We start from the raw sequence: 121,896 nt of genomic DNA on the forward strand, positions 1-121,896 counted from the left end.
TGAATTGAAACAGAGGAAAAGATCATAAAATACAAAGCTAAACAGAAAATACTGGAATGGCATCTTTCAGGTTTCAAATGTATATCTTGGCTTTCTGTGCAGGCCTTGTTATTCAAAGCAGCTGCAATGGCCATTCTGGGCTTCAGAAAAAACATGTAGCCCTGTTCATCTTTGGTGATTCACTCTATGATCCTGGAAATAATAACTACATAAATACCACAAAAGATTTCCAGGCCAATTGGTTGCCATATGGTGAAACATTCTTCAGGTACCCAACTGGTAGATTTTCTAATGGGCGTTTAATATCAGATTTCATTGGTAAGAACCATCTTGTGAGTAATATTGTTTCTTTCAGTCAATTCTTCAAACATCTTTGCTGCTAACTGACAGCAACTGATAATACAAACACATGATACAACTAACTATTGAATTTTATGATACACATGATACAGCTGAGAATGCCAAGTTGCCATTTATACCAGCATATTTACAACCTGGGTTGAAAGACTATACTTATGGGGTGAACTTTGCTTCTGGTGGAGCTGGTGCTCTAGTTGAAACCTTTCAAGGATTTGTATATGCACTGGCTTATTATATGTTTTCCCTTGTTATGACTTTTAGTTACAGTTGCAGCATCTGAATATGTATTTTCGGTAATTCGCGTGCTTTTCGTTAGCATGATTTGATTATGTGATCTGTTGTTTTCAGGTGATAGACCTTAAAACTCAACGAAGTCAATTCAAGAAGGTGGAGAAGCAGTTGAGGCAGAAACTAGGTGAAGCAGAAGCCTACACATTGCTGTCCAAAGCTGTCTACTTAATCAGCATTGGAAGCAATGACTATTCTATCCCATTAGCCACCAATACCAGCCAGGAAGAATATGTTGGCTGGGTTATTGGCAACCTGACAAGTTGGATCGAGTAATCTTATCTTCATTTGCACACATACATAGCAGGAGAAAAATTTTAATTCGAGTTTCTTCTTTTTTCTATGACTTGTTACAATTTGTGTACAACTTCGTTCGTCTGATTATGAATCCGGAAAGATCTTTTGGAGGAGTGATTTGATATACATTTTGTCAGGATGTATACAAGAAAGGAGGCAGGAAATTTGGATTTTCAAGCGTGGGCCCAATTGCTTCTACGCCAAGCATGAGAGTGATTCAACCAGGAAACACGGGCCCTTCCGGGGAGGAAGTTACAGCACTTGAGAATCTACACAATAGACTACTTTCCAAAGTCCTCACAACGCTGAAGAAAGAGCTTCAAGGATTCAAATACTCAACGCTTAATCTCTACACTTACTCTAAAGAAAGAATTAATCATCCATCAAAATATGGTATGCATAGCCATGAGACCACCTCCTTTAAGTTATAGTTTCTCTTATTTGGTTTTGTCATAAGCTGATAAGTCATGTCTCCTTTTTAATTTTTTTTTTTGTTATTACTGTGTCATAAAGGTTTCAAGGAAGGAAAGGCGGCATGCTGTGGCTCTGGTCCATACGGAGGAATTAACAGCTGTGGAGGGAAGAGAGGTGTGACTGAGTATAAGTTATGTAACAATGTTACTGAGTACGTCTTCTTTGACTCTTTCCATCCAACTGAAAGGGTATACGAGCAAGCATCGAAGTTATGGTGGAGTCATAACTTGGAGGAGCTATTTGAAGTTTAGGCAAAATATGGCTTGATAGTTTCTTAAGAAACTGAGCAATTTGCAGACACAATTTCCGTTTCAAAGTGAATTAAAAGTTTGATGGAGCCATGGGCACATGGGCAAGTGTTCAAGTTATGGGGGAACCATACTTCCTATGTCCCAGGGCCTTATTTTAATTTGAAAGAGTTATTTGAAGTTCAGAAACTTATGTATTTGTTAGTTTCAATAAGCCCCTGTGAATTTGCTCAGACAATCTCTGTTTATAAATAAATTATGGTTTGATATATCATTCTTTTCATAACTCAAAAATGGATGTGATAGATGTTGTCCAAGCCATAGTAAGCTGGATTAAACATCTGTAGAAAACTATGCTCATGTAAGATCTTGTACAGGCTCAGTAAATGAAATACTAAGGACACTAATCAAAACCAAAGGCTTTTAACTTGTGTGTCTTCACCATATTTAAGTACAAGAGGATCATTGTGCTACTCCTGTCACAGCAGCAATGCAAATGATAGGCGTTCTAAACTTTAACAGCAAAAAAAAATAAAAAGGAAAATGCTTTATTGATTAGATATAGGACTGCAAGACTTCATCCATTGACTTTATTAGATTTTCTGATATTCAAAACCCCAAACAACCTGATTCATAGTATTATATATTTGAGGCAAATATTCAGAAACTAATATGATTTGTGTTTATTGATTGTTAGCGGGCGGATTGTGATGGACATCTACTCCCATCTTTCTTGTAGAATCTGAGCAACTGTTGATTATACAGGGATAAAAGCATGTAATCTGATTCACATATTTCTTTCTTTCCATTTCTCATGTGTGACCAAAACCATCATTTGTAATATATCTATGATTGATACTGGAAAATCAACATATCTCTTTGTTTTCCCATCATAATATTCTGTTCCTTGCAAGAGAATCAACACTTAGGTAAATTTTTCCTGAAGAACAGCTGCTGCAATATACTCCTACTAGAAACCTTTGTAAATATAGGAACCAAAGGAAAAAGATACTGCACAAATTTTGCCTTACCTTAATAATGACCAGATGATGACCTAGAATGTTTACACCCCATGCCAATGTTCTGGTACAAACCAGTACCTATAATTTAATACATATGCCTAATCAGTATATAGAATAAGAAAATGATCTTTTTTATATTCTCTTTTCCTAATGTGTTTTTCAGGAAAGACTCATGCTTACTGAGTTTAAACAGAAATTAATGCCTGAACCTTGTTGTTTGCAAAAAGCTCCTCAACCAGAGATCTATCTTTGTCATTCAGACCGGCATGGTGTAATCCAATGCCAAACTGCAAGGTGTGCTTCAGGTTAAAGAACCATCTGTTGGGCTTCTTCTGGCATACTAAGAAACTGCCTTGGATGTTCATCTGACCTTGCGACCTTCACAAAAAAAAAAAAAAAAATTCGAATCGACGCAGCAGCCGAAACCAAAGAAAAAAAATCGAAGGTTGAGTTGAGAGAGAGGCTCAAAACCAAGTATTTGAATTTTGAAGATTGGACTGCGAGTGCAAGCTTTGTGTTCGTTTCTTCTGTCTCTTCATATCACTCGCACACCACATTCCTCTGCGAGTGCAAGCTTCGATTGTCTTCATTTCGAAAAGGAAAAAGAAGGACAAGACCAGCCCAGGCCGCCTACATGCCGCCTAGATCCGCCCAGGCCGCCTAGGCGCTGCCAGGCCTAACTCCCTGGCGTCGGTGTCCTCCCGCCTAGCTCCTAGGCCGATTTTTCGAACACTGCTCGAAACCTGGAACGGGCTTGCTCTGTGCCCTAGACGTTTGTAGTGACGAGTTCGAGTCCAATTCACTAGAATATTGTACGGTTATAAACTATCATGCTTAAAAGTGTTTATCGCTTGAATTTAAGAAGAAGGAAAAGCACAAACCTAGCTAGCTAGCTAAATAGAGATAATCATTTTCCCCAAAAGCAGAATAATAAGCAGGACTGGTGAACTGGTATTTCTCCAACAACCCATTAGGATTTAGGAGCAGAACCATCCAAAGCTGAATCTCATCTTGTGGCGGTAGCCGGCCCAAACCAAAAGAAAGGAGCAAAAACGTCTCTATATGTCTCTGGTGTTGCTCTTTAAACGTCAAACATAATTCCAGTAAACAAATTACTCAATTTCTTCCTGGTTTCCCGACATTTTCCCAGCAACCAAACAAGAGAAACCACAGCAAACTCGTTATTTGTTTTAACGGGTTTAGCCGTATGGCTATACCCTTTTTTATATTTAATTTTTCAAGAGTATAGCCGCACGACTATACCATTTTTTTTATTTATTTTAAAAAGCGTACAGCCGCGCGGCTATAACCTTTTTTAATATTTTTTTATTTTTAAAGAATATAGCCCCTCGGCTATACTCTATAAACAGAATATTTAAAAGTACAGTTGCGCGGCTATAAGCCATAAACAGAATATCTTAAAAGAGACTATACTCCATAAAAAGAATATTTTAACAGTATAGCCGCTCGGCTATACTCTATAAATAGAATATTTTACAAGAGAGCATCTCCGTGCGGCTATACTCCATAAAAAGAATATTTTAAAAGTATAGCCGCACGACTATACTTCATAAAAATAATATTTTAAAGGTCGCGCGGCTATACTCCTTAAAATAGAATATTTAAAAAGAGATATTTTAACAATAGAGCCGCTCGGCTATAGTCTATAAATAGAATATTTTACGAGTATAGCCGCGTCGGCTATTCCGTTTTTAAAGACAATTCGAGACCCTTCCTTGATATGTGGCTGAAGCAATGAATGTCCATATCAATCTCAAAGTAGTTAGGACCCTGCATGTGAGAGAGCTTGATAAAGTTAAACAACATGGTTTTTATGTTTCATCATCTTAACACTCAACTCAGCAACATAAATGTTCGATCATTGTAGCTTTTAAATCATGCAAGTCCCAACAACAACGATACCTTCATCAAGTCCTCTCCAACCTATGTGCCTACAAATGAAACAAAATACATCAGAGAAGATTAAAGGATTTCTGGAAAGCAGTTTCTATGATCGCAAATAATCATGAGAACGCAATCAATTCTTTCATCATGAGACTGTTTCAGTAATTTATGGCTCAAACGCTAGGCCAGTTAACCAACTTAACACTTGGAAATTATTAGAATCAAACGGATGACACACAGAGGTCTCTATGTTTAATGAGTATGGTGGCACCAGCAGAAAGCACCTTGGTTAGAAGCCACTGGTAACTTGAAGCACTACACTAGTTATTCAATCAATTTGTAAATGAAAATTTGTGCGATCATCATAAAATCAAATGTCTGATTCAAACCCTCTCAAACAAAGTGGGATGTCTCTTTCCCAGTCCCATAGATAAGCCACTTATCTATCTTAAGCCCCAAATCTTTAGTTCTGGCTCACTAGAACATAAACATGACCAGAAAACAAAAAGATAGTACAACCACCTCAAGAACAACTCAACAAAACCTTAGTCCCTGTACTTGCTATTATCTATCTTAAGCCCCAGATCTTTAGTCCTTACTCAGGTTTAATTAATTAGTACCTTTCTCTTAAGTAGTTGGTATAAGTAGTTGGTATTTGCAAAGTAAATGGGAGCATCAATCTCAAGTATGAGAATTCCAGGAACATTGCTTGCATTGGGATACTGCTCAACATTTCTGTAAACCATGGAATTCGGAAGGTTTCCTTGAACAAAAGTCCTTGGCCTTGCCACAAACAAAAGTACCCTGATCACAGATATTGCAACCTACACAGAAGAAAAACGAAATATTAGTTCTAATGCGTAGTTTTAAGTTGTTAGATATAGTGTTACCGTCACACACAATAATGATACATACAGCTAAGACTAGTCCAATTTCAAGGCTGCCAAAAACGATGCCGATATAGGCACTCATGCAGACAACGAAGTCAAACTTGTCAACCTTCCAATGGTGGATTGCGGCTTCATAGTCTATGACAACAAGCAAAGCCCGACTATGTGTTTCTGTGTCTGTATATTCCCCAAGTCTGATTCAGTCAGTATTTCCAACTACTCATCCAACTTAGGCCAAACCAGATTCCTAACAATTACATACTACTTTTACAGGCTAAAATCTCTACTGCTCCCTCTAGTAATAACTTTTCAACCACATCTCTCTCTTTTCAGGATGCAAAACACATAATCAAAAACCAATTTTCGTATAGCGGCCATCAGAAATTGAAGCGAGTTCATAATTTAGCTAAAGTCGGGAAAAAAAAAAATGACCCGCCTAGACCCGCCTAGCGCCTAGGCCGATTTTTCCAACAGCCTAACTGAACAAAAGCACAGTTTATAGGTTTTGAGCTCTAATTATGAACATCATTACCGAATTTAACATTACAGAACAAAATCCACCACCTGTTCTAGATGTCTGTGCATCATAGATTTTCCAAACTAAACAAAATATAAAGATAATTTAGTTAAAACTACAAGTAATCTGAATGCATTCCACTAGAAACAGGAAGCAGAGTAATTGGAGACTGAGCTTAGTGAAAAGAAAAACCTTGGATTGAAGAAACTATCCCACCAGCCAGAGTCTACGGCTTTAGGCACGACTGGAACCAAGCTTAAGTTTTTCTTCAATTTCATATCTTTCTTGCTTTTCTTTGATTTCTTGGGAGACACCATGAGAGCTCAAATGAGGAATTGCCCACCTCTTTTTTGGCCTTGAACTTGAAGACTTTGATGGGATTGGGAAGTGATTCAGTGAAGCGAGCCAGGCAGGGAGGGAAATGTAAAGCTCGTATAGCCTTTTTTGGCCTTTTTTTTATAAATAAAATAAAGAGTATAGCCGAACGGCTATACTATTTAAATAATATTTAAACGGTATAGCCGCGCGGCTCTGCGTTTTGAATATAATATATTTCAAAGGTATAGCCTCGGCTATACTAGCATCTTCTTTTTTTCTTCCCAGATTTTCGTTTATCAGGGCCACAAGATCAGTTGGCTGCCTATATTCCATCTGTCATCTCTTTGAAGGAGTGTACAACAGCACTTGAGAAGCATGTGCTTGCAGACGCCACATCTCATAAACTAGACACGGAAGAATCAGAGGTAATCTCCATGTCTGTTTATACATTCCCTCTGCAATGGGAAATTGGACTAAGGTGATGATCCATTTATTAAAGCTTCAATACTCTCTTCTTTTTTTTCTATCTGGAACTCAAAGCTTTACTCCATTGATTTCCTTATCCATAATGGATTAGCAGTTTTTGATTGGTCCTGCACATTTTCTATCCTCTTTTGAACCTGTATGAACTCTTCAAAAGTCATCTAGACATGCACCCATGAGTTCTCACTAATGCAATTATGTTCTTTGCTTCAATGCCATCGTGTATGGTCTTCTAGCCAGATAGTCTTTTGAAAGACTTGCATTTTATATTAGATGAATTGCGGAGCCAGTATTTGAATATGTGGTTTATCTTCAGAATTATGCAAGTTGTTTGTGGCTTCAGGATTCTTTTTTGAACTTCCTTTTATTTTACTTTTGAGGCCTCAAATTTCATATAATATTTTAAAAAAAGTGGTACTTCAATTTTGGGAAATTTTATGGAAAGTAAGCTGGTTTCTATCTACATTGGGCTTGGACATGAATTGTTCAGCTTATGGCATGTTGCATTTGATTTCAATAGTTCAATGGTGCATGCTGAAAGCTCTCATTTGGATGGAGATCAAGTGGCCACGGTATCAGATGGTGTCTAGGACTTTCAGGATTTACGAAGAAGAATTAAAGCTATTGAAAAGGCAATGGTGGAAACGGAAAGACATTTTTCCGCAAATCAGGTAGAAAAGAAATTCAGGGATGGGGTTTGGTAACACTATGAAGAAGCGTCAAATATCTGGCTCAGGAAATGAAATTCTGACAAAAGACATCATTCTTGATCAGATATCAGAGTGTTCATCCTATGGGATAAGCAGAAGAGACACCATAGAGGCTGATGGTCAGATGCTTGAGTTGTGGGAAACCACTGACCAGGATGCCAGCATTGATTTGATGGTTGGCAAGGGCCAGAAGGTGGACGCTGTACCAACTGACCACAGTCAGACTCACTGAAGCAGTAAAGGAACACAAGAATAAATATTCCTCTTCAGAATCATTGGTTGAGAAGGAATTGGACATGGACAAATTAGAGATCTCTAAAAGATTTACAGAGCCCCGTCAAGAAGGCAACAAGAGAAGGATTCTAGAAAGACTTGATTCTGATGTACAAAAGTTGACAAACCTTCAAATAACCGTGGAAGACCTGAAAGGGCAAAGGTATTGAATTTGAAAACGTGAAGGGGCAGTTGGAAGAAGCTGACGAGGCCATCACTAAGTTGTTTGATGTCAATCAAAAATTGATGAAGAACGTTGAAGATGGTCCTCTGTTCTCTGATGGAGCTTCTGGGGTAGTGTCGGATGAAAGTTGGAGTGTGAGAAGAAGGAGACTTTCAGAGCAAGCAAAGGAAGGGTCTGAAAAAATCGGGCGGCTACAGTTGGAGGTGCAGAAACTGCAATTTCTTCTACTGAAACTTGATGGTGAAAAAGAAAGCAGAGGATCAACAAGGATCACGGAGCGGAAAACAAGAGTTCTTCTGAGGGACTATATCTATGGTGGCAATAGAACCAGCCAGAAACGCAAGAAAGCGCCCTTCTGTGCATGCATACAGCCCCCAACCTAGGGAGATTGAAGCAATGGAATTTCATGGTCCCATGGTATAGTTTTAAAGTAATGATGAGGCATTAGTTTTGTCTCATTGTCCTAAGTTTTTTATTTTTAGAGAGCTCTACTTGTTTTGCCATATTTTATGGAGAGAAGTATTGGGTCTTGCTTAGTTTTGAGATCCTGCTGTAAATGCCAGGCCCCATCTTCTAATCAAAGCAAAGGAAACCTACTCTGATGGTGTTTGCTTTTCTTCTTTTTTTTAATCATATTATTTTTCTTTTACATATATATTGCTGCTTGTCTTACTTTTTGTTAGTAGCAAGTTGTATGCCGCAGCTTAAAATAAAAATGTTTTATTTTTGTGGGATATCTTTGGTGTTACAAGTTCTCGTAGACTCTGACAAAATGAGCTTCCATTCTACTTTCTAAGCCGCCATACAAAGATGGCTGATTCAGTCTGTTAAAAACATACATACATTTCTTTTATGCAAGTCAATGTAAATAAGAGAAGCAATTCAGCATTTCATGTCGTGTATGGCTGGTGCCGGTGAAATTGCGGAAGCAAAAAATTTTACAGATTGAACCCGTTCCAAACTTCCAACTCATTTATAAACCAGATTGGCAGAACAAGAATCACTTTGGTGCAGCGGTCTGCTTGCTGTGCAGCAAGTGTTTCACTAGGATATCCCTCATAGTCCTCCCCAACGGATCAACTTGCCTACAGCATTGTTCGCCATATCCCGAGTCATGATGACCAGATAAAGCAACATCTGGTTGTAATATATCTCCACTGTCAATTCTTATATTGTGAAGTAAACAACCTACCAAGATGATCCTCAGATGTTTCTGCTTATCGGGTCTCCACATGACCTTGTTAAGGATTCTCCAAGTGCCCTTTAACTGCAAGAATGCCGTTACTGCAAGTGACCTTGCAGCCCTATGCGCGGCATTGAAAGCGGAAATGGAAGCAGAGGATAGCCAACCCCACCAAGTATTCTCTAATCTCTACTCCTCCAGATAAAGTTCTAACATTTTCATTCAAACGCTGTCCACCTTCACAGAGCTTGAAAAATCCTGAACACTTCAAAAGTCTAGACACCGTCATGCCCCCAGGCCAACCACTTACAATGTCAAGAAACCTCAACTCCTGGTCAACAATTCCCTACAGCAAGAGCATGCTGTAGTTGTCCTCCAGGTCACAACAATCGTCTGATGTTTGAACAGTAGGAAGGGTCATAATGATGTCTATACCATCTATGGCTCCACAACAATTGGGCAATCCAAAGGCTTCTTCAAGTTTGGACTTTATTTCTTCCATTCTGTTGGAATCAGGCCACTTGAGATGGTGCTTGGCACGTTCTTCCAATGCTTCAATGAATCTCCCAAGTCACCTGAGAAACTGTGGACTGGCCTACCCCGAAGGCAGGTCCCACTGAGACTTGAGACTCATGGGATGCAAGCCTTCTTAGGGTGATTGCAACCTGTTTCTCAACACTAAGAAGCCTTCTATGTTGATGAGACCTGACAGGGGCCTCAACACAAGGCCTTCTCTTACAAGGGAACAGATATGGTCAAAAGTCTTCTTTGAGACCCTAAAGAAAAAACCTTCTCCTCATCATTGGATAGTGAAGAATCTGCACAGATGAATTACATCACCAAAACAGAATAAAGTTGAGTTATCATGGAAACTTCAAAACAGAAATCAACCCGAAAAAAGTAAAAAAAATCTACAAAAAGGGAAATAGGAAGACAGAAAAACTTGCTTCCATATAACAAGCAGCAAAGCCCGACTATGTGTTTCTGTGCCTGTATATTCCCCAAGTCTGATTCAATGAGGATTTCCAACTACTCATCCAACTTAGGCCAAACCAGATTCCTAACAATTATATACTACTTTTACAGACCAAAATCTCTATTGCTCCCACATCTTTCTCTTTTCAGGATCCAAAACACATAATCAAAAGCCAGTTTTCATATAGCGGCCATAAAAAATTGAAGCGATTTCATAATTGAGCTAAAGTCAGAAAAAAAAAATTGTAAAATAAATAAATAAATAAAAGCACCCGCCTAGACCCGCCTAGGATGCCGCCTAGCGCCTAGGCCGATTTTTCCAACAACCAAACTGAACAAAAGCACAGTTGATAGGTTTTCAGCTCTAATTATGAACATCATTACCGAATTTAACATTACATAACAAAATCCACCACCTGTTCTAGATTTCTGTGCATCATAGATTTTCCAAAATAAGCAAAATATAAAGATAATTTAGTTCAAACTACAAGTAATCTGAATGCATTCCGCTAAAAAGCAGGAAGCAGAGTAATTGGAGATTGTGCTTAGTGAAAGAAAAACCTTGGGTTGAAGAAACTATCCCACCAATCAGAGTCTCTGGCTTTAGGCTCGACTGGAACCAAGCTTAAGTTTTTCTTCAATTTCCTATCTTTCTTGCTTTTCTTTGATTTCTTGGGAGGCGCCATGAGAGCTCAAATGAGGAATTGCCCACCTCTTTTTTGGCCTTGAACTTGAAGACTTTGATGGGAAGTGATTCAGTGAAGCGAGCCAGGCAAGGAGGGAAATGTAAAGCTTGTACAGCCATTTGTGGCCTTTTTTGTTAATAATAAATAGTATAGCCGCACGGCTATACTGGTATCTTTTTTTTTTTTCCCTCCTTTTTTTGCAATATTTTTTCCCTAATTTTTGTTTATCGATAAGAGTAGTTTAGAGCATTATCCATTACTATTAGGCTATTACCTGAGTCTCTATTGTCCTATTTTGATTCTTTACTTTTCCATAGTTATTACCTCTATAAAGAATTTAGCATTTTTCGTTTAATACTCTTATTATACACTTATGTACATATTTTTCAATAATGCTTCCATTTTCCGTACACGTCCTAAAGACTCGGTAAAATACACATTTGTTAAAAAAATAAATGTACAATAGTACGTACACATTTTTCATTTTTTATACACGTATTTTTTTACAAAATTTTCAATAATACACACAAAATTCACATTTTATACACATAATTTTCACATGAATAAAAATAATATATATTAATTCTTTTTAATATATATTATACACCTATCTGAAAAATTAACCAAAACAATGTACCCCAAACTTGAATATAAAGGTGTGGCTAGGGTGTCACTTACCTAGAGAAGAATCACACTAAAAGGTGAAACAAAAAGATTATATGCATGAAGTGAAACTGTGATGAGGTTCATTGTGCACATATATTTCTGTAACCAGCGTCACAAGCACCATCTTGCCATTTCCAGTAGGAAATGCAAGACAATCACTCTAGCAATAACTATGACAATAACAACTTTGGACACTTACAAGTATATTTTTCTCAAATGGTGTTGAGTAGAAGTGTTGATCAATGCTTGAAGCTCCCTTTAAGAACCTTTGAGTAGTAAATATAACATCCTAGTTAGTATACACATCATTTCACCAGCTGTGAAACAAAACTAGAGATTTTCTCTCTATTGTTGAGGCCCAAAATGTCAAGAGAAGCCCATGGATATTCAAAGCCCAATATAAAGTACAATAGTTGTCGCATGCTAATTCAAGCTGTATTTCATAAATTTATTCCCAAATGAATATACGAATATTTTTTATACATGATCAAATAGTGTACATGTCATACCAAGAAAATGTCAAATAACTGTGTGCAAGCTAATACATTTTCCAATGTTAAACCACCCGACACGCTGAAGTAGGCCCAAGCCATAGACACATGCATAGGGCTTACTGAGCGGGTTGTAGTGTGGATGGTTACAAATGTCTATAAAACCCATTAAGGGATCAAAAAGTAGAATTTTTGGGCTGCTTGGGAGCACTAAAACTCAAGCCCACTTTCATGAATCCAATTACACAGGTAAATAGAGAGAACCACCAGCCTATACTACCAGCATCAAAGCCACAGCTACCCACGTCTCTTCCACCAGCATTAAAACCCAGCTTCCACTGTCTCACATCCATCATTAAAAACTATATTTAACACTCAACCTCCAATGTCCTACCTGCCAGCATTAAGGGCCAAAGACTTATCCATGCTACTTTTGCAGTGCCTATAAATGGGAGGTTTTCGTTATCCAGAAATCAGAAATTGCTTCACTCATAGGGTAAATTAAAAATATTCAGACGGTGAAAGGAATATTCATATGGTGGAAATTAAAAATAATACAAAAAGATCATTTTGCCTATGCATTTAACAGAAAAGATAACAAAATTAACGGCAGGACCATTAGTTATAATGAAATTAAAGTTGAAGAAACCACAAGAATGATTTTGGAAATTGAGGGATCAAAATGAGAATCTGGTCAAAGTTCAGGGACCATTAGACCTAAAACGCCAAAAATAAATTATGGTTTGATATATGATCTTGGGTTATTGCCCGAAATGGTCCCCCAACTTTTGCTCCAATTTCATTTTGGTCCACCAACTAAAATTTTCATTTCAATAGTCCTCCAACTCTCTATTTAATATCAAAATGGTGACTGTCAAAGCCTGTTAATTTTTCCATTAAATTTAAGGGTAAAATCGTCCACATGTTAGAAGCTCTCCCAAATTAGAAATGTAGAAACTGATTATCCCTTAGCCATTCATATGATCATTATACAAAATATATCTACAAGTCTGTAGAGAACAATCTACAGTTACAGCAAGCCATTATCATAAATATAAATATGGAGTTATGGCCTAATAACGTAACTCACAACTGACCATTTCCTATCATTAGTAGGATTAACTATTGGAACTGAATACTATTGTAACTCCCTAATACTCCCCCGCAAATTGAGTGTGCATAGCATAGCAAGATTTGAATGAAGAAACTACAAGGTGATGGAGATTGCGGCAGTAATCAGTTGTAGTAGTCCAGTAAGGGGAGCTAAAAAGAAGAACTCCAGTCTCCAGAGTTGCAATAGCGGCATGAGAGAAACAATGTAAACATAACGCCCATTAAAAAGCAGCAAGTGAAGGGGAGCATGGGCTCATGGAAGGAAGGAATAAAATGACGAGCTGACATACAAGTCAAATGTACCTAGGAAACAACTCTAGGCACCTGAGAAACATAACACTACCTAGGAATCACCCTCTAGGTAGGATAAAGAAAAATAGACAATGTTGTAAAGAGGAATGAGAAAGAAAAATAATTCAGACATGTGCATTTTTTTATTTATAAATATAAGGGTTAATTATTTTATTAGTCCCTGAACTTTGACCCGATTTGCATTTGAGTACTTCAATTTCCAAAATGGTTCCCGTGGTCTTTTAACTTAAGTTTCGTTTGGACAACTAGTCCCACCGTTACTTCTGTCAATTTTTTCGTTATATTTAAGGGTAAATGGGTCTTTTAAGGTTGGTTTTAATATCCCCCTTCCTCCTGGTATAGTCACTCAGAATTTTCAGCGATGGACCATGTCTGGTACTCTCTGCCCATAAGGAATAATCCCACTTAGACGCCCAAGAGAGTACGATATAATAAGAGCTAGGTCTGCTCCAGATTCGGAAGAAAACTGAGAAGGCATGTCAGAAGAGATAGAGGAGGTGGGGGAAATCGTGGTGGGGCTAGTTGGATGGCTGGGTAAGGGGGAGAAAAATCTAGGTAGAGGGGTAGAAATCGGGATAGAGAGAGAGAGAGAGAGAGAGAGAGAGAGAGAGAGAGAGAGAGAGAGAGAGAGAGAGATTTCTTCTTTGGTTTGTAACTCTTCAGATTTTCTGATGTGTTAAATGTCGTATCAGAGAAGCTAAAAGAGGTAAAAGTCTTTTTTGTCCCTCAATTACTCCCCACATGCCCTAAATATAACGAAAAAATTAACAAAAACAGTGAGACTAGTTGTCCAAACGAAACTAAAGTTAAAGGATCACGGGAACTATTTTGAAAATTGAGGTACTCAAATACAAATCGGATCAAAATTCATGGACTAATAAAACGATTAACCCTAAATATAATAAAGATGAGGAATGAAAACAAAAGAAAATTCATCACATGGAAAGCAGAAAGGGATGCGTGCAGAGAGAACATAAGGAATATTTGAAGGGAATAAAAGGGTTAAGAGAGGGTGCATCACAGCAGTAGAGGATAGGAGGTGAAACCAGCTTGTGACACAGAGAAAAGAAAACAAGAGCATGGGCAAGTTTGAATTTCAAAGCACTATAGAAACAATAAAGTATGGGGAAGAAAACCACAGGGGAATAGAGAAGTAATAAAGAAAAGATCATCACAAGAGGATAGAGGCCCATAGAAATTAAAATAAAGAGGGATGATTGACCCAAAAAACAATAATAAGAAATAAAGGAGGAAACCAAGTGAGATAGAGAAAGGAAAAGAGAGTATGGGCAAAACATATAGATATAAAATCCTTTCAAAATAAAGATGGAAAAAGTAGAGACAAAAATAGAGGAGAAAATGTAACACCCATCAAAAGGAGAAAGTAGTCAAGAGAGGGAGAGAGAACACAAGATGCGAGAGACAATCCATGAAAAAGGAAAGGAAACTCAAGATGCCAGATACAACCCATGACGGGGAGAGAGAAAACACAATTGAAAAGAAGAGAAGAGAATACCCTAGTAACATAATCGAAGTGACGCAAGGCTAAATCTCATAACAAACAATCCAAGGAGTGTTGACCGATTAGTCCAAATAAAAGGCTCAAAGAACAAACAGTCCCTGGCCCAAAAAAGTGGACAAACCGATCCACGTCCTGAAATTTACGAATGGAGCCTTTTATTTTCAACATTACACATATACCTTATATATTTACACTAGAATGTTTCAAGCAAGGAAGAGTGGCCTGTATAGAGGAATTATGAGCTGTGGAGGGAAGAGATGTGCCACGGAGTATCAACTATGTGACAATGTTACTGAAAGGGCTTAAGTGTCCAAGCTATGACTTGAATGAGCTAAGTTTAGACAAAATGTGGCTTGATTGATAGTTCCATAAGCAATTCAGCATTTTGCAGACACATTTTCTGTTTCAAAGAACATATAAAAGCTCGATATATCGTTGTTGTATTTACGTATTCACAGCTTAAATACATGTGTTTGATGTTTTCTGTATTATACTCGTCTTTCTTTGCCCTTGGCTGTATTTTTTATCAACCCTAATTAGATCCTTTATTTATACAGAAATAGTCGTGTAATGTGCAATTAATGTGATCTGAAACCTCTTGAAGGTGTATCAAATTCCTCTTATTTATGCACTACTATATCTTGTTATTTGAAAGTTTAATTGGTGCATTTGAGGAGGAAATTAAGACATTTTCATTCTCCATATATGCACAAACCGCGTTTTTCATGTTAAACATCTTCTTGTCTATATACAACCAGGACACCTAAGTTCTTCACAATTTCTAACCAATTCCAATTGGAAAACTTTCCTTTTATCGAAGGAGAAAATCTCCACCTCCCCATGTCCCTTGAAATCAGGAGGTCAACGAATTTTTTCAGAAACCAACCAAGATCTGTTAACCAAGTCTCCTCAACGTTCGTTCAAAAAAAAAAAAAGAAGTCTCCTCAACGTTCCTATATAAAAATCCCTCTCCCTTCTCTCCTTAAACCCATCCTTTGCCTTTCAACTTCTCAAACCCTAAACCTTCTCTCTCTCTCTCTTTCGATCAAAACAAAAAAAGAAAAACCCTTCGCTCTCTCTACAATGGCTCGGTCCACCAATGCGGTTCTTGTTCTGATGGCTGCTCTTTTGGTGGCCTCAACAAGGGCACAATCCCCTACATCTTCACCAACCAAGTCACCTGCAGCTTCTCCATCGAGCACCACAACATCAGCTGCTCCTTCTCCATCGAGCCCTCCACCTAAGGCTGCGTCTTCTCCTTCTCCATCGAGCACTCCACCTAAGGCTGCCGCTCCCTCTCCATCCACCACTTCACCGGCTGCTAGTGAGCCCACTGCCGACTCCCCGCCTTCTCCTCCCTCATCTTCCTCTGTCATTTCTCCCTCTTCACGAGAGGCTCCCGCACCCGGCCCTAGCAGTGCCGCTTTGAATAGGTTTGCAGTCACCAGATCTGTAGCAGCTGGGGTTTTCGCTGCTATCTTGGTTATGTAGAGCACAATCAAAATATAACTCTGTTATGGTGGCCTGCGGATTTTCAAGACAAGTCATTATTACTTTACGTGATATTTGTTGTTTGTTATATTCAAATTTATACAAATTAAATTTGCTTATTTGTATTAAATTTAATAGTAAATTGAGTTTAGACCCATAAAATTCATTTTAAATCACCTACAACCATTCCCTTTATTTTTCTATTTCAAATATCCATTTTTTTTTTCAAAATAATACTCGATAACTAGGATCCAACTAAGTTAGTTACCTAATACAACTTAAAATCTGATTTATTGTATTTTTCGGATTCCAAAACTACCCCTATTTAGAAGTTAATGTGTTATGGGGGTGTAACTAATGACACACATTGAATTTGGAAAGATCTCCAAATAGTTGTAATGTATTTTGGAATTAATTTAGAAACTTATTTGAAATTAAATATTAAATTCAACATTAACGTATTAGTAATTTATAGGTGATTAACATTTTGGTTTATTTAATAAAAAAATTACGTTGTTTTCCTTTTATGAATTATACGACTAGTAATCTATTTTATTATAATTTTATGAATAATAGTGTACATTCTAATTATGTTGAAAAATAATTTGATAATTTATTTATTGTTTGTTTTTTGTAAAACATTTTTTTTAAATGAACCTATTTTTTCTCTAAATAATGTACCTATTTTTTCTCAAATAATTTGATCATTTTTTTATTGTTTGTTTTATGAAAACAATTTTTTTTAAATGAACCTATTTTTTCTCTCCAAATAATATACCTATATTTTTTTCTCTAATAATGTACCTAGTAAAACAATTTACCTAGTATAATGAACCTATTTTTTGGCTAAATTTTGTATCTATTTTTTTCTCTAAATAATGTACCTATTACTTGTTTTATGAAAATTATTTGATATTTATTTTTTGTTTTATGAATTTTTTTAAATGAACCTTTTTTTTTTCTCTAAATAATGTACCTATTTTTTTTAGAGAATCTATTTATTTGATAATCACCTTCCCTAAAGACAATAAAATTAAATTTTGCAATACATATGTGATCTGGCTCTTGTTCAAATTAATTAGCCAAAACCACACTAGCTACTCTCCTAAACCTAAACCCAAAGGCCTAGCGGCCTAACTTTCTTTGTTCACCGGCTCATGTAAAGATACAAAATTGTCCTTCAACTTTGATTATACGCAATTGCTCCCCAGACAAGGTTTTTGAGTTTGAGTCATACCATTCGTGTAGCGTGTGTGAAAAAAAAAATGAAAAAAAAAGATAATACGCATCCACCATTTCCATTTCTGGTCACTAATAATCAGCTAACTAGCTAATCGTATCTAATTATTAGTTCCTTGTGCATACAGCCCAGATATATAGAAAAATCAAGACCATTGATTTTTATTCTATATCTTGTTCTGATGTCCCATTCAGAAGTTTATTTTTGTCACCGACCCAGTGATGGTTTTTGCATGGCCATAACATTCATAAGTAACTCAACTGCCCATACAAGTATTGGTTGAATCCAATTAATTCAAAGAAACATAAATAGGAGGGTCTTTTTGCGTAGTCAATTGCCTAGCTTCCCTTGGATTCCAATGGAGGTCCCATATATGCATGCACGCATACATACGTGTGTATATATATACATGCCGAAAATCGCCTTCCTCTTCACTTGTATTTTCTATACTTATATACATCTCAAAACCTTATTAGATTGACAAATTCTAAGGTTGGTGAGCCCTGAGGCTGACATGAGAAACTCAATTTCTCAGACAACCTGTTGCATATTTTTCTTCCTTGTTCTCTTGTTCCTTCACCTCCATAATGTTGAAGGTAAGATATAGTCATGAAAATATAGTATCGTTTTTTTTCAGTTTTGGGCGTCTAAATGAAATATATAGTCTTATATTTGTTTTTTTTTTTCCAAGGAATAATTCGCCCTGCAGAGGCACGAGAAGGATCTTCAGCAACTGGCCAACATGACATCCATGTGGGTATAAAAAAAAGTAAGTTGAATTAAGGTTTAAAAATGTGAATTAATATTGTCAAACACAGGACCAAGGAGAAGAGTTTGGGGTAGACTATACTCCTCCAAGTACACATCCTCCAGTCCAGCCCCCTCCAATATTAATGCATAACTCAGATGATGAAGATGATGAGTTCAGAGTGGATTATGCTCCTCCAAGGACACATCCTCCACGCCAACCCCCTCCGATGCATAACTCAGGTGGCGAAGATGAGATTGGGGTAGATTATTCTTCTCCAAGGAACCCCCAACACATTAATACATGAGTCAAGAGTGATTGTGCAAGACAAGAAGAATTTCTACAACCATATATAGATGAATGATGAATCACTAGAATAAATTTCCAAGGAACTTTATGGATCCCTAATGAAAGTATATAATAATCATCTTTTTCTTCTGTTATATAATTTCTTGATATTTCTTGATATAGACTTTGAAGCTGGATTATATTTATTTCTGCTTAAACAAAAAGTAGTAAAATAGAGCTTTATGCTTCTTGATTTTAAAGGGAGGGGCAATTATTTCTCTTGCGTTTAGATCTCTCAACATAAGTACTAATTAATATGAATGCAAAATTCATGGACATGGTCTCGATATAGGAAGAAATCCCTCTTTAAGAATTTTAGAGGTAACGTTCACACTGTCACACAGTGTTACTCATTCAATTAACAAATCATGTGATTGATATTTAATAAACTTAAGTATACATATACATAATAGATGTATTATAACATGAGTGGATTGATAACACCATAAAACGATGTGGCCATCACACTACCGACTCACATATGTACATGGTAGTTACTTGTCTAGGCAAAGCTACAAAAAGGAAGGCAGGCAACTTATGTTGTACATAATCAATTTATCAACCCCAAGACGATGTTGGTGGGTAATTGGCCATAAATTAATGATCTATTTAAATTTGGTTCGTTTGTTAAGCACATTGATTAATAGGATTGATTTATTTTCTCAACTGATTATTAGTTATTCTTTGGACAACTCATATTATAGATCCTTTAATTATACAGTCGTGTAATGTATTATGGATACATAACAAGAAATCAAATTTTTGTGTTGGCCAAAGCATTCTCAGAATATTGATCGGCCTCTCCAACTGCCAAAACCATCCTCCCAAGACACAAACCGTGCTTTGCTAGAGTTGTTAAAACGATTTTTAGAAAAACTAACCTATCTCGGTTATGTATACCGATTTTCTACTAATTGATACATGTGATGAGAGAGATAGGTGTAGAGTACCGGCACACCCAAGTATTTTCTCCACAATCTCCAAATAAATCCCTTGAGATTCGGAAGGTCAAAGAAGTTTCTCAGAAACCAACGAAGATCTGTCAACCAAGTCTCCTCAACGTTCCTCTATTAAAATCCATCTCGCTTCTCTCCTTAAACCCATCCTTCGCCTCTCTGCCTCTCAAACCCTAAACCTTCTCTCTCTCTCCCTCTTATACCCTAACCTTCCCTCTCTCTCTCTCCCTCTCTACAATGGCTCCATCCATCCATGTGGTTCTGGTTCTAATGGCTGCACTCTTAGTGGCCACAACAAGGGCCCAATCCCCTGCATCATCTCCGTCCACATCTGCTGCATCTTCTCCATTGAGCACTCCACCAACAGCTGTTCCTTCTCCACCGAGCACTCCTCCAAGTGTTCCTTCTCCACCGAGCACTCCACCAATGGCTGCATCTTCTCCTTCTCTATTGAGCACTCCACCAATGGCTGCATCTTCTCCTTCTCTATTGAGCACTCCACCAATGGCTGCATCTTCTCCTTCTCCATTGAGCACTCCACCAATGGCTGCATCTTCTCCTTCTCCATTGAGCACTCCACCAATGGCTGTATCTTCTCCTTCTCCATTGAGCACTCCACCAATGGCTGCATCTTCTCCTTCTCCATTGAGCACTCCACCTGCCGCCACTCCTTCTTCATCGACCAGTACTCCACCAGCCACCGCTCTCTCTCCATCGAGCACTTCACCGGAGGCAGCTCCTTCTAACAAGCCCGTTGCTGACTCTGCCCCTCCTCCTCCCTCGTCTTCCCCTGTCATCTCTCCAGAGGTTTCTCCCTCTTCCGACGTCTCTGTTGAGACTCCTGTACCTGGCCCCAGCGGTGCCGCTTTGAATAGGTTCACTGTTGCTGGATCTTTGGCCGTTGGGACTTTCGCTGCTGTCTTGGTTATGTAGAGGACAATACACTACAATGGTGGCCTACGGATTTTAAAAAACACTGCTTGACCCTTTGCAAACTTTGCAAAACACATTAGGGTCGAACATTTGATTATACAGAAATGAGTTTGTACACACGCTTAAATTATGGTTTGGAATAATGTACTTTGCAAACTTTAAATTCTCTCTTCATTATGTTGAGAATAAAATTCCCATAATTTAGGAGATTGTATATAGCATAATTGTTGTAATCCCATCATATATGGGTCAACCTTGATTCTAGCATAACAGTAACTTATTTCCTAGAATAGCACTTTGCTGTAACCATATATACATATGTAACTGTACGTTGAATAATCAATAATCAATTCATTCTCCAATTTTATTATGGTATCAGAGCACCTTCGTGGTGGCTCTTCAATTTCCGCTGCAACCTTTGTTTTCTTTCACTCTGATTGAAACATCTAGGTTTTTTCTCTATCTTCTTTCATCATGGGCAAAAGCGATGAGTCTTCTCAAAGCTCTGTCGCCGAGACCTCTAATTCTTTTTTTATACACTCTTCAGATCACCCAGGGCTCTTGCTTGTTAACACTTGATGGTGATAACTATCCCACATGGAAAAGATCCATGATCATCGCTCTTACAGCCAAGAACAAGATTGGCTTTGTCGACGGCTCCATCGAAACACCTTCGCGAGCAAAGAAACCGGCTGACTTCGCCCTCTGGGACAGGTGTGACAAAATGGTGCTTTCTTGGCTACTCAATTCAGTTGAACCCGATTTGGCAGAAGGGGTTGTTTATGCAAACACAGCACATGAAATCTGGAAAGACTTTGAAGATTGCTTTTCTCAGGGCAATGCCCCACGGATCTACCAAATCCAAAAGGCAATTGCCTTCCACACCCAAGGTTCGATGCCTGTATCCAATTATTATACAAAACTTAAAGGCTATTGGGATGAACTAACCTCTTATAGGGGAACACCATCTTGCTCTTGTGATGGAATGAAAAGCTACAACAAGTTTAAAGAACAAGACCAAATTATGCAATTTTTGATGGGGTTAAATGATTCGTACAATGCCGTACACGGCCAAATTCTACTCATGAAGGAACTCCCGAGTGTTCGAGAGGCATATTCACTAATCATTCAGGAGGAGAAACAGCGGGAAATTGGATCACCTGTCACCGAAGGAGTCTCCATCGCCGCTGCTGTGAAAACCCAAAAAGGAGCCGGATCTTCACACCATCGTCCTGGAAATCAGACCAGTTTCAGAGGCACACCGACCTCCAGTGAATCCCCACTGCACTGTACCTATTGCAATCAGGATCATCACACAGTCGATCGTTGTTACAAGCTTCATGGCTATCCTCCTGGACATAAACTTTATCGTGGTGGTTCCAACCCGCCTGGACATGCTAACACGGGGAGTGCATCGCGCAATGGAGGCCGCAGCAAGTGGCACGCTTCATCTTCATATGCCCATCAGGTTCAAGTGAGCTCACCAGCAGCTGTTGCCCAAACTGAACAGACCAGCACAACCAGTTCTCATGTGGATCAATCCACTCAAAATCTGAAAAACATTTTTGGTGGCCTTTCTGTAGATCAATGCAAACAATTGGCAGCAGCAATGGTACACTTATCTAAACCCACATCCGAAAATACCGATGCTTTTGCCAACGCTGCAGGTCTGCCCAATTCCCCATCTGTTAATTCGATTTTGTCTCACTCTTGGATACTTGATAGTGGTGCCACAGACCATATTTCATCTGATTCCTCCCTTTTTGTTCACTCTAATCCCTCTCGTATGCCATGTGTTAATTTGCCTACAAGTTCATCAGTGCCCATTGATTCCACCGGCACTATTCTCTTTAATAAAAACATTACCCTTGACAATGTTCTTCACGTGCCTTCATTTCGTCTCAATCTAATGTCTGCTAGTAAACTCACAAAATCTTTACGTTGTTGTATAATTCTGTTTCCTGATTTTTGTGTCATACAGGACTTGGCTACGGGGAAGATGATTGGGTGGGGTAAACAAGATGGAGGACTCTATTACATGTCATCTGCTTCTCAAGCACCACCTTCCTGCCATGTCTCCTCTTCGTCCACCCTTTGGCATCAACGACTTGGGCATCCTTCACTGGCTCGTCTTAAATTACTTTCTTCCTTTATCCCTTCCATGTCTGTTTCTTTTGATAATAATTGTCATGTTTGTCCAATGGCCAAACAAACTCGAAGTTCTTTTCCCTTAAGTAATTTTTCTACTAATGCACCTTTTTCTTTACTTCATTGTGATATTTGGGGACCCCACCGGATTTCATCACATTCCGGTGCGCGTTATTTTCTCACTATTGTTGACGATTTTACTAGGTGCACTTGGGTTTTTCTCATGAGTCGCAAATCTGACACCCAATCTCTGCTCAAATCCTTCTTTCTTTTTGTCCGCACTCAATTCAATGTTCATATTAAAATCATACGCACTGATAATGGGTCTGAATTTCTTTCCATGAAAGATTTTTTCCTTAATAATGGGGTTGAGTTTCAACGTTCATGCGTGTACATACCCCAACAAAATGGCGTCGTTGAACGCAAGCATCGCCACATTCTCAATGTCGCACGTGCTTTGCGCTTCCAATCCAATTTACCCTTATCTTTTTGGGGGGAGTGTGTTTTGACCGCAGTCTACCTTATTAACAGGTTACCTACCCCATTACTCAACCAAAAATCCCCTTTTGAACTACTTTACGATAAACCACCTCCTTTCTCCCATCTTCGAGTTTTTGGTTGCCTTTGCTATGCTACTATTGTTCATCCTCACCATAAATTTGATTCCCGTGCCCGTCGTTGCGTCTTTCTTGGTTATCCTACAGGTCAAAAAGGTTACAAACTGTACGACCTTGACTCTCATCACTTTCTTGTTAGTCGGGATGTCACCTTTCATGAAACCATTTTTCCTTATGCTGACAAACACTCACTACCTTTCCCACATCCAGTCCTCCCTTTACCATTGGACCCACCTCACCCAGATCCTTTTCCCATTCGCCCACACTCCTCTCCACCGCCCTCATTTGAACCCAATATCCGCACTGACACACATACTCCACACGGGTCCTCTTCCTTTGACTTTACTCCTTCATCACCTTCACCTGCACATGGGCCATCTCCTCCGGTCGCCCTTAGTGGGCCTGCTTCTTCTACCGGGCCTGAGTCCCCTCCTGGGCCTCCTCTCCCTACACCGTCCTTTCCACCTGCGCCTATTCCTACCCGACAGTCCGCCCGACCAAAACATCCCCCATCTTGGCATCAGTATTATCACCTCTCCAATGCTGCTGTCTCCCCACGCTCTTCATCCCACCCGGCGCCTTCTCCTTCAGGTACTCATCACCCTTTATCTCATTTTTTGTCTCTTTCTCGTTTTTCTCCTTCCCATAGGGTTTTTCTAGCTAACATTTCAGGCACAACTGAGCCCACTTCCTATACCCAAGCTGTCAAAGATCCTCACTGGAGAGCCGCTATGCAAGATGAACTAGATGCTTTGGAACAACAAAACACTTGGACTCTCATGCCCTTACCTTCTGGCCACAAACCCATTGGTTGTAAATGGGTTTACAAGATTAAATATAAATCTGATGGCACGATTGACCGCTACAAAGCCCGCCTTGTTGCCAAGGGCTATACTCAGATTGAAGGCCTCGATTATCAGGAAACTTTTTCTCCAACTGCCAAGCTCACCACTCTTCGTTGCCTTCTCACAGTGGCGGCTGCTCGTAGTTGGTTCATCCACCAACTTGATGTAAATAATGCCTTCCTTCATGGTGACTTATCTGAAGTCGTGTACATGGACCCTCCTCCTGGTCTTCGCCGACAGGGGGCGCATCTTGTATGTCGTCTCAACAAGTCTTTATATGGTCTGAAACAAGCCTCCCGCAACTGGTTCACTAAGTTTTCCACAGCCATTCAGGCAGCTGGTTTCCAACAGTCCAAGGCAGATTATTCACTTTTTACTCGAGTTAATGGTAATTCTCTCACTGTCGTTCTTATATATGTTGATGACATACTTGTTACTGGCAACAATTTGGATGAAATCAACAGTCTCAAATCATTCTTGCTTCGACACTTCCGCATCAAAGACCTTGGTGATCTAAAATACTTTTTGGGGCTTGAATTCTCTCGATCAAAACAAGGGATTTTTATGTGTCAACGGAAGTATGCCTTAGATATTTTACAAGATGCAGGCCTACTGGGTGGACGACCAGACTCTTTTCCTATGGAACAACATCTGAAGCTTACTCCCACAGATGGTGCTCCATTGGATGATCCAACCCGTTATCGACGATTAGTAGGGAGATTAATCTACCTCACAGTTACTCGGCCAGACATCGTGTATCCTGTTCAGATATTGAGCCAGTTTATGCAACAACCCAGGAAACCACACTTAGATGCGGCACTTCGGGTCTTGAGGTTTATCAAAGGCACACCTGGTCAAGGTTTGTTCTTTCCAGCAGCTAACAACCTTGCCTTAACAGCTTACTGTGATTCTGACCACGCAGGATGCCCTACAACGAGAAGGTCAACCACAGGCTATTGTATATTTCTTGGGGGTTCTCTTGTTTCTTGGAAATCCAAGAAACAATCAAACGTTGCAAAATCAACAGCAGAAGCAGAATATCGCGCCATGGCAACCACGTGCCTAGAGATAATATGGCTACGCTACATTTTGGATGATTTAAAAGTCATTCAGGATAAGCCCACTATGTTACATTGTGACAATGAAGCTGCTTTGCACATTGCAGCCAATCATGTGTTCCATGAGCGCACTAAACATATAGAGATAGACTGCCACATAGTAAGGGAGAAGCTACAAGCAGGAATCATCTCTACTTCTCATGTTCGCTCACATGTACAGCTTGCCGACATGTTCACAAAAGCATTGGGACGAGATCAGCTAAAATTCTTAAGTGGCAAGTTGGGACTTCAAAACATTCACTCTCCAACTTGAGGGGGAGTGTTGAGAATAAAATTCCCATAATTTAGGAGATTGCATATAGCATAATTGTTGTAATCCCATCATATATGGGTCAACCTTGATTCTAGCATAACAGTAACTTATTTCCTAGAATAGCACTTTGCTGTAACCATATATACATATGTAACTGTACGTTGAATAATCAATAATCAATTCATTCTCCAATTTTATTACATTATATTAATTTAATTTAATACTGCATATGAAAATTGTCACATTCCGGGATTTGCTCCGCCGTAGCACGATATTGTCCGCTTTGGGCCTCCCTTCTCTGGCCTTCACGGTTTTGTTGCTGGGAGCTCACGAGCAACTTCCCAGTGAGTCACCCATCCTGGGATTGCTCTGGCCCCCAACTCGCTTAACTTCGAAGTTCTTACGACTCCGAAGTCAGTGAGCTCCCAAAAGGCTTCGTGCTAGATGGATGCGGGTGTGCACATATAAGGCACGTCACCCCCTCTCCGTTGGTTGATGTGGGATCTTACAATCCACCCCCCTTAAGGGCCCGACGTCCTCGTCGGCACACTCGCACCACACGGCAGAGTGGCTCTGATACCAAATTGTCACATCCCGGGATCCGCTCCGCCGTAGCACGATATTGTCCGCTTTGTGCCTCCCTTCTCTGGCCTTCACGGTTTTGTTTCTGGGAGCTCACGAGCAACTTCCCAGTGGGTCACCCATCCTGGGATTGCTCTGGCCCCCAACTCGCTTAACTTCGAAGTTCCTACGACTCCAAAATCAGTGAGCTTCCAAAAGGCCTCGTGCTAGATGGATGCGGGTGTGCACATATAAGGCACGTCACCCCCTCTCCGTTGGTTGATGTGGGATCTTACAAAAATTTATAGCACAGTGTGATTGATAAGAGAATATAAAGAGACTTTTCTTTATAATTACTACTTTAATTAGCTACATGGCATGATCACATCAGCCACCACATAAGGTGGTCGGCTAATGTAGTCAATCGTAATTGTGTATATAAATAGCATTACTATTTTATATAATGTTAAACGTGTAGAGTTTTTCAATTTAAAACCAATTTATACAATAAAAGGACAATAAAGGACATAGTAAATTGATCCTAGCTCCGGTTTGATTAGGGCTAAATGTTTCAGATACCAACATGCATGGTACGTACGTAGTCTATTTACATTCATCTCCTGTTTGTATTGGCTTACGAATTCATTTTTATCTTTATTTTTCTGTCAGAATAAAAGCAAGGTTAATTACTTTTTTTCTCCAAAACCCGTATGTTTGTAGAAGGGAAGGTTATGAAAGACAAAAATCAATTCGTGTCATTATTCTTGGCTTTTCATCTGCTAACAGGCAAAGATATTCATGAAAGTTTTCTATAAAAAACTAAACATGGCAAGCAATTATTTGTTAGCATATCTGACAAGCGGCATGTATTTCTTGGGGCAGCCAACCCCATCTGGGCATATGCTGCCTTCGACATGGCTGAGACAACGGGTTGCATGCATCATGCATGAAGATAATGTAGCATACATACATGCAGTGTCTAAATCCATGGGTTGACATGACATGTGCATGGTTAATGGCCATGATATATAGGTTACTAGCCATGAGGCAACTTAATTATGTTGGCATAATCAAACAAGAACAAGTACTTGTTTTAAGTGATATTAATATTTTTGCGTGTGATGGTATCGTGTGATTCTTTTTTATTGTATAGTATTAATGTGTATATATATTTATAAAGTAAATTTAGGTTTTAGTCAAAAAAAAATTCTATTATATTAATATAATATTGGTAACATTACAAACCTTACACTAACAAATTTCTTGAAATTTAGGACCATTACATTGGGCATGTCTACTTAACATCAATGGTATGGGAAGAAATAGAATAGTATAAACAAAGAATGGGAATCAGATCAACTAGGAAAGGTAGTTGATCCGATTCCCATTTTTTGGGGTATTTAATTAATGATTTTTAAGTAGGACCCGCATATTTAATGATTCCTTATGTGTAAGTAAATGCATGGAAAGCTCAAAATGAAAATCATTCCCCTTCTTCTCATTGTCATTACTTATAAGTAAATGTGCCATAAGATTTGAGGGGATGTGATTAAGGGAAAAAAAGAATGGGAATCGTATCGACTACCTCTTAGTTGATCTGATTCCTGGTTTTAAGGCAGTGGCGGACCTATTAAGGCGTAAGGAAGTGCAGCTGCACCTTTTTTTGCTAGAAAAACCATTGTAGGTGCTTCAAATTGCCCATTTGCTCAGTTGATGGTGGTGTACAGTTGCACAGTGTACAAATTACCTTATTTCCATTTTCAACATTTAAGTAAATGGAGTAATTTACTTAAGTTTACAATGTAAATAAAGAAGTACCCCCCATTTGGATTCAAATAAAAATACTAGAAAATCAAATTCCTACCAAATCAAAATATGAAAAATTGATTTTAGTGCAAAATATGATTTAGGCTAAAAATGATGGCATATTAAGTCAATATATACTTCATAATAAAATCCCATAAAATTAAATTTTCTTATTTGATGTGTAAGGAATAAAAGCTGCCAAAAATTATATTGAGAAAATGATTATTTCAAAAATTATTTTCATACATAGTCCATATTTTTACATAAAATAATTTTTTATGTATGATATGAATGCATAAAGGGACTTAAGGTCAATCTAAATAAAAAGTCTTAGATGTTCAATCCACAAAGAGTTTTTAGCCTTTCAAAATTGTATCTCCGCTAAAAATTTCCTAGGTCTGCCAGTGTTTTGAGGGAATGTGATTACGGATTTTGAGGTGAGGTCTCCACTTATTTTTTTAATTCCTTATTGCAAGTAAACGCATGAGAAATTGGGAATGAAAATCATTATCAACATACACGTGGTTTGCGATAGTTGGGCAAAATAAATTATAAATTTAGATTTTTTCCCAAGTTGGTGACAATGGTGCCATTTTAGTTGCGTTATCGGTGTCTAATAACAACAAAACATTCCTTATATACATCAAAGGAGAGAATCTCCACCGCCCAGAACTCCCTTGAAATTCGGAGGTCAAACAAGTTTCTCATAATCCAACGAAGATCTGTTAACCAAATTCCTCACTTTTCTTGTATAAAAAGCAACTTTTCTCTCCTCAATTGACATCAACCCATCATTTGGTCTTCTCTCTACCTTTTGAGAGAAGTGCCAAATTCAGAAAAACAAACAAACAAAAAAACCCTAACATTCTCTCTACAATGGCTCGCTCCAGCGCCGTGGTTTTGGTGATCATGGCTGCTCTGTTGGTGGCCTCAACAAGGGCACAATCCCCTGCATCGTCACCATCCAAGTCCCATGCAGCTTCTCCATCGAGCACTCCAACATCAGCTGCTCCTTCTCCGTCTAGCCATCCACCTAAGGCAGCATCTTCTGCTTCTCCATCAAGCTCTCCTAAGGCTGCATCTTCTGCTTCCCCATCAAGCTCTCCACCTTTTCCTTCTCCAGTGAGCACTCCACCTTCTTCTTCTCCTTCGAGCACCCAACCTACGGCCTCTCCTTCTCCATCGAGCACTACACCAACTACCGCTCCCTCTCCATCGAGCACTTCAACGGAGGCTGCTCCTTCTAGCAAGCCAGCTGCCAACTCTCCGCCTTCTCCTCCCTCGTCTTCCCCTGTGGCCACTCCAGAGATTTCTCCCTCTTCGTCTGGAGTTGCTCCTGCACCGGCCCCTAGCGGTGCCGTTTCGAATAGGTTGGCCGTGGCCGGATCTCTTGCCAGTGGGGTTTTCGCTGCTGTCTTGGTTATGTAGAGGGGAACGGACTAAACCCTAAGCCTTAAATCATAAACTATGTTTCAATTGTCTATTTATTGTATTTTATTTAAATTCTATGTTGATATGAATATTTGTTATTTGTTATATTCAAATTTGTAGCACACTGAAATGATAAAGAGACATTCTTTTGTGTAATTACTATTTTAATAGTTTTTCTGTTACAGAACTATTTTAATGATTATAATTATCAAATTTGCCTTTGCAACATTCGTCATTTGAGAATTTGAATTTAATGTTGTGGTTACGAATACATTATCTCTCGGTGAGACAATGGGTTGCAACTTGCATGGCATAAGGAGATGAGGAATTTTTTCCTGTCATCGGTTACAACCATGTGTATATATCTCTTTACGAACAACTTGTTTAAACAAGACTAGTTTTCTGCCGAAGCTGATATAAAACTTTAGGCCGTTAAAACTTTCGGACACGGGTATCATCATTAGATTATGTTTTTTTGGATGAGTTTTTTTTTTTGTTATGGATCAGATGTTGAGTTGTTGATTAATGATGCCAGTACGCAAACATGATCCAAGGTGCAAGTTTATTATGTTTTTGTTAATTTTCAATCACATACCTTTGCATGCATAAGGGCAAATCACACACCTCTGTAATTTCTAAAAACCAGACCCCCAACTTGTATTTTATTCAGTCCAACATGGAATACTCTTAACTTTCAGATCTACTTCTTGATTTTTTGTGCAAGCCTTCTTATTATTCCAACGATTTGCCAAGATAACCTTAACCAGCCAAATGAACAACATTTTATGCTGGGAACAATAACTACATCAACACAACTGCTGATTCCCAAGCAAATTACTTGTTGTACGGGACGACTTTCTTTAATTACCCAACTGGAAGATTTTCTGATGGTCGTTTGATCCCAGATTTCATAGGTGAAAATAAAAAATACCACTCTAACTGTGTTTTTCCTTTTGTGTCCATAACATAACCGTTTTCGGTTATAGTGTTTAGAAATACATTTGTCATGGTGTTGGGTTGAAACTTGAAATAGACACAGAGTGTTTTCAGGTTAGAACAACTTTTTTAGTGCTTCCTCCTGCAAGGTGAATTAATATGTAATAAAATTTGGTATGTGTTTTATTAGAAAACCGCAGTTAATTAACAAAAGCATTTTTCATAGCTGAAATATAACTCATTGACTGCTCCTTGCAGCTCAGTACGCAAAAGCTGCCTTTCATTTTACCATATATATATGCAGATGAAACTGGCAATTGGTAATTCTAGTTTAGCATATCCGTATGGAGTCCAGCCGCGCGGCTATGCTTTTAAAATATTTCTAGCGTATAGCCGCACGGCTATAATACTAAGATATTATATTTGTAGAGTATAGCCGCGCGGCTCTACTTTTAAAATATTCTGTTTATGGAGTTCTTTGTGACCCATGTCTATCCAGGGATGAACCTTTGACATTCTATTATATATTATTTACTGGCCGTTTGACAATTCAATCTCATCAAGTGTTTTAGCTACCTAATTTGTATATAAAGGAGGAGGAGGAGGCCTATTGAGGTCATAGCTCAACCTGCAAATGAATGAAGCTTCACATCATGAATGATATGCCACAGATAGAATCTCAGCTTTGCCTGATTTTATCATCCATCATATCCTGTCTTTTCTCCCCATGAAACTAGATGTTGATCGAACGAGTATCTTGTCCAAGCGATGGCACTATTTTCATGCATCTTTCCCCATTTTCAAATTCGATCAATCTCACTTCGGAATAAGAGGTCTTGATCTAGATTATTATAAAGCTATAAAAAAGGGGTTAAGAAGGTTCATTTCAACATTATAAAGCTAACTAGTAGAAAAGATGATTTTCGTCAATGGTACAGCATGCCTCAAACGATTTTTGGTGCCAGGAAGCAATTGTGTTTTCAAGTTGCATGATCCTCAGCAGCCATATCACTAGGACACCATAAAGTTCCATTTTCTCCGAAAGCTTTCGGTTACCTGTGTCCGAATGGATGATCACACAATAAGGGAACTCATCGCCTGCTGCTCAACTTGAGAGGATTCACATTGAAGCACCTAGCCTTCAAAGTCTGTCTATAGATTCTGCCTCTCGGAGTATGAACCTATGTACCATTGATGTGGAAGAATGCCATCATCTTAAAACACTTTCCATTGAAGCTGAGCTCATCACACGGTTGCCTTTCGATAAACTCCTCTCTAGTTTTCCCTTCCTTACAGAATTACACATTGCCAGCAAATGGATAGGAAGGCTTACGATTTCGAGTCACAACCTAAGGAGGTTGAAGCTACACAAGTGTAACAAGCTTGTGGAGGTTCAGATTGATACTCCGAATTTACTTTCGCTTGAGTACGATGGCAAAGTATTTCCTTCTACTTTGAGGGACATAAATGCTCCTTGTCCATGGCACCTAAAGTTTCAGCTCCTCTTGGACACTTGCTTCGGCTCTCTTTGGTCCATAAAGTTGAAGGAACTGCTACAAAAGTCAAGTGGAGCTGTGTATCTGAATATAAGGTTTGAATTAGACATGACAAATATTTTACCACAAAGCCCGGTTGCTTCATCTCAGTCAGGGAAAGTAATAAAAGACATACGCAAAATTCTCTCTCTAATCATGTTTAATAATAATAATAATTCATACATTGTTTAGTTCAGTCTCCTTTTGTTTTTTTGGTCTTATATTTCAACTTTAACCTGAAGGATTTTAGCAAATCTAGAGCAATGTCTTCGGTACTAGTTGAAGTTGAAAGGCTTATAGTGGAGGTGAGGTCCTGTTACTCAATTCATATGTTTCTTGTGGTGGGTTTGCTTTGGAGTTGTCGTCCTCGGACTCTGTTTGTGATGTCGAACGACAACGAGCACAAGAAACTTGCAGAGGTATGCCTATATACCATTATACCAAGGTTATAAACCATCGAGATTAACAGTCCGACAATATAACTATTTAGAAGAAATCCTTCCACCCACATACAGGCCAAACTACATGCAAGGAAGAAATAAAAAAAGGGAAGGGTGAAATAAAAGGAAGAAGCAGCATAGTCTCCACATAAAAGAACAGTTTTGTATTTTTTTTGTGCTTAAATATAGTTTCATTAAAAACAAAAAACAAAAAACAAAAAATACAAGAGTGCATGGATGAAAATGTATGCTTCTTGCAAACGTGAGTTAGGCCAGTTGATCAGGGTAGTTATGTCGCCCCCTACACCCAAGTTCAAGTTTTTCATCCCGTAAAATAGATTAATTTAGAGTATTTAGATTTTCACTTGTTCAAAAACTCTATACTTCTTAACAAGAAAAAATAATTGAGATCCTAATTTATTAATAGACTTTTCTATGATCCTAACAATTTATATATATACATATTAAGAACCCTTGATGGGAGGCCATGCTCAGGTACGGCTCTGACCCAAAGGCAGGACTAGATAGAGTTACAGAACGAGTGAAGAAGACAACATGTGCCTCTGCATATGTATGTGTGCGCTTCAAAACTGAACCCTCCTCGTAAGATATATAAAGTTATAAACAAACATGTGAGCCCACTGTCTCCCATATGCCAGGTCCACAGTTCCAACAATTATATCAGATTTTAATATGCAGGTTTTTATTACATTCAACTAACAAAACATCATTCATAACATTATTAAATCCTTATATTGTATTAATTTGTACCCTTTGTCTTAAGCATGTGGTCTCAAGTGTTCACAAAGGAACACGATAACATAATCTGGATTGTTAGTGATCAAATTTTTGGGTGTGAATAGCAATGCAAGCTTTATTGATAGGTCAAAGTTGAGTGGCCCAAACTTAGATTTAGCCCAATGTAAATCCTTTGTTTTCTGCCATGTAATATGGGTGTTGCTTTTTTTTTTTTTTTTTATGACACGAGCGATACGGAGAGGGAGGAATCAAACGTAGGATTCGAATGCAGTCACTTGAGCTAGAAGCCCTTTGCCTGCCATTTAATATTGTTAAAACTGATTCTAAAAATTAAAACTGTATTGAACTTGTTTATAAACTTCTCCTCTTTCTTCTTTTCAAACAGAAAGGGGTTGTGGAATTGGAACCCCTTCTCATCCATATCTGTTAAATTAAGTGCTTGGATTTAGACATCTCCACCTTTCCACCATAGAATTGTTTACTATCCCTTTCATGTTATTAAAAGCCAAAACTCATTATAAATCTTTTATTAAGTCTTAATTAGGGTTGATCTTAGTTTCAAAGGATTTAGATTTTGGAAAAGTCAGAGAGCATAGAACATAATTGATTGTCATTGAATGCTCATACATGTGATTAATTATTTGCTTGCCTTTCATCATATGTGACTTTAAAATTACAACCATGTTCAAGTGTACCTAACATTTTGACACATTTGACAAATTTGAACTCAAGTCAATTAACAAATAATGGCAGCTCCAGCTTTTTAAAAAAAAAAAATTTAAATCCAAAGGTTTTGGATGTGTCTGTAAAGTCTAAGCTCAATAAATGGTTCCTAAATGTGACTGTTAATCTTCTTTTTTTTGTTACAATCATTTTCACTATTAATTGACTTTTTTTTTTTTGTCTTTAACAACGAGTGGCCAAATGAAAAAATATAAGCTAAAAACTGTTAAAATGATTTTAGATTGTAAAAACTATTTTGTGTATTAGCATCTTTACTTATTAAGAATGGGTATTGGAATTATTTCAATTTCTGACTTCTCATGCGTTTATTAAGACTCTTTTAAGAGTGATTCTGCATAGGTCAATAATCACTTCTCCATATAATCAATTTAGGTAGTTTCAAGTGATTTTGTGGAGAATCACCTCACTTAAAATTATTGAAAATGACTATAAGGAGAAGTACGTAGAAGATACTTATCTCTATAATTAATTTTAGTCGAAACACATAAGAAAAAAAAAATTATAATTTCACGTTAAAATTCGTAATCCAATACCCAACCCTTCAATTATTTAATCTGTATTCCTAGATTCCCCTTAGTTGCTCTCCACAACTAAGGGAATTTAGCGGTGATTAATTGCTGTCCACAACCATAAAGGCTTTGAACCATAAACACATCCTACATGAAAGAGTAATTTTGTCTGCATGCATATAAAAAGAGACTGGAGAAGATGTAGATAACGGAAAAGTTGAGCCACAAATTGGAAAAGATAAAGACCCATGGATTGAGAATTTACAGAGTCGAGACACAAACTACACTTTTGGAAAATACAGTCATGTTTTCAATGATGTTGTTGTGCATAAAAAGTTAGATGCTAAAACGAATAGGTGGAGGAGGGAGGAGAATCCAAAGTGATCAACCCAAACCAACCCACATCTCGGATTGATTAGAATCATTGAAAAAGGCTTCTCTGGCAATTTACGCAAACTCACCACCTTTTGATTTCTCACTACTCACTCTCTCAATTATTGCTCTCTCTCTCTCTCTCTCTCTCTCTCTCTCTCTCTGTGTCTAATCTCTATCTGGAGGTCTTTTTCCTGTGTGAGACAGACACAGGCCCACCACATCTGCAATAAGCTCGCCAAGAAAACAACTCCCTGCCTAAACAAGAAACTAGAACATTAATTGTGTTGTAATTTGAAGACTAATACCAGACTTATTAATAATATGAGTAGATCACGAGTTTATACTTTATGATATATGCATATATTAATAAGAAGAATGCTATTTTTATCATATTTGTATATTAAATTCTCATATCATTTTATGTGGCAGATAAGGTAGACAGCCACATCAATTAAAATTATTTAATATTTTCTTTTCTTTTTATGATTTAGTAACACTTTAAAAAAAAAACTTTTAGTTAAACTTTCTTTATTAAAACTAGCCTCTCTGCAAGCGCTTCTGCGCCTGCGAGAGTTTTTTTTTTTAAAAATTTAAATTTATTTTAGAATTAAAAAAGATAATGGATAGTTGTGTTCCATAAAAATAGGATCCATTATCTGAATTTTCTTTTAATTTTTTTAATATGAAAAATTATGAATTTACCATATTATCCTCATTTAATTAATAATTTTAATTCTTAATATTTGCATTAACCAATGGCATTTTCTGGTATTTTAAATGTTTCACCATTCTCTGACTTTTGCTTTATATATATAGATACACTTAATTGATTTAATTGATGTAACATATGATATGGACATATCACATCACGTGGTATAGAAATGTGGGATAAAAATGTGGTAAGTGTAGCATTACTCTATTAATAAATAAAATACGTGTTATAATGTAAATAAAGTATATATATTACGTCATCGTATTAGGGCCCGTCAATGGACCGGGCCGGGTTAGCCCGACCCAAATTTAATGGGCTTGGGCCGGGCTTTAAAGAGGAGAGAGAAAGTATCGGGGTGGGCTTAAACGGGCCTACTTCTTTCAAAAAAAAAATCATAAACTTAATCATAAGGGCATTTTAGTCCAAATTGAGATTAAACTCACTTAATTCCAATATTTTCACATCAAACCAAATTTATAAACACCCAATAAAGTCGCACAACTTAATAAAATTTTCCACAAAAATAATAAAACCAAGTATTATTTTTGAGGTTATTACATAATTAGACCGTAATACGTTTTAAAAAATAACAAGTATCAAAAAAAAAAATTTTAAGGATGGTATGAATAAATATGCAAATATTTAGTGATGTGTTAAAAAAAATGATTATATTTGGTGGTACGATTATATTTCGTGATATGATTATATTTGGTGATGTGATATGTTGTTCATTTTATATATATATAATTATTGAATTAATAATTGACACAAGTTAATGTACTAATCATCCAATTATAAACTAGGAACGAGTAAAGAAAAGTAAATGAAATGAAACAAATTATATATGTGATTTAAGTGATATAATCATAAACCTAAATTCTTATTTATACATAATTATATATGTATGCGGGCCTAACAGGCCAGGTTTTTGTGGGTGGAACCGGCCGGGCTTTCTTGGGCTTAATCGGGCATGGCCTATGGGCCAGGCCGGGCTTCAGACACCCAAGTCCAAGCCTAGCCCAGCCCAAGACGGGCCGGGCCATCTCAAAGCCCATAACGGGCCGGGCCGAGCTTTTTTTCAATGGGCTGGAAGGGCCCCCATCGGCCCATGAGCATGCGGGCCAAATGATGAGGCCTACATCGTATTACAGTCTTACTCAAAAGTTACTCAAGTAATTTACTCAAATAATTTTGTCATTTTTTGGCTTTTTGCTCATATATTTTCCAATTTGTTTTTGACATGTAAATTTTCTTTCTTATTGTAAAGGGTGCTGCTAAAATATAACTCTAGGGAAATATTTGATTGATTTATTCATCTCCTTAAAATAAATATAAATAAATAAAAATAAAAAAGGCAAAACCTTAGTATACAAATTAGAAAGGAAATCTTCAAAGCAAAATTGTAAATGAGTGTCCTTTACATCAATTATAAATCTTACCCTATCATGTTTTCAAAAGTACATGTCACAATCCCTTCATGTAAGATGAAAAGGACATAAAAATTCATCCAATTTCACTCTCATTAAAAAATGATGCTCCTTAGCAGTGGGAGTTGTACTTCGCATTTTGCTTTTCGCGAGACCAATATGATTGCTCATAGACTAACTTATGTTGCTCTTCTATAAATAAATAAATAAAAACTTAATTCTACCTGCATCAAAACAGTCCTAAAATTCATATCCCAATGTGGTAATATTTATTTATTTTTGTTCCACCATGAAAAAAAAAATGTTGATTGATGTGAGAAACCCCAAATCATGGACGGAGGACATTATGGTAAATGCATAATAATTAACGTTTACATTTGCTGAAGATGGGAAAAGAGAGTGCGAAAGAGAAGACACGGAATAGCGAAGAGTGTTGACAAATGCCCTCTTTGATCCGCCGCTTTGTAAATGATTGCTTTGACCAACTCCACGCGAGACACGTGGCGTCGCTGTCAAAGCCAAATAATATTCACGTGGCGGATATGAAAGCTCCAGGAAACTCCACGTCATCCACTCTGCTGTCTCCAGCTACGTGTATAGATCAGGACACGTTGAAAAGTAATTCCCACTAGATCTCAACGAGTTTGGCTTCGTTACAGCCGTCCGATCATCACACGACCTTGATTGACTTCTTTTTTTCTTCCTTTGTGTTATAGGCAAGTGATGATGAAGAAGATAAGGAATGGTGGAAAATAAATGTATTTTATTTATTTATTATTATTTAAAATTGTGTGATGAGAAATAAATTGAAGTGGTCATGGAGGATACAGCTAACCGTGTTGATTAGGGTTGCCCACCCTCAACGCAATTAACTCATTTCTTATGTTTGGTAGGTTGAATTTTACATCTAATCAATCAAATTAATGGAAATCTATGTGTACAAAGCAAAACCATGATTTGTTCAACATTTACATACATATTATTTTAATATTTTAGTTTTTTTATTTTTTATTTTCTTGGTCTATATGGGGACCTAGAAAATTATTGGAGATATATAATATTTAATTTTGCACATGCAACACGTTTAGCTCAAGAATGTTTGTTAATCAAAAAGCAAAATGAAACATCAATTGCTTTCACCAGGTTGAGTCATAAAATATAGGAAAAATTATGAGAATACTAATATCTATCGAGATGATATCGATATAATGAGACTATTTATTACAACAATTCTATCAAAATAACACTGCTACACTAATGGTGTTATTTATTTGAAAGCATTTCCCTAAACCATATGAGTTTTCCTCATGGGTATTCCATTCGACCTTCTATATATCTAGCTCAATATTGAAAGGAATGGTTGCTTCATGAGGGTGTAATTTGTATTTATTTAATGAAAAGAAAAACTTTATGTTATTATTTTATGCATGATTACTTTTTTTATACTTAAATAAACTTTTTAGTACACTATAATTTAATGTGATGCATGTATTGATGTAATCAAAAGAAGAAAAAAAAAAGACTAAATGAATGTTGAAGTAAGTCTTTTAAGTCAGATCCATACCGATTTATTTAAAGTGTTGTCCAGCACCAAAAAAAAAAGAAAAAAAAAAAGGCATAATAGAAAGCACGACATGGATGGACACATGGGTGGGGGAGCTTGCTAGGCCAATTTCTTTTTCATTTTCTTTTTTGTCTAATATATATTCTTGCAAAATTCATGCATCCTCGAATATTTCAAGGGTATTTCTGGATTATTTAAATTTAATGATGGATGAAGAAGCAGTACAACACATTAAAGCAAACCCTGAATATTTCAAATGAATGCATGAATTGATTATCTTGGAATTTAATGATTTAACTTGATGCTGACGTGACAATTGCATGCAACAACAATGAGACTAACCACCCCACTCTTAATTACTTTTGCATTTGCCTTTCATATATAGTATATATGAAATCATTGATGGAAGGGGTAGTCCAATTTTTAGATTGTTTAAGTCTAATAATTCTTAGAACTTTTTTCGTAGTTTGTTGTGGTTTGTCTTATCTTTAGGTTTTTTTATTTTTATTTAGTTTTGGCTTTTGATATGAATTTGTCATTTCTGCTATTGTGCAGGGGATCTGTATTACAGGTTTGAGTAGGGTTTAATAATAATGATGAATCGAAACAAGTACAAAAACCAAGTGAGTCCTAAAGGATTAGACGAGTACCTATACACTAATAGGTATTTTGGTCATCGGCTACTACATAGCCTACCCTCTAAACCGCACACGGGAGAAGGAACCTTGCCTCTGTAGAGCGACCCCCCGTCCTCTAGAAACGTACCAGTAAAAACTACAAGTTACAATCCTCAAACAATGTATCTGAAATAAAATCTGGAGTCTCCTCAAACCAAGTTAGCGAGGTCCCAATATAAAGAGCAAAGCACGCTATACGGCGAGCAACAGAGTTGGCAGTGCGACGGATGTGGGTAAAACCATCTCCAAATGATCTGCACCAACAAGTTCTTGGTATCCTCCACAACAGGCCCAAGTAAAGATCTGTCAATGGATGTACTTTGAATAGCTGAAACAATCTAGAGAGATCACTCTCAAAAGAAATATTACGCAAACCCCTTTGCTCCGCCAATAACACTCCTTCCCGCGCCATCTTCATTGCAAACAACAATGCCTATGCCGCCCTCACTACTCCCCGGCTGCCAGGCGCCGTCAACATTCATCTTTAGACAGCCAATATTAGGTTTGGTCCATCTATGCACTAACTTCCTGAGGTTGTATACGTTGATCATTCCACAACCATCCATTTCGAGCTTCCCATGTATCCCAACATGTCATAAGAAAGATTTCAAATACATGGGTTGCGAACTTGCGAGAGATTCCGAGCATGCATGAACCCATTCCTTCGTGCTACCTGTTCGGTGGCTGCAACCACATACTCTTTGCAAACGGACAATATCTAAGCACATGGAGCGATGATTCCGTGTAGGAGTTGGAGAAAAAACAGTCGTTGTCCACCTACACATGTTTCTTAAGAAAATTGTCTTTTGTACGGAGGATATTTGAGCAAACTCTCCACCAAAAGTGGCGCACCTTTCCTGGCACCCGGCATTCCAAATAGATGACCAAATAACATGATGTTGACCACTTCATGCGAAGTAGGAGGAGGATGCACAAACTTGACTTGCCGCACCTCTTGCTACATGATAGGCACTTGTGCCAAAAGGCGGTGAATGGGATCTCAAACGCAGGGCCTCCTACGTCTAAGGGCATGTGGAGGACGTGTTTCTCATGTTATTTAGTCATCTCTGAAAGTTTGAATTGTGCGTGATTCTCTCCAAATCAATTTAACATGTTATTGCATTTGGTTACTGGAGAAGATTTTTTTACCCATATTCAGCACATTGTTGCTTTATACTTTTGTTTGTTTATCAATAAAAACTATTGCTTATTCTCAAATAAAAAATGAAATCATTGATGGTTACATTTCAATTAAGATTTTAAATGATTTTAAACGAGTTATAAAGTTGATGGAGTTTAATTGAATCTAATAGAGTTTAACTGAATTCTACAAACTCCACATAGATTTTGACTAAATCCGTGTATATATATTTAATTGAGTTTGTTCGACTTTTATTATTGATTTTAATAGAGTTTATAGCATTAAAAAAATAAAAATTTGTAAAAACAATAATGTAGTTATTTAAGAAATAAAAAAAACGTTGGTGGCAACGACAGTAGTGGTTGTGGCGCTTGGGGAGGTGGTGTTGGTGTCATTGGTGGTGGTGGTTGAGCTAGTGGCTCTAAGGGTAGGGGCGGTGGTGGTTGTGGTTGTGGGGGTGGGGTGGTGGTGGCGATGGTGGTGGTGGTCTTGCCGGCAACTATGGGGATGGCAATCACGATAAGGTTGGTAGTAGGGGTGGCAATGATGGTGGTGGTGGTGGAGGTGGTGGTGCTAGTTATGTTTAGGGGTGGTGGTGGCGTTGGGGTTGGGGGCGGCGATGGTGATGATGGTGGGGGTGACGACGGTGGTGGTGGTGGTCGTGATGGTGGTAATGGTGGTGGCGGTGGAGGTGTCGGTGGCAGCGATGATAGTCATGACAAGATGGTGGTAGTAGAGGTGGTAAAATCATATCTTGAGGATAAAAATAATATATTTATCAAAATCTCTTGGGGGGAAGCAAAGATTTGTCATGGCCTAAAATTAGTCTAGAATCAACGAAATCCATCACTTTTTGTATTTCCTTTAAAATCAATGAGTTTTTTAATACACCCAAACTTTATATTGAGCCTTTCAAAATCATGATTGAATACATCTAAATTTGGATGGAGTTTAAAAAGTCTGGATTGAATACACCTATAATTTTTTAGACTTCTATAAAATTGTGATTAAATACACCTCGACTTTTAAACTTCTTTAAAATATTTTAAAATCTCAATTGAATATACGCCTTAACAAGTATATATGATTATATTTTAAATTTGTGATGGTCAACTAGTTAGCTTAATCATGGGTTCTTCAATAACTTCTCATTAATTGGTTTTTTACCCTCCAAGATATGTTTTAGGGCAAATAACCAAACTAGAGATTTTTATTTTTATTTTTTATAAGATAACCAAACTAGAGGTGCACATAATGTTACTCTTACCACATCCTTATACCATCTTATGTGGCAGTTGAGATGGACAACCATATCAATTAAAATTATTTAATATTTTCTTTTCTTTTATGATTTATTCCAATGTTTGTTTTTCTAATTGTCTTAATTAAAATACACTTCATTGATTTAATTGATGTGACATATAATATGGACATGCCACATCATGCGGTATAGAAATGTGGGATAAAAATGTGGTAAGTGTAGCATTACTCATAATATTGTAGTGGTAATGACTTGGAAGGGGGTAAAATTAGGGAAATATTTTTGCTCATCACTTTAATCCAATGTATACTCTCACCACCCTTCTCAGTACACTTGACATATGTCCATTGACACAACCATAGATAACTCTTTGCTTTGTATTTATAGAACCATGGTTATATCAATGAATATGTGTCAATAATTGAGAAGGGTGGTGAAGGTATACCTTGAATTAAAGTGGTAAGCAAAAATGCTCGTGAAAAATTGGTCAATTGAAAGTAGTTGTTTATGCATAACATATATATAAATTACAATTATTATGAATTTTTGTTGAGTCAAACATTTATTTCTTTAAAATAACAAGTGGGTTTTGGGAAGATTTGTTGTTCACGTTATGATGAAAACATGGCAATTTAGTTTTCATGTGTTATCAAGGGTGAAGCATATAACACGACAACCCATCAATTTAACATGATTATTAAAAATTATTTATCTTTTAGGTCACCTTTTAAAGATTATTAAAAATCACATATATAGGGTGAAAATTCGTGTTAATCACAACTCGGTTTAGATACTAAATTATCACATTGTTAATCAAATGACTAAATAATTTTTATTTGACAGATGATCTCAAAAGAGAAGGGATTCGGTTATATCAAACAACATTGCATAATAAAAAGAAAAGTTGAAAAGGAAAATAGTTAGTATTTTCCGTTAAATTATGTGCATTATGGTCCCCAATAAAAGAAATTCGATTTGACAAGTCAGCCAATCTGAGATCATATTGGAAGGAAACCACATTCACTGCGATGTGAAAGGTTTTTTTTTTTTTTTTTTTTGAGATAACATTGCAATAAGGCAACATGAAAAAGATGACATGTCACAATGTTTTTCATTAGGGTTAGAACAAGAAAAAACAGCTAAGTATTGCAGTAAGGCAACATACGTGTAGTGTAGAAGAAGTGTCTTTTGTTTTTTTGTTTTGTTTGAGGAGGAGTGTATTTAGTGCCTGGCCCCACATTGCTTATTAGGATGAGTGAGTGTAATTTCACAAATCTCTTGAAATGGTAATTATTCAATTTTCAAAAATTCGAATAAAAGGCAATTCCCCCATTTGTCGTCAGATCACCGAATACAAGACCAAAACTCAGCCGTAAATTTGAACTCTCATCTACGCAAAATGCAAGCATTTGAGTTTTTATTGGCAATTTTACATAATACATACTTATTTGAGTATGAATGATAGAATCAAATATTCGAGTATGAACATACTCGAGCAACTGGGATGCTATTTTAATCCCCAACTGAACCGGCTGTATTTAAAATATATATTGGTTATTTTTTATATGAATTTATTATTAGGGTGGCTTCCAACTTAATCTTATAACTCCCACAAATTTTATATTCTACTTATTATATTTTGTATTCCATAAACACTAAATATATGTATTTGAGATTTACGATGAGTTGAATAAGTATTTCAATACAAGTACATATCTAATTCTGTAATTCATAATAAAAAGGAGACCAGTTAACAAGTACATATCTAATTCTGTAATTCACAATAAAAAGGAGACCGGTTGAGTAGAGGGAAGCATATTAGCATATTCTCACTTCTATGATATCATCTTTGTATTTCCTTTTCCTAATTTAATATTCTTTTTCCATTTAAAAGTGAATAATTATTGGGGATACGTCTCCCCACCCCCACCCAAGTAAAAATAAAATAAGCATCATTCATATGCCAAAAAGACAAAATTCCTCAAACACTGGAAATAAAATAAAACCTTTTCCTTTCCCTTTTTTTTATTTGACAATAATGAACATATTATATTTGCAAAATAAATAAATAAATAAAAATTTGGTAAGTCTTGAGTTGACTCAGTGGGTCACTAATTTTTCAACACAAAAGAAAAAAAAAAATCAATACTATAAATCAGACCCAGCAAGAATAACCAGATTTTCTTTTTAAAAAAATAAAAATAAAGGAGGTATTATTATTGGCAATATTATTATTTATATTATTGTTTTTTTTGTGTGGATACGGAAGCGGAAGCTGTCTTTGCCTTTCTCTGCTTCCCTGAGGATCTGAAGCCTTTCTCTGTCTGCTTTGCTTAATGAGCAAAACACAAAGTCAGAGAAAAGAGCTTCTTCCAGCTTCTTAGCTTCTCGTTTGTAATATTTTCCCTTTTGTTATTTCTTTCTTTCAAACTTGTACTCTGAATTCTGAAAACATATATATATTTTCACAGGCTCTCTCTGCCTCTCATTGTGTAACGCATATACATATATGTGTCTGTCTCTGTATCTCTTGTATATATAAAGTTTGAGGTTCTCAAAAATATTTTGCAGAGTTGGTTTTAGAGTGCTTTTACAGGTTTTGAATATAAGCTTTTGCCCGGGCTTTTTGAGGCTCGGGTTCATCCGAAATCATGAACTCCGAGACAGAGCTCCCTAATCGGGTCGACCCAGAACAACCCAATTCTTGCTTCTTGCAGAAGTTCAAGCTCTACGAGACTCGCTCGGTACTGTACATGTTCATATATATGCGTGTTTTCAGTATAGACTTGGAAATTGTGTGTGTGTGTGTGTGCTTGTTTCAAGCTTTGATCTGTTTTGATTTTTGGAATGCATATACTATTTGGTTTCTTGTTTGTGTGTGTGTGTGTTAGAATTGTTTATGCATGACTGCTAGTTGCTATTGATTTTGATCTTTTCTTTTTTGCAATTTTTTTGGTTTTTTGCATTGACTGGATCAGCATAATACGCATCCTGCTAGATTGCTAATGTTAGTTCTGTAAAGCTGGATTTGACTTGGATGAGGATGGTGTTGAACTCATTCCAATTCAGTTTTGGCACAAATATTTGAGATTTGAACAGTTTTTAAGTTTTGGTTCTGATTCTACACTGATTTTAGTCAACTTTATGATTTGGGTTTTTTATTTTTCGTTAGTTTGAGTTCATATATGTATATATGTTAAATTTCATTGATGCAGATTTCCGGATAGGCTTTGCCATTGAATCTGCTAGTTCTTACATAGAATCGGGAGCCTTTGCAAATCTTGACCTGCTGTCCATCTAATTTGATTTGTTATTAAAATTCAGGGCAATAAAGCTTGAATACTGGCCTTACTATCTCTTTCTATTCCTATTTAATTTGGAAATCTAATCTCTTTTTAACTCTTTAAGATGGAAATTGGACATTAATGCCTTCGGTTGTTGAAATCTGTCTGTTTTATTGCTCTCCTTTTAGGAATTAGAAACAAAAAGTGTGAATCCATTGACTTGTTTCTTTCTTTCACCTCATTGTTGTGCCAATGTTGTGCTCATCTATTATTGATGCGAGTTTTGTATGCAACAGAATTTTTATATGATAGGAAGAGACAAAAGCAGAACCTTTTGGAGGGTGTTAAAGATTGACAGATTGGATCCATCTGAGTTAAACATTCTTGAAGATCCTGCAACATATTCGGATGATGAGTGCTACGACCTTCTGAAACGAATACATGAAGGAAACAAATCAATGGGTGGACTTAAATTTATCACCATTTGTTATGGAATTGTTGGTACGAATTCTTTTCATGGTTTTATACTTTTGCCCATCTTTTGCATTCTTACTTCAAAATCTTAAGATGCTTTCTTCTGATTTTAGGGTTCGTGAAATTTCTGGGACCTTATTACATGCTAATTATTACAAAAAGAAGGAAAATTGGAGCAATTTGTGGCCATACAATCTATGCAATTTCCAAGAGCGAGATGATCCCAGTTCCAAATCCTGCTGTGCGATCAAAATTGGCTAATTCTAAGAATGAGAACAGGTCTTTTGTCCATTTTGTGTGTAACTGTAATATGTACTTGGTCCTTCTAAAGCATTCTAAGAGAGTAGTATTCAGAATTTTACCTTGCCAGTTTGTAGTTCGTTAAGAATCGTGCCATGGTGTTATGTTATTTATGTTCCAATTAATTTGTGTGGGGAAATTAGTCTAGTAGTAGAAAGTTCTTCATTGTGGAGATAATCTGTGTAATATATTGTTAATAGTTAATGCACCCCTCAGTGTGAAATTAATGATGTGGGCCTTCTCGTTCCAGACTTGGCTCTTGTTCTTCTGGTACCTTAGTTTGTCATTTCTAAGATAAGGCAAATAATGAATCTGGACTATTTTGATTTGATAAATGAGAAATGTTCTTTGTTAGATCCTTTTTTGTTAAGCTTTTTAGGGGCTATTGCCACTTGCCTTGCCAGTTCATGTGCAGGGGCAAACTTCATTGCCGTTGTGATGTAAATATAAATATTGAATGAGACAAGGTATCATCAGGGTTTCACTGGGGACATCAATTTATTTCCTTTTCTCCTTTTTTTCCCCTTTCTGGTTAATATTTGTACTTCATAAAGTTGTTTCATCAGTATTTTTTTTTCCACTTGTTTAAATTATAAAGTTATTTATTGATGTACATTACTCCTCTTTTTCTTTTTCTTGTTGACATAGATACAAGAAGCTCCTATGCACAGTGGATCTCACAAAGGACTTCTTTTTCAGCTATTCATACCATGTCATGTCTAGTCTGCAAAAGAACTTATGTGATAATAAGACAGGACCAATCCTTTATGAAAAAATGTTTGTTTGGAATGAATACTTGACTCGCGGAATCCGAAATAGTTTGAAGAATACTCTCTGGACAGTTGCCTTGGTGTACGGATTCTTTAAACAGGTAAGAACGCTAATTGCTTCAGTGGCACTGCTTATAACTGGAAACTGAGCGATTTCTTACCGGAGCATGCCAGAACTTCTTTTGCACTTGAATTTCCTTCAGTTTGCTATTTTTTTCCTTGTATGTGTGTCACTATTTTACCCATTTTCAAAATCTGAAAATCTTGGTGATGTTACATTTTGTAATTGGTAACTTTATGTATTAGCTTGTTAATTTTTTTGTAAGTCCGGTACTTGGGAGCGCTTTCTATTTCTTAATATTTACAGAATTGCCAGAATAAATTGACAGTATGGTCTGTGATTAGTTGTACCCATGTCCCATGACTTTGACAGTGTAGTGATTAATGCAGGATTTCATCCTTGATAGTTTTTCCTAAGGAAGTTTTGTGCACATTGTTTTGTACTTTTATGGTAAACTTGAAAAGTTTGATATGATATTAATGGTTTCATGCTTCAATATCCAGGTCAATCTTTCTGTATCTGGCAGGGATTTCAAGTTGACCCTCATTGCCAGACGTTCTCGCCACTTTGCTGGCACCAGGTTTGTGTACTGCTAATGCTCTTTCCTGTATTAGTTAATTGTTAATGCTATATTCTTTAGATATGTCTCATACACCTGAGTTCCCACATGTGCAGATATTTAAAGCGAGGTGTAAATGAGAAAGGTAGAGTAGCTAATGATGTTGAGACAGAACAGATTGTTATTGAAGATGTTGCTGAAGGATCCCCAGTGCAAATAAGTTCTATTGTGCAGAACCGAGGCTCAATTCCCCTTTTCTGGTCCCAGGAAACCTCTCGTCTAAATATCAAACCTGACATAATATGTATGACTTCAGAACACCCACTTTGTTGTATTCTCAGTGGTTATTTCTCATATGTTTCACTGACATTCTATCTTTTGCAAGTATCGAGGAAGGATCATAATTACGAGGCGACGAGACTTCATTTTGAAAATCTTGTCCAGAGATATGGAGATCCAATAATTATTTTGAATCTGATTAAGGTAGGACTTGTTTACTTGAATGGGCATCCATGCTTTGCTTTTTGCTATTCTTGTCCTTCAACTGTCTTCCCTTATTTGCTTCTTGCAATAATGATTGCTATTGTTAGAAATGTGAGAAGAAGCCTCGAGAAACAATTCTCCGTGCAGAGTTTGCAAATGCTATCACATATATCAATAAGAGCTTAACAGATGCAAGTCGTCTAAGGTTTCTCCATTGGGATCTGCACAAACATGCCAGAGGGTACTAGCTTTTCCCTTTTGTATTTTAGATAAAAAGAATGTCTATGACTTAAAAGTATGGTTGAGATGAATAGAACCTGTATCTTTTGCAGCAAAGCTACCAATGTGTTGACAGATCTAGGAAGAGTGGCTACGTTTGCATTGGGTTTGACTGGAATCTTCTATTGTCAAGTAACTCCTAATTTAGGGCCTGAAGGATTATTGAAGGGTTCCTTCTTTGAGTAAGTTATTCTTGTCAAGAGACCGCCTTTTGGCTTGGTATTCCTATGTTATATGATTTGTTTTTCAGTAGTTTTAAAGTAGGTGTTTCAAAGTATGAATGTTTAAAGTACTTGCAAGCTATTTACAATGCCTACAACTTTGATGCGATGCAGGAAAAATGATGATAGTGGTAAGTGCTTGCAACATAGCTGTTCCAGAAAATACGAGGATGATGATAGCCTAGAAACAGAAATTAGCAATGGTAGTGATGATGCAAGCAGAAATTACGTCAGATCCCCAATGTTTCAAAAAGGAGTCCTGAGGACCAATTGTATTGACTGTTTAGATCGCACAAATGTTGCCCAATATGCTTATGGGCTAGTTGGTCTTGGACATCAGCTGCATGCTTTAGGAATTACAGAATCCCCAGATATTGATCTAGATAACCCTCTGGCTGAAGATTTGATGAGAGTTTATGAGGCAATGGGTGACACACTTGCACTACAATACGGTGGTTCTGCAGCTCACAATAAGGTAACCCTTCTAAACATCTCCTGCAGAAGAGTACTTAAATTGCATGATTTCAGATCTCAACTTCCGGGTATCTGATATAAATAAATTGTTTGAAACAGATATTCTCCGAGACTAGAGGCCAATGGAAGGCAGCAACTCAGTCGCAGGAGTTCTTTAGAACTCTACAACGGTTTTACAGTAATGCCTACATGGATGCCGAGAAACAAGATGCTATTAATGTGTAAGTCAAATAAGCCCTTTTTATTTTTGTAATTAACAGGTTAATAGTTGCCTTTGTTTTTTCTCAAAGAAAACTCAAGGACCCTGGAAATTGTACCTTGATATACTCTGTGTATTTCCATGGGAACAATGTAATCTAATGAATGCACTATTTCTCTTCATAATTGTGCAGATTCCTAGGGCACTATCAACCACTACAGGGTAAACCAGCACTGTGGGAATTGGATTCAGACCAGCATTACAATGTGGGGAGGCGTAATGACAATGTTAGGTATGAAATGCTATCTGTCTGTTTGTTCTCTGTAATCGAAATTCAGAGGGAGACCAACATTGAAAATAGTCAACGTATTCATGCACACATATCCACATATCCAGTGTTCTTTTAAGTTCCAGTTTTCTGTCAATATGGGATAATCTCCGCCGTATATCTACCTGCTTCATACGTTTTAGATCTCTGGATACAGTAAAACTTAGTCCTCAAATTTATCACTGGATACGTTTTATAATTGGAAACATTGGTCTCTGTACTGGAGTGACTCATATCTCTTTAGGTTTATATTGCTGCTGCAGGAGGCATTGAACTAAAAAGGCACAATAATTTTCGTGTTGAAGTTCTATAAATACAACTTTTATTGGTTTAACAACTTATAAAAGTTCTTTAATCATTTAGTGAACGTAGAATTGGAAATCCCAGGTCTCTGATATCTGGCTGGATGATATTTAGGGTTAAAAATAATTGTCTGCTTATGAGGATGAGAAGTAATCTATTGTTACTTCTTATGAAAAAGGTCAATTGATCAATATACAGTTCCTGTCTCCTGTCTGTCTGATGTTACTAAAATGAATAAATAACCTATGACTTGCTTTACATATGACTTGAAAGACCACTTTCTATATATGTAGGTCATTTATCAAAAGGTCACTATCTGATGGCCATATGCTTTCCGAAAGTGATTCACCTATAGCAAGTACAGATGTAGGACACAATCAGCCTTTGTCTGAAATTTCACAAGGAGGTAGCAAGGGGATTTCAGAGTCTGCACCAGCAATCTCAACTTGTGAAAGTGAGATATCCTATTGCAGGTATGCTTGAATTGTAATTCATATACTTCTTACCAATAGAATATGTTGCAACATTTTTAAGTTTCAAAGCCAAGAAATTAAACAGTTGGTCTATCTTTATTGGTGTACGCCTACAACAATTACTTTTTCCTTTCCAAAGTTAAGGATAGTTGAAGTTGGTCTAAAAGGTTTGTATGTGAACCCAACTTCCAGTCTAATAATGTTCTTTTGTAGGTTCACTTCCCCAATGCCTTGCAAGCAGCTTTTTAGCGGGATGCAAGAAGACCAATGCCTCCAAAGTGATAATATTTTTTATGATGAGCATGATTATGATTGTAACTTCTCAAATTTTCTGAATTCGGACTGGTTGTCTTCATCTGGAAATTCGTGTGAAGAAGAAACATGTGGAAGGTACTTATTCCTTCCCTCGCAAAAATAAGCATGCAGATTAGACTTGGCAATATTGCGTGTGAACTTTCTAGTTCTGACAACTGATAATTGGTTCTTGTCTGTAGGTCTTTTGCCAGCGTTTCATCGGAGAATCTTGTGAATGGACCAAAGGTTGAAACGAGTACATCTGTAAGTGAATCTGGATCCACAAAAAAGGTGAGTTATTTTTTGTCTTCTTGCTGGAATTACATGAAACTGTTTTAGTTCTTGTGTTTATTTAGAGAAGATTAGCAACTTTCCTGATGAACAGACAAAAGATAAGTTGGTTATACCATTCTACTGCACTTAGATAAGGAGAACTCTGCCATAGCATTCTTTGTTCTGTGACCACTTGACCATGTTTTGCAGAATAAAAATAGAGGAAAGTAGTTGGAACCTTTTGAATGATAGATCAAAATACCTTGGTATATATCCATCGACATCACTCACTAACTATCCCAAAAGGAAAAGAAAAGAAGTACGGTAATGACATTACAGCAGACGACTGCAGGCTATGGTACATCTTAAAAATTGGAGGGGTATAGGACAGTCTGAAAAGGGATGGTCTAATTTCATAGAAACTATGGCTACTGAATTTATGAAACAAGTAAATCATGCTATTTTAAAGTATTTTAGTTGCTTTCGATTTTTGTACGACTGATGTCTGCCTAAGACTGATTTCCAGACCTGCCATATTCTGTTAGATCTGTGGAACCATTAAAATTTGTCATCTTTATTTTCCTGCATTTTTTAGCATAGAAACAAATTCTGAAGGCCTTTTTTTCTGATTTATTAGGGCAAAGAGCAATGTGAATCTGAGCTCAGTGATGATAACGGCATACTCGAGTATTCAAAAAGCTTCATGAACTGGGTAGATAATGGGGAGTTGCTGTTTCTTTGAAGCTAACTAGAAGGTTTTGCATCATAACTTTGACTCAACCCGTCCGAAGGATTTGGGTTCCTGTACAGGAAATAAATGGTAAGATATCAACCAAAAGAGCATAGTACTGGGATGTGCTGAGAAATATATTCTTCAAGGTGAAAATTAATTCTTGGGTCATTGAGAATTTACAGTTTATCTTGTCATAAGGTCCATTGTCATGATAGGGGAAGTAAAGATAAGAAGCAATAAGCAACTCTTACAGTTGTTGTCAACTCAACTGCTTCTTGTAGGTTCTAATATCTCTAAAATTAGTTACCTGTAGATATTATTTAGATAACAACAAATTTGCTCCCTTCAAGCTCAATGCAGGTTCAGGTTTTGTTTTGTTTCATTTCATTTTCTTTTCATCTTTATTTGTTGTGTATGCATTTGTGCCGGTCAGGTGGTAATGCACCAAAAATTTTGTTCACCTTGAGAAATGAATGCTTTTGGGCATGGAACTTGGCAGCATTTGTGAGTAAGCCTACTGCTCAAGAAAAGCAATAGAGAGAGGTGATCCAAGTGAAACCCTGATTGGATCGGAAAACCATTTGAGCAACCAACCAAACTCTGCACATAAAGCTCCAATCAAACTTTAAGGTATGATTGAGTGGCTTGAGGCGTTGGTTTGCTGATTGACATACAAGAAGATTGTGTCATTGGTTTGCTGGTAATTCCATAACTTGCAATGGTGGAAGGCATTTACCCAACTAAGTGATGGTTATCTCAGCACAACTCGCAGAAAAAGGAGCAAGGGCATGTGATGTGGTAATTGCGTTAACATAGCTTTAAATTGCTCTCACAAAGCAAGATAGATGGAAAAATACAAAATAAAATAACCTAGTGCCTATTTGGACAACATCGAAGCTGCCTCTCATAAACTAAAGGACAATACTTCCCTCCATACTTTCCTATAAATCACAGTTTGATATATATAGAGATTTTTCTTTGAGTTACTGTGATTTTACCACCCAAAATAAATTTTTTGAGCAAAACTTGAGCATGTCAAGCTTGAAGATTTCAAATACACATAGATGGGAAAAAAAACCGAACAGACAAAAGCCAAACTGGAATTTTATTTATTTATATTTTTGGAAGGCGCTATAACCATCTCAAACCAAAGAGACTTTTATCCCAGGAATTGCAGTTCTTTCGAATAAGAGCATCTCCAAAGGTAGGATGAAATCCTCTCCAATGAAATTAGCGAATTTGGTCTCACAGATGCAAGGCTTGTTCTATAAATCTACATTTTAAAATGAAAATTAGTAATAACATATTATTATTATTATTATTATTATTATTATTATTATTATTATTTACTCATTCATTATTTACACTAGTCTCTTCACACGCGTTTCTGCGCCTGCAAGAGACCTATTTTAAGAAAATTTTAAATTTATTTTAGAATTAAAAAAGATAATGGGTAGCTGTGTTCCATAAAAATAGAATCTATTATCTGATTTTTCTTTTAGTTTTAATTTTTTTAATATGAAAAAGTGTGAATTTACCATATTATTCTCATTTAATTAATAATTTCAATTCTTAATGTTTGCATCAACCAAGAACATTTTCTGGTATTTTGAATGTTTCACCATTCTCTACTTTTTTTCTTTATATATATAAATTAATGAGTGTGAATAATATAAAATGAAATACATTAAATCAGGTGAAGAAATTTATTTTAATTCTTGGTTTATCAAAACTATAATATTTGGATTAAATATAAACTGAATTGAATTTTGTCGAAGTTGTTTTGCTATCAATATATTATGAAGGTTTATAATATAAGTATTACCAACATGCTTTGAATTTTTGTACATTAAAAGATTAAAAAGTTAATACAATAAAATACTCCTACAAGAGAAGTTAAAACAATAAAATAGGACACATTATCTGATTTTATTTTTAATTTTTCAATATAAAAAAGTATAAATTTATTATATTATTTTTTATAATTTTAATTTTTAGTATTTGCATTTATCAAAAGCATTTTCTGGTAATGTGGGAAAGAGAAAGAGAAAGTGTTTCCGGCGGCGAGAAGAAAGGAATTTGCCAGCATGGTTGCATGGGTGGGGTTGTTGGGTGTTCTCCTCTCTTTTTTTTTTTTGGGTGGTCTGATTTTTGTTTTATATTTAAGAATTAGTTTTTGTATTTTCCACGTTGATTATAAAATAAAAATAAAATAAAAAATTTGTTAAGGGCACAGGAGAATTGGATTGGTTTATGACCCCTTAGCAAGTTTAGGGGCCTGTTTAGTTTTCAACTTGAATCCAACTTTTTAAACTCAAAAACAGAATTTGAATTCAAAACAAAGAAAATCCGTTTGGTAGCCTTATTTTTAAAAACTCAAACTCAAAAACACCCCAATTATTAAAAACAAAAAATATATATTTTTTCAATTTTTTTTCTAACAACCTACAAATTCTCAAATTTTTAAGATTTGAAAAAAAAATTTCAAATTGTATACCAAACAAGTTTTTTAATCTTAAAAATAGATTTTTAAGAACTCCTTGTTTTTAAGAAAAGTTCCCTATTTGAATAGGATATCAAACGCAATTTACTTCTATCAAGGGCAAATATGGAAACACAATTGATATTTTTTCTATAATTAAAAACGTTCATTTAAATGAAAGAGAAGTGACACATGTCATGAAGAGAAAATGTCAAATCTAAAAGAGAAGTTTAGGAGAATATTACTAACATTCCCCTTACCATTATTTTCAACACTTAACACGTATCCATAAGCATAACTACGATTCCATAAATACAGAGCAAAAGTTAACTAATGATATGCTTATGAACACATGTCAAGTGTTGAAAATGATAGTGAGGATACACCTTAGGTCAAAGTGGTGATAAAAAATATTTCCTTTCACCTTATAAATGACTTCATTCTGAGCAGTCCGAAATAAGGGGGAATCATAATAGATTCAGAAACTTATTTTTTGTAAAGATTAAGGCAAATAATTAAAAAGAAGCATATTTAATTCATACAAGGATAACATCTTACCAAGATCTCCAAGAAAAACTCAAATCTAGAACTTAATAGTTTCAAAAACAATTCCATTTTTGAAAATGGAGTCATAAAGATAACCCAAAGAAGAATAAAAGAAAACCTAGCCCCATTACAAATTCAACGACATTGTGATAAACGCTCTTCCAAAATTTGCTCATTCCCAGCCAGTGGGAGTAGAAGCACCTTCAACCGAGGGGGCAGGAGCCTGTGTTGGTGGAATAGGAGCCGCCTCCCACACATCTCCCGTTAAAGGTGCTGAAATCAAACATAAACGAAACAGGGAAAAATAATAATTGTCAGATTACCTCAGATTAGGTAGAGGGGAAAAAACATGTGCATACATAGCGAAAAATATTATAGTTCATAGGAATTCCTGCTTTCAAGCATTAAATATTTTCTAACAACCTGCAGAATCCAGGAGGAAATGAGCTAACCACAGAGAATGACTGATTTACATGAGCAAAAATTTACAAAATTAAAAAAGGTTGACAAGTGAAACCTGTTTCCGCATTCCAGCCAACACCAGAAGCTGGGGCAGCTGCAGGGGCATCTGCTAGCCAAGTAGCATCAGAAGCTTGGGTAGGCCATTGATCACCACCAAGATCAATACCGGGTGCAGTATATCCACCCATTCCATAACCTGAGTCTGCAACTGCTTCTTCCTCCTCCTTTTCCTTGGCCTCCTCAGGCTCTCTATAGAAGAACAGATCAACCTGCCAATAGAAATTTGGGTGAAACTAAGAAGTTTAAAAACTATTCTTAAACGAGCCCTCTAGTTGCTTAAAAATAAGGCACAGAAGTTCAGGCATAGAATTTCAAAATTAAAGCAAAATATACCATGACATCCCACTTATGCCCTGGACGGAGGGAACCTCTCATCTCCAAAACCATCCTTGCTAGGAGCCAAAACAGACATCCTATGCTGTGCTTTCCCTTGTTATTGGCTGGGATGCCAATATCAACATAACGCATAGGAGAATCAGTATCACAGAAAGCAATGGTGGGTATGTTTCCAAGAGCTGCTTCCTTGATTGGCTGCAAGTAAATAAAGATTATTAGAACACAATGAGACAAAGGAGCAGAACAAAATTGAGAAATAACAAATACAGCATCCCAAATAAATTAAGATTTCTAACTTCGCAGGGGCCTGGGTAGTAACATCATTTTACAGATGAAAGAATCCCAAAATTAACATAGCACAAAACTCCATTACTAGAAATGAAAGACGATTATCACCTGATGATCAGTTCTTGGATCAGTCAGAATGAGAAGACGGGGCTCGTTGAAAGAAGTCTGCATCTGGTTGGTAAAGGTACCAGGAGTGTGCCTCCCGGCAATTGCATTAGCACCAGTGTGCTGAGCAAACTTAAGGACAGCCCTCTGCCCATAGGGCCTTGCTGATTGTACAATTATATCCTTGGGATTCTCAATCGCAACAATCACCCTGGCCGCCAGCTGAAGTTTGTCCCAGGTTTTGCCAAGATTTATAATGTAAATTCCTGAGAAAGACAAAATTTAGTAATTAAGCACCAACTTCGAATTCAATAACAAAAGATCTTTTCCGATTAAATCAACAGGTAAGAAAGACAACAGGGAGAACTACGCAGATAGCACAATTTCATGCCTAATCAATACGCATCACAACCACTCATCACCATGCAACCGAAATTGTAGAGTTTCATGTTCATCTCGCTCGACAACAACTCTGTGCAATCAAAAATACAATAACTCCTCACAGTATTGGTATTGTATAACAAGTTCATCTAAGAAACAGTCCCCAAACGGCAGACAAACATTTCATCTTCTAAAATCAATTAAGTTCAACCCAACGAAGCTGTTTAAATTGGCAAAAAAGAAACTTTAATCCAAAGGAACATTAGAGAAATAAAATATACCATAACTATCAACTGATACCAAAGCTAAACGACCCATACAGATCTGGCAAAAGCAAAAGTTACCCAATCTCGCCCAATGCAGCTCAAATTTAATAGTACCCATCATTTCAAACACCAAACAAACAAACAGCTATAATAATAATAAAACATCTGATCTTTCAGATTTATATCAAATGCAGTTTCTCAGCATCCATACAAAAACAAAAGCATAAACAAAGACTAAGAAAATGACTAAATCTGACGAAAGCGAGATATATATACCATCATTGCGGCGCTTAAAGACGTATCTTTCCATCTGAAAGTCACAGTTTTTGGTGCCCAAATGGACCTCAGCGGCCAACATCATTTGGATGTCAGCCTCTTTCTGAGAAAGCTGACGCGGAGGTGCAGCAGCGTTGGTCGCCATGGTTAAGACTTCGACACAGAGAGATGAGCCTCTGAAAACCCTAGAATCCCTCCTGGAGGTTTTGTGTGCTAGAGTGAAAACGAGGCTGTGAGGTGCAAGACGGCGAGTTTGTTTCCTTTATATATGGGAGGCTGGGTGGGAATAAAACCCTTGCAACCCTTTGCTTCTCTCTCTCTTCGTTTTTATTTTTGGTTCTTTTTTCTCTTCAAAAAACCAATAAATCCACCCGTTTTTAGAGCAACTCCACCCCTAAGGGCAAAGTCTAAGGCAAGGGCAAGCAAGGGCTGTCACTATTCACATGAATAGTGGCAGCCTTGCCATTTGTGGTTCCACCCATGAGGGCTAAGTCTAGGGCAAATACTATTCATTGTACTTTATTTCCTATTTTTTTAATACTTTAAATCATTAATTTTGATAATCTTTTGTAATTAAATTTTCGGATAATATTTTTGGTTGTCACGTGTCCATTGTTTTAAGAAAAGATTTTCGGATGAGAATCTCGATTGCCACGTGTCTTATTCCAGATAAAATTTTCGGATATTCATTAAAAAAATTATAATCTCAGATTTCATATAACATTTTCACCCTCTAAAATTGTACCACGTGTCCCATGTCAGATAAGATTTTCAGATATTTTTTTAAAATTATAATCTCATATTTCAGATAAGATTTTTTTTTTCTTTCTACAAATGGAAAGTAGTAGAAAAATGTGAGTGGAGGATAAAAAATATTGGAAGGAGAAGAGTTTGTATGGAGAATTGGTGTGGGAAGTGAAAAATGTGAGTGAAGAGTAAGAAATATTGGAAGGAGAATAGTTTGTGTGGAGAATTGGTGAGGAAAGTGAATAATGTGAGTGGAGAGTAAAAAATATTGGGGATGGAGAAGAATTGTATGAAGATTTTGTGTGGAAAGTAAATAAAATGGTTAGGTATTTATAGGGAAAAAATACATAATTTTTTGGTATTTTTTAAAAAAAATTTCAGAATTTTTCAGAATTTTTTTGCAATTTTTTTAGCAAAAAAAACGAGGACTGTCGGATTTCTGGAAAAAAATCCATCGGAGCGTCCCTGGCGCGACACGTGGCTTGTTACAGTTGGTTGCTGTCAGGGATGACGTCATGCTGGGCTGAAGCCCAGGCTGAAGTTGCCCTTGGGCCTGCCCAGGCTCGTGGGACCCAGCAGCTGCCCGGGCTCTCTTCCTCGCGCTGGAGCTGTGTTGGGCTCGCCTGGGGGCCCTTCTACCCGGGTTGGGTCTTGCGCTGCCAGTGCTCTTAGAGTAGGGTTCGACACTTGGGTTGGCCATGAAATTTCGGGGTTTGGGTAAAATTGAAATGGCTTGGCCATAAAATTTTGGGTTCAGGTCGAATTTGAACCGGACCATTTCAAGTATAGACATTTTTCGGACCGATTTTGAATTTCAATACTTTACTCCAAACCTACCTATATGTCCCGATTCTCTTCAAACATGATGTAAATCCTATTCAAAATTTGAACTAGGACGGACTACCCCACACATATTTACGGGTTAGAATGAATTTTGACTTGTTAAATTGGGTATAAGAATATATGATCCCGAATTGAGAAATAACTGCTCATAATTACTTTAGCTCTTCTTATTTTGATGATTGGAGTCCCTTTATCTGTTTTTTAGAACCTAAATTTCATTAAACAAAACAAGGTTACAATCATATTCCTCAAAGAAGACCCAAACATGAATTTTCAAGTACAGACTTCGATGATATTTTTCTATGAAAAAAACAAAATAAAATTATAGGGGTACAGATACAGAATGACCCAAACTTAAGGGCTTGCCACTAATTTCAACCCTAGGCCTCATAGAAAAACCCAAACTTAAGCCCAGCAGACCTGGATCCAAATCCAAACCCGTTTCGTTAAACCCTACTATCTCCAACTCCAAGCCTTCGTCTGTTTTTCTGGTACAGTTTCATTCCGTAGCTAGCAATGGCGGATTCAAAATCTAAGAAACCTGCAAACAACTCAGACGACATAGAGCACCTCAAGTCTGACATAGCATCTTTCGCTTCCTCCCTCGGCCTCGCAACCTCTCTCCCACCATCGTCTTCTTCAGGCTTCAACGATGTTGATTTTCGTAAACCTGGTCCCAAAAAACCCCAAAAGAAGCCAAAACCAGCTCCAAACCAAAACCCCACGAAAAACCAGAAGCCAAATAACCAGAATTTCAAATCCAATGAAAAACCCGATTCTTCGAAGCCGAAACTCACTCTTTCTTCACTGGAAGACAACACCAACAAAGAGAAAGCAAAGAACTTTGAGAAGTTCAAGAACCTTCCGAAGCTGCCATTGATGGCAGCTAGCAACTTGGGAGTGTGGTATGAGGAAGCTGAGGAATTGGAAAAGAAAGTGCTTGCGAATGGGAAGAAAGCGGAGGTGAGGAATGTGGAGGAGTGGAAGAGTGTGGTGGCCAAGAAGAGAGAGCTTGGAGAGAGGTTAATGGTGCAATACGTAGCTGACTATGAGTCGTCGAAAGGGAAGAGTGGGGATATTAAGCTGTTGCTTACCACACAGAGGTCCGGGACTGCATCCGATAAGATATCGGCGTTCTCTGTCTTGGTTGGGGACAATCCCATTGCCAATATGAGGTCTCTTGATGCACTTATAGGTAATATTGCAGTTTGTAATTAGTCACATGTAAGCAAAGGTGGTTCATTGTGCTTCATTTTTCTCTAGGTGTGTTTTGTTGAGAGTATCCCATATCACTTTTCCTCAGGGTTTAAAAGATTTTAGGCCTTTCCCCAAATTACCAATTAGATTTGGGTTGGATGCTCACATTGTAATGTGTGTGTGTGGTGATTTCTGATTCTTAGAATTGTAGACAGTGTATTCCATGTGGTTTTGCTTAATTTTTTCTATCTGGACTTGGCAGTCTCTGCTTTTTGTATCTCTACATGATACTTTATCGCTGAATGACGGGCCCTTCGGCCTCCCCTTCTTTTCTTTCTGTTATGACAAAAGCCTTTTCTTGCCGACCTTCTTTCCCATTGCTTGTTTGTTCCGACGCCAGGACGCTTGTACTAGGATAGCCTATAAGACTTGTGGAGATAATATTATCATCTAGGTTCACTCAGCAAGAGAAATGCAAATATCGAATGTTACTGGTTATTTTAAGCCTATATTACATTTGGTCGGGGGCTAATTACTACAATAACTCTAGAATCTCAGTTGTTTCATATCAAATTATCAACATGAAGTGCTTTAGTTCTGTGGAAAGCTGCATGTGGATTCTTTCTTTCTATTCAATCCTTGATTGGCCTTATTTTGATGAATCTTTGAGTTTACTTTAATTGGAACTTGTTGTTTGTTGTAGGAATGGTGACATCAAAAGTGGGAAAGCGATATGCATTCGCAGGTTTTGAAGCATTGAGAGAATTGTTTCTTACAAGGTTCTCTCTCTCCCTCCCTCCTTCCCTTCCTCTGTGTGTATGTGTGTGTGTATCATGATTAGTATGTGTTTATGTGTGTGCATGTGCATCATGATTAGTATGTGTGTCTGCGTGTGTGAGGTCTGCCCGAGAACTACTTTTATTCACCAGAAAGAAGTGCAATGAAGTTCCAATACTTCACACACAGTAAGTGGAGGTAGTACAGAAGAGACAGTACAATCCACTGACAAACAAAACTCCAGAGCTGGTGAAACTCTCGCCCAAACCACAGAGAAAAGTTTGTACTACCAAACAAGCCCATCCTAAACTATTATCCATCTATGACCATGCTTCAAAAATTGAACTGAAGTCCAGTGCCTCATTATAGAAATGATCATATTTTGTGCTATACTTTTTATTATCCTTCTTTGCTCCATGCAGTAAGTGAGGTTGAAGGTCCCCTAGTTTGGCGTGTTTTATGTTGCATGGTCTGGCATTCCTGTAGAAAATTAATATTCTTATATGGTTTAACAAAAGGGAAAAGGTAAAAAATAATTGAAGAGAAAACTGTTATCATGTAAATTCTAGTAAGAAGCCATTTTCCTTGTGATTGGTAACAATTGATGGTGTATGTTTGTCCACTTAACTTTGTATCAGAACTTTGACACAAAAATAGTTGAACTTTGCATATTTATGAGTTTGTACACCTTACTTTGCTCTGATCTGCATATATACTTCTTTTTGCCAGTTTATTACCTGATCGTAAGCTTAAGAGCCTCTTACAGCGGCCATTAAATAATGTTCCTGAGACAAAAGATGGTTATTCTCTTCTACTTCTATGGTATTGGGAGGAGTGCTTGAAACAAAGGTATTGGTTTTTGTTCTTTCTTCCTTTTTGCCCAAAATGTTATTGCGTGTATTGTTTAACTTCTAATGGCCTAGATGGCCAAAAAAATAATGTCTTATTTGGTGGAATATTTTTAATTCATTCAAGGAAATTTGCTTCCATTCCTAACATGAATACGACTATTGTCATCTCAGGTATGAACGCTTTGTTTTTGCTCTTGAGGAAGCATCAAGAGATATGTTACCTGAACTGAAAAACAAGGCATTGAAGGTTGGGGTTCTCTCTGTTTTTTTCCTTTTCTTTCTGTTACTTTGCTGCCAGTGTAATTTCCCTTTTTCAGTGACTATTTTTTTTTTTATTGTTCTTGAAGTTTTGAAGTTTCAACATTTATTTTCTCCAGTAAAAAAGTTTTCTTGAACACAATTCATGTATTTTCTTTAAAGCACTGGTCAAAGTGAAACTTGGAAAGCATGTTTGTAGTAAATATGCATCTGTTCGTATTTCTAAGCATGTTATTGTCTCATATATGATTTCTTATATGTAAGTTTAAGGATGGGGTGACAATACCTATGTTGGTTGATTGTTGTAAAAATTTACACATTCTATTCCCTATTTCCCGTTCCTGTTAAATGTTATTTCATATGAAAACAGGCATTAAGTCTGGAGATCCATGTTGCAACTCATGATTTTTGAAGGTCTCACAATTGCTTAATAAAAAATTTTAAAAAAAAGGTTACATAATTGAAGTTCCCTAAAAAAGAAAATCAAAGGTCACATGGTATGCTTATCAACAAAAGGATGAAATTTAGTAAAGATCTGTATGCAAACATTATTTCTTTTTAGTGGTGATCTAATTGAAGTTGTTCGTAACATCTGTAATATGCTGACATGAGAGTTTTGATCCATATTTCCTGTTTAAATAACTGCTTTCAGACTATATATGTGTTGCTAAAGAATAAATCGGAGCAAGAGCGAAGATTACTGTCTGCAATAGTTAACAAAGTAAGTTTGCACTGGATTTCGGCCTCACCGACTTACATATATTAAAAATACCTTTTTTTGGTCCTTACAACTGTCAACCTGCTTCATTGTCAACTTTTTTTCTTTTGGTTACATATAGCTGGGAGACCCTAAAAATAAGGGGGCATCTGATGCTGATTTTCACTTATCAAACCTTTTGTCTGATCATCCAAACATGAAGGTACGACTATCTAGCTTAGCTGAATCTAATTTGTTTTATTTATATGTTCTGGCTCATGAGTTCAGTCAGCTGCTTTTGCTCACTTGTTCTAACTTCCAACCGATGAGGTTTCAGGGAATTTTGGGTAGTAGGGTACTTTGTACAAATATGAGAGTAAAGAATTTTTAGTTTAGCTCATTTTGCCACTCAGTTTAAGTTTTATTTTTTATACTTTTAACTCTTGCAGTGGAACAGGACACGGAAGTAACAACCTTTCGTTTTTCTTTACCATCTGGTCTTAACTGATTACGTTGGTGATTTTTTTATTTCTCAAAAATGTGAGCTGCTTTTTGAATGTGTTCTCTTTGTTTGAACATTATGCTTATGCACATCTCAAATAGTTTATTTATCTATTTTGTTTGTTGAAAGAAGTATCTCAAACAGTTCTATTATAGAGGATGTTTTAACATTTTACTCATGGAACGCAGGAGCGTGTCTTTTAAATTGTGTTTCTATATGATATGTACATCTTCTGTCTTTACCTCGATGATAGTGACAGTAGAATATTTCATGGCACATGTGTTTTTTTCCTTTTTGTAATTTGTGTGTATTAGTAATCATTTTGTTGCCCTTGCATCCTATCTTATACTATGAGCTCCTCTGAACAGGCAGTGGTGATTGACGAGGTGGACTCTTTCCTCTTTCGGCCGCGCTTGAGCCCACAAGCAAAATATCATGCCGTATGTCTCATCATGAATACTACTAATAATTTAATTGTTAGCGTCTAATGTAGACTAGGCGTGTACAGTATTTCTATTTTCAGCTTTCATAGTTAATTTTATTTATTTATTTTGTTTTTGTCTGATTTTTCTGCCATAAATTATACTGAAATATTAAGTTTTAGTATTTATGATGGTGGATCTTTAAACTACGTAACGCAAAGGCTAATGCTGTCTTGGCTTAGTAATTAAACATTTACAGGAGTGGGTGCATTGGGGTTCAAGTCATACTCAAAGGGTAAGAAAAGAGAGTACCTAAAAGAAGAAAAACTTGCAATGATAAAATCATGAAGCATTAAAGTGAAAAATGGGGGCAAATGTGGATTAGGCCAATTGGCCAGGGTAGTGTGCCCACCCTGTTGCACTCAAGGTCGTATTCCCCTCCCCAATAGATTAAAGTAGTTTAGAATATCGTTTTGTAAAATTAAATAAATAAAGAGGTGGTAAAAACACTTGGAATAGTGGTACTACATATAGTGCTGATCATGAGGTGCGTTACATTTCGCTTGGACCACAAACTTTGTTAAAATTAGCTTTTACGGAGATAAATCTCATAAAAGATGGAAATTTAAACATCTATTTCTAGATGGGACACTAATACGTTTCCTCTTAGCATATTTGCGTATAAAAATGCATGTGTAGGGGCAATTGATCCAGTACATGTATAGGGCCATGCTGTCTGAAATTGCCCCTATACATGTACTGGACCAATTAGTCTGGATTTTTTTTGGGTTTACAATAAAATGCATTTTTGTTTTTCTATTAAATTTTAAGTACTTTATGAGCCATGGATCTGAACTCAAAATGTCCATGTACTGCCTGCATTCATTTTGATTTGGTACAACTTGCGAATCTTGTTAAACAAACTTTTATGTATGCAGGTTAACTTTTTGAGCCAAATGCGTCTAACTCATAAAGGAGATGGGCCGAAGGTGGCAAAACGTTTAATAGATGTTTATTTTGCACTTTTCAAGGTAATAATGAACTGTTTTTGTTTTTCAATGTATTTATCATCAATAATACTTATGATTGCAGTCCCTAATACACAAAATCATTGCATCTTTAATTTGATGACTTTTTTGGATGTTGCTGATGAGGAGACAAGCGCTTATTAATGTAGGATTTGTAATGCAGCTAATGTTTGAAATGTATCATCAATTTATCACAATGGCCTAAATTATGGAAGTAGAAAATGAATATTCACAAAGTAATATTTCAGGTACTGATTACTGAGGCTGGTGGTGGTGAAAAGATGGATAAAAGTGGAAAAGCAGGGGTTAAGAAACCACTTAGTTCTCTTGAGGATAGCAAAGTGGAGAGTTCATCAGGTTCTCATGTTGAATTGGATTCACGCCTTCTATCAGCTCTACTGATGGTTAGGACAATTACTTCTTAGCTTGCATAACAGTGTAGCTATGCCATCCCAGATGTTCCTCTTGGTGTCTTTACGAGGTTTTAATTACACATAGAATTTAAAAAAAAGAGAAAAAAAAAAAACTAAGCATGAATTTTGGGCTTAGAAAAAGATTTTGCTTTTTCAAAGAACTGACTGACTACTTCTACATCCCTTCCGTTGTCATCTTCACAGGGAGTCAATAGAGCATTTCCCTTTGTCTCGAGTAATGAGGCTGATGACATTGTCGAGGTCCAAACACCAATGCTTTTCCAACTGGTAAGCTCAAAGCTTTGCTATTCATTACTTGGAAGATTAGTTATATCCTGTGGAATTTAACGTGCCCGTTCATGCAGGTTCATTCTAAGAATTTTAACGTAGGAGTTCAAGCATTGATGCTCCTCGATAAGATCTCATCGAAGAATCAAATCGTCAGTGATAGGTTTTACAGAGCCTTGTATTCAAAACTACTACTTCCAGCTGCCATGAATACTTCCAAGGCAAGTGGAGCTGGATTTATTTACACTCGTTATTTAGAGTTATTTGTTAATCAAACTTCGTCATGGTTTTTCTGAAACTTCTTACATCAAAAAGTTCCCTGTGCTCTTCATGTGTGCAAGGCCAAATTTTTCTTTTTAATGGTAACAAATTACAGTTTGCTGTATGATTTCAATATTTTTTCACTTAATACCTGAAGGCTACAAAACGGAATTATAGCCACCAAGAGGCACACAGTTGATTAGTCTCTTTCATCGTTGCTTTGTGGTTCTAACAATTATCCTCCTTGTGGTGTATATTGGATTCAGCAAGAGCTGGGTGGTTTTATACCTGTGTCCTTGGGACACAGATTCCTCTTCTTCCACTTTATATGATTATTCAAACAGATAAAGTGAAACAATTCATCAATAAGAAGTTAGTTAGATAAGCTCTTTGATCCTTGTTTGTTGACGTTGAAGTTTCAGATGCGACAATTTTTATCCTTTCATTCAATTATATATCTTCCTGTCTTTATATGGCTTGTTTTTCAGGCAGAAATGTTTATTGGACTTCTTCTGAGAGCAATGAAAAATGATGTGAACCTGAAGCGTGCAGCTGCTTTTGCAAAGCGTGTACTGCAGGTATGTGCTTAACTATATTCTTACGTGTTTGCCACATAAGAGCACAGTTCCTTCTAGATATCTACACATAGTTCTTTTCTGTTGAATATCTTGTTAACAAAAGCCCACAAATTGGAATTTGCGCCTGTTGTGCTACATCATTTGGAGGGATTTTTGAATCTTAAGTAAGCTTCTTTGAGGAAAACATGCATTGAGGATCCTTGTGCTCCACTTATGGGGATGTTCTAACCATTTACTGATTTGAACAGGTTGCCCTTCAGCAGCCGCCTCAATATGCATGTGGATGCCTCTTCCTCCTCTCAGAAGTTCTTAAAGCAAGACCCCCCTTATGGTAAGCCTGGTGCTAATTTGGAGATTTGCCTGTAGATTTTATTCAACATTGTCAAATAAACACTTTTTTCGCCATCCCCAAACAGGAACATGGTGCTCCAGAATGAGTCGGTTGATGATGAACTTGAGCATTTTGAAGATGTTCAGGAAGAAACTAATGATAAACCCACCCCTGTCTCAGAGAAACAAGAACTTGATGTTGAGCTTGCTCACAGCAGTGATGCTGCCAATTCTGATCATGATTCTTCAGAAGATGATAATGACTCTCCTGCCTCTTATTCTGAAGATGAAGGTTCTGATGAAGCAGAAGAGTTTCTTGTGGGAAATGATTTAACAAACTCCAAACCGCCTCCTACTCTTAATGGGCAACCACCACAAGTACCGTCTGAGAGGTCTTGGCTGCCTGGAGGCTATGATCCACGGCGCAGAGAGCCCTCTTATTGGTCAGTTGTCTTTTCTTAGCTTCTCTACATTGTGTAAATGCTAGAATCCATATTTCTTCTGGCTACCAGAAAAATGAATTAAGTCAATAAAGACTTGTGCAGTACGTAATATTTTGTTAGTAAAGGATAATGAAAGGAAAAAGCAAAGGTCAAACAAGTTTTCTTCTGTAACAACCTTCTGCAGAATTTCTTATGCTTTCCTTTATTTTTGTTTATATTTTCTTTTAACTTTCTAATTCCAATTTCTTTACGAGTGAACAGCAATGCAGATCGTGTGAGCTGGTGGGAGCTGACAGTACTTTCTTCACATGTGCACCCTTCAGTTTCTACCATGGCAAAGACGCTACTCTCTGGGGCCAATATTGTCTACAATGGAAACCCTCTGAATGACCTATCACTTACTGCTTTTCTGGACAAATTTATGGAGAAGAAACCAAAGCAAAGCACATGGCATGGTGGTTCACAAATTGAACCTGCGAAAAAGGTCAGCTTGTTTTCTGAACTTCCATGGACTTATTATCCATTTGCCTTATGCCTTCACTTAAGTGAAGATGTTGTCTTTTCACATGCTCTTGAATGATTGGAGTGCCATAGTTATGGGCACTGCCCAAATATCAATCCCGTTAATCTGCAATGCTGACTGAGTTTTCTTGTTCCAGCTTGACATGACGAACCAGTTAATTGGACCAGAGATTATCTCATTGGCCGAGGAAGATGTAGCCCCGGAAGATCTCGTCTTCCACAAGTTCTATATGAATAAGATGAATTCTTCAAAGAAACCAAAGAAGAAAAAGAAAAAGAAAGCAACAGAAGATGATGAAGCTGCTGCAGATTTGTTTGACGTAGATGGTGGCAATGGTGATGACAGTGATAATGAAGAGATTGACAGCATGCTGGATTCTGCTGGCCTTTCTACTGAAGCAGATGGTGACTACGATTACGATGATCTTGACCACGTTGCCGATGAAGATGATGAAGACTTAGTTGCCGATGTCAGTGATACCGAGCTGGACCTGCCATTGGATAGTGGAGACGGAGAAGATTTTGATGCCAATGCAGACAATGATCCAAGTGACGATGATGCTATTGATATTGATGTAGGGGATGCAGATGACGGCATGGACGGGGATGAAGAGGAGGAGAATGATCAAAGGAAAAGCAAACGGAAGCGCGGGAAGTCTGCAGCATCCCCCTTTGCAAGTCTTGAAGAATATGAGCATTTGCTAAATGATGTTCCTGCTGAAAAGGAATCTAGAAGGAAGAAACCCAAGTCTCGAAAGAAGAGAAAATCATCCGACTAAATCCTTCATTAGCGTTTATTTAAAGCCAGGAAAACCTCAATTTTTGCCTTGAGCCTCTCATATATTATAACTTTTAGCCAAAAAAACATCCCAAATTTGTTTACGATATGTAGTTGTACCATTAACTCTTTTTTTTCAGCCGTAGGCTTTTCCATGAAAAGCACCTCCATATTATTGTATACTAGACCCCGTTTGAATCATGAAAAAGGAAGCTTGGAAATGAAAAATCAGTTTCTCATATTTCGTAAGTCAAGGCATACAAAATAGTTGCATAGCACATGAGAAAGGATGAAAATAAAACCTTCCTACCGATTTTAATTTTATTTTCCTCATAAGAAAGTTTGAAAAAATGAACAAACATCCGTGCACATTTTTCATGATTATTTTGTCTCTATTAACAATTTAGAATTATAATATAATATTAAATATATTCTTTTTTTATTTAATTTTATATAAATATAATTAAAAAAACAAACAAACTTTGTTTTACATTCCTACACCAACTAAACATGTGAAAGGGAATGTTATTAAAAATAAAATAACATTCCCTTGTTACTTTACAGGATTACCAAACATGAAAAGTAAATTTTCTATTTTACATCCCTTGAGAAAAATATGAGAAATTATTCCCATCAAATCTTTTAACCAAACGGGCCTTATTGTTAATGATTCAAACATTCCAATTTTGCATTTTCAAGCCGCTTAGAAAAACCAATTTTGCATTTTCAATCAAACTAACATGCAAAACCTACACATGCATGATACTTGCTGCTCAGTGTACAAAATGAATGCTTACAGATTTTGGACTCTAAGCAATCAACTTTTAGTTATATATAATCATACAAACCAGCATTCTCTGAAGGGCAGAAGTCATTCAAAACAGATAAATTTTCAAAGTAACGCAACGAGGAACCTAAAACCTAAAGCCCAAAACCTTAGTGTGACAGCAAACCACAAACAGGCCAGTGTGAGTCTGCTTCAAGAGATAGAAACTTCAACTGTTTTGGGCTTGGGAGGTGGAGGAAGTTTCTCAACCACCACAGAGAGAACCCCATTTTCGCATTTGGCAGATATGGCTCCTACATTCGCATTTTGGGGCAACCTAAACTTCCTCAACAGCTTCTGGGGTCCTCTCCTCTCAAGCCTCAGATACTTGCAGCCTTCCTCCTCCCCATCTTCACGTTTCCTCTTCCCATTGCTTCGGATCACCAGAGTGTTTTCATCTTCAACTGTTACCTGCATTGCAATCACAAAATTGTTACCACTCACATAATTCATCAACAAAAACCATAAAAAATTTATATACAAAAATAAAAAACCAACCACTCACACAATTCGTTCTCCGAAAGACTGAGAATTTCAGGAGAGGAAGTAGAAAATAGGTCAGATTTGGACAAGTGGGAAAGTGGGAAATTACCTGAATATCAGATTTGGACAAGCCAGGCAAGTCCAAGAAAAATATATACTCCTTGGGAGAGTCCAAAATGTCCACTGGAATGCTAGCCGCTCCTTTGTTCTCGTTGTTGGTTTCGTGAGCCCGAGAAGGGAACATGAACTTGTCAATGGTTTCAGGGAAATTGAGCAGGTGGTTCACTGCTGTTGCAAAATCCCCATTGAAAGCACTCGAATCGGCTACTCCGCTCATTTTTCCAAAGACCCAGAAACCACAAGACACACACTCTGTAAACCACAAGAGCAACCCATTAGCAACTCAGCAATTAAAAATGGGTAAAGTTTGAAACTTGCGCTGACCCATTAAAGATCAGAGCTTGAACACTTAAGTTTATAAGCATTTAAGGACATTTTGAGCTGTTTGTTTCTCGGGAAATTAGTTGAGGAAGGGAAGGAAAATGGGTATAATTCATTCCAGTAAAAGAAAATGAAAGCTAAGAATGAGAATCTTCCAGGAATGAGACGGCAAAGATTCTTACATGAAAGAGATCTCAGATTCGCGCGGGAAAGCGTTTGATCGAAGGAGAGATTTTAGCAACTGATTGTTTGGTTGGCAAGAAAATTATGGATATAAAAAGGCCTGGGGAGGAAAGCTCGCGAAAAATAGAGCGAAGATTACCGAAAGGTCTAGAAGAATGGCGCGGTTTTCACGAATGGATCGCGGATATTGGAAGATCCTGACCTTACACGTCTACATTTCTGTAGTCGGGGAACTCTAAGACAGTCGTATTGGTTTCTACGTGGCATGGGCCAGGAGCCACCACGTGTGTGCAAACAGAATGATGTCACGAGTATAGCCGCGCGGCTATACTCTTTAAATATTAATATATTTACAGCTGCGCCACTGTATGTCCCACTGGATAAAGGATTGAGTCCACCTCAGCCGTGTATGCCATTCAAATTTTGACACGTTTCGTTCTATTTTAAAAATTCTACTGCTAGAAACTTAAAAAATTTCTTTTATATATATTGTGTTATCTCATTTCGCAATTTTTTTAATTGATCATGTTGAATAACAAGTATATGACTAAAGTTGGTGTCGGTGCTATATTTATCAAGATGATAAAGGTGATATTCTTATACTTCGGTTTTTAAAAACCACTACACCAAAACGATTAACTTTTTTCTTTTGCAAAAACTGAAAACATAAGAGCATTAATAATTATGCTCTTTATTTTTGGGGTTAAATTTAAGTTAATAATATATAAAAATTATTTTAGGAGTTCTTTATAAAATTAAAACTCCAATCATGCTCTCTAATTTAGGGAGTCACAAATGCTATAACTCTTTTTTAATTGGTCAATCTCTATTAAAAATAATATATACTAGCCTCTCTGCACGCGCTTCCGCGCATGCGAGAGGTTTTTAAAAAAAAAATTTAAATTTATTTTAGAATTAAAAAAGATAATGGATATTTGTGTTCCATAAAAATAGGACTCATTATCTGAATTTTCTTTTAATTTTAATTTTTTTACTGTGAAAAATTATAAATTTACCATATTATCCTCATTTAATTAATAATTTCAATTCTTAATGTTTACATTAACCAAGGGCATTTTCTGGTATTTTGAATGTTTCACCATTCTCTTCCTTTTGCTTTATATATATAGATAAAATAATTAGCATTAATTAAAGGTTTGAAATACTCATTAAATAAAGCATCATTAAATTATAGGAAGCCACTAAAAGTCTTTTCTCTCTCCTCAGATTTAGGAGCTCCTAAAGGTTTCCTATTTTAGGAAATGGATAGGGAGCATGGTTAGAGTTATATTTTTTTAATTCTTCCCTACAATTTATCTAAGGAGGTGAATTAAGGAGTCCATTATAAATGCTCTAACGCTTTTCGCAAGGCCTTATTTATGAAGATATGTGTTAAGATGCATTCAGTTAAGAAGGTGGGGGCTAATTTCTCAAATAAATGACCCTTCGCAGTAATTGTCATTTTCTCATCCGTTAATTGTCATTTTCTATATAATGATTGCAAAAAAATATTTTTCTTAATTAAAAGTAGCCTCTCTGCACGCGCTTCCGCGCCTGCGAGAGGCTTTTTAAATTAAAATTTATTTTAGATTTAAAAAAGATAATGGGTAGTTGTGTTCCATAAAAATAGGATTCATTATCTGATTTTTCTTTTAATTTAAATTTTTTTAATATGAAAAGGTGTAAATTTACCATATTATCCTCATTTAATTAATAATTTTAATTCTTAATGTTTGGATTAACCAAAGGCATTTATGGTATTATGAATGTTTCACCATTCTCTGCCTTTTGCTTTATAATTAAAATAAATAGACAAATAAAGTATTATAATAACTTGGGCCCTTCATAAAACATTTATTTTCTTCATTCTTGGACAAATTGTCAAAAGAGGTCAATCTCTTATGTCTCAAAAGATGTACATACAAAATGTCCACTTTGACTAAACATCAGAGATTTGAACTTGAGATTTTGGTTTTTCATCATCCATCCTCATCCCAATTTGTGGTCTTGTAGTAGGTAGCATACAGGATGATTTGCACCGCACCGGAAACTGCTCCCAAACCATTTGGAAGCTATCAAATTGTCATTGAAAGAAAAGGGTTAATTAGTTTTTTTTTTTTTTAAGAAAAAAAAAAGGTTTTGATTAATTTTTTATAGAGAATTACCAGAAGGTAGGGATCAAATTTAAGAAGCGCATAGATGGTCCAGACAATTCCATTGCACAAATTTGCGAGTGAGAGGTAAAATGGCATGTACTTGACGCTCTTTGTCTTGATGACCATTTTCTGCCACCCAAAAATCATATAAGTCTATTTCATACATATTTAATCCAAGACATTCAAAATGCAGCATGTATGGTGTCATTTGATCCATATCCCCCTCAACACAACATGGAAAGAAGCGAAGCCATAGGCAAAACCCTAAGGTCCCCGCCGGAGCTACGCGATGGTCAGTTAGGTTGAAGGTATGATTAACTTTTTTTATGAATAGGTAGGTTAGAATATATAGAAATTATACATACCATGACTGTCAAAGGTGAATTATACATAATGATATTGAAGACAATACTCAAGATCCCAATTATCATAGACCGGCCTTTAGTGTCATGGAAAAAGTGTAGAGTAATGAAAACCACAACGGCAAAGAAGACAACTTCAACTAGAAGCGCAATGATGATGTTTCGCTGAAGAAAAAAAAAACAAAATGTTATAAGATACTAATATGTCTAAGAACACATAATTTAGTGAATTTATTGAACATTATTTACGCGCTTTTTTCCGGGAGAGAATACGAAAAAGATGGCGATGTAAATGAATTCAATGACAAGTCCAGTGCCATTAATCGTAACAACAAGAAGGTTGTCAGGATGGACTATTGGCAGACCATAGAATGACCACAAAGCACAATTGAGCAATGTTACTATGTAAGGATCCGGCCTGAACTCAGCAACTGATTTTTGCTTTATTATCTTCACAAATGTTGGGCTGCAATATTTCCATCCGTGATGGCCATCATGTAACACGATTAGATTTTTGTGATTAAGAGAGAGAGAGAGAGAGAGAGAGAGAGAGAGAGAGAGAGAGAGAGAGAGAGAGAGAGTACATTGGGGAGACAAATAAGCCAAAAGAGATTACATTGCCTGTGCAGGAAGTAACAAGAAAATGTTAGTAACTAGGAAAAATGAAAATGGAGAAAAGAAAGAGAAGAAAGAAAAGCAAACATCAGATTTACTGACCAATAATGCCGACAATGGTTCTAATCATATCGGTGTCCATTTGTACGTGTAGAGAGTTAAAACGAGGAGTGAAGGCCAAAGAGAATTAACCACAACGAAACTTGATGTCCTTGATGAGGATTTGAAGAATTTAGGTTTATTTAAAGCAGTTTTTTTGTACAGCTTTTGTTTGGAAATGAAATGTGACGCAGATGAGGTGTAAGTGACATGCCTCAATTATCATCCACAGAAATACAAGGTTTGCTCGGTTATTTCTGTTTCTTTTAAACTAAACTTCTTCTGTTACTTTTAACTTAATTTTTGTTTATGTTCAGTTAATTTTTGTTTCTTTGAACCTATGACATGCCGAGTAATATCTCTTTCTATATATTTTTTTTTCTGAACAAAGTTTAGGGGGAGTTTGGCTACTCGCACTACCAACGCCAGAGCAGACCCACAACCTCGAGCCGAAATTTTTAAGTGTGGAATATCACTTTTATTTTATTTATTTATCTATTTATTTTTGAAATTGAAAAGAGAAACAGGTTTCGACAAGGCCCAGAAGAGAGGAGAGGCAACACAAACACACGAGGCCCCAAAAGAAATAACAACATAATACCAAAAAGGGAAAAAAAACGGTAAAGTGACTTTTCAAGATTAATTGAGAGATAATTTAATCTGGGTAGGGTTAGGTTGATTTTGGTCCCATTTTGTAACCTAACTCGATATATAGTGGTTTATGATTTCTTAGACCCAAGATTCGCTCATTATTAGGTCAACTCAATCCTTTTGTGATCGAGTTGGGCTATTCGATCAGCTTAACACAAAATTAAGCCACTTTAAAGTTTTGGTTCCGACCCATAACCAAACCCAAACAAAGCGATTTATGATTTTTTGAACATAAGACTTGCTCATAGGAAAGATAAATAATAATAAAAACAATTCTAAACTACAAGGGGTAGGGATCATACAAGATGCCATGAAAGTTCGAACTTGAGACCATTAATCTGCAAGTTAATACCCTTTTCCACACTAGATTGCGTTGGCATTGAAAAATACATATTTTGATTGCATTCTTAATGAAGTTCTCAAGCTAAGCCTTTTTACTATTTGAAACTCATAAACAACACATTGTACTTATAATAAAAGCAATTTTATTAGTCAAAGTTTTTTGTTCATATCATTTTTTGGACTTACAAAAGAAAAGTACGGACAAACTATTGGTCTAGCGATTTTTCTCTACAATATTTAAAAAGATTCTAAATTCGAGTCTCTTTCCATGTCCACCCATTCAATGGGGGAGCCACATATATACAATCCAATGCTATCTACATTTTTGCTATTTGAAGCGTGACCGACTCAAATTAAAACTTGCAGCCCACTCAGGCTAAATCTGGCCAGCAGCACTAAACTCATAGATATTTGGTTTACTAAAACATTTTAAGCCCAATCCCCCAGCAGAAAAAATTAGATCCTTTTTTCATAATACTTAATAACTTATCATTTTGTGACACATGATAATTTAGACCCTCCAAAATCTTTATATTATTTCCTTAAGCACATGCCTTAAATCTTTTTAGACACTCAGTTATCTTATAATTCACAAGATTTTAAAATCTTTGTAATTAGTGTGACGTGTTTGAACTCTGGTTTGGACTTTTATGTCAGGCTCCCACATAATTTTTTCATTTATTTTATACAAATAATGAAATTATTAGTTAAATTAAATTAATATAATAATATTTAGCTCCTTGCAAGAACGGATCTAGGCACAGGCTAGAGTAGGTTCTAGCCCAGTGCTAAATTTGGAGATCAAAAAAATTAATATTAATTTTATAAGTCAAATCCAAGTTAATTAAAAATAGTCCACCTCTTTTTGTTGAAAGTTACCTATAACAACCGTAAGATTTCATCTCTAGAGGCACCCACACACATCAAACATCTTGTTTTTTTATTAGCCATCCATGTAAGCTATAACTTTATATTTGAACTTGAGAGCTTAGAAGTATTAGGTCTCCTCTTCTTTAAAATTGTGTCAACCTATATCCAATGGGTTCTTTAATATTAGTAAGTTTCTCTCTTACTTTTTGTTTAATTTCCAATTTCAATTGTTATTGTTAGCTTTTTATGATTTAGAGTTTGGGTGTTAAATTTTGGGGATTTTTTTTCTTATGCAATTTGCTAGGATTTTATTGATGACTCGTCATTTTTCTGATTTAATCTATTCATTACTTGATCTCTGCTTTTATATAGTCTAGCTGTCTCTTGGTTTTGTTGAATGCTTGTAGCTTGTGATTATGCAATTGTAGATCTATATGACTGCTCCCTATATCTATGTGTACTCCGATAAAATTTAAAAATTGTTAATTGAAGAATAGTTGCTACCACTCATTTTCTTTGTATTTAAAAAAAAAAAATCTATAGCCTATAGCTAATTAACCATGTAAACCCCTCACCAAAACAAAAACAAAAAAAACAAAAAAACAAAAAAAGAAGAAAAAACCCTGTAAACCTGTTTTTAAAAAGAAAAAAAGAAGGTAATATAATAGATCCACCATTGAAAAATATTAGTCTACCCTTATAAAATTTTCTGGATCCACCCTTTACTCCTTGTTCAATATTTACCAACCAAAAAGAAAAGAGGGACAAGCAAAGTTGGCACACAACTGGATTAGCTCCATCTAACCCAGCAGTATTATTATAAAAGAGAAGAACAAGATTGGGACACAACGAGTGGTTACAATATTGGAACCTCTTGCCTTGTCCCTAGTTATGGCTCTCTTTGTGTACCACAAACAAACAATCGGTGTACCCAATCAAACTTTATTATGCTTGTCACCCTAGATTTTATTTTGTAATTAAGTAAGAGAGAGAGAGAGAGACAGATTACATTGGGGAGACAAATAAGCCAAAAGATATGACATTGCCTGTGCAGGAAGTAACAAGAAAATATTAGTAACTAGAAAAAATGAAAATGGAGAAAAGAAAGAGAAGAAAGAAAAGCAAACATCAGATGTACTGACCAATAATGCCGACAATGGTTCTAATCATATCGGTATCCATTTGTACGTGTAGAGAGTTAAAACGAGGAGTGAAGGCCAAAGAGAATTAACCACAACGAAACTTGATGTCCTTGATGAGGATTTGAAGAATTTACGTGATCGAGTTGTGCGGTTTGATCTGGTTAATTCAAAATTAAGCCTGCTTTTAAGTTTTGGTTTCAACCCATAACACAACACGTGCAAAGTTATTTATAATTTTTTGAACCCAAAACCCGCTCATTATTAAGCCAACCCAACCTTCTAATGATCAGGCTGAGTTGTTTGGTCGGTCAACTCGAAATTGGGCCCACAGCTAAATTTAATGATCTTAAAAACGAATAGGTTATTACCTTTTCTTGCTCATATAAACTTAGTCCTAATCATATAAAAGAGTGTTATTATTATTTTAAACTGCAAGGAGATGAGAGTTTCTCATGCACAACACTGTCAAGACGTCATGAGAGTTTGAACCTAAGACCATTAATTTATAAAGTCAATACTCTTTTTCACTCGCTAGACTCCGTTGACATTGAAAGATACATATTTTCATTGCATTCTTAATGAAGTTCTCAGGCTAAGCTTTTACTATGTGAAACTCATAAAGAACACATTATATTTATAATAAAAGCAATTTTATTAGTCAAAGCTCTTTTGTTCTTTCAAAAAAATATATACGGATAAACAGTTGATCTAGCAATTTTTCTCTATAATATTTAAAGAGTTTATTTAAAGAGATTCCAAACTTGAGTCTCTTCTCATGTCCACCCATTCAATGGGGGAGCCACATACAATCAAATACTATCTACATTTTTGCTATTTGAAGTGTGGCCGACTCAAATTACAACTTGCAGCCAACTCATAGACATTTTTGGTTTACTAGAGATTTTATGTCAAATCACAAAATACATCAGTTTTATTAAAAGTGGTATTATTCATTATATATTATATATTGTCTGGGACTTATATATTCTTCAAGAATCCCTCTCCATTGCTATTTGCAACTTGCTTTGTTTTTCTTCAAAACTTTGTAATTTGGTAGGTATAAAGAATAAAGAGTGAATATTGTCCAGCTAATTAACCACTTAATTGCACAAATTGATAATCATGCAAGGAGAAGTCTTGGATTTCTTGGCACATGAAGCGTTAATATCAATATATTATATAATGAATGATTTTAGATAGACCAAAAATCACTTCTATGGTGAATTACTTCTCCATATAATCACTTTAGGTGGTTTTAAGTGATTTTATGGAGAAGCGGACGAGAGGTGTTTCTTCCCATAATCACTTCAAATCACTTAAAGTGATTATACGGAGAAGTACGTGGGAAATGCATCTCCCTAAAAGTGAATCTGGCTTATCTAGAATCACTCCCAAACGAACTAGTCTCATATTGTGTCTGCTAATTAAGCAGTTCTCAAACAGCATATATATATGCTTTGTACCCTCCAATTAATATGATTTCCTTAAGCACATGAAACAAACCCCCTCAAAATCTTTATATGATTTCCTTAAGCACATGCATTAATTTAGAGACTCAATTATCTTATACAAATAATAAAGTTATTAATTAAATTAAATTAGTATGATAATATTGAGCTTCTAGTTCAATATTTACCAACTAAAAAGAAAAGAGAGGGACAAGCAAAGTTGGAAGACAACTGGATTAGCTCCATCTAACTCAGCCGTATTATTATAAAAGAGAAAGAACAACACAACGCCTTGTCCCTAGTTATGGCCCTCTTACCACCATAGATATTAATTGGACGGTCCACAAACAAACAATCAGTGTACCCAATGAAACTTTATTATGTTTCTTCTTTTCTCCCTTCGTACTAACTCAATTAGTGTACCCTTCCATTTATCAATTGTTGTAAATGTCTATGAATCACTAAAGCTAAGAGAAATTCTATCCTATTAATCTTCTAAATAAGCACCGTTTGATTTTGAACTATGGTGAAAAACACCGACAATCTGTACCAACGATTGATCATCGAGTGAGTCTGAAATTCATTCTAGATTTTGTAACAATCATCGGAACTAGCGTATGAACGATCGATGCTAGCAATTTATTAATACTAATTTTAAATTTATTAATTTTATAGTGGTGGGTTTGAAAGGAGGTTGGTACAAGTTGAATTGTTGAAGCAATTGATGGTGCAAGCACTGCAAGGCCCATAAGAGTGACGATGAGAGACTTCTTTACAGTTCATAATTCCATGCATGGATGACATCTTGCGGAGGTTTGTTGGGCGCAGAAAAAGCTGGAAACACATACAAGAATATAAGTGAAGACAAGAGTTGGTACAAGTGGTCAGGAAAAAAGATGCTTATCTTGTTGTTTGTTTCCTTGCTTTTTCCCAAACACAAAAACTCACGGTTGGAAAATAGTAGGCTGCTTACCAACAAACAGCTTGATTTTGTTGCTGTTGATAAGTACCATGAACAACAACCACCAACAACGTTAACCTACCATCTATTAGTTACATGATTACCCATCCCATACTTAAAGTTTAATCAAAATACTCATTATATATGTCTATATTGCATAATTACTTTTGCATACTTGGTTCTAAGTAAATGAACATATCATATGGTATGTCTAATATTGTCTTGCATGCCATTAATTATAGCTTTTGTTATTAATATACAAACCCACTAGGTTTTCATGCTTGCTAATAATGACTATATAAATGAAAATCTAATCGGGTGAGTGACTACATAAATTCTTCTGATTGCACAGTCTAATAAGATAAAATGTTGACTTTGTCTAGAATATTTTCGTATATGTATGAACATACCGTAGTATGTATGAATACGATTGGTACTAAAGTTGTTGAGAACTTTGAGATTTAAATCTGAATTAGTTGTTAACTAAGATTGTTTCATTATATTTCTAGAAAACATGAATGTTGTGAATGAAAGTTGTTTCTTTTTGGTCTTAAGCTGGATAGCTTGCAAGTTAAATACACATAAAAGTCTTAACTAATCAAATTAAATCATGCACCTACCATGGTCCCATATAAAAAAAAAGACATGTACAAAGCATTCTCCTGTGTTGAGCTTCTAGCCTACTACTATTTTAAAATTAATGATGGGTTGGCGAAGGATATTTATGTACATATTCCCCACAATAGAAATAATAAGAAAAAGGAAATAGAAAAGCTAATAAGCACAGAAAAGATCCATCTGCCAAGCTAAGTGTAAGGCCCGCCAAATTACCAGCAACTGGTTTTGCACCCAAATATATTTCATTCTTAGCTGGTATTAAACAGTGGGCCATGCATGCAAGTGTCACACACTCTCTCTCTCTCTCTCTCTCTCTCTCCTCCGCAGTTTTATATATGAACCTTCCCTCACACTTTCCTCACACTTTTCTCTCAGACCCTCATCAAACACTTTGGTATCAAAAACCCAACAAACCCTTTGAGCTTGAGAGAGATGGCAAAAGTGGGGAAGCTAACAAAGCTCAAGTCAGTCATAAAGAGATGGCCTTCATTCACCAAGCTCACCCGCACCACAAGCTCCATAGCTGCCGCAACAAGCGAATCAGATCATGACAGCAAGGTCTCCAAGGAGCTTCATGCTGTGTACGTGGGCAAGTCCAGGAGGAGATACTTGGTCAACTCAGACATCGTTGATCACCCCATCATCCAAGAACTGGTGGACACGTCATCAGGTGAGGTGGTGGTGGCCTGTGAGGTGGTGCTGTTTGAGCACTTGCTGTGGATGCTGGAAAACTCCGAGACTCAGTTGGGCTCCATGGACGAGCTTGTTGAGTTCTACACTTGCTGAGTTCTGTGTGTTTTGACAAGAAATGAATTAAGTTAATTAGCTAAGTTGTAAATTAAGACTATAATTAGGGAATTAATGTTTTGTTTTAGTTTGTGTGTGTGTGTGTTTGGCTGCTATTTGTGAATGCATGTCCATTTGGACGGTGAGGTTTGTTTTAATTAACCCATTTCATTTAATTTTACTGCGAATGGAGATCGACCATGTTAAGGAACTTGGTTAATTATGTTATGAATTGTCATTTTATTTACCAATTGTTTATCATTAATCAAAATGGTTGGGAGTATATTGAAATGAACCACAATTTTATTCTATTTTATTATTTATTATAATTTTAATCTTTGATTATTTTCCACCTTTCACATATATATAGTTTTTAAATCTGTTATGTGCCCCAATGCATCAACTTTGATATGAGGGATTGAAAAAAACTAATGATAATGTTAGGGTCTTCAGGATTTTGAGGGATTTGACTACAAGCTGGAAACAAGCATGAATGTGTGCTCAATTCTTGCCCCAAAAGGGTAAAAAAAAGATCTATGTTAGCTGTGTGCAGACATCAAGTTCTTGTCAAATAAGAGAAAAAAGTTATGGAAATTGGGTATTATTGCTGATGTGAAAGTAGCTAGGAAAAATCCAGCCCACAGTACAAGGACGTCCTGCATTGGTCCCCTCTAATTTTGGTCCTACTACTACAATCTGAATCTCCCCTAGATTTTGCCTTTGCAAGTCTTGACTATGCCATAAAAATTAAAAATTAAAAGCACACCGTTTTCTTCTTTTCGTAGCCTTTATTTACTTTTATACTAAGGTTTTAATAGCGAAGGACCCACCAATGTAGTTGTTTGGAGCAATTGTTCTTTAAAAAGGTTATGAGTTCGAGTTCTAATATCCGTCTCTTATGTGTGAGTTTAATATGTTATCGCCCTTCTTAATAGAAAAAATCCCCTCTCAACAAAAAAGTTTTACCAAAGTTTATGGACATTAAAAAGTGAGAATTAACTGTATAAGGTGGGGCAAATGTAAAGTACAATTTGTCATTAAATTTAATAGTTCACTTAGAGCATAAGAAATACATTGTTTATGTGCTGCAAATGATTAGGAATTATATAATATAAGTTAGAGATGCTTCTGTAACATAGGCGCATCGAGTCCATTTTATTATATTATATTCTTAATCCTGTCTCACTTGCAATTGTGCAATTTGCAATCTTTTAGGAGGCATGGCTTTTCCATCTCTTGCGTGCTGCCAAAGGACCAATCAAATATTCTCAAAAGATAATAGAGAAGAAATAGGTTGAGGAAAAAAAAAACACAGATCATCAGAATGAGTAATGTCACCACGGGAAATAATAGCTTAAGCCCTCACGCTAATGGCATCACCAAACATATCTATACCATAGATACACCAAAAACTCAAAGGGTCTCACAAATTCTCTAAATTGTCAATTCTTAAATGAATTTTTACGGAAGAAAGAAGTCTTAGCTACAACAATTATGTCATTGTGATTGAAGATACCATCACAGTGACATTCCCGTTGCATAGCACTATGTTGACTTTCCAAATTGTTATATGTGCCGATTCCACAGGCTATAAACCCCTCCAAGTTATAATAGGAAAAGTTACCTTATGCTTCAAGAAACAATAGGAAAACCGAAGTCAACCAAAAAAATGTGGTTTACCAAAACTTTCATACTAGTGAAGTTATAACTAAAGTTGTTCTTACATATTAGTGAATTTATTGAGTGGATCACGAAGAAGACATAGGCAAGAGGCTGAACCTCTATAAATGTTTGTGTCTTTGTGCATTTGTTCTACTCTCTTTGTAATGTGTGTATTTTATTCTCAAAGAGTTTGTGTATATGCTATCATATAATTTATCAACGACAAAATCTTAGAGTGTTTCCGCACAACAAATTTGACAGGCAGATTTGACATCTCTAGATATACGCACTTAATTGCTAAGAGACGGAGAATAATAATCGCATCAATGGCTCAAGGCACAAATAGCCAATGCATGTTGGCGCCGGCCTACAAAGTTTACAAACTGAACTGTGTGCGTTACCATGGGCCTTGCCCACAGGATACAAAGATTGGGACAAAATTTCTTCAAATCAAGATATAGACAAGTTATTTAATTTGATTTTTTCAGAAAGAAAAGTAATGGGAATTGAAAATTTCCCATGGGATAATACATGCTTGTGAACGTGTCGGAATATAAGAACAAAAGTGAAAGACTAAATTTAGTTAGCCAAAGTTACTAAATATACACCAATGAGGTGTTAGTGGAATTGGTCCATATTTTTAGCGTGCTTTCAAATGATCTTAAATTCAAACCTCATGCATATATTTGTGAACCTGTTGGAATATAAGAACAAAAGTGAAGGGCTAAATTTTGTTAGCCAAAGATATTAAATATACACTGGAAGGAAGGCATAATATAGAAGGAAGAATTGTTTTGGCCCACAGCAGAATGGGCAAAAGAGATGCCGGACCCATGACTGGCAACAATCAGGACAAGTTGTGACAAGGTCAGAATGCGACATCAAATTGATGCTTGTGTAGAGAACATTGCTCACGTATATCTTATACATTTTTGTGCTTCATTTCATGTATTTTGCTTATGTTGTCATAAAATTGTAGTCAACATGAATGATCCAATTCACACCACAACTTTAGTTTTATATAGTTCTACAGTGACACTTGGGTTCTCCCTTATCCTCACCATCCATCACTTGCTTGTATTGTATGAACATTTAGTTAGAGCTAATCCATAATCAAATCAAATCAAATCAAATAGTCAAAATGTGATGATATTGGGAGAATTCATGCGTGTATGCAACACTTTTCTTCTAATTATATATCTTTCTTAGCTTAATCACGTGACTTGTTATTAGTTCACATATAAATTACGTGATTAGTTATTGTGAAAGAAATGTTGTATATACAGATGATATGTAAGAGTTTCTCCTTGATGCTAAGAGATCACGGAGCACAACTAGATCCTACCTTACCAAAATCCAACTATGATGAACAGCATAAGCAGAAAGTTGGAAGGAGGTGAAGGGGGCCTATGAAGTGTTTTTCTTTTGCTGCTGATGATATTGAGCTATAAGTTGGCTTGGGACTCTGAATTTACTTTCCATCTTGAAATAAAATATCCCATTTTCTGTCACTTACTAAAGCATTGGCTTAAAGAACAAGCACCATTAAATTTCTTTCCACTCCGTATACACTGAAGATTATTCGACAGAGTCTGCAAGATTATATTTTGTGCAGAGCCTGCAGATTATTGGGCAGAGTCTGCAGACCATCTAGATACAGAACACTCCAGCTCATTTAGAAATATTCTGACCATAAAGAACAGGCCTCCCACCTTACAGCAATAATTACTTTCTAACAATTAGGCAAAAAGAAATGCAGCCAATTAATAATTTTCATTTCACAAGCCAGAAGAACAGTGCAAATTGACACCAACAAATTGATCCCCGAGCTAAGATTGGCAAATGAACATCAAATTTTTCCTAGATAATTACATCTAACCAGGAAATGAACTGAAAAAAACCCATGACTAATTAAACTGGTTCAACCTTGTAGATCTTGGGTTTGGACCTCTTGATCATCCAATACTCCTCAAAATCCTTGGCCTCATATGGGATCCTCAAAACCCCATCATTGCAAAAACCATATTCCTCAGCTGATCTGTAAAGCAGCTCCAAGAACTCTGCATGGCCAAGCAACTTGGTATGCACCATGAAACGCCTAGTATCACCATCCACACCAACACAAACAGGCACATAACCTCTAGGTGCCACCGGAGGAGGGAATTTCAGTCTTTTAGCTCCTCGAGCGCCGATGAACTGGCTCAGCTTACTGCTTCTCACCCCCATTAGCAAATAAGAAAGTAGTTGTGGATTAGTGATTCAATTAATTCCAAATATATAACGCGGTACTCCCTAGCGGTACAAATTTAAGGCTGCCATGCGTACTCTGCGTCCTTGCTATGCTAAGCTAGTACTATTTGGGCTCGTTTGGTACACAGGACTGTCTTGGCATGGACTATGTTTTGGGACTGGTTTGGCTTGGCTTGGCTTGGTCTAAGTTGGATAACACTTATCCTGCGTTTGGTGTATGCTTGGACTAGGACTATAATTTTTTTATTTTTTCAAAAATATATATATGTATATAAGTATATTATAATAATATTATATATTTTAAATAATATAAACGTACATACATATATATATATATATAAGTGTATATAGATGTATATATGTATATTATAATATACATGGGTATAATACATATACATATATTTATATATATGTATGTATATTATAATATAATATATATATATGGGTATGTTATAATAATAATAATAATAATATACATGTATATACGTGTATGTATATTATATATGTATGTATATATACATATATTATATATATATTATAAAATATATATGTATATATAATATATGTATAATATATGTATATATATTATATATTATAACATACATATATATACGTATATACATGTATATAATATATGTGTATATAGGTGTATCTATATATTATAATATATACATGGGTATAATACATATACATATACATATGTATATTATATTAGAAAATATATATGGGTATGTTATAATAATAATATACATGTATATACGTGTATATATGTATATTATAATATATATACATATAGTATAAATATATAATGTATATGTCTATATACGTGTGCATATGTATATTATAATACATACATGGGTATAATATATACACATATATATACTTATATATATGTATTATAATAATATATATTACATATATACATGTATGCTATTATTATAATATTAATATGCATATGTATATGGGAATATTATAATAATAATATACGTGTATATATCTATATGTATTTATATATTATATATGTATATATGTGTTTATATATATACATATATATACGTGTATATATGTACCTTAATATATAATATAATATATGTTACATATATACATGTATACATGTATGCTATTATTATAATATTAATATGTATGTGTATATGAGTATATTATAATAATAATAATATATGTGTATATATCTATATGTATTTATATATATTATATATGTATATATGTGTATATATATATATACTTGTATATGTGTATATACATGTATATATGTACATTATAGTATATGTGTATGTAATAATAATAATAATAGTAATATATGTTATTAGTATTACAATATAATATATGCATCTCATACATTGGTAAACATAGGACTAGCTAATCCTCCCTTTCTTCATGGGATTAGTAGTCCCCTCTTAAGGAGGTGTTTTTGGTGGGCCCGGTATTAGCAATCCCATCTAAGACTAGAATTAAATGAAACAAACGTGGTACTAAATTTAGTCCAAGCCAAGCCTGTGTACCAAACGACCCCTTTATGTCCCCATTAGGCGTTGATTAAAGATATTTTTCGCGGTCCTAAATTAACTTGATGATTGTGACATTAACATCTTAATTAAATTGCAAATGTTGAAATGTACGTACTTGTTACTATTGAGGTGCATTGTCTTATGAGGAGGCAAGCAACATGCCGTGGCTACAAAGTTGAAAATAGCTTTAATAATTTATTTTTCCAGTTACTATTATTTTAGTCTGTAATTGTCATGTAAATTCACCTTGAAGCTGCCTGATTAGCATATTTTATGTCTTTGCCATCTGAGACTTACGTGCAACCCGTGAATGAGTCAATGAGATATCACTAAACTAATTCAACCTTGCCGACCCCTTAATCTAGAAATTTCGAAAGCTGACTAATTATAATCTTCCAAGGTTAATGAATATAAAATGATTCAGTCTGTTTCCTTTAATTTGTTGGCATTCATCATGTACAAGAAGGAAGCTTATTTGTACTGAAGGAAAGATTGCTTTGGGACAAATCGTAACTTGACAAGTATTGGAGCCAGCCACTCACATGAGACAATTTGAAGGCTTTGCAAATGAATTTTTCTGGAGTGACGATGTGTGCAACTAATAATAACGTACCGTACTTACCAAAAGAATCTGGAACACCAAACACAGAACAGAAGATAGTTTGAAATGAAGGAAAATTGAAAGCATTTCTAATTTATAATTCAGATTGGCTAGACTACTTTTATTCACTATGTTTTAGTTAAGTATATACGGTATCCAAAAACAAAAAAATATTAAAATTAATAAAAGTAAAGGATATACTAGTGTATGGTTTGGAGCAATTGCTCCCCCAGGCAAGGTGCTGGATTCGAGTCTTAGTATCTATGTAGTGTGTGTGAGTTTAGTAAATTATCAACTCCTCTATAGAAAAGGTCCTAAAAAAAAAAATAAAAATTAAAGCATTGGAAAGAAACAAATTAAAGCTAATGCAAACTACTACAAAGCGTACATCATGAAAATCAATTATGATCTCAACACAAGCTAAAACAAAACCCAAAACAACAAAAGATTTAAAAAAACTCATATTTTTAAATGAAAACTACCACCACCACCTGAATTATTACTTTCGTAAAGTGAAAAAATAAAACTTAGTGTCCAAAGAGAAATATTTTGAATTGGAATAAAACGATGCATTCTTGAAAGACTAGTAATTAATTTTGAGTGTCCAAATAAATAAAGGTAATCGGAAACAAAAATTGAGTGCAAACAAATTTCCTCCCATTTAAATTGGGATACTAGGGTGTAATAGGTTTCCCCTTCTATAGAGGATTATTGTGTAAAGGATTTGGGCTTAACGGGCTAGGAGAAACTTGAATCGGCAAATCATAAACCCACAATTGCTTATTCCTTAAACACTAACTAATTTTGTGTAAAAAGATTTAATCAACATGAAAAAGGTAAGTACGTAATTTTGGGGTGAGATTAAGTACTCTGCTTAAATTGAAGACAGGATAGTACATATATTTATGATAAAAGATTGTACAATCTCCATATCCATATTTTTAGCCTAAGCTTTAGAAATTAACTACCCAAAATCACACCTTAATCATATGCTTCACAACCAAGTCACTGGCTCTTGCCATTGTATAAATCACTTACCTTCTTCATAAGCCAAAACTTAGAGCTTTACCTATATTGCTTGACAATATTTTAGGGTTTTCCATACCTTCCTTCTCGATCTCTAGGGTTTTGCATATTTTCCTTCTCGATCTCTAGGGTTTTCCATTAATATAACGAGTGCTAGTACGGCCATGGCTAAGACTAAGATTCCCAAGAGTGAGATCTCAGACAATAATAATACTAGTGATGGAAAAAAGAGAAGCAAAGGTCGAAGAAGAATTGAAATCAAGAGAATTGAAGAGAAGAACAAGCGCCACGTGACCTTCTCCAAGCGCAAAAAGGGTATCTTCAACAAAGCCGCCGAGCTCAGCGTTTTGAGCGGTGCAGAGATAGCGACGATGGTCGTGTCGAGCAACGGCAAGGTGTTCTGCTTCGGCACACCCAACTACGACGCGGTCATCAACTGCTACCTTGGCCACCACACTGCCCCCTTGGCTGCAGCAGGTCAACCAGATCATCGTGCTTTGCTGCATGGTAAGACAATGCGAAGTAGTAATAAACAAGTTGAGAACTATGTGGAAGCTACGAGGCACCTCGAGGCAGAGAAGATATCAATCAAGGGTGAGGAGAATAATAATAATATTAATTTTGCTATTAATAATAATAATTATTATTATAATAGTGATTATGAGGGACGAGAAGGAGGTTGTGGTTATGCGTGGTGGGAGAGGCCGATCCCGATTGGGATGATGAGTAGTTTGGAGGAGTTGGAAGAGTACAAGGCAGCCTTGTACAAGTTGAAACACAATGTGGAGGTTCGAACCAATCAAATGATTATGGGAAGTGCTCCTTCTAATTACTATTCATCGCTTTTGGTTATGGGTGATTAATTAGGAGCAAGGGTTATTGGTGATGTATAATAAACTATTAGTACTACATATGTCATTTTATCTACCTTGATTATCTATGACATGAGGATTGGGATGCTTCTTCTTTTATCTCTAACTTGTATATATATATATATATATATATATATATATATATATATATATGCGTAAAGAGAGCCGGCACTTCAAAATAGCCACAGTGCACTCTTCACTAGTGAACGAAGATATAACTCCATAAATAAATGTATAATGTTCTATGACTGCGTTATATATGCATGTTAGACTCAATATGACGAGAAATTATTGAAGGATTTGGAATGCTTAATTATTGTTTGTTTTTCTTAAATCCTTACTTTTCTGATTAAAAAGACGGATATGTATAATTTTTCTATCTTTTCATTTTGTCCGGCCAATATATGTGATTTTTGATTGTTTGATGAACGAGTATATATACCATTGATCTCATAGTCATCTCTAATGTGTTGGTTATGCGAATAGTTATTAATTATTACAAGTGTCCTCAAAATTGCTCTGCAACTCTCTATGGTTCCAAGAGTTTTTCCCTAGAACTACCCACTCATTCGGCTAATAAATCTATCTCTCCTTCATTATGCCTATGAATTGTAAACTTTGCAGCGTTCAATTTAGTTAAATTTTTTTTTCGGTGACAAAAATAAATTTTCGTGTACACCCCAGTGACAAAAAAAGTATTTAACTCTATTTTATAATTAAATTTTTTTTTAAAAGGGAGAATTTCACTTAAACCCCCTGACGTTTGGTATAATTATAGTCACACCCAACAGGTTTCATTTATTACAATCACACCCCCTAAATCTAACAGGAATTAACTTAACAGTCCAGGGTAGGCCTGTCTTTTTACTTAGGCTGCATAAAATATGAATGAAACAAATAAAATTAAAACTTATTAAAAATAAAAAATAAAACTTAAAAATTCAATTTTCTCTCTCGGCAGCCAGCCAAACTCCAAACTTGAGGTGACTGATGGGGTTTACAAACAATATCACTCGATCCCAAGACGTGTTGATGCTCAATGGTGTGTCGGTCATTTTTCCGGAAGTGTATCACAATGGCTGGCTTTCGGTTCACGGAATCAGAGCGACTGTGGCTCCGTTTTGCCAGGGACAGAAGAACCCAGAAAAACTGCACATGGGCCTCACGTGTGCAAATTTGACGGCTTCTGTTAGGGCTTGATGGAATCTAGTCTAGGCAAAGTGAGACTGAAATTGAGTTACAGGGGCATTTCAATAATTTAGCCTTTTTTGAATCAATTTTAATGGGTGACAGCTGTCGAAAGATCATTGGACGGGAATACTTAGCTGGATTGCTTACCCAAAACGACACCGTAGCCTTTATTTAAAAGTCTTTGAAGGATTTTACAAGCTAGAACGGCTCCACGCCAACTGGGGATTTCGGTGAGACTGAGAACGAACGGTGACTCAATTCGGTGATGCAGTCCAACTAGCTTGGTAAGCTCTCTATCCCCAACCACTTCAAACCACAAATTCTAATTCCATACAAATTTAACAGAAATGGGTCTTTTTTTATCTGTTTGTTTTTGTTGTTCTTGCTTCTGGGTTTATGCTGAATGGGTTTTTCTCAGACAGCCAACCCAGAAAATGTAGGATGAGGTTGAAGATTCATTGGGTTTATTTATTGGGTGAACTATGTAAATGGGCCGTCGTTAATCTTTTGTTATATTGGCATTGGTTGAAAATATTTTAGCTCATAATAGGGGAATTTAAGTAAAACTTTGTTATGTTGAGCTGCATAGATCAAGATTTTGATGTTGAAGTTGAAATCAATAAGACACTAGACTTCAGTAGAATTATGCAGCTACTTAATGCTACTAAGCAAGCATTTCTTAGATGAAATGAAGGGCTTCGTCTTATATGCGGTATTGCAAGTTTTAGGCTCCTTTGGGAAATTTTTGTTACTAATGGGTTTTGAGATTGGACTATATTAAAGTGTTAAGGCCATGCCATCCCATCATTTTAGCCAAACAAATCACTTTACAAATCCCATCATTTTGAAGTTGTTTCGTACCTCAAAGTACTTCATCCAAACACACTTTTTATGTTGGAAAACAAAGGGATATTTAATCTACAATGAAACTTCAAACATACTGGTGAAGAGTGTTTCCTCTCCCATTAGAGACAGTCTCTATTTTGGTACATGCTAAAATGTCTAAAGCATTTGGCTTTTTTTGTTAATGTAGGAACTCTGAGGAAAGAGAAATGTCCAGGTTTCGAGGACTATTGCAAGCGTCCTTAAATGCAACCAAGAAAGGTACTATTGCCATCTGTTCCTTTGTTTTCCATCTTTTTCCATGATACAGTAGAGAATCTCATGAATATAAAATGTGTGTAACTGCCTTACATTCTATATGACTTGTCCCTATTTTTACTTTTATTTTTCTCCAGCGGAGTCAAATTTGTTTGATTAGTTGTGATATTTTCATATATTTCTAGAATTTTGAAGAATATATAAGAATTCACTTACTATGTCCGAATATGTTCAAGATCATGGTTAACACTTTAGCACCAAAAGTTTATGATGGTCAAACATTTTTTCATTTGTGTTCTTCCAGTTTTATAGGAGTTTGAAGTCTACTTCTTGATTTCATATCAGTAAGTGAGCACAGATGTTTTGCTTTTTCCACATTAATAGATGAAGTTATGCAACTTGTGATACACAAAGTTATCAATATTGAAACAATTTTGTTGTATTAACATTATCCTGGTTTCTTTTATATCGAATGTCAATTTTAGCACTTACATGGAATGTTGAAGACCTGGTGCCTCCAACTGAGAGATATATTTTCAATTTCAATTCGAAGGATGAGCTCAAGAAGTGGCATCTATATTCTGATTCTGAATATGGAGGTATGGAAGTACATAATTTTGATGTCTCCTTTTGTGAATGCATCAGAAAAAACTAAAAGAAGTTAGGAGTTATTCTCTAGTTTATTAGTTCCTTGCATGTGAGTGCAGTTCTAATTTACTATGGAGTTTTTCCGTGCATGCAACATTGCTCTGTATCAGTTGATGGAATTTGAACTTTCTTTTCTGAATTTGTTTCACTATTTTTTTTTCCTCGCTTTCATTTTAGATGTGCAGTAAATTGCCATGAATGTAATATACCATTCGACACCTATTTATTTTGCAGGGTTGTCCTCGGCATCTTTAGAGATCCCAGATACTGGAAATGGACCCAACGGTAATGGACAACACTTACCTTTAAATGGAAACATGTCAAATAGATTCTATAGTTACTGGTTTAATTTATCTTTGCTCTAAACACAACTTTCATGCATAAAAGGTTAATCAGGGTCTTTCAAGAAATGAAGGGAAAGAAACTGCAATTAGAAAATTTTATTTCAAATATATGCTTTCTTGTAATAAAAGTTACATTTTCATGTTCTGATACTAAATAAAGTGAAATGGAGAACTACTGCTTAGGTGATAAGGCAGGTTAATGCCTTGGTGTGAAAGTAGTAGGATAGTGTCTATACTTTGAATGTAAGATTCAGATAAGATTAATCATTATTCTAACTTACGAAATTGCGAAGTTTGTGAATCCACATTATACTACTAGCTGACCGACACTCATTAGTTCTCTACTGTTACCAATAGTTTATTTATTACGCACTTACATTCTGAAACCATTCTCACTATAAATTTTTAGGAATTTTCTCGGGTAACCTTTCGTTGGATTTCATTGAGGGTTCAAAATTGAAGATAAACAGGAGTGGCTTTTGTGGAATGCGGTCCAAAAAGGTAAGCAGTGAACAGTGTTCCAACATTTTAGGGATATAGTTGAAATGTCAGAACTGAAGACAGAAAAGTTTTCTTAATGATATTTGAATATTTTATTACTATTCTGTATCGTCTTAAGATTGTCCCCTTATTGGTTTTAAATTATTAGCTCATTCACAGTATTGTTATTCTTGTTGTTTGTTGATTTCAATTTCATGTGTGAATGTGTGTTACTCCAGTTTTTCTTGTTCATGAAAGACACAAGTTATTGATTCTATATTCCTGAAGATGAGAGCAGATCTGTTTTCCAAATTTCTGACACCAAATAGACATTATTGTTACTCATGTTTGAGATGACCACAATGCAAATTTTAGATTTATGCTTCAAAATCAACACAAAATGATGGAATGATTTAGTTACAGCATATACATACCCACTTAAATATTGTTAGCCCACCAAAGGCAGGGTTTAGTTGGCATCATTTCGATATTTATTTGTTTCTTTTGCAGTTTGACGGCTTCATTGATTTGGACCCATATGATACCGTAGCACTGAAAGTTAGAGGAGATGGAAGATGCTACATATCTACGGTGAGTATTTTTGTCTTTGATCAATATGTGAGAGGAGTTGGAATGTAAGGCTTGTACATCCATGCTTCTTTGTTTGTCATGGTCTGAGGTTCTTGCATATGCAGATCTATACAGAAAATTGGGTAAATTCACCTGGGCAAGAAGAAGATAATTCGTGGCAAGCTTTTGTTTTTGTACCCAAAGACAACTGGTACATTGCAAAGGCAAGTTATACTTACCTCAACCTTTGTTGCTTAGAAACGTGATATGATAAACCCGGCTCTCATAGGGAGCCAAGAATTTCATGTTTCTTGGGTTGTGTTTGAGATCCCAAGAAACACGAAATTTAATTTAATGGAATGTCTTTGGGTATGCCAACTGATAACCCTCATGATGGTTTGAGTCTGACGGCAATTTTCTGGAGCTCATAACTGAATGCATCATCTTTTTCTTTTATCCTATCTTCGGTTACCATTCAACATCTGATATGATAGCACCAGGATGCTCTGAAAACACTGAACTTTTGCATTTGTTGGTGCAGTCATAACTTTAAATAATTGATGTATATAAATCAATTTCCTTTCTGCTAATTTTGTATGGTCTTTCAGATTCCTCTTGCCCGGTATCTACCAACATGGAGAGGAAATGTTATAGATGCAGAAATGGAAATGAATCCTTCTCGCGTTGTTGGTATGTCTCTATCAGTCAATGCAGAAGGTGGTCTCCCAGGTGCTAGAGTTGGACCGGGTGATTTCAAGCTCGAAATTGATTGGATCAAGGCTTTAAGAACACAGTGAATCCTGTAAAATATTTTGGAGAATGAAATTCAGTTGTATTCAAGTTTTGTTTTACGGGTGGTAACAAAGCATTGGAGGGCTTGACAATTCACAGAAAATGAATGCTCCTGCCGCTTTCCTGCTACTACAGTTGAAAATTTTGCTCCGTTTGTGGGTTACATTGATAGCAAATTTGAGCTTTTGCAATAATAGTTGGCCTCCATTATCTGGAAGGTCTTGTATATGATACTGAGAACATTTTGCAGTGAAGAATTTGAGCAAAACAAAAAGAAAAAGTTCCTAAAATAGGATCGCTAAAATTTGTTCCATTTCCATTCCCCCGGAATGGCTGTTTCCGGCACTCGGGAAGGATGTTAACGTTCACTTTGATGATTAATCCAATTATCAGTTCTGGAAAATATATATATATATATATATATATATATCCAGGAACTTGAGGGAAAAAAGTTGGAACAAAAAAATACTGAAATGGACCTAAAAGAGGCTTTTTCATCGGATTGTTCCCTCTATGATTGAAGTTGCAAATTGTAATGGTTTTTGGTTTCACTACACCTAATTTCCCATCCTTTACTGCCTCATGAAGTTGGAAAATCTAGTTAACTGAGTGCCATGGGACCCCTGCCATAGCTGGATCCACATCATCAATCATCCATTCAAGCCAAAATTTCTGCATAAGGCAAAGCAGTTTAATCCTTTTCTCTGTTCTGGGCCTAATCTATTTTGCTTTTTTTTCAGACCAAAAATAAATAAATCTATTTTGCTTTTCTTCCCAAGGAGGGCATCTATTTATGCATTTGGATTGTCAGCATATCTATGAGAAAAGCTGCTTTTCATGTGAATGATAAGTAGTATATGACAAAGAAATGCAAGAAGACCTGTCCTAATTAACATATTCAAAATGCATGGCCAGCCTTCCAACATGCACTCGATTTTGTAAAGAAAATTAAAGCAGTCATAATTCACATATGGAAAATGCATGACAAGCCTTTCTTTCTTTTCTTTTTTGGGGTGATTAATGTATTTATTTTGTACGGTTGAAAACATAATGCCGTCAGTGGAAACAAGATATTTCTTATACAAACAAATATAATAGAGCAAAATACATAATAGAGCAAAATATTTCTTTTGCTTATATTTTCCATCAACTATACCTTTGATTCTATTACTTTTTCTTCTGTTATTTAATTTCAGTGGGTTACATTAAGGTCTATAATTTCATGAAACGGAAACAACATTATTTTGTTATTTATAATAAATAATATTATGACACGCATAACAATACTTTCACGTGACATAGCAAAATAGTGCTATTTTTCCTATAATTCACACATTATTAGATGTATTTTATAATTTAATGAATGATTTTGGTTTTTCCCAATTCATTACATTACACACACTTTCTGATTCCAATAATTTAATGCATCTGGGATATATGAACTGACCAGAAAATTCCAAATTAATTTCCCAAAGATCAGTATGGGGACCACATGTGCTTTGTAAGAATATCTGCATATTGTGGCGATAATTCATTGTCCAACCACATTGATCTTGAGAGCCCCAAGGAACTATATTATATATCTCTTTAGGGCAGAACATAACTTCCACAACAAAATATTGTCCTAGAGCCAATCCAACTCTGTTAATAGCTTATTAATTTGATCATGTTGTTGGAATACTTTTTATTATTATTTTGAGTACATGCTGCTGAATGTCAATTTCTAGTACCCAAGGAAATATCATAGCAAATTACATGATGAAAGATTAACAAATGAAGTTTCTTTCTAGAAGAAGGCAATACTATTTTGTCAAAATTTTAATGAGATTCATTTAGACCAAATGAACTGAATTTTCAACCCCAAAAAAAAAAACACTGAATTCAATTCTCCTATAAAATAAATAGAGTAATAGAACCAATTATATTCCTTAGTAAAAGAAGTACAGCTAGTGACACAACAAAAGTGAAAAAGAATGAGATTATGTTTGTGTTTGAAACAAACATGGTAATTGGGTTATTGGGCAGGCACTGATGCTGATCTAAAATGAGTACAATGGCTGGCAATTTCCAAATAGTATAGTCAATAGAAAAGTAGCTTATTGGGAAGACTAGACCAAAGACCAGCCTCAGATACCACACATGACTCTGCAGATTTGTCTCTGAGAAGTCTGAACACAGAAAAGAGAAAAGTACAGAAATTTGTGAAGAGGAGAGCTCTTGAGTCTTCTTCTTGGGTCATCTTCCATTTCATCAAAGGAGATCTTGATCTCTTCCAATGAACAACAAACCAAGCTCAGCCACACCACCATCATCAAAGCCCACATGGGTCCTGCCCTACAAGACCCAAAACCTCACTGACCTCTACACTTTGGGCAGGGTACTTGGCCAGGGTCAGTTTGGCACCACCTACCTCTGCACTGAAAGCTCCACAGGCCACCAATATGCCTGCAAATCCATCCCAAAGCGTAAGCTTCTTTGCATAGAGGACTATGAAGATGTGTGGAGGGAGATTCAGATGATGCACCACCTCTCTGAGCACCCCCATGTGGTGAGGATCAGAGGCACCTATGAGGACTCAGTTTCTGTGCACTTGGTGATGGAGCTGTGCAAAGGAGGAGAGCTTTTTGATAGGATTGTGAAGAAGGGTCATTACAGTGAGAGAGAGGCTGCAAAGCTCTTGAAGACCATTGTTGGGGTTGTGGAGACTTGCCATTCACTTGGGGTTATGCATAGAGATCTAAAGCCTGAGAATTTCTTGTTTGATAGTGAGGAGGAAGATGCTGCTCTTAAAGCCACAGACTTTGGCCTCTCTGTTTTCTATAAGCCAGGTGAGACCTTTTCTGATGTTGTTGGTAGTCCGTATTATGTTGCCCCTGAGGTGCTGAGAAAGCATTATGGACCAGAATCAGATGTGTGGAGTGCTGGAGTGATTTTGTACATTTTGTTAAGTGGGGTCCCTCCCTTTTGGGCTGAAACTGAGATTGGGATTTTTAGGCAGATTTTGCAAGCAAGATTGGATTTTGAATCTGAACCATGGCCTAGGATTTCAGAAAGTGCTAAGGATCTGCTTAGGAAAATGCTTGAAAGAAACCCAAAGAAAAGGGTAACTGCCCATGAGGTTCTTTGCCATCCATGGATCATAGATGACACCATGGCTCCAGATAAGCCTCTTGATTCTGCAGTGCTTTCTAGGCTGAAGCAGTTCTCAGCCATGAACAAGCTCAAGAAGATGGCTTTAAGGGTCATAGCTGAGAGGCTGTCTGAGGAAGAGATTGGTGGGTTGAAAGAGCTGTTCAAGATGATTGATGCAGATGACAGTGGAAGCATCACATTTGATGAACTCAAAGAGGGCTTGAGGAAAGTGGGATCTGAGCTTATGGAGTCTGAGATTAAGGATCTTATGGAGGCAGCTGACATTGACAACAGTGGAACAATTGACTATGGTGAGTTTCTTGCAGCCACAGTGCACTTAAACAAGTTGGAGAGGGAAGAGAATTTGTTATCAGCCTTCTCCTTTTTTGACAAAGATGGTAGTGGTTTCATAACCATTGATGAGCTCAGGCAAGCCTGCAGGGAGTTTGGATTAGGCGAGCTCCATCTTGAGGACATGATCAAAGAAATTGATCAAGACAATGATGGGCAGATAGATTATGGAGAGTTTGCTGCAATGATGAGGAAGGGTAATGGAGGAGGCATTGGAAGGAGAACCATGAGAAGAACAATGAATTTGGGGGATGCTTTGGGGCTAGGACTTGCTGACAATGGGCTCCAACTAACTGATTAGAGTTCAACTAGGAGTGATCTCCTTTTTTGGTGATACAATCATATTTTCATGAATCATGGGGAGAAATCTATGGCTTAATCTTAATTTTCATCAATTACTAGCAAAAAGAAATTACTATCTATGGGTAGAGATTAAGTTGAAATCTTCCTGTAAGCAAAAATATTGTAGTTGGAATTACCTTGTTTTCATTTTTCGTTCTTCTTTTTTGGGGCACATGTGAGGCAGAAAACCTGGATGGATTGAAGGGGGATTCTCCAATAAGTATTTAAATTAAGGATTTGATATATATTTCTAATCTCGGCTGTTGGATTGCATTCATTAAATATGTTAGTAGATTTAATATGCAATATGCATGCAATCTAATGGTCTGAGATTAAAAATATGTAACTAATTTTTAACATAAAATACTTATCAGAGAATTTTCTGCATTGAAGGAGTTCAAAAATCAAACTTTCGTTGTAATTGTAGGGAACCACTCTAGAGTTACGAGCTAGAGTGCTTGACCAAACAAATGCCTTCAAATTCTGGAATTTGTGCTGAATTCTCTCTGGTGAAGGTGTGGGCTTTCAGTATAGCGAAAGGCAGATTCTATGTCTTGTCTTAAGCCCAATGCCGAATAGATTTGGTTCTTTTTGTGAGGTTTGAATGTAGGCAGGCATTTCTCTCTTGTTTTAGCCCAACGCCGCAATTACAACCTACTATCACACCATCAAATTTGTGTGTGTGTGTTGGGGGGAAGGGGCGCGGATAGCGCTTTAAAATAGGGGTGGACATCAAAATTGGAATACAGAAATTATTCAGAAACTGTGTCAAATCGTGTCAATTTTGTGCTGTCTCGTTTGATGTTGATGTGTAAACAAGATGATACCGTGTCATCCTGTTACTGTTTGGCACGACATCGATTCCACATTTGTGATCTCGGTTGGTGTCATACTGTACCGAAAGTACATTATTTTTATTAATCCTAATTTAATTTTAGTTCCAACCCTACTCTTTTCCACAGATATTTTGTCGACTCTCTCTTTGTTTCTCTGCATGCGTCCTTTCTTTTCCTCTGTCAAATTCTTCTCTTCTCCTTTCTCAATCACAATTTGAAGCCGTAATTCCCAAATCCTCCACCATCAATCGATCTCATCTTCTCCTCCTCCTCCTCATCCTCTTCCTCCTCCTCCTCCTCTGTGTGTGTGTGTGTGTGTGTGTGTGTGTGTACTTCTCCAAACCAATGGAAAAGGAAAGCCCCAACCCAAAGTCTCTCTGAGTTTTAGTGTAGAAAAATCAAGGGGTTGTTGAAGATCGTATTGTTGGTTGTAGACTTCTTCAAATTCGTTTCCCTCTGCTACCAATTTCAATCCGATCTCAGAGTCTCAGGTATTCATTTGGTTTGCAATTATTTGTTTTCAAATTTGAGAAATTGTTTTGATTTTGGTCCCTAACATCATTGATTTGCTGGTATTGTTCTTGAGCATTTATATTGGTGATTTGGGTGTTATATAGTTGTTTGCTTCAAAAGAACTTAAGGATTCCATATGAGAAGGAGGTGTGGATCGTGAAAAGGTATAACACATCCATAAGATCTACCATTTTTAAAAATTGTCACTGGGGTTGTGTCGTAAAAACTTGTCCTAGTTGTTTTGGAAGGAGTTATGTAAGATTTTAATTTATTTTTTTGGTCTCCTTATTTTTCCTTTTTCATTTTTTATATATGCCTTGAGTTCCCTAATTTTGCATTGTATAAACTATTCTAGTACAAACTGCTGTCATCCACAAGTTTGTTAAGGCCATGTGTTTTTGTCCATAGACTAAATACTAAGTCAACAATAGTTAATTTCGATAGCACAAGATTTTTGTATTGAAATTCTGTTTGATTACCTAAATATTAAGTCTGCAATAGTTGACCACCATTGAAATTCTATCTGATTTTTGTATTGAAGAACCCTTGCTTTCTTGTGTGAGGCTGCAAATCTTAATTATTTTCCATCAGTATCTCAAGTTTTATTTGAAGCCATTTGATCATTAGTGAGTTTTGCTTTGAGACTAAGGAATCTTATGTAACTTGATTCGTGAGTGTGTATGCAATTTGATTATGTAATGCCTTAAGAAGCACTAATCAGGATCGAATGCTCAATTTGATTTTGAGAATTTCCTATACTTGTACATTGCTAATCATCTTCTGCTGCTGTGGAAAACGTACATGCTTGTCTTATAGTTGGACACCTTACAACCTGCAACATGCTTGTCTTATAATTGTTTATTATTTTAAAATGTTGCATTTGTTTATAAGAACATGTGTGAATTTTTTTTTTCTTCAAAATATGCAATTACTGAAGCTGTTGCCACCAGTATAACATATTAGGGATCATAGTCTGAAATATCGATAATATTGAGGAAATATCGAGGATATTTCGATTTTTTTGAATCACGGATATTTCGGAACATATCCATGTACATATCGTATAAATATCGACAATATCGACGATAATATCGGAAAATATCGATGTCGATAATTTCGCTCACATTTCAGCAATATTTTGTCAAAATATCGGTGTAATATCGCTAAAATATCGAAAATATCGAAAATATCGAAAATATCGATGTGAAGGAAAAAAAAAAGTTATTAAAAAAAAAGGGGGAAAAGGGGAGAAAAAAGCACAAATGGGATATGAACCCCTCCCATTTTACTCCTCCAACACCTTAAACACCATATCACTTATGTTTTTGTGATAATATGCTAAAATATTTATATTTATATGGGTGGTATGTTAACAATTACATGCAAAACTATTTTGGGGATTTATCATTTGATGACTACTCTTCACAATACACTTACTCTACACATAGAGATGATGAAGATAGTGAAAAATTTGAACCTCGTAGGAACTCTATGTGATACTAAGTCATTCATGTATCTTACCATGCAATGTATAAAGTGTAAAATATTATAGTAAATCATTATATATGAATGATTACGGTGTATTTAATCTTTTTTCATTAATTATTACATATTTTTTACACTCATAGTGTTTGCCCGCTTGCTGTATAATCAACTTAAATTAGTTAAATCCATCATGCAATGCATTTTCTTCTAATTTTTTGTGATAAAATCATAGATAATTGACTAACATTCTCCAAAGTTTCAATAAAAATTTCCAAGTTTTTCTTACAATTTCCGTGATTTTTATTCAATTTTTATCGATATCGATAATATCCCGATATTTCCATCGAAATTTCTATATTTTTAGACTACCGATATTTCCGATATCATCGATATTTTAGACCTTGTTAGGGATTGATTCAAAGGAAAAGGGACATGCCATTTAAGATTTCTATTTCTTACTTTGAAGTTTGTACTTAATTTGGCTTCATTTGTTTTCTAAAAGCCTATGTGAGATTTTCATTTCTAGCTTTGTAATTTGACATGTTTTGAACTTGAACTCTTGATTGATTGTTTGTTTTGTTTGTATTAGGCTTGATTTGTTGTAAAAGCTTATATGAGATTTGATTTCCATTTCACTTAAACTTTGTATGAGATTTCCATTTCTTGGTTGGCCTTGAATCAAGACTCTTGAATCTTGATTGAGGGTTTTGTTGTATTACACTTGATTTATGAAATTTTGCAGATTTTTTACGGTATCAACATTGATACCGAATCATACCGATCCCGTTTGGGTTCGGTATGGTTTGAACGTGTTTTCAAAAACTCTCATCCCATGTTATTCCATCCCGATTCCCCTATTCGGGATTGACACTGGGATGATCTCCATCATGTGTCATCTCATACTGTGCCTAGCCCTACTTTAAAATGCATTATGTGATCAATACAACCATAAAAAGAAGCCTCTTTCAAGAAAGTTGGTGCTTAAGAACATTCATCCTTATAATCCATTGACCTAAAAAAGAGAGCATGATTGTTGTTAATTTGGGGTGGTCTTCTTGTATCTGTGCAAATGTTTTAATATTTGTTAATTTGAGCTTACCCATAAAACTAATCATGCTGCGGTAAGTAACAGAGACGAAAGTAGCCTCTCGTTCCCAATTTTAGATCATTTTCTCAAATCGTATAACTGTCAAAAGTGAGTGACTATCTGACTATCTGAATTTTATAATCGTATTTCTTCAAATTTCTTTCTATAATTTCAGGGCACTTTGGTTGGAGATGGTCTAATAGACAAATAGACTTAAAATTTATTTTAATAAACGTAGAATGAGGGATTCAAATCTAGAATTTCTTAGAATATTGAGAAGAGAAATATCACTAAATTAAACTAAGAACCACTTGATAAACTAAACACGTTTCTATGATCAATATAATAACCTTATGTTTAGATGAGGGAAACTAACTTAGAATTTAGCTAAAAATCGAAAATTTAAGATGAGAAATTGACAATTCCCTTATTTGGCAACTTAAATGTGGAATTTATTAAATGATGCGAGAAAAAAATCGTGGAAATTAGGGCATAAAATTTCCGAGTTTAATTTCTACCAAAATAGGCGTCATTTTACAATTTCCATGGCATCATTTACAAAATTCGACATACATAAATTCAAACACTAAAATCTTCAATTGTTAGAAATTGAAATGATAAAAATTTAAATTCCATCATTTTAGAATTCTATGTAATTTTCAATTACTTCACAAAGGGATGGTAGAATCTAACTAATGAAAAAGCTGACTTTTCTTTGTTTTTTCTTTTTTTGGAAGTTCATAAACACTACATGTTACGTAGTGATAGCCATGCAATAATTTTTCATTTTTCTTGCAAAATTTTTTTCATATAATTGGGCCAAGTGGATTCTCTCTCCCCAAACCAAAATGGCACATGAGTAAATTTGTCAGAAACATAACCCAATTCCAACCAGTGGCTACCGTTTTCCATGCCATTTGAGTACCAAGTTGTGACAGCAACCGTGGTGGTGGTGTGGGACCCAGTCTCAGTTTCATCTCACAATAGGTTTCGTTGACGTCAAAAAAGACTTTGAAAAATAGTGAAAAACAGAACCTTCTGGATTCACAACCTGCATAAATATCTACCCGGCGATGCAATCTCAGCCGTCCATCAGGACTTCTAAATAAAAGATCGTCTTTTAATTGATTATAATAAAAGTCACAAATAACCTATTTAAATGGGGCTGGTTTCTGGAGTGTTCTTGCACCTGTTGTGTATGGTTACGGGAGGCTGCTGCTGATGTTTCTTTTTTCCTTCCGTATTCTCCTTTCCTAAGCCTAAAATCATGCTAAGGTTCCGTGTTCCAATCCAAAAAGATGTAGGCCAAGTGTTGTAACATACGACTTCTTCTTCTTCTTCTCCTTTGTGTCTGTCTGTGTGTTCGTGTTCTGTTTTAGCTTTTTGGGTCCTATAATTTGTCGACAAGAACAAAAAACAGAAATTAAGAGCGTTGTAGGGTTTGGATTTGATTTCGAGGAGTTGAAGAAGAATGGCTAAAGGGGAAGAGAAAGGCGGTGACGACTTCTACGCAGTTTTGGGGTTGAAAAAGGAATGCACAGGCTCGGAGCTCAGAAAAGCCTATAAGAAACTTGCACTGGTTAGAGTTTTTAACCATTTCTGCTCAATTGAACCTTTTGTTTTTTTTACAATTCATTCAAATGGGTCCTATTAAAATTGAAATCCAGAGCTAAAGAACTAGTCTTTTCCTCCATTTAGCTTCTGGGTCTTTGACAAATCATTGAAAAAATTGACCTTTCTTCTATTGTTTGTTGTTCACTACTGGTTCTAAGCATCACTGGGTCCTTCAATGAAACTTATGGGAAATGGGTTTCCCAAAAGAAATTGAAGTTGAAGCATTTAAATCCCGGGAATGGGTTTTCAGTGAATGATCAAACAGGTTAGAGAGATTGAAAAAGCATTGAGATTTCTGGGATTTAAGGGAAATCCAGGGAACTGTGTATTTTTTTTTTTCCCTTTACTTTATTGTACGTTGCAGTTAATTTTATGTCTTTCTTTGTTGCTATAGAGATGGCATCCAGATCGTTGTTCAGCCCCCGGGAATTCTAAGTTTGTGGAAGAAGCCAAGAAGAAATTCCAAGACATTCAGCAAGCCTATTCTGGTAATTCCACCCTCTCAATCGCGTGTTGATTATTATTTTATTAGTATTTTGAGTAAATTGGTCATGAGGCGCATGTGCTCTGTTTTGGTAAACAGTTCTATCTGACGCGAATAAGAGGTTTCTGTACGATGTAGGAGCCTATGACAGTGAGGATGATGACGAAAATAATGTAAGCTTTCTTTCTGTTAGAGGTCCTCTGTGTGTAGAATTTACTGCTTCTCTTTTACCTCTAGCTTTTCAGTTATTGGAAACATGTTGTCGGTGCAGGGAATGGGTGAGTTTTTGGACGAGATGGCAATGATGATGAGCCAAACGAAGCCTAATGTATGCTTCAAATTCACTCACCTTTCTTCGTTTTTAATTTAAGTATTTGCACTTCTTTTTCGTATATGTCTTTTAAACATGTTGAAGCAAGCAGACCAAGAAAAAATGGGATGGAATTGCTTTCGGCTTTTTGGGAAAACCTACGTTGTTGGTTTACTTTTTGCTTTTTTTATTAAGGCCTTTATTCTTGCTACGCCACTTGAGAAGAGTCCTAATGGGGTTATTTTAGAATTAGAACCGACAGTTGATGGGCCTCTTAAGGGTCAATAGTTCTATCTAAATAGATAGGCCCAATGATTTGATGTTTTTATGGTGATTTGATCGCTTGTATTCAAATATTAGGAAGTACGGGTTGACCATAGGATGGTTTAGCTAACAAACCTAAATCTCTGTGGGCCCACCTAGACCATTATGTAATTTCATTTGTTTAACTACAAAGAAGAGGAGACCAAGATTAAGGGAAAGGATGAGATGTGACTATTGATTGGTAAATCGATGGTTATGAGACGATTTGTTCTGTGTGCAAATGCACAAATTTGCATTGAGTGATTAGTGCATATTTGTAAGTGTCAGTCGCCATGTGCACGTGAACAACTGTGAGCTGTTGATTGGTGTGAGACTCCCTGTGAGGTCCACGTACATTTCTAGCGAGGCTTAGTGGGCCAGTAACTCTGACAAAAATATTAGGACATAGAGAAGAATGCTGACTGTTGTGGATTGGTTATGGGGTCTAACTATTTTGAATTTGTGTGCACTAGTCATAATCAGCCATGCAGTATGATTAAGAGATTACTTTGATGATATTGCATGTTCTTTCATCTTTTTTACTGGGTTTTAATGAAATTTCTGAGCTGAGCGTTGTAATTGTAATCATAAGTCTCCCTGGTTGCATTTGGAATAATCATGATGATAGTGTTTCTGCGTACTACTGACATCTGGAGATTGGGTAATTGACAGGAAAATGGGAAGGAGAGCTTAGAAGAACTACAAAATCTCTTTGATGAAATGTTTCAAGGGGATATTGGGAGTTTTGGCTCTGGCCCTCAGCCTGCTACTTCCTGTTCTACTTCTTCATATGTGTCGTATTGTGAAAGTTCTGGTTCCAATAACAAGCGTAATTCCTCTGAAATGAATTATGAGAAGGCAACCTTGGAAGATTCTTCTGGCTTCAACACTCATTTTCAGAGTTTTTGTTTCGGGGTCAGTTCCCTCCTCTTTATGCTTCTTAATGCTTTTAGCTTTTTGTGTTATTAATATGAGGCATATGGGATGAGTGTTTGATTTTTCCATGAGACCGAAGACGGGCCAATGTGAGACACTTATACCAATAAGCCTACAAACCTCCTATACCATAAACCTATTATTTAAATTAGTCATGACCCCATTGCAATGTGGAACTATTATGTGGCTTTTTAAGTAAAGGCATTGCAATGGGAAGGCTCACATTCAATATTCCGTGCTGCTTATATTGTACAAGACACCGGAATTTAGTCTTGGGTATGGGCTTGCTTTGAAGTCTTAGACAGTTGATGAATCTATTTACCATCAAAGTTAGTTACCAAAGGAACCCAATAACTCAAGAGAGTTTGTGCCAAGTTTGATCCTTATAGAAGCTACCTTATTGACAACAATGTGCTATGAGTGTCTTAATGTTTTGTGTGTCCATTGTCAACTTTTGAAGGTAGTGTCTTTTTAACTAAATTACAATTGAGGCAAACAATTGGACTATGAACAAAAGCATTAAGGTATGAAAAAACATATGGTAAGTGTGTGTTTGTCTCTTTGCATTATAAGTATGCTGCTGTTGCCGCTTCTTTGCTTCTTTCCTCCTCTCTTTTAGCGCTAGTTCTTATTATGTACAAGCCTCATATTGTTGGTTTGTTTGGGATTGATGCTATGAAGACAGGTGGAAAGCCGGCAAGACATCGGGAAGGGGAAGGCAGTAAGAGAAGGGATTCAAGGAGAAGCCATCGGTAAACGAAGGCATGGCAGGAAACAAAAGGTTACATCTGGGCATGATGTTTCCTCAAATGATTATTCTGGTATATCAGCTAGATAATGTTATTGATTCAGTTAGTCATGAACTGTTGGGGACTTAGTTGGCAAAATTTTAGATCACCTTAGGTTTAGCAGGGGGTTGAGCCTCATTGTGGCATTCCTTCCATGCCATAATATTCAATGGCAATGGCATTGTCTCAAAGTCTTGAATTGTAATTCACTCATTCTCCGAATCTCATGTCATTACTTCATGTTAGTTGATGGGATTTCATTATTTACAATGACTTGATTGCCAAGGAACAATAATAAAGAAAAGACCTTGAAATATGTATGGGATATGTTGCTTTAGTGATAAAAGTATTTGTTCACAGCAAGCATTCAAATCTTGTTTGAGTAACAAGCAATTGAAGGATTGCATTGAAATTGTTGAATGGTTGGCCTCTCTAAAGATTTGGGTTTTCAAATATCCTCCACCAACCGACCATGAAGCTGCGAATATATGCCTACCAAACAAAGGAGGCTAATCCTATAATGGCAGAATTGTAGTTTTGTTATTTTTGATGGGCCAAGTTTTAGTATGTTGAGGGCGATGACCCCACAGTACGTGGGTGAAGGCCCCACATGTGTGTGATCCTAAAACCCAACTCCTAGGAAAAGCCTCATTCGTCTGCTTTATGCTTTGCGATGGTGAAGGAAAGGCAATTTGGACCCACTAATTCCGGCAAATTATTGCCCATCCAATTCTAGACTTGAAACCTTTTTTGTTGTAGGACCCAAAAGCCCCATGCAAGTTGCCAATATTTCAATCCGTCCATCCAAAACAGATGGTCGCCCGTCTTTGTCAACATTTTCATCACTAAGCAAGTGTTTAAAACACAAGTTGGGCAAAGCGTGTCGAAAGTGGACAAGGCAAAAGAAAAATCAAAAGGGATGTGAAAAATGATGTCTGGGAACACCAAGTCATGCTCTTTACTATATTGTGGGTGGTTAGTGGTGACATTAAGTTAACATAGCATAAGATCAAGATCTTGATTAGGCCTAGTAGATCATCTTGATCATCCTGACTTAGAAAATCTAATTATATTATTACTTGTTTTGCCTGCCATAATCCCCCATTAGCAAAGCCAGCTTGTGCTCACTCTAGAAGCTACCCACAACTTGCATTTTTATTTATTTTCTGAATCAACTTGCACTTTTGGAGAGTTTTTTTTTTTTGTTATGAATCAACTTGCACTTTTCTTTCTGACTGTCTGTCTAGTGGATGTGCTCATACAGTCATAGATAGTTGCTATATTTTGTAATTAAATTATGATATTATTGTATAGTTGTGTTTGGAAAGCATTATGGTCAAAGTTGGATCCTTGATGGCCAATGTAGGAAGATATCAAGACTATAATTGTTGACCTTGTATAATCTAGGGTGCATGTTGTTGGATATGAATTCCGAATCCTGTACGAAATATCCAATTTTGGCACACTCAAATTAAATCCAACATTTGAAAAATTCCAAAAAACAAACTTTCTGATAAAATTTAGACCAAGACGGGAACCATCTTAAAATTATGAATTTTGAAATATATTGGGATTTTAATTTTGAACTAACCAAAATAACTAATTTTATGGTGAAATGAATGAGAAGTAATGATCAAAGAAATATAGACTAGTAGAAAAGTATCACATATAAAATCGGGTAGTTATCTTTAAACTCTCTCTTCCTCTCTTTAATTGTGGGGTGGTTATAGTTGGTGTTTTAGTTGTAAGGTGATTGCCTGCAATGTGTCAATGGTGTTCTTTGTCTTTAAGGAGGCGACGACGTCTATGGTGGCAGTGGCAACAACGGCAGTAGTGGCTCTGTTAGTTTTTGGTTGTTTGTTTGGAGTTTTCTTATTGTGTAATAATTGCATCAACTCCTTGTGAGTTGAGTGTTTGATTGTTTTCTAGTCTCTACTTTTATTTTGTACTTGTGAAAGTTAAAAGTTGTAGTTGTGTTGGTAGATTTGGGCATTGTGATTCATTTCCGGTTTGTTCAGACATGCGGCTTTTATGCCGAAATTTCTCTGGCTTTTTGTGGCCTGTATTTGGATTAACCTTATGTGATTACTATGCTTCCATATTTGGATTACCCTTTTGTGGGCATTTGTATTTATCTTTATGTCTAATTTATGAATAAAATTATCGCATTTCTCTCAATAAGAAATAGAGACAAGTTGTTGCATGAATAGTACAGGTGAGCACTAGTATATGATATTTTGTTTAAGCTTTTCAATATTCAGCCCATTTTCACATTTAAAATCGTTGGGCATATTCAAAATTGAGAAAGATGATGAATTAATTTCCAATCATGGTCGTTGTGGACTCTAAAAAATATATATATATATATATATCCAAAAGTTTCGAGTTTTCCAAATTTGAAATGTGAAGTTTTCGGGAAAAAAAAAAAGGTAGAAAATATTCATTCCAAAGAAAAAACTTTGGGTTGGACTTAGATCCTCTGATCCCAAGCCCATTCGTTTGAAATCCAACGTGAGTAAAGTGGGTTGAGTCCCATTCCAACTCTAAAACATTCATCAAGGCCGGCAACGTGACATGTGTGCATATTGGGAAGAATTTCTAACACTCAGATTTAAAAAATTAAAAAGTTTGTCTAAGTTAAAAATTAAAAAAAAATAAAAGTGATCCAAATTATAAAGGCTGCCCTAACTAATGGTAAAAAAAAACCTTCGTAACCACATATGTTTTTGGAATTTCGCCCCATTTAACAAACTTTGTAACCACATCTTTTCATTCTATTTAACAACTTTGTACCCTAGTGTTGATCGGAATTTCGTTTTTTATTTAAGGAACTTTGTTTCTTATTTATTGATTTTATTAAACTTTTCCCAGGAGACTAACCAACCATATTTTTTTGGTCTCTCCCATCAGGACGGAGCCATATACAAGCCTGCTATTGCCGTGACCCCCCAAACTCGATGAACTAGCTATTATTTCTTAAGCAGCTGTTGCAATATTAGTTAAAATATAACTTTATATAACCTTGAAACTATAGTACTGAGGTTGGGAGACTATTGGCTGGTTAGTTGGTTTTGGAAAATTCAACATATCAGTTCGAGCTGTTGGCATCAACTGTTCCGTTGTCATGTCATCTTTCGGCTTATGGAGTAGTTTTTCTTTCTTCGTCGACCTTAATTTGGTTCATTGTGTCACGGACCTTGTTACTAGTTTCGCCCAAGTCTCCAAGTTTTGATTGGAATTTGGATGTTATTTTTGAGGAGCAAGTCACTTGCTACTAAATACATTATTTTACGAAATTTTGATCTTTTGTGCTTTGTGATTAGAATTATGATGTTGTTTGCCTCCTTGCCTGTAAGAAGATATTCCTCCTTTATTCGAATCACAGTTTGACATATATGCAAAAATAATTCATTAAAAATAAAAAAAGAAAAATATATGCACACATGTCACATTGTTATTGACTTTTATTCCTAATAGTCACATTTGGATTTTAAATTTTCTATTCCGACTCCCCATTTTACATCTTATGCTATTTTAATAATAAAGTATCACCAATATTAAAAGTTTATATGTGATATTTGTTTTGGTCATCCAGTTTTAGAAACATGATGATATTTCTTTCATTGTCATAGCACTACCTAAACCAACCAAACTGAATTATTGGAAACAATCGTCTAATTTGAACTACAAAGCCATAGGCTGTATGTTGTCTTTAAGTCTTTGTGGTTACTTTAGTTAGTCTTTGTGTGGGGGCTAACAATAATCAGAGGGATCGAAGTCACTGGGGCCATTTTGACACTAACATGATACTTAATGGTGGAATCTCAACCAATCCATTTTTCTCTCCCAGAAGAAAGGAACAATACGTTTTGATTAGCTTATGGTAACCTGATTTTGGGTGATTAAACAATTGACTTTAGACCTATAAACGGACTATCATGAGATAGATATTTTCAAGCAATATTAATCGATCAATTGATCATGACCAAAGAAATAGATCAATTTAGAGGTTAATTTTTCGCACGTCATTTAATAAATTCCTCTCTTAAGTTGCCAAATAAGGGAATTGTCAATTTCTCCTCTAAAATTCTTGACTTTTAACTAAATTTCGAATTATTTTTTCTTATCCAAACAAGATTAGGGTAAATTGTCCTGTTATTATATGAGGCCACAAAGGAATGTTATTCCAACTAATTTTTTGGTAGTGGATTTTAAGTTGGAGGCACTGACACTGTCCTAAGAGTTTGTTGGTCGAGGATTAGGAGGCGCATGCATTATTAGTGTGTTGTAACCTTTTTGATATTTAGGCCTTTTAGGGTTTTGTTCTATGCTCTCCCATAAAAGAACCTTCTTTTATCAATTGAGTCTATTGATTCATAATGAGAAAAAACATGTAATACTTCTAAAACTTCAAAACAACTCCTCCTACCATTGTAAAAAGATCGAATTTCTCTCTTCCACCACAATCACTCATACACACGTCAAAATTTTCATAAACTTTAAAATAAATTACTAACCGATTAACGCTTAAGCAAGATAAATCTTAAAACAATCGCATTCCCCGTCCGAAAAGAAAATATATATCTTTAAAGTTTTTGTGGTTCAAAATATATTTATAATTATCCCAAGTTCTATGATCTACCAAGAAGAAACAATAAGCACAATTATTGAACCCATCGACAGACAGGGCCAATAATGCCATATTATATACTATAATTAAAAGCGAGGAGCAATACAAACAAGAGCTCTTCTGAACTGTGAAACACTGAAAATGGATCGAGGGAAGGCGATGCACCATCCTTGTCACGTGGCATCGGATGGGGTCCCACAACTCCAACCTAAACGTTGAGTGTTTGGTGGATCTAGATTGTCTTCAAGCTTATCCAGTGACGTGTAAAACTATCTTTAAAAGTGGTGGGACACTTGTCGACCCACTTGACCTAGTCACTCTCCCTCCTGCTTCCTTTCTTATATTATTATGATCTCCAAGCCTTCTATATCTGGCTTGGCTTCCCTAGATTTGGCTCACACCATGAGTGTCTTCTCTCCCATTCATTTGGGTTTTTTTCATATACTATATTTCTGTTGGTGAGTGTTACGTAGTTAGAATTTGAGTTATTTATTCGTTTGTTTAGTCTTTTTGCAATTGAAATTTACTAGTTTTATTTCTTTTAGTATTAACATATCTTTGTACTTATTTATAAATATCTTCATATTGAAAAAAAAATACATATATATGAAAATTCTCATATACTGCAGTCTCTTGTTTTGAGGTGCTTCATGCCCAGACCATTACATGTGGCCTTAGATTATTCTAAAACCAACCGTAAATCCTAATTCCCAAATTTGAAATCCTCATACCTTAAGCCCTAAATTGACATAAGTCATGTTGTAGGTTCCAAATTGCATAGAGTGAAGACGATGATGTCTAGGATGTCTACAAATTGAAGATTCGAAGTGGGCCCGCCCATTTTTCGTTGCTGCAATCAATGTCCTATGACAACGTCGTGGACTGACGACAACTATGTGAGAAGATTTTGGGGTTGCCTCGATTATGGGATAAGAAGAGGTTGTACATTCTTTGAATGGTATGATCCACGAGTATGCAAAAGGTTGAAGATTGTGATACCTAGATTGTTAAAATGATTATGCAAGGAGGAAGAGGAAAATTGAAAATTGAAAATGGAGGTTAGAGTTGCCTTGAAAGCACAGAGATTTCTATGAGCAAGTCTACTAGGTTTGTGGATTTTTTTGATTATGTTGTTGGGAATTAGTACTGGAATGGAGAGAGGTTGTATCATCCAAGAATGTGAACTTCGCACTTGAATTTTAGTTGAAATTTATGAGACTTAGGTGAATTTTGTGTGGGCGTTGGTGGAACCTTTTGGAGAATCAAAGTGGTTAATGTGTATGAAAGTAGTCTCTGTAATCTCCCATGTCAATTTGTATGAAAGTTGTTTATGTATGAAATGTTAGGCAACTTCCAAATGTATAGACTGATTTTGCATTTGTGGCTCTAGTTGTACACATAAATCCATTTCCACATATGTACTCAAAACTTGTACTTCACAAGATATAAATTCATTTCCAGAATATCTTAAATTGATATGGAAGAATTCTCTTTTACCTTTACTTTGTCTTGCAATTGCTTTGCCTTGACCTTATTTTTTAGGGTTTGCTCTTGTATTTTCGTTGCCATCTTTACTTTCCTATATTTGTTTTTTAACTTGTGGTTGATGAAAATACCTTGTTTATTGTTGGTTTGAATTTTCCCTGGCCATCCCTACATCAGTAGTGCTAATGATGTCTCTTCTCTCGTCACCACTGAAGGTTCTGACGACACTTAACTAAAGAAAATTTGGAAAGTGAGATTATTGGTTTTTCTTTTGTTAATTATGAAACCAGCTTGTAGATATTTTGATCAAGGCAATCTCGAGTATGATGTTCTATGACTCGCTTGACAAGTTGTGCATGCGAAACATCTTTTTGCCAACTTGAAGGGGAGTGTTGGTAAGTTAGGGTTTTGGTTACTTACTTGTTTGTTTAATTCTATTGTAATTGAGATTTATTTCCTATTTTATCTTTTTTAGGGTTATTAACACATTTTTGTACTTCTATATAAATACTTCCATATTGAAGAAGAATACTATATGAAAATTCTCATATACTTTGTTTGGCAATTTCTCATTTTGAGATTAAGATGTTCACTTTTTCTAAATTAAAAATGACTTGCAATTTCAATATTATTCAAGGATGTGAACCTATTTGTCCCAATTCACCCACTAATTTAAATAAATAATGTTAGTGTTATTAAATTATCATAATAAAAGAAAGAACTCGCACATAGTATACATCTTCTACTATAGAAAATTAGTGTTTTCTTATGGTTATACATGAAGATTTTTCGTCCCGTACATCTATGATGCCCCTTCATCTTATGGAAGGGTGCATCTCTAGTTTTTCTTTGTTAAAACGAGTCCAGTGGGAGCCAATGGAGTATAGCTTAGTTGGTTGAGCTCTTCCACCTCCACATATATGGGCAGAGGTAAAAAATCTCATGCAAATTTGTGTGTAAATTTAATCCCTCCCCCAATCACTTGTACTAAAAAAACGAGCATAGTGGGAGGCAGAATAGTCTATGTTTGAGCATTACACTTTGAATAGTTGTGTAGTGGTCAATCATCAGGATTAGAAGCATGGTTTAAATAGGTATGATTTTGGGTAGGTGTACTTGGACAAGAGGCATGTTTACGGTTTTGGCTTAGTATATATGGAACATAGGTAATAGTTTTGAGTGATATGTAGATAGAGGCGTGATTTGTAGGATTAGACCTGACAAACAAGTAGTTTTAACGGGTTTCGGGTTGTGTTTGTGTTAACCCGTTAATTTAACGGGTTGACACGACACGACCCGTTACAATTCGCGAATGACCCGACACGACCCGTTAACAATAAACCAGAAAAAAAATATATATCCCCCAAAACGAGCCAGCAACCACCCCCTATCTCTGCCATTTTTCTCCCAATTTTCATCTTTCATAAACACCATCCAAAAATTTACAAGTTCAGGATTAGTCTTGCATAATGATAAAACAAGAGAAGCAAAATAGTTGATTGATTAGATTATTTATATATATATAATAAAATAAAAAGAAAACAGAGAGGGAGAGAATAAGAGAAGAAAAAAATGGAGAGAAAAGAAAGAGATGGAAAGAATAAGAAGAAGAAGAAAGAAAAAAAAAAGGGAGAGAAGAAGAGAAGGAAAAAAATGGAGGGGAGAGATGGACAATTTCCAAAAGGAGAGAAGAAAAGGAAAAAAGTGAGAGATTGAGAGATGTAGAGAAGAGAAAAAAAGAGAGGGGGAGATGAGAAAGTCGACGAAGAGAGGAAGTGGAATGAAGGAAAAACAATATTAAAAAAAAGAAAGAGATATATATATATATATAAGGAAAAGAAGAAAGAATTAAAAAGAAGGCATGATGTTTGGGAGATGAGATATTTAAAAATATATATTTTATAAAATTACAGAATGACCCTCCTTAACAGGTGGATACAAATATTCACGAATTGACCTGACACGATCTGTTAGCTTAACGGGTGGCTAATAGGTTCACCCGTTTTCAACCCAACCCATTAAGCTCAACCCAAATACTAATAATTTGATGCAAATTCATGTCATGTTAACGGATCGTGTGCAATATTACCAAGTCTATGTAGGATATGTCTAGTGTATATACCTTTTGTGTTTTTATTATTATGGCAAAAATTAATTTCTTACTTTACTTATGTTTTAGGAGCATAATTGGTACAACAAATTAATTAAAAGCTGAAAAAAAGAATACGTAAACATCAAAAGATCTAAAAAAGGAATGTAATCATATATAGTACAAAAGTCAAAGGACTTGTATCAATAACAATAAATGTGTGAATTTCACCCAACTTATATTTCCGGCTTTGAACTTATCCCATATTTTCTAAAGATAATTTCTTAAGAGTACGTAATTACAGAATGAAGAAAAATATGAGAGGCGACAATGGCATCGTTCATTATTAATGGAAGTTTCTTGCACGTATAGTCTCTTTCGCCCCAACGATATATAGTTACTTAAATTACTAAAAAGGAGAAGCAGCAAAGTGGATGGCTCCAAAGCAATCAAGCCATTTTAGCCGCTCGCTCTTTTTACTGAATTTAGCTTAGCCATCACCACCTCAATCCTCTCTCTCTCTCTCTCTCTCTCTCTCTCTCAAAGCCAAGAAAGCTTTTGTTTTCTTATAAGAACCCTGAAACCTCTTGTGTTCATAGAAAGGACCTTCTTTCTACGCATTACTTTTCACATCTTCTCTCTCATTTGCTTCGTTTTCCCCATCTCTTTGTAACAGTCGTATAGCTTGCAACATTGTCCCATATTACACAGCCAGCTTCGTCGGTTGTTACAGAGAGAATTTAAATTAGTTAATATAAGTAGAATATAAAGTCAATATGGGTTTTCTTCACAAGCTTTGGGATGAAACACTCGCCGGCCCGGCACCTGAAACCGGCCTCGGCAAGCTCCGCAAGTTCGACTCCTTGTCTAGCCCGGCCTCGCCGACTATGGTCTGCGACGAGGTGCCCGTCACTCGGAGCATTACAATTCTTAGGACCACTTCTTCCACGTTTGGAAACCTGTCACCGAATTCCGGCTCCCCCTCGGAGTCCCCAACTACACCAGGCACTCCAAAAAGCCGTAAGTTAAAATTTATTTTAATATTGTTAGACTGTGAATAAAAATCGCAAATAAAATAACGTGACAACCCATTAAGTTTGCTATGGATAAAAGAATTTTTTTTTAGAACAAGAAAATGTCCTCCTACCTCTGTATTTTTCTTGAAAGTGTTACTTTTTGGCTATTAAGAAAACATTGTTGCATATAATGGATTTTATGTTTCTTGCAAGTTTTACTCTAAGGTAAAGGTTATTATGAAAGAATTATTGCATGCAACGGGTGTATACAACACATCTCTCCCCATAACTACCTCACTCTCACTGGGTTATATACTGGGAAGGAAGAAGCTTTATGCAAAGATTTCTTGTCTATGAATCTTAGATGCTATAATTTTTTTTATTTCCTTTTTTTTTTAATTCATGTGTTCTTCTGGTTTTTTATGTGCAGCGGGAACACCAGGTGCAATGACCAAGAAATTAACAAGGAGGAAGTCGTCAGCTGATGCTTTGGAACGCGCCGAACCTAGAAGTCCGACTGGTTACGATTGGTTGTTTTGCTGTTTAGTGTGTTTAAAAATGATAATAGGATTAAACTTGAGAAAATATATATAAATCTTCATTTGGTTTAGATCATGTCTCACTAGATTAAGAACTGAACAAGTCAACCCCAAAATAAAAACTAGATTGAGAGACTGTCTATCTTGGATGCTTAAGATATTTAGTATACTGATGTAAGGTCTAGCTAGTTGCTATAATTTGGTATGTTATATTATCAAACTATCAATCATTGTCGTTGAGAGGGTAGACATGTAAGACTTTTTGACAAAATCCACATTATAACACGTAGGTTCTTTCGTAGATTAGATGATCGATCCAATCATGGAGAAAAAATGTTTAGCAAGTACTAATTACTTTAACCTCTTTTATTAATTCTTATTCAATTAATTAGGTATGTTTGTATTGTAGGATGGTAATTGCTGCTTTGGATCGTTGAGAGAGGAAGTGATGAAGATTTTTCTGAAGTATCTGCCGGCGACTCCACACCATTGTACATAGAGAACCTTTGTGGGAACTTGATGCATATTAATATATCCATATAGTAAATAGAGATGTAATCTAAGTAGTACATAAATAAGGTGGTTCTGTCGGGGAACAAGAGAAGAACCCAATGCTCCTTGGAGATTATGAGGGAGGAACTAAAGTAGGATAGCCATTTTGCCTATTTGATGTTTCCATGTGATCTTCAAGTTTCCTTTTGTATATTTGTATATATATGGTTTTGTGTTTTGAACTTCAATGAAACTCCTGATCATGAGTTTACATATCAGCCTTTTACATTTAAACTAGTTTTTGGTCTCTGTTTGATTCTGACTTTTACATATCAATTGCCTTGTACATTTTAACCTTCATGTGAAAAAACTCACTAGTGGTTTGGAGAAAGGTCATGAGTTCAAGTCCTAGTGTCGTGTAGTGTCTGTTAGTATGTTATTGCTCCTTTCTTGAGAAAATGTCATCCACCAAAAAAAAAAAAAAAAAAAAACCCCTCATGCTCAAAAGTATACTTTGACTTATATGCACCACACACAATTATGCAATTGATGAAGAATTATATCTTGAAGCGTTCAAGGTGTTGCTGTCTGAGAGTCTCTAAGAAAAAGTCTAAGGGTAAAAGTTTGATAAATTTATTTGTCATAATCCATTCCATATTCCAAACGAAAATTATAGGTCATGATCTCGTTCGAGTTGTGACATAATAATCTAAAGGGAAAAATTAGAAAACAAAACTTGACTGGAAAACAGCAAGGAATTAATTTCCTTCACATCGACTTAAGTTGAAGTTGATTTCACTTTCTCAATCAGATCAGCAGCATCTTGAACGGTTGAGATGTTCTCTGCTCCCCCTTCTCCAACGGACACTCCAAACTTCTCCTCCAAAGCCATCAAGATTTCAACCTGTTTCATTTTTTTTATATTCCATTGATCAGATAATTATTGAACAAAGGTGATTTTTGTCAAATACATGAAGGTAAATGTGATTTATCCTCATTTAATTAATAATTTCAATTCTTAATGTTTGCATTAACCGACTGCATTTTCCAGTATTTTGAATGTTTTATCATTTTTTGCCTTTTGCTTTATATATATAGATAATCTTTTATAAGTCACAACTAATCAATTTTTTTCTTGTTATACTAAAGTAAAAAGTATGAAGAGTAGCATACTGTGTCCAGAGAATCAGCCCCCAAATCGACAAACTTAGTTTCGGGAGTCACAGTGCTTTCATCAATGGAGAGTTGCTTGGCAATTGTGCTTTGGACAGTTAGCAGAGTCTCTGGTTGAGCCTGCACAAGGTAATGAAATCAGCATATATAAAAAATTGCTATCAAGTTACTAAAAACGCTTCTGGTAACATTTGATCGAGCTTGTTATACCGATAATAAAAGCGTTACTTAAGTAAAAACGGTTTATACAAAATACTCCCAAACATAATCTAAAGTGAAATAAGATATCTACTCACAATGGAACATGAGATTGCAGTCTTGAGGCAACTAGGGATTGGAAATGATCTTTCTGCTGCCCTAGTGATCTTGATCTTGGGCACAAGTCTTAGTCCCTTAACCATTGGACCTCCCTGCAAATATGAAACAATCAAGCATGTGAATTAGTAAAAAAAAACCACCTATGCCTGCACCAAAATTTGGACAAAAAAAAATTGCAATAACTATGGGCACTCTTACAATGCTAGATAAGCCATTAGCCTGGCAGGTTATGCTTCTGCCCTTGGTGCAAGGTAGAGTGGCAACAGTGATTGGGGAAACTGAAGCAAAAGAAGCCATGGCCAAAGATTGGAAAGAATTAGAAATATGTAAATTTAAACAACTTGTTCTTGTAATGCCCTAGACAGCAGGGCTTAAAGGGTTTGTTTCATTTATAATGCAGAGAATGCATAAAAAAGAAGGCCTAGGGTTGGTCGATGAGAACAATAAAATCAAATGGTAATGAGCCATGTCTTCGGCGGATTATACCATGTAGTGTGTCTCTTGTGCTTGTAAAGCTGGCGATAAGTAGACTTAGAGCAGCTCCAGCGAGGGAGCCCAGCCCGAGGCGAGGGCAGGAAAAAAAAAAAAAGTCGCTCCAGCGTACAGCCCAGGCCCGGGGGTGGTGTGGGACCCACCAACTCGGGCCAGCCCGAAGGCGAGACCAGCCCGAGGTCCAACTCGCGTGTTGCTGACGTCAGCCTCGCGTCACGCTGACGTCAGCGCGCCAGGTCCAAGGTACGCTGCCACGTGTCGCCTCCCCAGCCTTCCGATCTGCTTCTCCAAATTAATCCAACGGCTGAGGCTTTTTTGGGCAATAAAAATGTGAAAAAAAATCGTAAATTTTTTTTAAAAATTCTAAAAAATTCTGATATTTTTTTTCTATAAATACCTATCAATACCCTTCACTTTCAACACCAATCCTCATACATTTCATTATACTTCTACTATTATTCACTCTTTACTCAACATTTTCCTCTATACCTTATTTCCATTTTCAACATTTAAGTAAATGTCTTTGTCCTTTTACTTTAATTTATTTTTATATTACTCCATTTACTTAAGTTTACAATGTAAATAAGGAAGTACCCCCCATTTGGATTCAAATAAAAATACTAGAAAATCAAATTCCCACCAAATCAAAATATGAAAAATTGGTTTTAGTGCAAAATACGATTTAGGCTAAAAATGATGGCTCATTAAGTCAATATATACTTCATATTAAAATCCCATAAAATCAAGTTTTCTTATTTGATGTGTAAGGAATAAAAGCCGCCAAAAATTATCTTGAGAAAATAATTATTCCGAAAAACCATTTTTCATACTTAGCCAATATTGCACCTCCGCTAAAAAAATTATGGGTCCGCCCGTGTCTATAAATACCAACCAATACTCTTCACTTTTAACACCAAATCCTAATTTTTTTTTAAATGAATACCAACCAATACAACTAATAAAATAAAATCTTATCCGATATGAATAGTATTGACATGTAGGAACCCAAAAATCTTATCCGAAAATATTATCCAAATTAATTATTTAAGTAAAAAAAAGTTGTGAAAAAACAAAAAAATGAATAGTAATTGCCCTTAGCCATGGCAATGGGTGGAAACTCAAAATACTATTTGTAAGGGCAACCACTATTCACGTGAATAGTGGCTGCCCTAGCTCCCCCCTTGCCATGGCTAAGGGCAAATGGGTGGAGTTGCTCTTAGGAGAGAGAGAGAGCCCTTCGTCAAAGGCAAACTATTTGCTTTGACCAAAAAAAAAAAGTCTAGTATTTGCAGGGCTTACCCCCTCACTAGAAGCTGTGTACTTTGTTATAAACTTGTAGTTGAGATCATTCAATCTGCCTTAATGGGAATGTCCAAGCATTTCTTCGCCAATCCATATATACTAGTTAAGTTTTGGGGTTGAGAGATTGACTTTCAATCTAGACTCTCATTTAAGTTTTGGACTCGGACCAATTGGGAATTTGGGAGTTTTGGGCTTGCACAATGTCAAATTGGGTTATCTTTATCTTTAGTCCAAATGGAGAGGAAAAGTATTTGATGTAGGTAGGGTGTGTGTGGTTCGGTTTAGTTTGATTAAGGTCTTAAATTGTACCCTAAATAAATGTGGCATGACAGTTCAAATTGGTTCGGTATAAGTTTGAAACTAGTAGCGTAATCAAATCAAATCAATTTACTTGATGACTCTCTCAATCTTCAATAGTAAAAAGTTTTTTCAACGATTGTTCAATATACACTATGAAGTCATTATATATATATAGTCATTAGAAGAATATACAATATTTACTTGATTGATATAGTTATGCTACTAGTTTTGAGATCCAAACCGAATCAAACTTTACCGGCGCGCCCACCCCTTCTTGGAGAAGCACGACCATCACATTTGTTAGAGAAAGTTAAAAAAAGAATAGAAATGATCACTTTCATATAGAATTCTTATTATTAGAAGAAGAAAAGTTTGATACTTTAATATTCAAAGACCTAAATTTAAAAGGCCATCTAATCGCGCGAGGGGGCTTGGGTTCGATACCTTTGCATCTACACTGGTGACTTCAAATTTAGCACACAGACGCTCGACTTCTGCCTGAAACAGATCATAGAGGTCCGTCCGTCGTCCGTGCTCCTGTCTTTTTCTTTATAACAAAAAAGTAAGTTTTGAGTTTTGGTGCTTCATGCAGTTTTGGTGTTTCCTATTGTGTCTCTGTTTTGGGCGCCAACCATGTGTTTGCGTTAATGCCGCTGAAGTAGATCATTATCAATCTTGATATCGAATTTCCTCCGAATTCATACGAACTACGCTTCATTTTCCTTTTCGATCTCATAAATGATAGTTTTTTGCTTTAAGGATAAGGATTGCATACATAATACATTCTACTTATCTGTGTCAAATACATTTTCTTTCTTTTTGGTTTATTTTGTAATACTTCATTTGTTCATCTTTCCTAGGTGCTTCTCAGCGGTTCCTGTGGACCATGTTTATTTCTAGAGTATCCCGGTTCGGAACTCAGATGGTCAAGCGTCTCACAAAAGGTTTCAGTTTTGTGGAGAATTGTTTTTGGTTTATCTTACATTTAACATTAACTGTTCCATGCTCGTTGCTCAGCTTAATGTCGTGCTAATTGCAGCTACACTGGTAGTTTTATTGAACTGTTCTCGGTTACCAAATAGCCGAACTTTGATTAATGTACAATAATGCACAACATTGCTGGGACTGATATTTATGTGGTTACTAAACGCTATGGTCTGCTGCTCAAGGAATGAGCTTGTTTGGCATGGATCCTTTGGTATACATGTAAGACTAGTGCTTGAAAAGTTTTGTATGCAGCTAGATATGTGTGAAAGGAAAGTGATGTTGGGTGAAAACATATAAGTAGGATCATTGGCAGGAATGTTGGGTTGTTCAACGTTTCAAGTTTTTTACATGATAATAGTTTAGCTTATTTTTATGATTTTATCAATCTAAATCTAGAGATCTTCTTGGCTGTACCTTGCCCTAAATTGTTTTAATAGGTTGTAGTCCCTTCTCTTAGATTGTAGCCGTAGGTTCTTTGCAGATATTTTCTTCTCTGAAGGTTTCAATGTAGTAGAAGTGTAATCCAAATGGGCATCGTGAGTCTGAGACTTATCTTGGAGTTTCATCTTGGAAGTCCTTTATTTTGGGTCTTATTAAAAAGTGGCACCCTTCTACTTTTACTATTTTTAGTGATTTAAAGAAGTAATTTAATTTGGTATAAAAACTAATTCAGAACTGTTTGACATGCTTTTTTCCAGGTACATTGACGTCTGCACCAAAGACAGGAAACTTACCTAAAGTTTACAATTATTTTTTCCATTCTCTGGTAAGCTTCTTGGTGACTTGTCGGCAATGGACCTTTGTCTGGTTTTCTTTTCTGGCTCTAAATTCTCCCTATATCTCTTTGTTTTAAGAAGCATCAAACTTTCTCTACAACAACTGCTCATGAGGAAGGGGATAAAGAAGTTGAAGAGTAAGTTGATTTTTCGTATAACAGGAACTGTATTGGAGTTATAGAACCAAAGATTTACAAATTGTTACAGTCACCAGTGAATAGTTTGGAAAGAATTCCCTTAAATGGCTTATTTTATTGAACTGCACCTATATCTACGTTATTGGATCACTCATATCTTTTTCGCTGATTTCTTTATTCTCCTTTTTAACTCTACAGAATTTCTGTGACGTTTGTTGACAAGGATGAAATGGAGACGCATATTAAGGTTCCCATTGGCATGTCCATGCTAGAAGCTGCTCATGAACATGACATAGAACTTGAAGGTAGCACTTTGGCATGCCAGTTGATGTTCTGTACCTCATTCCTTTCCTTTTTTTATTTCCTCTTAAGTATGATTCTAACTTCTATCAAATACTTTTCGGGGCTCTAGATATATTATAGACACTAATAACTCTTTGCAATTTTGTCTTGGTGGTATTGATGCCTGAACTTCCCCTTCAAGATTGTTTCATAAGAATGATAAAATGGTTATTAAAAATGGAATTGAATGTGCAAGAACTTTATAGTGTACCCCCTAACTAGTTTGTTTAAATGTGATTCTAGGAGCATGTGAAGGATCCTGCGCTTGTTCAACATGTCATGTGATTGTGAGAGTATGTACTTTGAAACTTGTCTACAGAAGAAGAAACATGATAGCAAGGCAACAATCACCGGATACAAGGAAACTGATGCAAATTGAACTGTTTTCTGTTTAGTTAGTATCCGGTGAAAGTTGCCTTGAAAATTTTAGACTTCCGTTCCTCCAACTAAAATTTTCATCAAAGCTAACTCCTAGAACTCATGGTCAGGATATGGAGTACTACAATAAACTCGAAGATCCAACTGATGAGGAAAATGACATGCTGGACCTCGCTTTCGGGCTCACAGAGACGTAAGTCCCTTATATCTTGGAATTAGTCTGCAGGGAAGATTCTGTCAAACCAGTTGAAATATAAATTCTGAATTCTGTAAAATGATTTTATTTTATTTTATTTTTCACAGGTCTCGACTGGGTTGTCAAATGACTGCAAAACCTGAACTTGATGGAATATGCCTTGAACTGCCCAGTGCAACACGAAACTTTGCTGTTGATAGGTATGCCAAGGCCACATAGAGTTCTCCTGACAGGAGAGATTACCCCATCTTGACTGAGGAACCAAATGGAGCTTTGCCAATCTTGTAGCATGTCTTCCTTGGCAGTGTTTTGGCTTAAGACAATGAGGTAGCGACTTGATGAAATTGGTTGCGCCAATAATTTGGTTGATTAATTCATTTGCCCCCACCATCACTTTGTTGAAGATGATTATCATATTAATTTTCATAATTAGAATCACTAATGACATTTTTGGAATGGTGCATGGTCACACTGTAATAGTATATAAAAGACATCATTATCTTCGTATCAAAGGATTTAGAGATTGAATCATTAATTCAGGGTCAATTGTCACGTATGCGTTAGTGATTTTCAGCCGTTCATGTTTATCATGGTATCGTGAAACTCAAAAATAACTCTCGGTATAATTGGGCTAAAGATTCTATCAAATTAAATTATTCAAGGAAAATGAGCTTTCTAATAGGCTCAAAGGGTAGCATCTAGCATCTTCAAATGGTCATTCCGAGCAAAATTATACAGACATAAAACTTTGCCCGCAACCTAAAATCATGCATGGTCCCCCATCCCCGTCCTCCATATATTATGCCCCAATTTCGAAGTCTTCCGGGAATTATAAAGCTGTGACCTGTGAGAGATTAGATAACCGGCTCACTGGCTTCCA

The 121,896-nt window shown here is 36.0% G+C and overlaps 19 protein-coding genes, 2 long non-coding RNA genes and 1 pseudogene across 34 annotated transcripts in view; 15 read left to right on the forward strand and 7 right to left on the reverse strand.

Annotated features, from left to right (window-relative positions):
* The window catches only part of LOC18781606 (GDSL esterase/lipase 2), a 2,165-nt gene extending 229 nt beyond the window's left edge, over positions 1-1,936 (forward strand). Inside the window, exons 1-5 of the mRNA XM_020559621.1 lie at positions 1-318; positions 453-574; positions 709-917; positions 1,079-1,338; positions 1,459-1,936. The exon at positions 1-318 is cut by the window's left edge and continues 229 nt beyond it. Of these exons, the coding sequence (XP_020415210.1) occupies positions 57-318; positions 453-574; positions 709-917; positions 1,079-1,338; positions 1,459-1,670 (1,065 nt within the window). The 5' untranslated portion in view covers positions 1-56 and the 3' untranslated portion in view covers positions 1,671-1,936. The remainder of the gene's footprint in view (positions 319-452; positions 575-708; positions 918-1,078; positions 1,339-1,458) is intronic.
* LOC109948305 lies at positions 4,379-6,357 on the reverse strand. The gene is made up of 4 exons (XR_002270950.1): positions 6,194-6,357; positions 5,215-5,418; positions 4,613-4,641; positions 4,379-4,480 (listed from the first exon to the last, which is right to left on the reverse strand). It is a non-coding gene; the product is annotated as an uncharacterized LOC109948305 (long non-coding RNA).
* LOC18783504 lies at positions 8,674-11,291 on the reverse strand (annotated as a pseudogene). The gene is made up of 3 exons (XR_002270657.1): positions 10,689-11,291; positions 10,068-10,159; positions 8,674-9,970 (listed from the first exon to the last, which is right to left on the reverse strand). The product of XR_002270657.1 is annotated as a protein ANTAGONIST OF LIKE HETEROCHROMATIN PROTEIN 1 (transcript).
* On the forward strand, positions 15,459-20,006 carry LOC109947885 (vegetative cell wall protein gp1-like). The gene is made up of 3 exons (XM_020559256.1): positions 15,459-16,399; positions 18,467-18,658; positions 19,690-20,006. The coding sequence occupies exons 1-3, from the start codon at positions 15,758-15,760 to the stop codon at positions 19,816-19,818; spliced, it is 963 nt and encodes a 320-aa protein (XP_020414845.1). The 5' UTR covers positions 15,459-15,757; the 3' UTR covers positions 19,819-20,006.
* LOC109947886 (classical arabinogalactan protein 9-like) lies at positions 19,938-20,633 on the forward strand. The gene has a single exon (XM_020559257.1). It carries the CDS (start codon positions 19,938-19,940, stop codon positions 20,631-20,633), a length of 696 nt encoding a protein of 231 aa, XP_020414846.1.
* On the forward strand, positions 21,684-22,853 carry LOC109948265. Its single transcript, XM_020560720.1, has 2 exons — positions 21,684-22,300; positions 22,615-22,853. The coding sequence occupies exons 1-2, from the start codon at positions 21,718-21,720 to the stop codon at positions 22,647-22,649; spliced, it is 618 nt and encodes a 205-aa protein (XP_020416309.1). The 5' UTR covers positions 21,684-21,717; the 3' UTR covers positions 22,650-22,853.
* On the forward strand, positions 28,612-29,429 carry LOC109948288 (early nodulin-like protein 2). The gene has a single exon (XM_020560809.1). The coding sequence runs from the start codon at positions 28,858-28,860 to the stop codon at positions 29,407-29,409; it is 552 nt and encodes a 183-aa protein (XP_020416398.1). The 5' UTR covers positions 28,612-28,857; the 3' UTR covers positions 29,410-29,429.
* On the forward strand, positions 43,730-51,382 carry LOC18782833 (phosphoinositide phosphatase SAC2). The gene is made up of 16 exons (XM_020559699.1): positions 43,730-44,236; positions 45,073-45,277; positions 45,364-45,529; positions 46,199-46,421; positions 46,885-46,961; positions 47,057-47,244; positions 47,326-47,423; positions 47,531-47,664; positions 47,756-47,884; positions 48,038-48,398; positions 48,497-48,618; positions 48,790-48,888; positions 49,521-49,700; positions 49,914-50,090; positions 50,195-50,285; positions 50,905-51,382. Exons 1-16 carry the CDS (start codon positions 44,144-44,146, stop codon positions 51,007-51,009), a joined length of 2,448 nt encoding a protein of 815 aa, XP_020415288.1. The 5' UTR covers positions 43,730-44,143; the 3' UTR covers positions 51,010-51,382.
* Positions 53,958-56,541, reverse strand: LOC18783787 (40S ribosomal protein Sa-2). Its single transcript, XM_020560146.1, has 5 exons — positions 56,203-56,541; positions 55,283-55,545; positions 54,884-55,081; positions 54,546-54,759; positions 53,958-54,301 (listed from the first exon to the last, which is right to left on the reverse strand). The coding sequence occupies exons 1-5, from the start codon at positions 56,345-56,347 to the stop codon at positions 54,201-54,203; spliced, it is 921 nt and encodes a 306-aa protein (XP_020415735.1). The 5' UTR covers positions 56,348-56,541; the 3' UTR covers positions 53,958-54,200.
* LOC18783886 (CCAAT/enhancer-binding protein zeta) lies at positions 58,178-67,382 on the forward strand. The gene is made up of 16 exons (XM_020559773.1): positions 58,178-58,987; positions 59,693-59,768; positions 60,496-60,615; positions 60,789-60,864; positions 61,528-61,596; positions 61,715-61,795; positions 62,443-62,514; positions 63,435-63,527; positions 63,773-63,928; positions 64,142-64,225; positions 64,303-64,446; positions 64,975-65,064; positions 65,313-65,395; positions 65,481-65,837; positions 66,099-66,321; positions 66,497-67,382. Exons 1-16 carry the CDS (start codon positions 58,309-58,311, stop codon positions 67,136-67,138), a joined length of 3,045 nt encoding a protein of 1,014 aa, XP_020415362.1. The 5' UTR covers positions 58,178-58,308; the 3' UTR covers positions 67,139-67,382.
* Positions 67,824-69,266, reverse strand: LOC18781646 (17.4 kDa class III heat shock protein). Its single transcript, XM_007215020.2, has 3 exons — positions 69,070-69,266; positions 68,556-68,818; positions 67,824-68,374 (listed from the first exon to the last, which is right to left on the reverse strand). The coding sequence occupies exons 2-3, from the start codon at positions 68,781-68,783 to the stop codon at positions 68,117-68,119; spliced, it is 486 nt and encodes a 161-aa protein (XP_007215082.1). The 5' UTR covers positions 68,784-68,818; positions 69,070-69,266; the 3' UTR covers positions 67,824-68,116.
* LOC18781802 (bidirectional sugar transporter SWEET5) lies at positions 71,050-72,345 on the reverse strand. The gene is made up of 6 exons (XM_007217218.1): positions 72,306-72,345; positions 72,173-72,209; positions 71,838-72,054; positions 71,592-71,753; positions 71,236-71,355; positions 71,050-71,142 (listed from the first exon to the last, which is right to left on the reverse strand). Exons 1-6 carry the CDS (start codon positions 72,343-72,345, stop codon positions 71,050-71,052), a joined length of 669 nt encoding a protein of 222 aa, XP_007217280.1.
* On the forward strand, positions 78,612-79,415 carry LOC18783913 (auxin-responsive protein SAUR50). Its single transcript, XM_007217124.2, has one exon. It carries the CDS (start codon positions 78,767-78,769, stop codon positions 79,118-79,120), a length of 354 nt encoding a protein of 117 aa, XP_007217186.1. The 5' UTR covers positions 78,612-78,766; the 3' UTR covers positions 79,121-79,415.
* On the reverse strand, positions 82,457-83,044 carry LOC18783824 (auxin-responsive protein SAUR41). Its single transcript, XM_007216322.2, has one exon. It carries the CDS (start codon positions 83,006-83,008, stop codon positions 82,694-82,696), a length of 315 nt encoding a protein of 104 aa, XP_007216384.1. The 5' UTR covers positions 83,009-83,044; the 3' UTR covers positions 82,457-82,693.
* Positions 85,969-87,142, forward strand: LOC18783031 (agamous-like MADS-box protein AGL62). Of its 2 annotated transcripts, none has more exons than XM_020561113.1 (2): positions 85,969-86,284; positions 86,316-87,142. In XM_020561113.1, the coding sequence occupies exon 2, from the start codon at positions 86,350-86,352 to the stop codon at positions 87,046-87,048; it is 699 nt and encodes a 232-aa protein (XP_020416702.1). In that variant the 5' UTR covers positions 85,969-86,284; positions 86,316-86,349; the 3' UTR covers positions 87,049-87,142. The 2 variants fall into 2 exon arrangements, with proteins under 2 accessions (XP_020416702.1, XP_020416701.1); XM_020561112.1 differs by having other exon boundaries at positions 85,969-86,277; positions 86,309-87,142.
* LOC18784470 (probable complex I intermediate-associated protein 30) lies at positions 88,394-92,473 on the forward strand. Its single transcript, XM_007215869.2, has 8 exons — positions 88,394-88,532; positions 89,282-89,352; positions 89,835-89,948; positions 90,232-90,282; positions 90,751-90,842; positions 91,332-91,412; positions 91,517-91,615; positions 92,000-92,473. Exons 2-8 carry the CDS (start codon positions 89,301-89,303, stop codon positions 92,186-92,188), a joined length of 678 nt encoding a protein of 225 aa, XP_007215931.1. The 5' UTR covers positions 88,394-88,532; positions 89,282-89,300; the 3' UTR covers positions 92,189-92,473.
* LOC18782585 (calcium-dependent protein kinase SK5) lies at positions 94,112-96,429 on the forward strand. The gene has a single exon (XM_007215204.2). It carries the CDS (start codon positions 94,459-94,461, stop codon positions 95,965-95,967), a length of 1,509 nt encoding a protein of 502 aa, XP_007215266.1. The 5' UTR covers positions 94,112-94,458; the 3' UTR covers positions 95,968-96,429.
* On the forward strand, positions 100,992-104,721 carry LOC18781974 (dnaJ homolog subfamily B member 6). Of its 7 annotated transcripts, none has more exons than XR_002270974.1 (7): positions 101,097-101,508; positions 101,938-102,031; positions 102,127-102,200; positions 102,299-102,355; positions 103,313-103,555; positions 104,037-104,117; positions 104,258-104,369. XR_002270974.1 is itself a non-coding variant. In XM_020561023.1 (7 exons), exons 1-6 carry the CDS (start codon positions 101,401-101,403, stop codon positions 104,049-104,051), a joined length of 591 nt encoding a protein of 196 aa, XP_020416612.1. In that variant the 5' UTR covers positions 101,097-101,400; the 3' UTR covers positions 104,052-104,100; positions 104,262-104,353. The 7 variants fall into 7 exon arrangements, 5 of the variants coding, with proteins under 5 accessions (XP_007215889.1, XP_007215890.1, XP_020416612.1 ...); XR_002270975.1 differs by having other exon boundaries at positions 104,262-104,353; XM_020561023.1 differs by having other exon boundaries at positions 104,037-104,100; positions 104,262-104,353.
* Positions 109,367-110,229, forward strand: LOC109948266. Its single transcript, XR_002270881.1, has 2 exons — positions 109,367-109,452; positions 109,760-110,229. It is a non-coding gene; the product is annotated as an uncharacterized LOC109948266 (long non-coding RNA).
* LOC18782547 (dormancy-associated protein homolog 4) lies at positions 113,036-114,888 on the forward strand. Of its 4 annotated transcripts, none has more exons than XM_020560961.1 (3): positions 113,043-113,588; positions 114,015-114,114; positions 114,533-114,888. In XM_020560961.1, the coding sequence occupies exons 1-3, from the start codon at positions 113,345-113,347 to the stop codon at positions 114,558-114,560; spliced, it is 372 nt and encodes a 123-aa protein (XP_020416550.1). In that variant the 5' UTR covers positions 113,043-113,344; the 3' UTR covers positions 114,561-114,888. The 4 variants fall into 4 exon arrangements, with proteins under 4 accessions (XP_020416549.1, XP_020416550.1, XP_007217191.1 ...); XM_007217129.2 differs by having other exon boundaries at positions 113,044-113,588; positions 114,015-114,104; positions 114,533-114,886; XM_020560962.1 differs by having other exon boundaries at positions 113,047-113,588; positions 114,015-114,095.
* Positions 115,000-116,431, reverse strand: LOC18783829 (acyl carrier protein 1, chloroplastic). Its single transcript, XM_020560959.1, has 4 exons — positions 116,305-116,431; positions 116,085-116,198; positions 115,789-115,908; positions 115,000-115,519 (listed from the first exon to the last, which is right to left on the reverse strand). The coding sequence occupies exons 1-4, from the start codon at positions 116,401-116,403 to the stop codon at positions 115,394-115,396; spliced, it is 459 nt and encodes a 152-aa protein (XP_020416548.1). The 5' UTR covers positions 116,404-116,431; the 3' UTR covers positions 115,000-115,393.
* Positions 118,271-121,472, forward strand: LOC18784227 (2Fe-2S ferredoxin). 3 transcript variants are annotated; one of them, XM_020559022.1, is made up of 8 exons: positions 118,271-118,762; positions 119,061-119,144; positions 119,886-119,953; positions 120,042-120,100; positions 120,299-120,405; positions 120,686-120,735; positions 120,931-121,013; positions 121,124-121,472. In XM_020559022.1, exons 2-8 carry the CDS (start codon positions 119,087-119,089, stop codon positions 121,233-121,235), a joined length of 537 nt encoding a protein of 178 aa, XP_020414611.1. In that variant the 5' UTR covers positions 118,271-118,762; positions 119,061-119,086; the 3' UTR covers positions 121,236-121,472. The 3 variants fall into 3 exon arrangements, with proteins under 3 accessions (XP_020414611.1, XP_020414610.1, XP_007215059.1); XM_020559021.1 differs by having other exon boundaries at positions 118,272-118,762; positions 120,045-120,100; XM_007214997.2 differs by having other exon boundaries at positions 118,272-118,716.

The sequence above is a fragment of the Prunus persica genome, chromosome G3 (assembly GCF_000346465.2).
Source record: "Prunus persica cultivar Lovell chromosome G3, Prunus_persica_NCBIv2, whole genome shotgun sequence".
NCBI lineage: Eukaryota > Viridiplantae > Streptophyta > Magnoliopsida > Rosales > Rosaceae > Prunus > Prunus persica.

Coding starts and splice junctions, on each gene's coding strand:
- LOC18781974 (XM_007215828.2), top strand. CDS start 101,401: ATGGCTAAAGGGGAAGAGAAAGGCGGTGACGACTTCTACGCAGTTTTG. Junction 102,032..102,126: donor CATTCAGCAAGCCTATTCTG/GTAATTCCACCC, acceptor TTTGGTAAACAG/TTCTATCTGACGCGAATAAG. Junction 103,556..104,261: donor TTCAGAGTTTTTGTTTCGGG/GTCAGTTCCCTC, acceptor CTATGAAGACAG/GTGGAAAGCCGGCAAGACAT.
- LOC109948288 (XM_020560809.1), top strand. CDS start 28,858: ATGGCTCGCTCCAGCGCCGTGGTTTTGGTGATCATGGCTGCTCTGTTG.
- LOC109948265 (XM_020560720.1), top strand. CDS start 21,718: ATGAAGGAACTCCCGAGTGTTCGAGAGGCATATTCACTAATCATTCAG. Junction 22,301..22,614: donor TGCTTTTGCCAACGCTGCAG/GTCTGCCCAATT, acceptor TGTGTCATACAG/GACTTGGCTACGGGGAAGAT.
- LOC109947886 (XM_020559257.1), top strand. CDS start 19,938: ATGGCTCCATCCATCCATGTGGTTCTGGTTCTAATGGCTGCACTCTTA.
- LOC18782585 (XM_007215204.2), top strand. CDS start 94,459: ATGAACAACAAACCAAGCTCAGCCACACCACCATCATCAAAGCCCACA.
- LOC18781802 (XM_007217218.1), bottom strand. CDS start 72,345: ATGGACACCGATATGATTAGAACCATTGTCGGCATTATTG. Junction 72,055..72,172: donor GGCTTATTTGTCTCCCCAAT/GTACTCTCTCTC, acceptor GAAATATTGCAG/CCCAACATTTGTGAAGATAA. Junction 71,754..71,837: donor TCTCTCCCGGAAAAAAGCGC/GTAAATAATGTT, acceptor TTTTTTCTTCAG/CGAAACATCATCATTGCGCT.
- LOC18781646 (XM_007215020.2), bottom strand. CDS start 68,783: ATGAGCGGAGTAGCCGATTCGAGTGCTTTCAATGGGGATTTTGCAACA. Junction 68,375..68,555: donor TGTCCAAATCTGATATTCAG/GTAATTTCCCAC, acceptor ATTGCAATGCAG/GTAACAGTTGAAGATGAAAA.
- LOC18783829 (XM_020560959.1), bottom strand. CDS start 116,403: ATGGCTTCTTTTGCTTCAGTTTCCCCAATCACTGTTGCCACTCTACCT. Junction 116,199..116,304: donor CTAATGGCTTATCTAGCATT/GTAAGAGTGCCC, acceptor TCATATTTGCAG/GGAGGTCCAATGGTTAAGGG. Junction 115,520..115,788: donor GGGCTGATTCTCTGGACACA/GTATGCTACTCT, acceptor AAAATGAAACAG/GTTGAAATCTTGATGGCTTT.
- LOC18783824 (XM_007216322.2), bottom strand. CDS start 83,008: ATGGGGGTGAGAAGCAGTAAGCTGAGCCAGTTCATCGGCGCTCGAGGA.
- LOC18783913 (XM_007217124.2), top strand. CDS start 78,767: ATGGCAAAAGTGGGGAAGCTAACAAAGCTCAAGTCAGTCATAAAGAGA.
- LOC18784227 (XM_020559022.1), top strand. CDS start 119,087: ATGTTTATTTCTAGAGTATCCCGGTTCGGAACTCAGATGGTCAAGCGT. Junction 119,954..120,041: donor ATTATTTTTTCCATTCTCTG/GTAAGCTTCTTG, acceptor CTTTGTTTTAAG/AAGCATCAAACTTTCTCTAC. Junction 120,736..120,930: donor CATGTCATGTGATTGTGAGA/GTATGTACTTTG, acceptor ACTCATGGTCAG/GATATGGAGTACTACAATAA.
- LOC18783886 (XM_020559773.1), top strand. CDS start 58,309: ATGGCGGATTCAAAATCTAAGAAACCTGCAAACAACTCAGACGACATA. Junction 61,597..61,714: donor TGTCTGCAATAGTTAACAAA/GTAAGTTTGCAC, acceptor GGTTACATATAG/CTGGGAGACCCTAAAAATAA. Junction 65,838..66,098: donor CGCAGAGAGCCCTCTTATTG/GTCAGTTGTCTT, acceptor ACGAGTGAACAG/CAATGCAGATCGTGTGAGCT.
- LOC109947885 (XM_020559256.1), top strand. CDS start 15,758: ATGTCCCTTGAAATCAGGAGGTCAACGAATTTTTTCAGAAACCAACCA. Junction 16,400..18,466: donor GGGTTTTCGCTGCTATCTTG/GTTATGTAGAGC, acceptor TGTCAAACACAG/GACCAAGGAGAAGAGTTTGG. Junction 18,659..19,689: donor GTGGCGAAGATGAGATTGGG/GTAGATTATTCT, acceptor AGATAGGTGTAG/AGTACCGGCACACCCAAGTA.
- LOC18782833 (XM_020559699.1), top strand. CDS start 44,144: ATGAACTCCGAGACAGAGCTCCCTAATCGGGTCGACCCAGAACAACCC. Junction 45,530..46,198: donor AATTCTAAGAATGAGAACAG/GTCTTTTGTCCA, acceptor TTGTTGACATAG/ATACAAGAAGCTCCTATGCA. Junction 48,399..48,496: donor GTTCTGCAGCTCACAATAAG/GTAACCCTTCTA, acceptor TGTTTGAAACAG/ATATTCTCCGAGACTAGAGG.
- LOC18783787 (XM_020560146.1), bottom strand. CDS start 56,347: ATGGCGACCAACGCTGCTGCACCTCCGCGTCAGCTTTCTCAGAAAGAG. Junction 55,082..55,282: donor ATCCAAGAACTGATCATCAG/GTGATAATCGTC, acceptor ATTTACTTGCAG/CCAATCAAGGAAGCAGCTCT. Junction 54,302..54,545: donor TGGCTGGAATGCGGAAACAG/GTTTCACTTGTC, acceptor GTTTGATTTCAG/CACCTTTAACGGGAGATGTG.
- LOC18782547 (XM_020560960.1), top strand. CDS start 113,345: ATGGGTTTTCTTCACAAGCTTTGGGATGAAACACTCGCCGGCCCGGCA. Junction 113,589..114,014: donor ACCAGGCACTCCAAAAAGCC/GTAAGTTAAAAT, acceptor TTTTATGTGCAG/CGGGAACACCAGGTGCAATG.
- LOC18784470 (XM_007215869.2), top strand. CDS start 89,301: ATGTCCAGGTTTCGAGGACTATTGCAAGCGTCCTTAAATGCAACCAAG. Junction 89,353..89,834: donor CTTAAATGCAACCAAGAAAG/GTACTATTGCCA, acceptor TGTCAATTTTAG/CACTTACATGGAATGTTGAA. Junction 90,283..90,750: donor TACTGGAAATGGACCCAACG/GTAATGGACAAC, acceptor ATAAATTTTTAG/GAATTTTCTCGGGTAACCTT.
- LOC18783031 (XM_020561113.1), top strand. CDS start 86,350: ATGGCTAAGACTAAGATTCCCAAGAGTGAGATCTCAGACAATAATAAT.